Raw genomic sequence first — 144,179 nt, 5'->3', positions numbered from 1 at the left:
ATTTGGGGAAATATAAAGATTGAAAAAGAGGAATCAAGGAAACCTTTGTATTTCCAAAATGGGCACAAGATAAGGTGTTGAGAAGCAGTGGTTATTTGCACATCTCTGAATTCCTGGGTGGCCATACTAGCATGTGAATTGCAGGACATTTCTCAAATAGACATCTTTTTTTACACACTCTCTTACTTTTGGAAGGAAAAAATGTAGCGAAAGACAAGGGACAATAACAATTGTTCTGCTATTCTATGTTCCACCAAGTCTCCTGATAAAAATGGTACCTCACTTGCGTGGGTAGGTCTAATGCCCACAACAGGAAACGCCACATGGCCACATCACATTTTTAAATTGAAATCTGACTTGTTTTTTGCAAAGTGCCTAGCTGTAGATTTTGGCCTCTAGCTCATCCGGCACCTAGGGAAACCTACCAAACCTGTGAATTTTTCAAAACTAGACACCTAGGGGAATCCAGGATGGGGTGACTTGTGGGGCTCTCACCAAGTTCTGTTACCCATAATCCTTTCAAAATCTCAAAATTTGACTAAAAACACTTTTCCCTCACATTTTGGTGACAGAAAGTTCTGGAATCTGGGAGGAGCCACAATTTCTTTCCACCCAGCTTTTCCCCAAGTCTCCCGATAAAAATGGTACCTCACTTGTGTGGGTGGGCCTAGCGTCTGTGACAAGAAATGCCCCAAAACACAACGTGGACATATTACATTTTCCCAAAGAAAACAGACCTGTTTTTTGCAAAGTTTCTAGCTGTGGACTTTGGCCTCTAGCTCAGCCGGCACCTAGGGAAACCTACCAGGCTCCTGAGGGCAATAGGAAACACTGGGATAAAAAACAACAAACTCCTAAAAAAGAGAGAGGAGAATCTCTGCGTATGGAGACCACACAGAACAGATATGGGCCCTCATTACAACCCTGGCGGTAAAAGGCGCTTACCGCCATGCAGAAGACCGCCAACATACTGCGGCAGCCGCAGAATTCCGCTACAGGTATTAAGACTCACAGCTCGGAATCCGCCATAATACAGACACCCACACAAGTCCGCCACACCAAAGGTCAGTGATAAACTGGCGATAACAAAACCGACACCGTCACACCAACAGGAATGCACCCACACTATTATGACCCACGAATCAACCCGCCGGTCTTTCAACTGCGGTATTCCATTGGCAGTACACATCGCCGCGCTCAAAGTACACACGACACAACCACATTGGACAAATCGAAATACACACACCTGATACACATACACACACCACACCCACACACCCAATCCAATATAAAGCACACACCCACAAACCTTTACTACCAGAATTCTGAAACCACGCCAGAGAGAGACACTACCTTAATCAACACCAGCATCCACAGACACACAACACCATCACTTACACAACATCCACGCACCTCAAACAACACACACCAACCCATTCCCTCACACCTCACAACACACACCACCTCACACATCACCCACACCACACCATGGCACCTTAACAACACCCCAGGTTCTCTGAGGAGGAGCTCAGGGTCATGGTGGAGGAAATCGTCCAGGTAGAGCCACAGCTATTCGGATCACAGGTGCAGCACACCTCCATTGTAGGGAAGATGGCGGTATGGCGCAGAATTGTCGACAGGGTAAACGCAGTGGGACAGCATCCAAGAACACGGGATGACATCAGGAAGAGGTTGAACGACCTATGGGGGAAGGTGCGTCCCGTGGTCTCCAGACACCAGATTGCTGTACAGAGGACTGGCAGTGGACCCCCACCTCCTCCCTCACAACTAACAACATGGGAGGAGCAAGTCTTGGCAATACTGCATCCTGAGGGCCTCGCAGGAGTAGCAGGAGGACTGGACTCCAGTAAGTCAAATCTTAAATACCATATCCTCCACCCCAGCTGCATGCCATCACATACCCGCACCCTCACCCTCACCCCATCACTCCAACACCTCACATATGCCCCACTATCACAACCCACCCATCCCAATTCCAAGCCCTGCATGCAACACCACAGCATGGACACCCATCACCAAAGCATGTCCACTACAGATACCCACACAGACCCCAAACCAAATATCACACAAGGACCAAGCCAAGAATGCAAGCACTGGAGTACAGGGTCACTCACCCATAGCACATGATGGCACACACCGATGCATAATCATGCCTTTACACCCCTGCAGGACCCCTACCCAACTTCACCGGACAGGAGGTACCAGACATATTCAGTCCCCCCACAGAAGAGACTCACAGTGATGACAGCAGCTCTGCACAACTGAATCAAGATGACCAGCCTGGCCCATCAGGGACCTCAGGACAGTTGGTTACCCTGACACTGGCACAAGCCACCACAGAGCCTCCCCCTCTGGAAACACCACCACAGCACCCACTCAGCAGGCCCATCCCTCTGTCCCCAGGACACGTCAATCAGCAATGTGTCCACCACTACAGGGAACCCAGGCAACCCCACTAACACAGTACGATCAGGGACCTGAGTGCAGTGTCAGTGGGCACACAGTTCAGGGGACAGAGGCTCAGGAAATCAGGGAACCTGGGAGGACTGCTGTGCAACAGGGGAAGGACAGGCCCAGGGAACCCACTCTCCACAAGGCACTCTCCCACATCATGGGAATCTTAACATCATTCCCAGGACACGATGGCAACAGTACTGGCCAAGTTTACAGGAGACCCAGCGGCGGCAGGAAGAACACTATCTGGGGATCAGGGAGGACCTGAAGTCCATTAACAAAACCCTGGTCACCATTGCAGGGGTGCTGCAAGACCTTGTCAACACCAGGAGGGACACAGTGGCACAACAAGGTGCCCCTGACAGTAGCCTGGACGATGAACAGCCCTCCACCTCCGCCGGTGCTAGTGGACAGGAGGCACCGCCACAGGAACACGACACCAGCACCCCACCCTCTGCAGATGGAGAACCACCCAGCAAACGGTCCCTGAGATCCAGGAACAAGACAGAGAACATTGCCAAGAACCCCGCCAGGAAATGAGACCCCCCTGAATGTCACCCTTCTGTCCCACTTTGTCACCCTGTCCATCCTTCAACTGCCATTGCTCCACGTCCTATGCCCCTTTGGACAATGCACCTGTAAAACAATTAGACTGGACTCCGCCATGGACATTTCTCCACCATCCCCAAGCCCATTTTACAAGCCCCTCCACTTATTTGACAGAAATAGACACACTTCAATCACAAAACAATCTGGAGTCAGCCTGTGCTTTCACAAATGTGTAATTGCAATAACCATGGAATAGAGCACTGTCAATTTACTTGTGCACAAACCGATGTAACACAGCTGGAGGCCTGGAGGAAATATAGCAGAGGGCACAAAGTGGGACCCACATCTGTGAAATGGAAAGGCAAAGTGACAAGCCAGGGTCCATACACTGAGTGAAAATGACAGACTTATGCTAGCTCCAATAATAGTATGAGATATGGGAGACAGTGACATATTCTTACCTGTGTCTCACTGGATGTATTGCACGATTATGTTGTTTCGGTTTTCGATATCCTCTTCTTCTGCCTCCTCTTCTTCACTGTCCACAGGCTCCACAGCTGCCACAAGAACACCAGCTGGACCATCCTCCTGCAGAAAAGGCACCTGGTGTTGCAAAGCCAGGTTGTGCAGCATACAGCAGGCCACGATGATCTGGCACACCTTCTTCGGTGAGTAGTAGAGATAACCACCTGTCATATGGACGCACCAGAATCTGGCCTTCAGGAGGCCAAAGGTTCATTCAATGACCCTCCTAGTTCGTCCATGTGCCTCATTGTAGCGTTCCTCTGCCCTTGTCCTGGGATTCCTCACTGGGGTCAGTAGCCATGACAGGTTGGGGTAACCAGAGTCACCTGCAAATATCGAGGGACAACTGTTAGACACACACTAACCCCTAGGGACAACCCCATACCCATACCTTGGCCTCACCTATTAGCCACACACGGTGCCTCTGGAGTTGCCCCATCACAGAAGGGATGCTGCTATTCCTCAGAATGTAAGCGTCATGCACTGAGCCAGGAAACTTGGCACTGAGATGGGAGATGTACTGGTTTGCCAAACACACCATCTGCACATTCATCGAATGGTAGCTCTTCCGGTTTCTGTACACCTGTTCACTCCTGTGGGTGGATACCAATGCCACATGTGTCCCATCAATGGCACCAATGATGTTGGGGATATGTCCCACGGCATAGATATCACCTTTCACTGTGGGCAAATCCTCCACCTGAGGGAACACGATGTAGCTGCGCATGTGTTTCAGCAGGGCAGACAACACTCTGGTCAACATGTTATTGAACATTGTTTGGGACATCCCTGATGCAATGGCCACTGTTGTTTGAAAGGAACCACTTGCCAGGAAATGGAGTACTGACAGGACCTGCACTAGAGTGGGTATCCCTGTGGGATGGCATATAGCTGACATAAGGTCTGGCTCCAACTGGGCACACAGTTCCTGGATTGTTGCACGATCAAGTCGGTATGTGACTATGATGTGTCTGTCTTCCATTGTCAACAGGTCCACCAGCGGTCTGTACACCGGAGGATGCCGCAATCTCATTACCTGCCCCAGCAGACGTGCCCTATGGAGGAGAACAGTGAGCAGAGAGTCATCCAACACTGAGGTATCAAAAAATGTCATTTGCACATATTTATTAATCCACATTGTGCCTGTAACTGTGTGTATTCCAGGCCTACATTGGTGTGACACAGTTATTATTAATGCCATGTGGCCTACTGAAATGGCGGCTGCCTGACCTGTAAGGTGGGACAAGGGGATATGAGGTAAGTGCGCTGGCGTTCTATACTGTTGCGGTGGGCGGTCGAAGACCGCGGTGCAATTCTGCATTGGTTAACATTGGACCCTATGGGTCCTAGGAGCCAATGACGATGTACGCCGGCGGTGACCGCCATTTTCTGTCTGTTCACTCACTTGATACCTGACCTTCAACAGGAGAGGACCTACACTGCAAGTGCTGCTGTGACCTGTGTCTGATAGCGACGATGGCTACAGTGTCTGGGGAAAGGCCCCCTGCTTTCACTTTGGAGGATTTGGAGAAATTAGTGGATGGCGTCCTCCCCCAGTTCACGCAACTGTACTGTCCTCCAGACAAACAGGTGAGTATACTGTGAGCATGCTGCATGAGCAATGCCTGTTTGGAGTGGTGTGGATGGAAGATACATGGGGGGGCTGAGGCCTACATGTGCGGACGGTGAGTGTATGTGCATCAGGGAAAGGGTGGGAATGGGGGCCAATAAGTATGAATGTCCGGACGGGTAAATAATTTCCTTTCCCCCTTTACTATTCCTCTAGGTCAGCGCCCACCAGAAGAAGGCTATTTGGTGTGCTATCACCAAGGACGTTCGGACCCTGGGAGTTCACCACAGACGGAGCACCCACTGCTGTAAAAGATGGGAGGACTGCGCTGCTGGAGCAAGAAGACGGCGGAGGACCGGCTGGGGATGGCCTCTCAACGTGGGAGGGGTGCCCATCGCACCATGACCCGTCTGATGTTCCGGATCCTGGCGGTGGCCTATCCAGAGTTGGATGGGCACTTGAGGGCATCACAGCAGCCACAAGGGGGTGAGTATACTGTTATTCAGCTGACTCTGCGCGCATTACGAGGTGTTTGGGTGGGGGAGGTGGGCAGTGGGTTCCCCTAGGCCTGGGCGATCTTGGTAGGCAAGGTCCCTTGTGAGGCAGGCCTTGTGGCACCCCAACCCCACTAGTGGTTAGAGCCATCTACACCTGGTCAGGCTCCTGTGACTTCCAGGTGTGCAGCTATCGGGCTTAGGCCTTGTACCCTATGGGCATGTGATTAATCTAGGAATTATAAGTGCATGGCGTAGTGCAGAGGGCTGCTGTGTCTGTTGTGTCCGCCAACGGTAGTGGTGTTGCATGCACTGAACATGTCTTTCTCCTGTCTTTCCCCCCCTTATTGTGGTATGCCTGTTCTTGTGTGCAATAGAATCATCAGGCAGAAGACCATTAGCACCGGAGCAGGAGGGAGCTGCATCCCACTTGGCCCTGGAGGGGAAGCAACGGAGTCTGAATCCACCCGTGGGATGGAAGGAGAGGGGAGCTCCACGGCGGGGACAGGAGCAGAGACCACCAACAGTGACTCCTCCTTGGATGGGAGCTCCCTTGTGGTGCCGGGCACCTCTGTGCCCACCGCATCAACAGGTACAGCCGCCACCCCCCCACCAGCACCACCCTCCCAGCAGCCCCTCAGCGTGTGTCCGGTGCCCGCTCGCCCAAGGCACCTCAGGCCCTGCCCCAGTCAGCCCTGCTGCCCTCAGTGAGAAGGCTATTGACCTCCCGAGATCCCTCACTGTTGGGCAGTCTACCATTCTGAATTCCATCCAAGGTGTTGAGAGGTATTTGCAACTAACAAATGCATACCTGGAGGACATTACAGTAGTTCTGGCCATGCAGCCCATCAGAGAGCATTTCAGGCTCTGGCATCAGCACTAATAGCAGCAATTGTCCCTGTGTCCATCCTCCCGCTCCAACCTCCTCCACCTAGACCCAATCCCCTGTACCTCAGCCTATCCCAAGCACACCATCAGACCAGCATACACACACATCAACACACAAGAGTGCACATAGCAAACATAAGCACCACTCATCCCACAGGCACTCACACAAGCATCATACCCATGCACACATACCAACATTCACTTCCTCCACTGTGTCCCCCTCCTCCACATCTCCCTCCTCCCTCTCAGTCTCGTCTCCACTCATACCTGCATGCACTACATCCTCAGCCACTACCTTCATCACAGCACGCCCATCAGCACACACCGCTCACGTGCACTCACCACCCCCACTACCATTCACACATCCCCAGTGTCCTCTCCCAGTGTGTCTTTGAGCCCTCCTCCCAAAGTACACAAACGCAGGCACACACCAACCCAACAGCCATCCACCCCACAAGAGCCTCCAGCCCATGCACCCTCGCCCAAATTCAGCAGATGTACACCTCCTACAACCAGTACCTCTTCCTCCACTCCCAAACCCCTTCCATCTACCCGTCCCAGTGTGTCTAAAAAACTTTTCCTGTCAAACCTTGACCTCTTCCCTTCACCTCCCCCCCTTCCTTTCCCTAGGGCCAGGCTTTCCAGGTCCCAGCCCAGCCCCTCAGCCACCACACCCCCAGGCACAGTGGTGGGTCATGGAGTGCACCAACCATCAGAGCTGCCAGTGTGCCACGTAGCGAGGGCAAGGACATCCCACCACCTGCCAAGGTTAAAAAGGTGCCCACATCCCAGAGGGAGAAGCCTAAATCACCTGCCACCAAGGGGTCAGCGAAAACGAAAGGGGATAGTGGCCACCATCAAAGGTGGGGAAGGGCAAAAAACTGAAGGGCAGGTCAGGAGAGGGCATGGTGGCACCTACTGAGGGACCAGTGTCACACCTTCTGTCCACATCCATGCCAACATGTACGGCAGCGAACACCACCACCTGCACTGCCACCTGCACGTCTACAGCCGCTGCAACAGTCCCCAGCCTCTTCCCCAGTGGGCAGCCGTCCGAGGCTGCAGGAGACATCCTGCTTTCTCACTCAGCAGGTGTTGACACATGCTCCACCGCCACAGACCCCGCAGACAGCACCGCCGCCACAGACCCCGAAGCAAGCACTGCCGCCACAGACCGCAAAGCCAGCACTGCCGCCACAGACCCGCAGCCAGCACCGCCGCCACAGACCCCACAGCCAGCACCGCCACAACTGACACTGCTGCAGGCACCACCACGACTGACTCCGCCGCAAGCACCGCCCCAAGCACCGCCGCAAGCACTGCCAGCGGCCCCGCAACATCCTCAGACAGTGGCACCACTGCAGACATGCCTACCATCCCCAGTGGTCAGTCGTCCGGGGCTGGTCGTGAGTTCCAGGAACCTGGGCAGCTTCCATGAAGCATCACTGTCATCACAGTTGTCACCTGCATATGGAATGCGAAGCCGCAGCAGTGTGGGGTATGTCTCTGCCTCCATGGCGTATCATGCTACTGGTACCTCGGCAATCTCGTGGCACACACACCCAGGTGAGTGTATTGTACCGGCCACACTGCATGTGGAGCACTCTGGGCACAAAGCCCCCTCCAGAACCAGTGGAGAATGACATCCACTTCCTCAGTCCTTGGCAGGATGAAGCACTCTGGGCACAGAGCCCCCTCCAGAACCAGTGGAGACTGTTATCCACTTTAGAGACTGTGGCTTTGCACTTCCCAGGATAAAGCAGTGGGCAAACCACCCATTGGAGAGACTTGAGAGACTGTGGCTTTACACTCCCCAGGATAAAGCAGTGGGCAAACCACCCACTGGAGAGACTTGAGAGACTGTGGCTTTGCACTCGCCAGGATAAAGCAGTGGGCAAACCACCCACTGGAGATACTTGAGAGACTGTAGCTTTGCACTCCCCAGGATAAAGCAGTGGGTAACCCACCCACTGGAGAGACTTAAGAGACTGTGGCTTTGCACTCCCCAGGATAAAGCAGCGGGCAAACCACCGACTGGAGAGACTTGAGAGACTGTGGCTTTGCACTCCCCAGGATAAAGCAGTGGACAACCCACCCACTGGAGAGACTTGAGAGACTGTGGCTTTGCACTCCCCAGGATAAAGCAGCGGGCAAACCACCCACTGGAGAGACTTGAGAGACAGTGGCTTTGCACTCCCCAGGATACAGCAATGGGCATGGAGCCCCCTTGTGCAGCAGTGGCATTGTGCGTTCATCTGGCTGAGGTGCCCCCCTCCCCCTGAGGTGCCTGTATATTTTCGGTCTAATGCCCCAGCAGTGTTCTCTCCGTTTGGAGTTAGATATCTGGTGTGGGCTTGGCCCATGCATTTTGGGCCCAATGGTCCACGGACAATGACTGGTGCACTATCCGGACTTGTGTAGTTGGTGTACATAATTTCGTCTACTGGATTTTGAACTTTGAAAATGAGATTTCACATGATTACATTCATTCAAATCAATTCCTTTTGTGCTTGCGTTCTTCCGGGGGGGTGTATATCTAATGTTGCTGCATGTATTCGTGTGTATTTTGTTGTGGGTGAGGGTGGGGGTGGGGGTGTTGCGTGTTGTGTGTGTGTGTCACTCTCTTTTCCCTCCCCCTCCCCTGTGTTGTAGGTGCAGTGCTCACCGTGGTCATCGCCGCCGTCGTTGGAGCTCCTGATAGAAGAGAAGGAAGACCATCATCGGCAGTATCTGCAATTCGGGCTCCATGGCGTCCGGGTTCCTCGTGGGGTGTGGAGAGGTGAGTGTTTTCCCCTCTTTGTGCTGTTTCACCGTGTTTTTGTTTGCATTGGTTCCACCCCGGAAAAGGTGACGGATAGGCCTGTTGTGATAGGGTGGGCGGTACATTGTCTTCTGCTATCTGTTGGTGGTGTCCGCCGTGCTGTTTGTTTGTACCGCCGTGCCGGTCGGAGTGTTAAAGTGGCTGTCTATGTTGGCGGTTTCCGCCACGGTCATAATCCCATTTTTTTCTCCTCTGGCCTGTTTGCGGTATTACCGCCGCTTTAACACCGACCGCCAGGGTTGTAATGAGGGCCATAATCTCAGAAATAGAGATAACTTAAAAACGCCTGATAGATATCAATATACTGATACATGCCAATCTCGTTCTTTTCAGGACTCATCGGAAAAACAAAATGAGAGAGGTGGGCGATCAGAGCGAAGGACAGAGTACGTGAAACCGAGACAGGAATCACAACGCTCTTCGGAGGTCTCTGTTAAAAAGGAAGAGAAACCCACCTAACACAGGCCACAATTCAAAAAGAAAAAAGTGTCAGCAGTCACAGTTCGACATACCACTCAGGAAGAGGGTCCTCTTGAAGAACAAGAAGTGGGCTCTAGCACTGCTAGACAGCGCGGCAGAGGTCACAATAGTTCGCCTAAATCTTCTAGAGCATCTGGAGGTGAAAGCAATTGATGATTTTATTCACTGCAAAATAAGGTCCCACGACACCAGAGATCAACTCAGGGAGCTGAGCATCACAGGACAGAGTGCTGAGGACCTAGGCTTGGCTGTGCATGCAGCATTTTGTGGAACTGTGCACAGAAGCCCTTGTAGCTGCAGTTCACGCGGTGAAGAGGATTACTGTCTGGAGAGGGGAGGCAAGGACTTAACTCCTCCAAATTTGGACAGTTGGACCACTGGGCAGTCTGGGTCACTTGGGTCCACCACATGTGTTTCAGGGGCCACGCTCATCAGGAAGAGAGGGGTCCCAGAGTACCAGTGATGCTGAAGTTTGGTGCCTGCTGAAGCAGGGGGAAGATTCCGTCGACCCACAGCAGATTTCTTCGTGGCTTCCAGTGCAGGATGAAGGCAGGCAGCCCCCAAAGCATGCACCACCAGGAAACAGTCGAGAAAGCCGACAGGATTAGGCGCTACAATGTCGCTGGTAGTTTTCTTGCTACTTTGTTGCAGTTTTGCAGGCGTCCTGGAGCAGTCAGCGGTCAATCATTGGCAGAAGTCAAAGCGAGAGGTGCAGAGGAACTCTGGTAAATTCTTGCAAGTCATTATCTTAGGAAAAGCCTACTGGAGAGACCCTAAATAGCCCTCAGAGGAGGATTGTCCACCTAGTGGGGTAAGCACCTATCAGGAGGGGTCTCTGACGTCACCTGCCGGCACTGGCCACTCAGAGTGGTCACTCCCCTTTCCTTTGTCCAGTTTCGCACCAGAGCAGGGACTGGGGGTTTCCTAAACCGGTGTAGACTGGCTTATGCAAGGAGGGCACCATCTGTGCCCTTCAAAGCATTTCAAGAGGCTGGGAGAGGCTACCCCTCCCCAGCCTTTAACACCTATTTCCAAAGGGAGAGGGTGTAACACCCTCTCTCAGATGAAATTCTTTGTTCTGCCTTCCTGGGACTGGGTTGCCCAGACCCCAGGAGGGCATAAGCCTGTCTCTCGGGTGGCAGCAGGGGTAGCTGCAGAGAAAGCCCCCAGAGAGCTGGTTTGGCAGTACCTGGGGTCCATAGTGGAGTCCCGGGGATGCATTGAAATTGGTAAAAGTGGTCACTAGCCTATAGTGACAAATTTAAAGGCAGAGAGAGCATAAGCACTGAGGCTCTGGTTAGCAGAGCCTCAGTGACGACATAGTCAATCACTACACATGTACACACATTCAGACCACAAACTAATAGCACTGGGGTCCTGGATAGCAGTATCCCAGTGAGACAGGTGAAAACAAACTGACATACATGTAAAAATGGGGGTAACATGCCAGGAAAGATGTTACTTTCCTACACAACCCCCCCTCCCACACCAAACGAGGGACAATAAGGCTAACCTTGCCCAGATGAGTCTTCATTGTCTAAGTGGAAATATATGGAGAGTCCATCTGCATTGGAGTGGGTACTTCCAGGTCTATGTTCCACTGTATAGTCCATTCCCTGTAGGAAGATGGACCACCTCAACAATTTAGGGTTTTCACCTTTCATGTGTTTAAGCCATAATAGAGGTTTGTGGTCTGTCTGATCAATAAAGTGAGTACCAAACAGGGATGGTCTCAACTTTTTCAGGGCTCAGACCACAGCAAAGTCCTCCCTCTCTGGCAGACAAACGCTTTTCTCTAGGGGTCAACCTCCTGCTGATAAAAGAAACAGGTTGATCCTGGCCCTCAGTGTTAAGCTGTGATAGAACTGCCCCTACCCTTAATTCAGAAGCATCAGTTTGAACTATTAAATTTTTGGAGTAACAAGAGCTTTTTAGGACAGGTGCATAGCACATGGCCTGTTTGAGCTCATCAAAACCCTTTTGAAATCTAGCTGTCCATAATATCTTTTTAGGCATCTTTTTGGATGTGAGGTCATTAAGAGGGGCAGCTATAGTGCCATAGTTCTTATTGAACCTCCTATAGTACCCTGTGAGGCCTAGGAAGGCTCTCACCTGGGTTTTAGTTGTAGGGGGCCCTTTCCATAATGGTTTGGATCTTCCCCTGCAGTGATGTAATCTGTTCCCCACCTACCAGGTGGCCCAGATAAACCACTTTCCCCTGCCCTATATGGCACTTTGAAGCCTTGATAGTGAGGCCTGCCTTTTCCAGGGCCTCCAACACTTTCCACAGGTGGACCAGCTGATCATCCCAGGTGGAGCTAAAGACAGCTATATCATCTAGATATGCTGCACTAAAGGCTTCCAATCCTTGGTGGATTGTATTCACCAAACTCTGAAAAGTGACAGGTACATTTTTAAATTCAAAAGGCATACCAGTGAACTGATAGTGCCCTCCAATGATTGAAAATTCTGTTTTAGGTTTAGCATCTTCTGACAACTTAATCTGCCTATACCTTGCAGTTAAGTCAAAAGTGATTAGATATTTGGCAGAAGACAGTGTATCTATCAGCTCATCTGCCCTGGGTATAGGGTGAACACCAGTTTTGGTTACGCCATTGAGACCTCTATAGTCCACACAAAACCTAATTTCCTTTCTACCATCTTTACTGTGAGGTTTGGGGACAAGCACCACTGGACTATCCCATGGCCTTTCAGGGGGTTCAATCACTCTCAGATCTAACATTTTCGGTACCTCTTGTTTAATGCTGTCTCTGACATGGTCAGGCTGCCTATAAATCTTACTTTTGACAGGTAAACTGTCTCCAGTGTCGATTATGTGCTCACACCAGGTAGTTGTACCTGGGATTAGTGAGAAGAGGTCAGAGAACTGATCAAGGAGATTTCTGCAGTTGTCCTTTTTCTCAGCAGTAAAGCAATCTGCAAATATAACTCCCTCTACTAAGCCATCAGCTTCAGTGGTGGAGAAGAGGTCAGGGAGAGGGTCACTCTGTTCCTCCTGCTACTTATCAGTGGCCATGAGCAGGGCTATGTCAGCCCTGTCATAATAAGGTTTCAGGCGATTGACATGAAGCACCCTAAGGGGACTTCTGGCAGTGCCCAGGTCTACCAAATAGGTGACCTCTCCTTTTTTCTCCACAATGAGATGGGGTCCACTCCATTTGTCCTGGTGTGCTCTTGGGGCCACAGGCCCCAATACCTACACCTTCTGTCCTGGGTGGTACTGAGTCAGGACAGCCTTCTGGTCATGCCAATGCTTTTCGAGCTCTTGGCTGGCCTGAAGGTTTTTACTGGCCTTTTTCATGTACTCAGCCATCCTTGATGTGAGGCCAAGTACATAATCCACAATGTCTTGCTTGGGAGCATTTAAAGTTGTTCCAAACCCTCCTTCACAAGAGCAAGGGGACCTCTTACGTGGTGTCCAAAGTGGAGTACAAAGGGGCTGAAGCCCACTCCTTTTTGGGGTACCTCCCTACAAGCAAAAAGGAGGCATGGCAACAGGACATCCCACCTCCTCATGAGTTTTTCAGGTAGTCCCATGATCATGCCTTTGAGAGTTTTATTAAACTTCTCAACCAGACCATTGGTCTGTGGATGATAAGGAGTAGTGAACTTGTAAGTTACACTACACTCCTTCCACATAGCTGTGAGGTATGCAGACATAAAGTTACTACCTCTGTCTGACACCACTTCCTTAGGGAAACCCACTCTGAAAAAAATTCCCAAGTGGGCTTTTGCCAGGAGCTGTAGTGGGCCTTAAGGGTATAATAGGAAAACCTATTTCCTGAAGCTGTTGGAGGGTCAAGGGGGCCACCAATGTCAACCCCTACACTTTCAAAGGGCACCCCAACCACTGGGTGTGAGATTAAGGGGGCCTTAGGTGTGCCACCAGTCTTGCCACTAGCTTGGCAGGTCACACAGGAGCGACAAAACCCCTTGGTGTCCTCTGACATATGAGGCCAGTGAAACAATGGAACAAGTCTGTCCCAAGTTTTACTCTGTCCCAAATGCCCAGCCAAAGGAATATCATGAGCCAAAGTCAGAAGAAACTCCCTATACTGCAAAGGGATGGCCAATCTCCTGGCAGCTCTAGGCTTAGGGTCCATTGACTCAGTATAGAGCAGGTTGTCTTCCCAATAGACTTTATAGCTCTCAATGATATCCCCATTCTGCTGTTTGACAGCTTGCTGTCATAAACCCTCTAGTGTGGGACAGGTCTGCTGTGCCACACTCAGCTCTTCCCTAGCAGGCCCTCCTGCACCCAAAAGCTCAGCAGTGTCTGCTGTCAGATCATCTGGTGTAGGTTCCTGCACAGGGAGAGCATTCCTCTTCCTGAAAAGGGGAATCTTCTGGAGAGGGAGGGATAGTGGGCAAGGATTTACCCTTTCTACCCTTAGCTTTTGGGAGCACTTGGTCCATTCTTCCAGGATCCAAGTTTCCCTGTCCTCCTTGCGTCTGGGCCTGAGCCCTTGTGAGAGCAAAGATATGCCCTGGAATGCCCAGCATTGCTGCATGAGCCTCCAACTTCACTTCAGCCCAAGCTGATGTCTCCAAATCATTGCCTAGTAAGCAGTCTACAGGTAAATCAGTGGCTACCACAACTTTCTTTGGACCAGTAACCCTCCCCCAGCTGAGATTCACAACAGCCATGGGGTGGCTAAGAGTGTTGGTATGCGCATCAGTCACTTGGTACTGCTGACCAAGTAGGTGCTGTTCAGGGGCAACCAGTTTCTCAATCACCATAGTGACACTGGCTCCTGTATCCCTGTAGGCATCAACCTCAAAACCATTTATTAGGGGAAGTTGATTTTACTTACTATAGGAAAGTACCATCTTGCCTGGCATGTCACCCCCATTTTTACTATATGTATGTTTGTTTTTGCCATTGTGTCACTGGGATCCTGCTAGTCAGGACCCCAGTGCTCATAAAGTATGCCCTGTATGTGTTCCCTGTGTGGTGCCTAACTGTATCACTGAGGCCCTGCTAACCAGAACCTCAGTGTTTATGCTCTCTATGGTTTTAAAATTGTCAATGCAGGCTAGTGACTAATTTTACCAATTCTCATTGGCACACTGGAACACCCTTATAATTCCCTTGTATATGGTACCTAGGTACCCAGTGTATTGGGGCTCCAGGAGATACCTATGGGCTGCAGCATTTCTTTTGCCACCCATAGGGAGCTCAGACAATTCTTACACAGGACTGCCACTGCAGCCTGAGTGAAATAACATTAACGTTATTTCACAGCCATTTTACACTGCACTTAAGTAACTTAAAAGTCACCTATATGTCTAACCTTCACTTGGTGAAGGTTAGGTGCAAAGTTACTTAGTATGTGGGCACCCTGGCACTAGCCAAGGTGCCCCCACATTGTTCAGGGCAAATTCCCTGGACTTGTGAGTGCGGGGACACCATTACACGGGGCACTACAAATAGGTCACTACCTATATGTAGCGTCACAATGGTAACTCCGAACATGGCCATGTAACATGTCTAGGATCGTGGATTTGTCACCCAAATACCATTCTGGTATTGGGGCGGTAATTCCATGCATCCCCGGGTCTCCAGCATAGAGCCCGGGTACTGCCAAACTAACTTTCCGGGGTCTCCACTGCAGCTACTGCCGCTGCCAACCCCTCAGACAGGTTTCTGCCCCCCTGGGGCCTGGGCAGACCAGTCCCAGGAAGGCAGAACAAAGGATTTCCTCTGAGAGAGGGTGTTACACCCTCTCCCTTTGGAAATAGGTGTGAAGGGCCTGGGAGGAGTAGCCTCCCCTGGCCTCTGGAAATGCTTTGAAGGGCACAGATGGTGCCCTCTCTGCATAAGCCAGTCTACACTGGTTCAGGGATTCCCCCATCCCTGCTCTGGCATGAAACTGGACAAAAGAAAGGGGAGGGACCACTCACCTGACCAGCACCTCCCAGGGGAGGTGCCCAGATCTCCTCCAGTGTGTCCCAGACCTCTGCCATCTTGGATGCAGAGGTGTGAGAGCACAATGGACAGCTCTGAGTGGCCAGTGCCAGCAAGTGACATCAGAGACCCCTCCTGATAGGTGCTTACCTTCCTCTGTAGCCAATCCTCCTCTGTGGGCTATTTAGGGTCTCTCCTGTGGGTATCTCACCAGATAACGAATGCAAGAGCTCACCAGAGCTCCTCTGCACTTCCCTCTTTGACTTCTGCCAAGGATCGACCGCTGACTGCTTCAGGACGCCTGCATAACCACAACAAAGTAGCAAGAAGACTACCAGCAACATTGTAGCGCCTCATCCTGCTGGCTTTCTCCACTGTTTCAGGTGGTGCATGCTCTTAGGGCTGTCTGTCTTCATCCTGCACTGGAAGCCAAGAAGAAATCTCCTGTGGGTCGATGGAATCTTCCCCCTGCCAACGCAGGCACCAAACTTCTGACGAGCATGGGCCCTGGAACACAGGAGCTGGGCCCAAGTGTCTTCAACTGTCCAGTGGCCCTTCTGTCCAAATTTGGTGGAGGTAAGTCCTTGCCTCCCCACGCCAGACAGTAATCCTGTGTAGTGCGTGAACTGCAGCTGCTCGAGCTCTGGTGCACTTTTGCAAGACTTCCTTCATGCACAGCCTAGCCCAGGTCCCCAGCACTTAATCCTGCATTGCCCAACTCTCTGAGTTGGACTCCGACGTCGTGGCACCCTCCTTTGTGACTCTGAGTTGACCCCTGTCCTCAGGTCTTCTAAGTGCCTTTTCAGGTGCTTCTGTGGGTGCTGCCTGCTTCTGTATGGGCTCTCTGTGTTGCTGAGCTCGCCCCTCTGTCTCCTCCTCCAAGGGACGACCTCCTGGTCCTTCCTGGGTCCGGTAGCACTCAAAATCCTCCAACGCAACTCTTGCAGCTAGCAAGGCTTATTTGCGGTCTTTCTTCGTGGAAACAACTCTGCATCCTCCAGCATGCTGTGGGACATTTTCTGACCAAAGGAGAAGTTCCTAGCACCTTCCGTTGTTGCAGAATCTTTGGCTTCTACCACCTGGAGGCAGCCCTTTTGCACCTTCATCTAGGGTTTAGTGGACTCCTGCCCCTCCTGGACACCTGCGTGACTCTTGGACTTGGTCCCCTTCCTTTACATGTCCTCAGGTCCAGGAATCCATCTTCCGTGTTTGGCAGTCAGTTGTTGTCCTTGCAGAATCCCCTATCTCGACTTTACTGTCTTTCTGGGGTAGTAGGGTAACTTTACTCCTACTTTTCAGGGTCTTGGGGTGGGGTATCTTGGACACCCTTAATGTTTTCTTACTCTCCCAGTGACCCTCTACACACTACACTAGGCCTGGGGTCCATTCGTGGTTCGCATTCCACTTTTGGAGTATATGGTTTGTGTTGTCCATAGGCCTATTTCTCCCTATTGCATTCTATTTTGATTCTACATTGTTTGCACTACTTTTCTAACTGTTACTTACCTGATTTTGGTTTGTGTGCATATATTTGGTGTATATTACTTACCTCCTCAGGGAGTATATCCTCTGAGATACTTTTGGCATATTGTCTCTAAAATAAAGTACCTTTATTTTTGGTAACTCTGAGTACTGTGTTTTCTTATGATATAGTGCTATATGATATAAGTGGTATAGTAGGAGCTTTGCATGTCTCCTAGTTCAGCCTAAGCTGCCCTGCTGTAGCTACCTCTATCAGCCTAAGATGCTAGAACACCTCTAATCTACTAATAAGGGATAACTGGACCTGGCACAAGGTATAAGTACCACAAGGTGCCCACTATAAGCCAGACCATATTAAGGGGACAAGCAACCAAGGTGGCAAAATCAATACCACCATCAGAGACTAAAACAGCCTCTGTGGTCTCCCTAACAAGACCATTCCCAACTACATTACCAATAGTGAGCCCAGTTACACCCTTTGATTGGCTAATTGTAGTGTTCTTCCCACCACCACTGCTATTACTAGGGGCACTAGAGAATGCAGTTGGGGTTGTGTTAGTGGGAGCCTTGGTGGTTTTCTTTGGACAAGTGGAATCACTTGCCCAATGGCCTTTACTTTTACATAAATAACACCATGTTTTATTTTGATTGTTTGAAGAGGATTTGGACCCACCTCGCCCAGAGGATTTTTGTGGGCCTGATGAAAACTCAGAATTATTTTTATCTTTGTCCCCACTCTTGTCAGAAGACTTACCATCCTTCTTCTTGCCATCTTTGTCACCACCAGTATGAGCTTTTCTGCTCACTCTTGTTCTGACCCATTTGTCTGCCTTCTTTCCCAATTCTTGGGGAGATGCCAGATCTGAGTCTACCAAGTACTGATGTAACAAATCAGACATACAAGTATTCAAAATATGCTCTCTCAAAATAAGACTATATAGGCTTTCATAGTCAGTCACCTTACTGCCATGTAACCATCCCTCTAATGCCTTCACTGAACAGTCTACAAAGTCTGTCCAGTCTTGAGAGTACTCTTTTCTGGTATCTCTGAACTTTATCCTGTATTGTTCAGTGGTTAAGCCAAATCCATCCAAGAGTGCATCTTTCAAAACTTTGTAGTTGTTGGCATCACTCTCCCTGACAGTAAGGATTCTGTCCCTACTTTTGCCAGTGAAAGATAGCCACAAGATAGCAGCCCACTGCCATTGAGGGGCCAACTGTACCATACAGCGTGTAATGGTGTCCCTGCACTCACAAAGTCTGGGGAAGTGGCCCTGAACTATGTGGGACACCTTTTCTAGTGCAAGGGTGCCCTCACTCTTAGTAACTTTGCACCTAACCTTCAGCAAGTGAAGGTAAGACATATAGGTGACTTATCAGTTACGTAAGTGCAGTGAAAATGGCTGTGAAATAACATGTGAGTTATTTCACTCAGGCTGCAGTCACAGTCCTGTGTAAAAGTTTGTCTGATCTCCTTATGGGTGGCAAAAGAATTGCTGTGGCCCATAGGGATCTCCTGTAACCCCAATACCCTCGGTACCTAGGTACCATATACTAGGGAATTATAAGGGTGTTCCCGTGCGCCAATTGAAATTGGTAAAAGTGGTCACTATCCTATAGTGACAAATTTAAAGGCAGAGAGAGCATAAGCACTGAGGTTCTGGTTAGCAGAGCCTCAGTGACACAGTTAGTCACTACACATGTACACACATTCAGGCCACAAACTATGAGCACTGGGGTCCTGGCTAGCAGGATCCCAGTGAGACAGGCAAAACCAAACTGACATGCATGTAAAACTGGGGGGTGACATGCGAGGCAAGATCGTACTTTCCTACAATCTGTGGCTCTTAACTGACACATTGCTGGACTAGCATCAAAACAATGCTGCTGCTTCAGCAATGCAAGGAAGGCTCTCATAGGAAAAAGCCCTTCATCAGTTTAATGCCTGTTCTGAGGAGGTATTCAAATTCTGACGCAGTGTAGTCACAGAATAACACAGTGAAATGTTGTAAATTTCACTGCATAAGTTTTCTGTGGCTTTTTTGTCTTAGAACACCTACCTTGCATACATCACAACTGGTGAAGGTATAATGTGACACATGGAGCACTGTAAAGTACTGCTTAGCGCCACCGCTGCGTCAAAAAAATGACCCAACTGTGACGCAAAGGCCTTGTTAATGAGGCTGATTGTTCTATATTTAGGTCTACTGATCAGTTGTACTTTTAACCCATTTTGACCCTGACTATATTTCACTTATACCCCACGTTTGTAGATGAGGTGTGAGAATGTGAAAAGCCATTTGTCTCATGGAGAGCGGACTAGAAAATAATGGTGCAAATTTCGGGCCAGATTTAAGAAAAGTGGGGCTGCACCCAGTGCAGCTCCACTTTTCTTGCACCCCTTAGTGCCCCCCTAATGCAACCATCTGTGTGCCCTATCTAAGATAAGGCTCACCATGGCGGGAGTTAGGGAACTAGCATCAAAATGTTTGAGGCTAGTTTGGAGCTTTGCTGGATTAACGTAAAAAATGTTGACGCAAATCTTGCATACCCCTTTGAGGACCATTGTAAACAATGGTGTGCCTCCTTTTAACGCCTGCTCTGAGTAGGTGTTAAAAGTGCCAAAAAAATGACGCAAATAAATCTTTTACATTCTTTTGCGCCATTTGTTTGTCCCCTCTAACGGGGGAATGCCCCCTTTTGAAACATTATGCCTGGCACAGGCATAATGTAGCGCAAAGGGTTACAAAGTGACACAATTCATGCAATGTGCCACTTTGTAAATTTAGCACTGCGTTTTTCGCCTCGTTGGGCCACATTAGAGTAAAAAAATAATGATGCTAATGTGGCGCAAGGAGGCGCTAGGGACTCTTAAATCTGCTCCTTCGTATTTCCACAGCAATGTGTTTAGTCCAGAACAGCCCATAACGCTACTCATTTTGTCTTAACAGAAGTTCTGCTGGAGCTAACGCTTGCTTCTCCTTTGCAACCTCTTGCACTATCCTAGCTACCACTGGTTCAGATCTCGTGAGGAACACAGATAAAAGAGGGCTGGCTCTATATGAGCCTTGTTTTCTTTCCATTGTTCGCTCCTTGCCTCTGCCAATTTTTCACGTTCGTTTTATTGGTGCATTACATTTTCAGTTTTGAAAGTGTCCACAATATGTATTGCTGAGGAGATCTGTGCCAGTAGCACAAGGATAGTGCCAGGGGTCGCAAAGGAGAAGCCAGGGGTCGCAGTTGCAACCCCTGGTGACCCCTAAATGAAATCCACGCAACAGTCTACTGTCCCGAGTTTTGTAGAAGTCTTTACGATATTTGCACCACCTAATTTGGGGGCACGCTTGATTGAATTTATTTAAACGGGATTCTAGAGCAGAATGTTGTGTTAGCTATATTTGAATCACATAAAAGAAAGAAAATAACGATAAGAATAAAATGAAGGAGTTGTGGTGGTAGAGTCACACTTGCTTAATTTAAGTGTAGGTGATGAGTACAAACTTGATACATTTTAGCGTCCAGAAGAACAGGCAGAGAACTCCGAGCAAATGTGATACCGGATGCAGTCGTACATTCAGCTTCTCATTGCGCTGTTTCCACTTCATTCGTCATCTTCCTCCCGAGCCGATTCTTATACAGTTTTCCTTCACACCCAATCCCTAAATCATCGCCTCCTTTCTTATGTTGTTATTGAGTTTCCATAAAGACACTTCCTTCTGTGCTGGCTGGGGCCCTGCAGCGAAAACGCCCTCTCCTTTGACTTCAAAGTGTTGAACTGTGAAAGCGTTGACCTAGCCGGGGATCAAGGCTGACCCCAAACTGTTTCGGAAAAAAAGCAGACGGACCTACAGACCTTACACGTACCCCTCCCCATGCCGTCCTCGCGCTCCGTCACTCTCCTTCCACCATACTTCTAATCTGGGTAAGCCTTGAAACTGGACTTCTGATCCAGAAAAGGTACAAGCGAGAGGCTTGAAAAGCAGCGATGCCACGGCAGTCCTTTCTAACGGGGCAGAATAATGCACACTTCAGGGACGAACAAAAGAATAAACTTAGCGGAATCCATTCACCCCCTTTAAAAAGTGGGCAGTAGTAACGGTGTCTGTCAAGCTCAATACCACATTTTAACGGTGTAAGCGAGTAAAAAAATCTACTTGATTCTCATTACACATCAAAAACTCAACAGGTTGCCTTTATCCACCGTGTTGCCAATAGGCATGCTATGATAGGTGGATCTGAACGCCATTTACCTGCTTCCATGTACGATAAACCTTTTTTTCTGATTAATAGGAACAGATTAGCTAGAGCAGTTGTTCTTAACCCTTTAACTTCTGTGAACATCACTGAATCCTTGCTAGAATCCGAGGACCCCCACTGAGTCATTTTCTGAAGCCACGGACCCCAGACTAAGCAATTTCTGAAATTTGGACCTCAAAACAATATACAAAAAATGTAAAAACAGGTATACACCACATTCAAATATAGAAAAAGTTGCATTATAGAAAAAAGTGCAAAAATAAGTATACACCACATTCAAATATTTAAAAAGTTTTCACATTTGCAATTTTGCTTCTTTATTTGTATATACTTTGTTATATTTAATTTATATTTTATATATCATTTAATTTTACAAAACAGTCACGAACCCTCTGAGTAGGACCCACGACCACCAGGTGTCATCGGACCACAGGTTAAGAACCAGTGGTCTTGAGGTAAACTAATGTATTTATTTGTAAGTATTCATAACACAGATCAAAGTAGTAATCACAACTTCCCTGTTCCAGTCATTACAAGGTGTTAGAAATGGAGTCTTTGGATGGCAGTCAGGATACCCCCTGTCCAAGGAAGGAGTCTCACTCTAGTCAGGGTAATGGAGAATCACCGTCAGTTAACCCCGCTCACCCTCTTGGTAGCTTGTTACGAGCAGGCAGGCTTAACTTCAGAAGCAAAGTGTAAAGTATTTGTACCAACACAGTAACTCAGTGAAACACTACAAAATGACACAACACAGGTTTAGAAAAATATATATTTATCTAAACAAAACAAGACCAAAATGACAAAAATCCAACATCCACAAGTCAAGTTATTAGTTTTAAAAGTAAAAGAGTCTTAAATCCTTTTGTAAACAGTAAAAACACTGTTAGCCTTGAAAAGTACTTGTGTAGCGCCAAAATAACACGCACAGGCGAGTATGTGTTGAAAAAGGTTTGCGATGTGTCGATTTCTCACCTGCATGCAAGACCGTGCGTAATTTCTCCTTCTCCGGTCGGGTTGGCATGCGTTGTTTTTCCTCTTCGCAGGAGAGCGATGTGTGGATCCGGGCAAGCACTTGGGTCTGGGCAGGCGGTGCATAATTTTTGCACACTCAGCAAGGTTTGCGTCGAAAATCCTGACGCACGGTATCAGCAAGATATGAATTTTTAAAAGAAAAAGTCTTCATCCTTAGAAAACAGTGAGAATGCTGTTGTTACACAAAGTACCTGGTTAGCATAAAAAATAAAGCCGCATGGGTGAGCGTACCTTGGAAAAGTCAGCATTGCGTCAATTCCTTACTCACAAGTGAGGCCGGGCATTGTTTCACTTATAGGCACTCAAATATGCCTGTGGGCTGGCTGGCCATGTGGCACATGCTGCCTTCATCAGGGGCTACGAAACCAACAAAAAGTGCATCAATGGCAACATGTGCATCCCTACCGTAGGAATACCATACCTCATATTGAGACGGTTTTGCTTTGTTTCAATTTTTGGCATCTTCCATTTTCATTGGGCCTTTGTCTAATTTTATGCCCCTCATGACACACTTGTAAAATGTCACATATTTACAAGAAGCTGATTCAGGTAAATACCTGGATAAAATGGGCCCAGCAATTGGGGATGGTTTTGCAGGACCTTGTAGGAGTTCTCTTCTTTCCCCTTGTTAATGTGATTATAATCACTGATGTTAGTGGCCATGGGTAGGTGTGCCTTGCACCTCTGCCCCTAACGAACATGTCTAATTGAAAAGAAATGTTACTGGTTCCTCATGCTTCTGAAGATTTTGCATCGGCCTGTTGTTGGGAAAAGGCATCTGTACTGGCAGGAGAACCTCTAATCGCCAACTCAACAAGTAGGTGAAAGCAATGGACAGTCTAACAGATGTAGTATCACTTCCTGGGTGGACGTCTACTGGGTTGTCTTGTCTGTTGTATGTTAAACTACTAATTGCAATGCCCCCTTTAGTTGTATTTGTTATTCCCAAATTCAGGATGAGCTGATACTCCACTCCATCACTCCCATAGAAGTTTTCTGTGCTTGTCCACCTGAGCCTTTGGTAGCAACAGAGAAGGCATTTTATTTCAGGTGGTATGCAGTTGGTGAGCCCTGCGGAGGCAGGACCAATTTTATGACATTATTTAACAGTTTATCCCAGCACCATGGTGTGAACTGTGAATGCATCAACACAGAAAATCACAACCTCAAAAGTCCTGATGCCCAAAATACTGTTCCCCTTACATGTTACCCAGTATGTGAAAACACAATACAGAAAAAGCAAAGTCACAGTGCCTCATTAAACTATTGAGGGAAGAAGCTGTGAGATACATTAGGTAGACTATCAGTTCCTAATAGAACTAGGAGTCAGCTTCCCTTTCTCCTACCCTACACCACTTCCCCCAAAGAAGATTCACCCTTAATCCTCTAGGATAGGAGTAGTAAATACCCCAAACCTAAATCACATGGGTATCAGCAACATCATTTCAACTGACTCTGTGAATCAAGGAAGGCCTGCACCACCCATTCCAGAGATCTGGGAGACCAAGTTTTCCTCATTGCGTATGCTGAAGCTGGAGGCCCGCAGCTGTGTAGTACAACAGAAAACTGTGTGCTTCACAGACTTTCCATAAAAGAACATCCAGTGCTTAGATGTATGAGACACTGACTGTATCAGACTAAGCAGTCTCAAACAATGAACCTGGATAGCGAAGGAGGTATAGTGCCATGAAGGATAGCCTCCTCTAACATCAGACAGGACATGTGATGAAGCATTACCATCTCTATTGCAACCGGCGGTGGGCTCCTTACTTTGTTTGGGTGATGGATCTGTGACTGGGCCCCAGGAAAATCCAGTGGAGCAAGATCCACTGGTCTGTAAGCAGCACTATCTGGGCACATCTTCTCTTTCCGTGGTACTACATATACCCATTTAAATAAGCATGCACAAATGCATTCAACACAGACTATGGAAAGCTCAGCTGGGCTGGAGCAGAGTTAAAGCAATCTCTAATTGATTGGCTGTGCAAGGACACTGACTAGCTGATGTGGTGCTGCCCACACTATCCACTTGCAAGGGAACCATTGCTTTTTGGGACTGATCAGATGCAGTTCCTGGGCAAAGGAGTCAATCTGGTCACAGAAGCTCCAAACTAGGAGTGCCCCTGAAGTTTCCCCCATCGGGCTTCAGTATGAATTGGACTACTGTATTCAACTACTTCTTAATACCTAATTTGGAGGCGCAGTCAAGAATGTTCCCCGAAATCACCAGGATTATTGCTTGAAATACTGGTGTACCATATGAAGTACCTTCTGATAGGTATATGCTTTCTTGTGTGCGTGCAGAACTAAATAAATGTTCCTTTCTTAAGTAAAAGTACTGGGTGATCATTGATTTATTGATTGATATTGGACAGATTGGTGAATTCTGAGTCTCTTTTCCCACACCAACTCCCTTAGTAAGCCTTGCTCTGTTCATCTTTGCTACTCTGATGGCCAAATTCAACCTGGTACTCAGTTCTGGACTCAAAATAAGTCCCAGGACATCAGTAGTTAAATGCTCTCATTGTCACAGTTTGATCTTATGTAACCTTTGTCTGCCATGATACTTTGGATAAAGTTTTTACAGCTGCTTTGATTTGGGAAAATACACATTTCATGCTCTGATGGGTCACCTTCAGTCTTACGAACGAGACAATTGAAGTCACCAATCACTTAGTGACATAGGCCCTCATTACAAGTGTGGCGGTCTTAAGACTGCCACACTCGCAGAGGCGATCGGGCTGCCACAGTAGTGGTGGTCCGACCACCACATTACGACTGTGGCAGATCTGCCACAGTCTGACCGCCGACAATACCACATTGCCGCCAGTCGACAGCCTGGCGGTCTTGGCGGTTGTAATCCGCCAGGGTGGCGCTGCAAGCAGTGCCGCCCTGGGGATGATGACTTGCCACACTACCAGCCTTTTTATGGCGGTTGGACCGCCATGGAAAGGCTGGTGGAATGGGGTGTTGGGGGCACCATGGGGGCCCCTACACTGCCAATGCACTTGGCATGGGCAGAACAGGGGCCCCCATGGACAGCCCTGTCACGCTTTCCACTGCTGGAATTACCTCAAAGTATTCTACTGTATTGCAGCCTGTAACACTCTATCACAACATTCAGCAGATTTCAGAATCATTGTAACAGTCTGCACAGTGTCAGGGCACGTGGATGCACTCTGTATGTAACTTGATGCTCTGAATCTTCAGGAACATGTAAAAGGTTCCAGAGCACACCCAACGTCTCTCTAGTAAAAAAATCCACGATACTTATTTACTGGTACCTCTCGTCATATTGTTTGTTGGACTTTTTTGCTTGGTCATCCCCAATCTTTTTGCCTCCTGCCTCCTGTTTATTCTGACCTGTTGCTGTTGTCTTTTGAACTCTGAGCACTTTACCACTGCTAACCAGTGCTAAAGTGCATATGCTCTCTGTGTAAAATTGTATGTGATTGGCTTATCCATGATTGGCATATATGATTTATAAGTAAGTCCCTAGTACAGTGCACTAGAGGTGCCCAGGGCCTGTAAATCAAATGCTACTAGTGGGCCTGTAGCACTGGTTGTGCCACCCACATAAGTACCTCTGTAATGTGTTTTATATGTCCTGACAGTAACATATCGCTAAATTCGTTTTTCACTGTTGCAAGGCCTGTCCCTCTCATAGGTTAACATGGGGGCTACCTTTAAATCTGATTAAAGTGTAGATTCCCTTTGAGAACCAATGGACATGTGGAGTTTTGGATCTCTGAGCTCACAATTTAAAGATACATCTTTTAGTAAAGTTGATTTTAAGATTGTGAGTTTGAAAATGCCACTTTTAGAAAGTGGGCATTTTCTTGCTTATACCATTTCTGTGACTCTGCCTGTTTGTGGATTCCCTGTCTGGGTCAGTTTGACAGTTGGGCTGGCTGCACCTCACACTAGACAGTGACACAAAAGGAGCTGGGGTGTAGCCTGCATATCCTGATGAGCCATTTGTGCTAGGAGGGAGGGGAGGAGGGGTCACTCACACCTGAAAGGGCATTGCCTTCCCTCACACAATGCAATCTCCAACCCCCTTGTGAGTGTCTGGGGCCTGGCCTGGGCAAGGCAGGATTTCACATTCACAAGAGACTTTACTTTGAAGTAGGCCTACTTCAAAGGAGAAATTGGGTATAAGAAGAGCACCCAAAACCACAGACTTTAGAAACACTTCTGGAACCAAAAGGAACCTCTGCCTGGAGAAGAGCTGAATAGCTGAGGAAGAAGTACTGCCCTGCCTGTGACTGTGCTTTGTGGAGCTATCCTGCAGTTGCTGCTTCTGCCAGAGTAAGAGGGCAAAGACTGAACTTTGTGTGCCTTCCATCTTGAGAAGAAATCTCCAAGGGCTTGATCTAGAGCTTGCCTCATGTTGTTTGAAGTCTCAGGGACAGCAAAGACTTCTCTCTGCCAGCACCTGGAGTCTCTGGAGAGACTCCTACTCTGTCCTATGGTACCCATCCAGTTCCTGGGACCCTGAAAGGAGAAGCTGGCAGCCTAAAGACAAGGAAATCCATGCACAGAGCACCGTGTGGGGAAAAGATTGACGCGACTCCGATCTGCGGCTGAAAAAATGGCGCGCCGCCGGCTCCGCAGCTGAGAAAACGACGCTCGCAGGAAACGTGACCGAAGAATCGACGCACGGAGCAGGAGAAACGACGCGCAGCTTCACTGACGGAGCCTGGGAGATAACAACCTGCTCTGCGGGGATTTCGGATCATCGTGCGGCTGGATTTCCGACTCACGTACCGCTGTGTGGAGTTATTTTTGACGCACACCCGCCCGTGCGGGGTTATTTTTGACACACGCCAGGTACATTTTCACGCTAGCAGCGCTAGTGTGTGTTTAAAACTACTTAAAGACTCTTTTTGCATTTTTATTGATACCTTGACTTGTGTATGGTGGATTTTTGTAGTTTTGGTCTTGTTTTGTTTAGATAATATTTTCTATTTTTCTAAACTGGTGTTGTGTCATTTTGTAGTGTTTTTATTAAGTTACTGTGTGTGTTGGTACAAATACTTTACACCTAGCACTCTGAAGTTAAGCCTACTGCTCTACCAAGCTACCAAGGGGGTAAGCAGGGGTTAGCTGAGGGTGATTCTCTTTTACCCTGACTAGAGTAAGGGCCCTTGCTTGAACAGGGGGACCTGACTGTCAACCAAAGACCCCATTTCTAACATTGGTGATCAGCGGGTGGGATTTGGACTTGTATTTGTACTTGACATACAGTGATTAAGTGTACACTACTATTTTGAGAGCAGACCACTACGTGACCACATACTAATTGTTTGGTGATCTTTTGCTTTTTCTCTTAAGTACTCCTTTTTGTTCTACTTCCATGATTTTGCTGATCCCTTTACTGATTCTTTTACTTCATTGGGAACTTATTTTCTGCCTTTGGAAATTTGCACTTGTGACCATCATGTCTCAATCTGGAGATGCAACAGCTGGAGCTGTGTTTGAAATAGAGAACCTGAAGGAGTACTCAGTTGCTCAATTGAAACAGTTCCTTAAAGATCTTGACTGTCCCACTGAGAGCTCCACCAGGGAGTGGGAGCTGCAAAAGGCACAGGGAGCCTGGGTGACAGTCAAGGAGGCTGGAGGGCACACAGAGGAGGAGGATGTGGGTGGGGAAGTGCAGAGGATACACAGTGGTGTAGTGGGGGTACCTGTTACGCCTGGGGGAGGGTCCCCAGGAGAGGTAGCAGGGTGTCATCCCAGGGTATGACTCCTGAAGAGTTACAGGACAGACAGGCAGAGAGGGCTCGCCGGTTGAAGTTCAAGGAGTTGAGGATACAAAGGGAGAAGGAGTTGGAAGAAAGGAGGAGGGACTTAGAGATCAAAAATGGGATTTGGGCTTATGAGCTCGAATTGAAGGAGCTGGAAGTCATAAGGGCGGAGTCAAGCTGGAATGGTGGCAGCAACAATTCTATATCCAGTGCTGCTGAAGAAGTGCACATGCCCAGTGATCTGGTGCCCTACTTGAAGGAGGGAGTTAACACACGCCAGGAGGTTCAGGGGTATGAGGTAGCTCCAATGATGCACAGGGTCCCTGAGGTGGATTGGGGAACTAGCATGGGGAGTCATACTCGTACTGGTGGGAGGGACACTCTACTGATTCTAGGTGAGAGTGACAGGGAGAGGGGTTCCCCCCAGGTAGAAGTCCTGGTTATGGAGTGTGAAGACATCCAAGAAGAGTGTGGGTTGAGTGTCAGGGACAGTCAGGTACTGTCTCACCAGTCTCAGGAGGGTGATGTGGGGTGCTTTTTCAAAACAGAGTCACTGGATGGTTGGGTGACAGGTACTTTGGTTAATTCATGTGAGGGTTGTAATTGCTGGAGAGCATATGTCTAGTCCTTATTTTCCAGAGCTATGCCAACACCAGGTGCAGTGTGAGTTCTCGGACCCCAGGGAGCTTACAATGGAGGCAGACTTCTGGGTGAGTACCAGAGAGTCTGAAGAGGCATTTCCCGGGGGTGGAGCAGACAACACCACTGTGTTGGCCGTGGAGGTACTGTCTGCCCATTGAGATACATATGTGAGCAAAGTAAAGTTAGGTGCTGCACAGATGGTGTCTGCAGATGTGGAAAATGGTTCCCCATGGGTTAGCTTAGTGGGCCCTGAGAGTATGGACAGAGGGATCCAACTGGAGTGAGGAAGGTGTAGAACTGGAACATGCCCCTGCTGTTGTGGGCCTGGGTCCCTGTTCTACCGCCCCACTCAGGGAAGTACATCAAGGTATTGATTGTTCTCCCCTGGCTTTAGGCTGGTATGGGGTCGTGTTGGACTTTTTTGCTTATGCAGGGTCATCCCCAGTCTTTTTGCCTCCTGCCTCCTATTGTTTCTGACCTGTTGCTGTTGGCATTTGAACTCTGAGCACTTTACCACTGCTAACCAGTGCTAAAGTGCATATGCTCTCTGTGTAAAATTGTATGTAATTGGCATATCCATGATTGGCATATTTGATTTATAAGTAAGTCCCTAGTACAGTGCACTAGAGGTGCCCAGGGCCTGTAAATTAAATGCTACTAGTGGGCCTGCAGCACTGGTTGTGCCACCCACATAAGTAGGACATCCTGATTCATGATGCCAAGGCCAAGAGAGACAAATTGGTACAGGACATTGCTTTGTTAGAAAAATAAATCAATGACATAGACTCACCTGACACCAAAAATAAGAATTTTAATATTCTCAAAGAGGTCTTACTTAAACACCAGCTATATATAAAGGACAAAAAACTATGCAAACTCAGGAGAGATGACAATGTTTATAAAAATGGAAGGGTGTTTACCTTTGCACGCAAGTACGATAGTAATAAACTAGAGAGTAATAGAGAATCCTCTATGACTAAAAATAACTTTTCTCCCTCTAATCTTACGGCTAGTGGGACAAGTGAAGATACAAGGGACCAGGCATTGGTGCCATCATCCACACATAGGTCACCTTTTTTATTAGAATTGGAGAGATTTCGAAGAGGTCAAAAGCAAACCCTGAGGAGAGAAGAACGAACCATACGGCCATTAGATGGGGCAAGCGCAAATACAAATACAAACAGACGACCAGAAGGGGTTGCCACACGTTCGACAACCCGCAATGCCCAACAGTGACAAATGAATGTGGACTTAGGAGTGACAGTCTCGACACTATTTCCATAGTTAATTTATCTTCCAAAACGCTTAGTACAGACCAAACCAACATCCGTAAAAAAGGTCTAGGCTTTGTACCTACCACACTTCCGGATTTTACACAACTCCATATCGGTCTGTTCAAATTCATTAGCAAATGTAAACTGTATAAATATTTTTATGACATCAACACTCCGGCCCGTGCTGTTACTGCTCTTTACCACACCCCTAACACCATGACCATTAAAGACATTAAGGACATTCAAACCTTGTTATCTATTGAACATACGGAGGGTCCCATGCCAACACTTGTGGAGATTCTCACTGATCTAAACATAGACTCTAACACTAGAACTTGTAGTGGTCTTAAAACACTCTCTAAATTTACACCTGTAATCCCCAGGGATTATGCAATTGATTCCTTCTACAACAAGATCACCAATGATCTCTACCTTATGGAGGAACAGTTTTTACTGGGACACAAATCCATCCGTTCACATAACATTACCTTAGCTGAGAAGAAAGCTTTACTCTCCCTTAGATCGTGCAATGACATAGTCATTAAGGAAGCAGACAAGGGTGGAAACATTGTGATAATGTACAGAACAGACTACATATCCGAACTAGACCGCCAACTCTCCGATTGTACTGCATATCTTAAACTCACCTCAAATCCAATGTTGGGAGTCAATAGATGCATCTTACAGAAACTTCAAACCTATCTGGATCTTGACCTAATCTCTGATATGGAGTTCAAGTATTTGTATAATAACTCACCTACCATACCTTGCATATACATCTTACCCAAGATACACAAAATGGGTACATTTCCCCCTGGCAGACCTATTATCTCTGGCATTGGTTCTCTGACGGAGAAACTGTCAGAATACATAGACATCTTTCTTCAGCCTTTTGTCCAAAACTTACCATCTTACATTAGGGACACCAAAGACTTACTTTGCAAATATCGGACTATGACTGGACAGAGGGTCATTACTTAGTCACTTTGGATGTCACTTCCTTATACACCAGCATCCCGAGAGTTGAGGGTCTTGCTGCCATCCAACATTACCTGGAAACTAGAAATGCCTCCCTACTAGATCATACAAATATGCTTCTGGACCTGATAAGCTTGGTTATCGACAATAACATTTTCGTGCATAATGGATGTTGGTATCGCCAGATGCGAGGCGTGGCCATTGGAGCTAAGTTCTCTCCATCTTATGCCAATCTCTATATGGGATACGTGGAGAAAATGCATGTGTGGCGCACAGGCCTTCCATCTTGGATGCAACACATCCTATATTGGGGCAGGTACATTGACGATATCATAGTGTTTTGGGCAGGTGATGCAACTTCACTTATACTCTTCACAGAACATTTAAACAACAATATGTTCAATATCAAATTCACTTATGAGGCCAGTCAATCCTCCATCAACTTCTTGGACCTTACCATTTATATCAAGCATGGTAAAATCTGCACTAAACTGTTTAGGAAACCTACAGCACGTAATGCTGTTCTGCATGCCACCAGCTCACACTCCAAGCCGCAAATCAATGCCATTCCTTATGGAGAAAGTACTAGGATACGACTTAACTGCAGTGAAGATCAGGTGTTCCTAGAAAAACTACACAATATGGAACTACGCTTCAGACGTAGAGGCTATCATCCACAGACCCTTAAGAAAGCATGCAATAAGATCTTAAAAACCAAACGCCCGAACTTACTAACTAACTCAAGGAAGAATAGCTCACATCAACACATTTCTCTAGTCATTAAACACAGTGCACTTAGCTCCCAAGTCTTTAAAACTGTACGTAAACATTGGTCTTTGCTATTAATGGATGATATACTGAAAAGGGGCATTGCTGAGAAACCGAGTATCATCTACAAGAGGGGTACTACCCTACGGGACCAGTTATGTCACAGTTTCATGCCGCCGGAGGGTAGGGTTACTTGGTTGCCAAAACCACCACCAGGTACATATAAATGCGGTCATTGTAACATTTGTGTGTATATTAAAGACAAGACCGTCAAATTCCAATACAATACTCAGGTCACATACCAACTTAAACACTTCATCAATTGTAACACAAGTTTTGTGGTATATTGTATTGTTTGTTCATGTGGACTTATTTTTGTTGGAAGTACCATTCGACCATTAAAAGAGAGAATTCAAGAACACTTGAGAGCTATTCGAACATCAAACACCAACTATCCTTTTGCTACTCATTATAATGAGGCACATGGACAAAGAGAAGTTATGGACATTTCTATACATGGAATTGACTCTTTGAACAAAACACTACGAGGAGGCAATCGCATTTTGGCCCCTGAGCCGTCTAGAGAGCAGATGGATCGTAAAACTGCGAGCAGTGGAACAGGGCCTCAATATTCACAAAGACCTCCATGTATTTCTTTAATCTCCTTGATGATTGTATAATTCCTATGCTGGTATAACAATTTCTTTACTACTACTGGTGTTTCGTGGGACCTCTTCTTTCTACTGACATACAACGTTGGGGGTGTGCCTCCTTTTTCTAATGAGAACATTACAATATCATCATTTGTATATTATCTTTCAACCTTAACATATATAACATGCTCACTTTGGAACGACTTCGTTCCTCCATATATCTTTCATAGACACTACATATTTCTAACATTGTACAACGAGTATGTTTCAGTTGGAGATGCACCCTACATTAATGGTACCATTCTTCTTCCTGCACTTTATACTGCTTATTATGCAATTTTCCATAATACCATACATACTTCCTAAGTCTATGTTAGTTATAAAAGCATACTATTTTTATGCTTTGATACTATATTTACCTATATTTATGTTCTTTTTTATAGTCATTCAAAAATGTTAAAATTCATAGTATTTTCAATCACTAGCTTTTTAGATTTTCCTTCATATCCTCACACTTCACTCTTTTATTCTCTTTATATCGTTCTCATGGGATTTCTATGTCTTTGTGCATTATGCACATTCTATCAATGGTGTAGTTCAAACCCCAACTCGTTATTCACGTTAAAATCTTTTTTACAGGCATGATGCACACCTCAAACTTCCCCGACACGCATCTTGTAACACTTTCAAGATGGCGCCCATGAAATGCTCTACATTCCGATCATGCGGTGCCCGGGGAGTCTGTTTCATGCCGTCACAGTCCGGTTTCAATTTCGGAGAGGGTGTATTTAGACGTTGCTTCCCCACGGAGAGCTTGTAACAATAACCACGGCAGTGTTATCATGTGCTGCGCGTGATCTTGCTGTTCGGAATTTCCCATCCCGGAGTCAGGACGTTTTTATAGACAGGTATGGGCTGTGGTTTTTGGACCCAGTCTTAGTGTTTTGTCTCCTTGGAATAACGGGGGAGGGATTTATGGAGGGCATTTGTTTTTATTGTTAGTGACGCTACTCCAAGTAACTCAACATTTGCCTTTTTAAGACACATGAGCAGTCTACTTGCTAACGAGGTTATGTACACGTTGGGCGCTCATTCATTTATTATTTTTTCGTTGTTTACATCTCTTTACTATATGTAGTTTGTCGCCTCTCCTAGGGCTTTATATTTGATTTATAAAGGGTCAGCTTTCAAACAACGAATATTAGTAGTAAGTCTTTCCTACATCTAATAATAGGTTTTTGCATATTATTTGGTAGTATAGCACTTTATTCCTCTTTCCTGGTTTTTCCATGATATTTAGTTTTTTTTTCCGCCTTTTCAGTTATTCCTAAATTATAATCAATTCCTTCTATGTTGTATTTTTCCCGTAGACTTAGGATCACATCTGAGATATTACAGAAGCATTTTACATACTGATTCTCTCTCTAACTTCAGCCTTTGAGGTAATTAGCAGTATCTTCCATGTACACTCATAGTCTTTTTTTCCCACGTTATGCACTTTGCATGGGGAGCACACTGCCGGTTCTCATCTTTTCATTGGTTCATCTTTTAATCTTTTTCCTCTCTCACTTGGTGCCTTTCTAAGATCTTATCACCTAAGTGTTGTTATTATTTTTACTTCCCTTATCTACCCACCAATTCTGTACAAGGTGGCATGGCTGTAGGTGTTTAACTACATAATATTTGGATATATCTCTATTGTATAGCATCTGTGCACACTTAAAAGGTTTTGCTCTATTAGTGGTATCCCTTTAACCTAAAAAATTCAAATGGAAATTTAAATATACTATTGTCTATTGTACCTACCGGCTGGTAGCAACAATAATTGTAAGCAGTGTTCATTTGTTCTGTTTCAGCCTTGAAAAAGTCCGATAAGGACGAAACACATGTTGGCTGTTTTCTGTTTTCATTTATACCCGCTTCTGCTACATGGACAATAATTATACTTTCGATTGAATCTTTTGTCTCCCATTTTATAGAGGATTAAAACATCTTCTGCAACTTGGCTTTCATGGACTCATTGCATGTAATCATGTCTCAGAACTGCCACTGCAGTGTCTGTGTGTGCAGTTTTAACTGTAAACTTGGGAAGTGTACCCCCTTGTCAGGCCTAAACCTTCCCTTTTCTTACATGTAAGGCACCCCAAAGGTAGGCCCTAAGTAGTCCCAAGGGCAGGGTGCAGTGCATGGTTAAGGTAGGACATATAGGTGGTCATTACAACCCTGACGGTCGGTGTTAAAGCGGCGGTAAGACCACCAACAGTCCGGCGGAAATAAAAATTGAATTACGACTGTGGCGGAAACCGCCAACAAAGACAGCCACTTTAACACTCCGACCGCCACGGCGGTACAAAAAAACAGCTTGGCAGTCACCGCCAACAGACAGGCGGAGGACAATGTACTGCCCACAGTATCACAACAGTCCAATCCGCCACCTTTTCCGGGGCGGATTCCCCGCGAACAAAAACACAGCGGAAACAGGACTTCTAAGGGAAAACGCTCACCTCTACACACCCCACGAGGTATCCGGACGCCATGGAACCCGAACTCCAGATCCTGCCAGCCCTTATCTTCTTGCTCCTCTACCAGGAGCACGGAACGCCGGCGGCAAAGACCACAGTGAGTACTTCACCTATGACACAGGGGAGGGGAGAGGGAAAAAACAGGGACACACACACGCAACACCCCCACCCTCACCCACGACAACACACACACTAATACAGCATGATACATAACAGTTACACCCCCCAGCCATCCCGGGAAGAATGCAATGACAAAAGGAAATGAGTGTAACCATTGTAATATATTAAAATCCGGTACGCAAAAATATATATATACATTATAAACAAAATATACACCAAGAATAGTAGTCCAGGTAGTGCTCCATTGAAGTCCGTGAAACACTGGGCTCACACGGTATGGGCGAGGCCCATACTCAATCCCCGAAATGACAGAGAGAAAACTGCAGGGGCATCAGATAGCAATAAAACAGGCACCTCAGGGGGAAGGGAAAGGGGGGGCACCTCAGTCGGTTGAGTGCACAACGCCAAATCCACAAGGGGGCCACATGCCCACTGTTCCATCCTGGGGAGTGCAAAGCCACAGCCTCTCAAGTCTCTACAGTGGGTGGTTTGCCCACTGTTCCATCCTGGGGAGTGCAAAGCCACAGTCTCTCAAGTGGATAAAAGTCTCCACTGGTTCTGGAGGGGGCATTGTGTGCTTCATCCTGCCAAGGACAGAGGTAGTGGATGTTTTTGTCCACTGGTTCTGGAGGGGGCTTTGTGCCCAGAGTGCTTCATCCTGCTAAGGACAGAGGTGGTGGATGTGATACTCCACTGGTTCTGGAGGGGGCTTTGTGCCCAGAGTGCTTCATCCTGCCAAGGACAGAGGTTGTGGATATTTTTCTCCACTGGTTCTGGAGGGGCTTTGTGCCCAGAGTGCTTCATCCTGCTCATGACGGACTCAGTAGCGTCAGTGCCCTTGGCGCTCATGGGCCAGCGGTGCTTGTTGCGGCAGTGTCATTGGCAGCGGTGCTTGTTGCGGCAGTGCCCGGTTCAGCAGTGCTTGTGGCGGCGGTGCCCTGTTCAGCTGTGCTTGTTGAGGCGGTGCCCTGTTCAGCGGTGCTTTTGGCGGCGGTGCCCTGTTCAGCGGTGCTTGTGGTGGCAGTGCCCTCTTTAGTGGTGCTTGTTGCGGCGGTGCCCTATTCAGCGGTGCTTGTGGCGGTGTTGCCCTGTTCAGCGGTGGTTGTGGCGGTGGTGCCCTGTTCAGCTGTGCTTGTGACGGCGGTGCCCTGTTCAGCGGTGCTTGTGGCGGAGGGGTCCTTTGCAGTAACTCAGCTGCTGGTGGTCCTGGCTGGCCCAGAGGGTCTGGTGCTGGCCCTCCTGTCTAGCCCACTGGGGCTGGTGGTGGCAGTCCTTCATGGCCCAGCGGGGCTGGTGCTAGCGGTCATTCATGGCCCAGCGGGGCTGGTGCTGGCGGTCATTCATGGCCCAGCGGGGCTGGTGCTGGCGGTCCTGTCCTGGGCAGCAGGGCTGGTGCTGGCCTCCTGGGCAGCGGGGATGATGGCGGTGGCCTCCTGGGCAGTAGGGCTGGTGCTGGCGGTGGCCTCCTGGGCAGCTGGGCAGGTGGCGGTGGCCTCCTGGACAGCGGGGATGATGGCGGTGGCCTCCTGGGCAGCGGGGATGATGGCGGTCTTCTCCGCCGTGCTGCTCTTCCCAGACTTGCTGACTTTCTTGTGGCCCTTCCCCACCTTGGAAGGTGTCGCAGCTGACTCCACACTCTCATCTGTACCCTGGGAGCGGCTTTGGTGGCTGGAGTCTTCCCCCTCTCCCGCCGGGCACTGGCCAACTTTCGATGCTTGACAGGTGGGGGACTGTCCGTGCTGTGGCTCCGTGCCACACTGGCTGCCCTGGTGGCCGGTGCACTCCAGATTCCGGTGACTACAGGCACCATTGGTCCCGGAGATGTTGTGGCTGAGGTGCTAGGTTGGGACCTGGAGAGTCGGGCCCTAGGAGACGGACGGTGTGGGGGAGGTGAGGGAAAGAGGTCAAGGTTGGACAGGAAAAGTTTCTTGGGAACACTGTGACGGGTAGCTGGAGGGGTTTTGGGAGTGGAGGAAGAGGTTGTGGATGGCTGTTGGGTGGGTGTGTGCCTGCGTTTGTGAATCTTGGGAGGTGGCGTCACAGACACACTGGGAGAGGACACAGGGGACGTGTGAATAGCAGTGGGGGTGGTGACTGCACGTGAGCGGGGTGTGGTGGTGTGTGTGCTGGTGATGGAAGTAGTGGCTGTAGATGTAGTGCATGCAGGTGTGAGTGGAGACGAGACTGGGAGGGAGGAGGTAGACGAGGAGTAGGGGACATAGTGGAGGCAGTGGATGTTGGTATGTCTGCATGTGTGTGATGCTTGCATGAGTGCCTGTGGGATGTGTGGTGCTTATGTTTGCCTGAGCTTCCCTTGTGTGTTGAGGTGTGTGCATGCTGGTCTGAAGGTGTGTCTGGGATAGGCTGAGGTAGAGGGGATTGAGTCTGGGTGGAGTAAGTTGGAGGGGGGATGCTAGACACAGGGCCAATGGCTGCCATCAGTGCTGAGGACAGAGTTTGAAGGGTTCGCTGAAGGGCAGCCTGACCAGAATGAATGCCCTCCAGGAATGCATTTGTGTGTTGCAACTCCCTTTCTACACCCTGGATGGCATTCAAAATGGTAGACTGCCCAACAGTGAGTGACCTGAGGAGGTCAATGGCCTCCTCACTGAGGGCAGCAGAGGTGACAGGGGCAGGGGCTGAGGTGCCTAGGGCGAAGGTGATGCCCACCCTCCTGTGTGAGTGGGCACGGGGCAAATGCTGAGGGGCTGCTGGGAGGGCGGTGCTGACGGCTGTACCTGTAAATGCGGGGGGCACAGATGTTGCCACCACCACAAGGGAGCTACCATCAGAGGACGAGTCCGTGTCACTGGTATCAGCTCCTGTCCCCGCCATGGAGCTCTCCTCGACCTCCGTCCCACTGGTGAACTCCGAGTCCGTTGTCTTGCCCTCCAGGGCCATGTGGGATGCAGCTCCCTCCTGCTCCGGTGCCACTGCTCCTCCACCTGATGATGCTAATGCACACAAGAACAGGGAGACCACAAAAAGGGGGATGACGACAGAAGAAAGACATGTTGAGTGCATGCATTACCGCTACCGTTGGCGAACACAACAGACACAGAGCCCCCTGCACTAAGCTGCGCACTTGGGCTCCACTGTTCAATCCCTGGGACATGGCCTACAAGGCTATGGCCAACATCTGCACACATGGATGACACAGGAACCTGACTAGGTGTACTTGGCACTGGACACAGGTGGGGTGGGGTGCTACAGGGTCTGCCAGAAAAAGGGGACCTAACTAGCACACATGCCCTGGCCTAGGGAAACCCACAGCCCACCTCCCCCACCCAGACACCTCCACTGTGCGCAAAATCAGCAGAATTAGAGTGTAATCACCCCCTTGTGGCTGCTTTGATGCCCTCAAGCGCCCATCCAACTCCGGGTACACCACCGCCAGGATCCTGAACATCAGGGGGTCATGGTGCGACGGGCACCCCTCCCACATTGGGAGGCCATCCCCAGCTGGGCCTCCGCCGTCTTCTTGCTCCAGCGGCGAATGTCCTCCCATCTCTTATGGCAGTGGGTGCTTGGTCGATGGCACGCCAAATATCCTTTTTCTGGTGGGCGCTGACCTACATGAAATGTACAGGGGAAAAAGAGAAGTTATTACCAACTGCACCGTCACAGTCATTGGCCCCCATCCCTACCCTTGCCATGTGGCACATGCACTCGCCGTCGTATCATGCAAACCTCAACCCCCCCCCATCTTTCATCCACCCCACTCCACACAGGCATAGCCCATACAGCATGCTCCCAGTGTACTTACCTGTTTGTCTGGAGGACCGTAGAGTAGCGTGAACTGGGGGAGGACCCCATCCACGAGTTTCTCCAACTCCTCCGATGTGAAGGCAGGAGCCCTTTCCCCAGATGCACGAGCCATTGTCTCTTCCAGACCGAGGTCACAGCAGCACTTGCAGTGTAGGTCCTGTCCTGTCGAAAATCAGGTATTGAGTGATTGAACAGATAGAAAATGGCGGTCACGTCCGCGGCGGTGCGTACCGTCACCACCGGCGTACATCGTCATTGGCTCCTGGGACCCATAGGGTCCAATGTTAACCAATGCAGAATTGCGCTGCGGTCTTCGACAGCCTACCGCGACGGTGTACTATGCCAGCGCAGTTACCTCACATCCCACTGTCCCACTTTACAGGTCAGGCAGCCGCCATTTCAGGGGCCCACATGGTTTAATTTTTAACTGCGTCACACGTACCTAGGCCGTGCCTCAACACTCATACAGGCCAAATTTTGGATTAGGATTCGTGTTCTGTGTAAGCTGTGGGTACGTACCTCTGAGTTAGTTGACTCTGTGCTCGCTGTTGTCCTTCATAGGCACCGTCCGCTGGAACATGTGAGGAGATGGCAGTATCCTCCGGTGTACAGACCGCTGGTGGACCTGTCGACAATGGAGGAAAGACATGTGATCATCACCTACAGGCTTGATCGTGCCACAATCCTGGAACTGTGTGCCCAGTTGGAGCCAGACCTGATGTCAGCTATCCGCCATCCCACAGGAATCCCCCCTCAAGTGCAGGTGCGGTCAGTACTCCATTTCCTTGCAAGTGGGTCATTTCAAACAACAGTGGCCATAGCATCAGGGATGTCCCAGCCTATGTTTTCCAACGTGTTGTCCAGAGTGTTGTCTGCCCTGCTGAAACACATGCGCAGCTACATCGTTTTCCCTCAGGTGGAGGATTTGCCTACAGTGAAAGGTGACTTCTATGCCCTGGGACATGTCCCCAACATCATAGGTGCCATTGATGGGACACGTGTGGCTTTGGTACCCCCCGCAGGAGTGAACAGGTGTACAGAAACCAGAAGAGTTATCATTTCATGAATGTGCAGATGGTGTGTTTGGCAGACCAGTACATCTCCCATGTAAATGCCAAATTCCCTGGCTTAGTGCATGACGCTTACATCCTGCGGAATCGCAGCATCCCTTATGTGATGGGTCAACTCCGGAGGCTATTAGGTGAGCACCTGGAAGCAAGTCAGTGGGAATGGTTGTCTGGGTCTGGGGATATCCCTACAGGTTAGTGTGTGTCTAACAGTTGTCCCTCGCCATTTTGCAGGTGACTCTGGTTACCCCAACCTATCATGGCTACTGACCCCAGTGAGGAATCCCAGGACAAGGGCAGAGGAACGCTAAAGTGAGGCCCATGGGCAAACTTGGCGGATAATAGAGCAGACCTTCGGCCTCCTGAAGGCCAGGTTCAGGTGCCTACATATGACAGGTGGATCCCTATTCTACTCACCAAAGAAGGTGTGCCAGATCATCGTGGCCTGCTGTATGCTTCACAACTTAGCTTTGCGACGACAGGTGCCTTTTCTGCAGGAGGATGCTCCAGATGGCGGTGTTGTTGCAGCTGTGGAGCCTGTGGACAGTGAGGATGAGGAAGCAGAAGAACAGGACATCGACAACAGGAACTCAGTGATCCTGCAATATTTCCAGTGGGACACAGGTAAGAATACAAACCTTCCTACTACATATACTTTAACACTACTACCTCTCTACTGTCTGTCGTTTTCACCCAGTGTATGGTCACTGAGTTGTCACTTTCCCTTACGATTTCACAGATGTGGGTCCCACTGTGTGACATCTGCTTTGTTTCCTCATGGACTAGCGATGTGTGACATAGGTATGTTGACATTACATTTGAAAGAGCATTTTGACACTGTAATTGCTAATACACTATTTCCAAACCACAGACTGACTCCAGATTGTTTTGTGCTTCAAGGGTGTTTATTTAAGTGCTCAATATTGGACGGGGTTGTAAAATGGTGAGGGGTGATGGTGGAGGAATGTCCATGGCAGAGTCCAGTCTATTAGTCTCACAGGTGCGTTGCCCAAATGGGCATAGGAAGTGGAACTGGGGCAGTGTGAGGATGGACCGGGTGACAACGTGGGACATAAGGATGACATTCAGGGTGGTCTCATTTCTTGATGGGGGTCTTGGCATCGTTCTCTGTCTTTGTCCTGGATCTCAGGGACAGTTTGCGGGGTGGTTCTCCATTTGCATGGGGTGGGGTGCTGGTGTGGTGGTCCTAGGGTGGGGCGTCCTGTCCACTAGCACCGGCGGAGGTGGTGGGCAGTTCATCATCCAGGCTAGTGTCAGGGGCCCCTTGTTGTGCCACAGTGTCCCTCCTGGTGTTGAGTACTTCCTTCAGCACCCCTACGATGGTGCCCAGGGTGAAGCCCAAATACTGTCCCTCCTGCAGGCGCTGGGTCTCCTGAAGCTTGGCCAGTACCATTGCCATCGTCTCCTGGGAGTGGTGGTAGGCTCCCATGAATTTGGAGAGGGCCTCGTGGAGAGTGGGTTCCCTTGACCTGTCCTTCCCCTGTCACACAGCAGCCCTCGCAGTTCCCCTGTTTCCCTGGGCCTTTGTCCCCTGAACTGTGTGCCCACTACCACTGCCCCCAGGTCCCTGTTGTTGTTGGAGTGGTGGGTTAGCCTGGGTTCCCTGTAGTGGTGGACACACTGCTGATTGACGTGTCCTGGGGACAGAGGGATGGGCCCGCTGGGTGGGTGCTTTGCTGGTGTTTCCAGAGGGGGGAAGCTCTGTGGTGGCCTGTGACTGTGTGCGGGGAACCGACTGTCCCGAGGGCCAGGCTGGTCATCTAGATCCAGTTGGACAGAGCTGCTGTCATCACTGTGCCTCTTCTGTTGGTGGTGTGGACATATGTGGATCCACCTGTCCGGTGACGTTGGGTAGGGGTCCTGCAGGGCTATAAAAGGATGTTTATTACATCTGTGTGTGCTGTGGTGTGCAATAGGTGGGTGACCGTGTACCCCAGTGCTTGCATTCCTGTGTGGGACCTTGTGTGATGGTGGGTTGGGGGGTGTATGGGTATGTGCAGTGGCCATGCTTTGGTGATGGTTGTCCATGCTTTGTTGTTGCATGCTGGGCTTGGTGTTAGGATGTGTGGTTTGTGATGTTGGGACATTTGTGAGGAGTTGGAGTGATGGGGTGAGGGTGAAGGTGGGGGTATGTGATAGCATGCAAGTAGGGTGGGGGATGTAATAGTTAAGATTTGACTTACCAGAGTCCATTCCTCCATCTTCTCCTGCGAGGCCCTCAGGATGCAGAATAGCCAAGACTTGCTCCTCCCATGTTGTTAGTTGTGGGGGAGGAGGTGGGGGTCCGCTGCCAGTCCGCTGAAACGCAAGGTGGTGTCTGGAGACCACAGAACACACCTTTTCCCGTAGGTCATTCCACCTCTTCCTGATGTCATCCCTATTTCTTGGGTGCTGTCCCACTGCGTTGACCCTGTCCACTATTCTTCGCCATAGCTCCATCTTCCTAGCTATGGAGATGTGCTGCACCTGTGATCCGATTTGATGTGGCTCTACCCAGACGATTTCCTCCACCATGACCCTGTGCTCCTCCTCAGAGAACCTGGGGTGTCTTTGCCGTGCCATTGAGTGGTGTGGGTGATGTGTGAGGTGGTGTGTGTAGTGATAAGTGGGGTGATATTTAGTGGTGTGTTGTGTGAGGTGTATGGAAGTTCTGTGGGTGATGGTATTGTGTGCCTGTGGATGCTTGGTTGTTATTTGTGGTGTCTCTCTCTGGCCTTCTCTTGGTAATTCTGGTAGCTGGGGTTTGTGGGTAATGTGGTTGTATGTTTTATATTGTAATGGGTGTGTGGGAGTGGTGTGTGTATGTGCATCAAGTGTGTGTATTTCGATTTGTCCAATGTGGTTGTGTTTTGTAGATGTGTGTGTATTTTGAGAGCGGCGGTGTGTACCGCCAATGGAATACTGCGGTTGAAAGACCGCCACGTGGATTCGTGTGTCGTGATAGTGCGGGCATATTTATGTTGGCGTGACGGTGGAGGATTTGTTTTCGCCAGTTTATCACTGACCTTTGGTGTGGCATACTTGTGTGGGTGTCTTAATTTAGGCGGATTCCGAGCTGTGGCTCATAATAGCTGTGGCGGATTTCCGCGGCTGTGTGTTGGCTGTCTTCTGCACAGCGGTAAGCGGCTTTTACTGCCAATGTTGTAATGACCGCCATAGTAATATGTCCTGACAGTGAAATATTGCTAAATACGTTTTTCACTGTTGCAAGGCCTGTCCCTCTCATGGGTTAACATGGGGGCTACCTTTAAATCTGATTAAAGTGTAGATTCCCTATGGAAGGAGATGGACATGTGGAGTTTGGGATCTCTGAGCTCACAATTTAAAGATACATCTTTTAGTAAAGTCGATTTTAAGATTGTGTGTTTGAAAATGCCACTTTAGAAAGTGGGCATTTTCTTACTTATACCATTTCTGTGACTCTGCCTGTTTGTGGATTCCCTGTCTGGGTCAGTTTGACAGTTGGGCTGGTTGCACCTCACACTAGACAGTGACACAAAAGGAGCTGGGGTGTATCCTGCATATCCTGATGAGCCATCTGTGGTAGGAGGGAGGGGAGGAGTGGTCACTCACACATGAAAGGGCTGTGCCTGCCCTCACACAATACAGTCTCCAACCCCCTTGTGAGTGTCTGGGGCCTGGCCTGGGCAAGGCAGGATTTCACATTCAAAAGAGACTTTACTTCGAAGTAGGCCTACTTCAAAGGAGAAATTGGGTATAAGAAGAGCACCCAAAACCACAGACTTTAGAAACACTTCTGGAACCAAAAGGAACCTCTGTCTGGAGAAGAGCTGAATAGCGGGGGAAGAAGAGCTGCCCTGCCGGTGACTGTGCTTTGTGGAGCTATCCTTCAGTTGCTGCTTCTGCCAGAGTAAGAGGGCAAAGACTGGACTTTGTGTGCCTTCCATCTTGAGAAAAAATCTCCAAGGGCTTGATCTAGAGCTTGCCTACTGTTGTTTGAAGTCTCAGGGACAGCAAAGACTTCTCTCTGCCAGCACTTGGAGTCTCTGGAGAGACTCCTACTCTGCCCTGTGGTGCCCATCCAGTTCCTGGGAACCCTGAAAGGAGAGGCTGGCAGCCTAAAGACAAGGAAATCCACGCACAGAGCGGCATGCGGGCAAAAGATTGATGCAACTCCGATCTGCGGTTGAAAAAACAATGCGCCGCTGGTTCCGCAGCTGAGAAAACGACGATCGCAGGAAACGCGACTGAAGAATCGACGCACGGAGCAGGAGAAACAATGCGCAGCTTTGCTGACGGAGGCTCGGAGATCACAACCTGTGCTGCGGGGATTTCGGATCATCGTACGGCTGGATTTCTGACTCACGTACCGCAGTGCGGTGTTATTTTTGACTCACACCCACCCGTGCGGGGTTATTTTTGATGCACGTGTATGTTTAAAACTACTTAAAGACACTTTTTGCATTTTTATTGATAACTTGACTTGTGTACATTGTATTTTTGTTGTTTTGGTCTTGTTATGTTTATATAAATATTTCCTATTTTTCTAAACTGGTATTGTGTTATTTTGTAGTGTTTTCATTAAGTTACTGTGTATGTTGGTACAAATACTTTACACCTAGCACTCTGAAGTTAAGCCTACTGCTCTGCCAAGCCACCAAGGGGGTAAGCAGGCGTTAGCTGAGGGTGATTCTCTTTTACCCTGACTAGAGTGAGGGTCCTTGCTTGAACAGAGGGTAACCTGACTGTCAACCAAAGACCCCATTTCTAACATTGTTCAATACTTCTAGTTTGAAATCCCCCCTTATTATGCCTTCACTAGCAGTTTCTGAATGTCAGTGTACAACCAAGAGTCCCCAAGATCTCCTTTCCGTGGCCACCTCCTTCTGCAGCCCATGTACACAATAGAGCTTCCAACATTTTCTACCACCAGTCTCACTGCTGTCTTAATGTTTAAGATCAGAATATAGGGCTCTGATTGATTTGAACAGCATCTTCTCAATTTTGGCTATCTACTCACTAGAAGAATCAGGAATATCTTCCGATAATTTCTTATGTGTGGAAGCGCAAAGTTTGAAAAACTCTTCCTTCTGGTGAGCACTGTCAGTCACCTGAGGACGTTTCAAGTATGAAAACGATCTGCTTGTCAGCATAGTTATGCTTCAGTGGTAATAGCTGTCTGAGAGTGCAATGCACAACCACTGTGTGCTAGAACACTTAAAAGGAATCACATTATGGAGTCTGCTATAAGAGGAATAGGAACTGTAGATGAAGGTGGTTGTGCAGAATGTCTAATATGTTAATTAAACTTATCTGTGTAGCCCCAGATCACAGTCTCCTCTGGTACATCCTACTGCCATCACAAGCTCAACCGAGTGTCTACTTATGACTGTTTGTAGCACCTCTCTGCTGTGGACCCCACAGCAACTTTCACCTTTTGCTCCTCCAGTGGTCACTGAATTGCTACCAGTAATTCTCTGAGCCCCAACCCAGGACACTTTAGTACCTAGGAGGATGCAAGCTTTCCAGTGCAGTCTACTCCCCTTAAGTGTGACATACATATAGACCGCCATGAAGTTGGCAAGAGGAGGATGTGAATACTCAGCCTTCACATAAGAGGGAGCACACTACAAGGCAATCATGAAGACCAAAAGCAGCTCCACGTAGCATCACGGCTCTGCTCAAATGACCAAAGAAGCAAGAGTCTTAGCTGGAGCCCATATATCCTATGGAGATCATAGTACAGTAGATGAGATATCCGTCATGTTTGTGACAAAGTATCCCATCTGCCGATATCTAAATCAGGCCACAAGTAAACAATTCAGTATACAACGCTACTGATTATGCCGCTGACACCCACATCATACCACAACTGAGAAAATAGGCAAAAACTACCAACAACTAATTAGATTAATGGAATGTTGATAGCGCCAGTGAAGACAATGGAATGCTCCAGGCTTCTAATCGTTGGTAGAAGTCTGGAGCATCAACATTCCGGTGTTTACCTTTTACAGCTGTTGCTGTGAACAAAGGCCTCATGGAGCCCGAGGGGATTTCAACACCCTTTGTCTTTGTGAGGCCTTTGATTTACTAATTAGAACATTCAGCCCTCTAAGGGCAGAATGTTCTAGTAGCCCTATAGCCCACAGTGAATGCTTATACCAGCCATTAAAAGCCCACTTCCTGTTAAAGGCCCTCACCTTCGGCTCTAGCCTTTAACACTGCAGCGGGCCTTTAACGGCTGGTATAGTCTGCTACACCAGGCTATAAGGCTATATTGGATCATTCTGGGCCATGGCGATGCTGCTTCTAATGACATAGACAATGGGCCTCTGAGCCCCAAATGTTGCTCTACATAGCTTATTCAGTTACATCGTGCAATTTAAACATTCTGGTGTGGTCTCAAACTGAGTTAAATGGCCAATTACAAAAGGGTATTTTAATGCTCTATCACTTTTACCAAAAGCCCTACATTAGAGTAAGACTGTTAAATTCATTTTGTGCAGAGCTATTGGAAGATGTATCGGTCACAAGAGTGCAAAAGTGTAATCAGACCGACTTTGGAAACGCCTGTCTCGTGTTAGCATATGGTTATTAATTTAGCTTTTGTTTTTTTAAACATATTTTACACATTGAGACTTAACCACAGCTCGGAGCTCTGGCTCATAAATTAATAAACACATGATCATATTTGCATTATTCGTGAACGCCCGTGGCATAGGGACGGTTGGTAATCACCTGCTGGCACAAATCAAGCATGCCTGTGCCTCAAGGGCATCATTTTCTCTTGCCTCATTATCTCATCGTGTTTCCTCATTTGCACTTTGTCCTTTTCAAAAGCCTACATTAGTTCCAATTCCCTTCACTTGTCAAAAGTAATCGGACAGATTGTTGTGCTTAAATGAACATAGCTCTTGAATAGCGCCCTCCGAGGGGCCCCTGTTTCCTTTGATCCACTGTTTCATGCAGACCCCCACCTACTCACTCATCTTCCATTCCTCCGTTTGCTTGTAGTCCGTTCTTTGCCCTCAGTTCACAAAGCTTCCAAGTTGACGTCCTGCAAGCTGAACCCACAACCAATTAGCAGCGTTTCTGTGTGCCAAGGACCTTAATTAGTAGAGCGTTCAATTAGATCAATGGACAGCCTTTGCCCTCACCCCCTCTTGCCATCGCTTTAATGCCCTGCACTGCTTGGCGCTCTCAGGCTAGCATTGTTATCTCAATCCGCTTTCCCAAGGTGTTGGCAGCTAACAATGGGACCTGCCAGTGTGTAGGGCAGCCCTCTCTTTCCGATGCCATGCATGTCTGTCACTGACCTCCGCGTGAACTGGGTTCTATCCTGTTCCCAGATCTGTTCTGTCCATTACCATTTAGCAAAACACAAATCTCTAATTGCCAATGCTACTTGTTTTTAAAACCTTTTTTCGTCTTGCTGTTTTCACCTTATATGTGAGGTTTATGAAGTAAAAAAAATAGATGACAGTAATTTCTGTTACTTATTTTTTCTCTGCATTGTGATATAATAATAATAATAATAATAATATTAACAATAATATTGTTAAACGTTTCATAAAGCGCTTGCTTACACAATTATTCCACCTTGCAAGATGCGAAAGCAGAATGTGGAAGCAACAGTACACCCATTAAATAATGCACATGGCAGTAAAGGTATGTATTGGGCAAGGTACTAAATTCCACAATAATGGAGGAATCGGAATAAGATCCCCGGTGGTATCAATTTTAGGGCCCCAGAAAGATGAAATGCTTAGCCAAACCCCTACGATATGTTTGCCAATCCTTGCAGAAGAGCGGCCAAGGTAAATGAATACATGGATTACACTATACTCCTGTATTTATAACAAATGTTCGAAGTTAGAATGATTATATCACATTCTAAATACGTACAAAATTGCAGATGTAAAAATACATCACTTCGACATTTTATTGCCATTGATTCACTGTAGACCTTGCTTCATGACTCATTGCCGGAGTTTACATCGGTAATGAGTTGGTCTGACTAGCCCTGTACTTATTAAAGCCTATGAGGTAGATTGATGCCTAACAAGCTAACTTTCCCACTGTCTACAAGGAGGCATTTCTCCTGTGTAATAAGGAAGCCCACTGCATCTTTTTGTGGCTTGAGACTCTTGGGAGATATTACTCCCTAAAGGGCTTCAGGCTGTGGACGTTATTGTGAGTGGATAAGAGAATATAACCCTCGGACTGCATTTTACTGTGTATTATTTCTTCCTTTGTTTTCTAATCTACCCATCCTTTTAGGTTCATTTTATATTTTCCATTGTTCTTGTTGAGAAACAAATGATTGAGAAAAGACTGATCGATCCAAATGTAAAACGTTGTTACTTGTGATTTCTTTGTTTTGTTGGGCTGGAACCTTCTTAGATAACCTGTGAACTCAACTCTCTTTAGATTATTTTTATTCAATTATTTTTGCCATTTTCTCGTCGCTCCCTAATAGAATTCTGTTAGACCTGTCCTCTTGGTCTAGGTTCCTCTGTCTTTTTGGCCTCTGACAGCCTGTTTATTTTGATCCTGTGCTGAATTTCGTTTTGCTGACTTTAGGACTCTGGGTACTTTTTTACTGCTGATCAGTGCTAAATTGCAAGTGCTCTCTATCTAAATTGGATTGTTGATTGGTTTTTCCAATATTGGCATATTTGATTATCTAGTAAGCCCCTAGTAAAGTGCACTGTTTGTGCCCATGGTCTGTATATCAAATGCTACTAGTGGGCCTGTAGCATTGATGGTGCCACCCACATGAGAAGCCCTGTAAACACGTCTCAGACCTGACACTGCAATGTGTGTGTGCAGTTTTAAACTGCCATTTCGACTTGGCAAGTGCACACACTTGCTAGGCCCAAACCTTCTCTTTTACTACATGTAAGTCACCCCTAAGGTAGGTCCAAGGCATCCCCATGGGCAGGGTGCAGTGTGTTTAAAAGGTAGGGCATGTACTAGTGTGTTTTACATATCCTGATAATGAAATACTGCTAAATGTGTTTTTCACTATTGCAAGGCCCATCTCTCCCATAGGGCAATATGGGGGTTGCCTTGAAATATCTGTTAGGTGGAGTTTCCCATTGGCAGCAGATAGAGATAGGAGTTTGGGGTCTCTGAACTCACAATCTAAGAATACATCTTATTGTGAAGTTGGTTTTTAGACTGTAGTTTGAAAGTGCCACATTTAGAAAGTGGGCATTTTCTTGTTTAACCATTCTGTGTGTCTCCTTGGCTGCTAAATACACATCTGGGTCAGACGGACAGTTGGGCTGGTTACTAATTCCCTCTAGACATTCACACAAAGAGAGCTGAGTTGTGTCCTACACATCATGACGGGTCTTCCCGGGGTACAGTGGAGAGAGGAGCTGACACGTGCACCTGAATAGGATTGTGCCTGTCATTACACCAAGCGGTATCCAATCCCCTAGAGTGTGTCAGGGGACAGGACAGGGAGAGACAGGGTCTTGTGCACTACAAAGACTTTCCTTTGATGTTTGCCTAGTTCAAAGGCAGAAATGAGAATAGATATTGGACTGCTAACCCCACAACTTCAGAACATTTCTGGACAAAGGACATTATGAAGAAGAGCTGGACGCTGTGGAAGGAACTGCTACTCTGCATGTCGATTTGCTGTGCTGGCCTGCTGCTTTCTGCTTCTGTCCTGGGAATTAAAGGAGTAAACTCGCTTTCTTCATCCTTCTTTCGAAGGTTCTCCAAAGCTTTGAATTGGCTTGCCTCCAGTTGTGAAGTCTCACGGACATCAAAGTCTTCATCTGCCAGTGCCTGGGCTCTTGTGCTAAGAGTCCTGACTTGCTAAGTGGTGCCAAATCAAGTCCCTGGGCCCCTAGAAGTGGTAACCTGAGTGAAAATCCATGCACCAAGGCTGTTGCAGCAGAAAAATCTATGCAGCGCCTGCACTGTGGCTAAAAAATGATGCAGCACCTGTCCTGCGGTTGTGAAATCAGTCGCCTGTATCAGAGCAGATCCAGCGTTGCTGTGCATCTGGATTTTTCACGCACCATCCCGGGGAGTCATTTTCTTCATCAACATTTCTCCACAACCAGGAATCGATGCATCACTAGTCAGGTGGGAAAAGAATCCATGCATTGCCTGTTCAGTGCTAAAATAATTGACGCATTGCTTGCTTTTCTGACTCATCTCCTCTTTTGCGGCCCGCATCATCTTTGTTTTGATGCATCAAAGGTACTGTGTGCTATAAGGATACAACCACTAATTTTTCAGGATTCAGACTCTTTAAAATCTTTAAAAAGTGATATCTCTACTTGTGTATGTTGTATTTTTGTCATATGGGTCTTGTTTTACTCAGATAAATAATGGCTATTTTTCTAAGCTGGTATGGAGTACTTTTGTGGTGTTTCACTGTGTTACTGTTTGAGTGTACAAATATTTCACACATTGCCTCTGCGATAAGCCTGACTGCTTGTGCCAAGCTACCAAGGGGGTGAGCAAGAGTTATCTTAGGTGTGTGACTCCCTCACCCTGACTAGAATGAGAGTCCCTAGTTGGACAGGATGCAAACTGACTGCCAACTAGAGACCCCATTTCTAACACATTCTTCTTGTTGTGTTTTCTCTTTGGCTACAAGCATTCATGTTTCAAAAATAAATATCTTGGGAAAAGCCAACAGATCTAGCTTACAAATACCAATAGCACTTTAACTGAACCATCAAAAGACCAAATCCCTATTTGTGACTGAAAACCCACTCCCTGTCCAGAATTGTCCACTCTTTATTCTTTAGGTATCTACCGAAATTCGGTTACACGTTGCTATCCTGAGCAACTGTCTGTGGTTAGACTATTCCCAAGGATTGCTCCCACCACCATTTGTGTGTTTGATGAGATTGCTGTTAGTAGATTTGCTACAGTGTTATGAGTGTGAGTACTCTTGGTAGTGTGTGCCTACTACTCATCTGACTGTTGGATTGCTGTTGTTAGTGCAAGACTACTAGACTGTGAGGGAAGTAATAGCGCTACCCTGTGAGAGGCTTTAGTGTGAGACTGCTACTCTAAACGTTGTGAGAATTGTTTGACCGTGGCAACAGTCAGTCTGTAAGGTGATCGAAAGTGCTGAACGTAGGGTGGTAATCTATGTGGGTTGCAGTGTGTGCCTACTAGGCTGTAATGAGTGTGAGAATGCTTCTGCCAGTGTGACACTGCTACTCTGCTTCGTAAGTGGTGCTGCTGGCAGTGTGAAACTGTTTTTGAGGGTGTGTGTATGTGCTATTGGGATTGTAAAACTGTCACTCTTTGATGAGTGAGAGTGTTTGTGTTTATATGTGACTGCTATTCTGTGAGGAGTATGAGTGTCGCTGGTAGTGTGTGACTTCTACACTGTCAGGGTTGTGAGTGTTCAAACAAAAGAATACTAGGCAGCTGTGGGGTATGTGGTGCACAACCCCATATTTGAAGTATTGTTCTATTTGAGTGGATGTTGGTGCTCACACGATGTTAGCCATACATTGTCCATAAGCATGGTACCATATAAAACCTATGGCAACCACTGCTGAAACCATACAACATACAAATATTGGAGCACTCTTGCACCTGTAAAAACAAATTAATTATTTGGCTCCCTGATAAGTTTCATGCCAGCAGTCAACATAATATAGTCCTTGTTTCCTTCTTTTCAAACCGTAGGAAGTGGTAAGTAGTTTCTTTACTTAGCCTCACGCCATCATATAGAATACATGTGGTTTGGCCATCTCGGATACAGATGATTCAGCCGACATATGTTTAATTGAAACTGGACTTTGTCAAGGCAACATATTGACAGAGGTACTCTTACACTCCTCAAAAAGAAGCAGTCCCACACTACTGACAGCGCTCACACCCCTCCAGACCAGAGTGTTATGCTGCTGAGAGCACCCCCACAGAGTAGCAGTCTTGCACTATCAACAGCACTCCCACACACCTCGCAACTATCAGTCACACACTATCATAGGGATTCTACACCTCTCAGTGCAGCAGTCACAATGCAGACAACACTCAGGACCCTACAACATGTAAATATTGGAGCACTCTTACACCTGTAAAAAACAAATTAATATTGTGGCTCACTGATAAGTTTAATGCCAGCAGTCAACATCCTATAGTCCTTGTTTCCTCCTTTTCAAATCAATAGTCCAGAACTCATAGGAAGTGGTACGTAGTTTCTTTACTTAGTCTCACACCATCAAATAGAATACAGGTGGGTTGGCCATCTAGGAAACTGATGATTCAGCCGATACGTGTTTCACCCAAACTGGACTTTATCAATGCTAATTAAATGCCATAAAGATAACATAAAAAAAAGAAAAAAACACAATTGATATGTCATTATAAAGGTATTCCTATATATCGTATTCTGTTGGTGCACCCTTTTACACTTTTACGTGCACAACAATATAGTAAAAAACTAAAATGTGACATAACATCTCCGCACATATCAAACATAAAAAAAGCATATTACCCCAACAGAGTGATAACATACCTATGATCACAATGAATTAGATAAGAAAGTAAAAGTGACCATACGTGGAAACTACCCATGCAAGCACATCACCAGCTCTCTCACCACTTATTAAACCAATGTAAACCTAAGTAGGGAAGATCACAGAAAAATAAATAATCTATGGTCCAACCATCATCATAGAAGAGGAGAATGTAACAGTCAAAGATTTCACAACAGAATATGAGAAATACAGAGACTTCCATAGATACCTATATAGAGAAACTTATCCCAGATGTATGATAGGATGGATCCATGTATATGTGTCCAGTTCAGGCAGTAGAACCAATAAGTTTGCAAAACCAGCCTAAAAGGAGACCTATATAAAATTGAGATATCACTGTGTCACACACAATCGTAAAAGTCTATAATCCAATCCAATACACATCTATATACTACAGAACACTATCATTTCTGTTTTGTCACAATTTGCACACAGTTTAAACATGTGTGTCCACCAACCTATGCAGCTTCCAAAATGTAGTAGTTTCTTCATCAGTTCTTATAAGGTTGTCTCCAAAACCATCACTAATTTATTTGAGTCCTACAGTCTGTCATTCCCATAGATAGTTAGCCTAAAGATGAATAAATGAAGTGACAACAGGGAACCAACCTAACCTCCACGATCACTATAATTCTCTCAATAAGATGTAATTTGATCTGAAATTCTGGCCGATATAACTTGCTATATTCAAGCAAGCTATATCCCTGTATCTAGTTTGAACCGTTAGACAGCAGATTCACAATGGACGTACCTAATAGCGTGTACTAAATGTGTCAAGTCTGTCCCCATTCGTTAGGGAATCAACATCCATTTTTATTCTCATACCATAACGTGTACTTCATATGCAAAAGTCAATGGCATGGACCCTAATAAGTCCTGTATATGTCGGAAAGAGCCAAAATACACAGAAAGATGGATATGTTAGAAAAACTCTCCTGGCTCACTAAATCACTGTCCTAGTATTTATTAATTACACTGGCGACAAAAACCTATTGGCACTTCATTCACATTCTTAAAGATGACTATTCCTCTTATCACAAGTTCCTAAACTCTTATTAGCAAAGCCCTTTATACATTCCTGGTGGTACAACTGCATAAAATTGTAACTGCTAGCAAAAGTAGCCCCCAAAATTTTAATACAAGGGCCCCCATTACCTTGGATCTTGGTAAGTTCTTGGCATGCCTGAAAATAGAAAAACAGACAGAAATTGTTGCCAAAGTCGTAAATTTGCATCAAACCTAGTAATAATTCCTTATAGTGTGTTATACATATCCAACAAAAAAACAGTCAATATTTTTAGTACATCCTATGCACGGCTGCACAAAATATGTGCACATATACTATCGCCAATATCCAAATGTGCCTCAAACATAAATTTAACAATTCGGTTTCGCAATCCCACATAGCATGTTACACACCTATGTCCCATGCACAAACTAGGGGATCCATCTTTAAGAATATTTTCGATCCTTACCATATGATTGGGACCCATTTCCCACATGGGTCCTATACCGGTAAAGGTTTAACACAGACACCGTGAGCCATTTAAATATTAACGCATACCTGAGCAAAGCGTAGAGAGCGAAAACATGACCAGCTGCATGTTCGCCTCGTAACGAATCATATGTAGAACCAGCAAGCAGACAACCAGTCCAACTGGGCTTCAAACTGCTGCCATTGCACCATATTAACATTGTGGTTTTTTATATAACCTGCCAAGTAATGTTATTCTGTGTTGTTACAAAATGCAGATAGGCTACTTTTGTGCATTATCTCTTAATAGCTTTTCAAATATCCACAAGAAAAAGTGCATAGAAGCGTAAATAGAGCTAGAGAGCAGATAGCCAACCCAAACGCGCATCAAATCTCTGTCATCAATCTGCCATCTTGAAATGGTGGTCCTTGGTATACCTTGCCAAGCAATATTGCCAAGCGCTGTTTCAAAATGCTCATAGTCTACTTATTGGCGCGCTGACTCATAATGTGATGTTGAATAACCACAACAGATACTTTTGCACAAAAATGTACTGGAAGACGCATAAAGTCAGCAAACAAAATTCAATTAATCTATCTCTGTATAATTCAATATGTGTAAAAAAGACAAGAGAGCGGGCAACCAGCCTGCTTGGGCCTAAGACCTCAAGTAATATTTCCAGAATACGTAAAATAAAGTGTAACCAGAAAGAGTATCCAAAGGAACAGGTACTGGAAGGGATATTCATATCATGCAGCAAGTCATTTGGATAATATATATCAAATCATAATAGAAGAAAAAAGGGAGAGAGCGGATGCAAAACATCCACCACAGAGTATAATTACAGAAAAGATGTTAGTGCACGGTACAGTAATCCTATCATCAAAACGAAGAACTATCCAATGTGATGTGTTAATATATTCAAAGAAAGAGGGCTTAAACACTTGACGTCTAATACAAATGATGGACCAAGTTTCATTAATAACCTTAACATATCAGACAATAGTGTGGCAATGTTGTGTACCTATTCAAGTTCAAGTGCTGTGTCTTTTGGAACACAAACAGCCCACTTTGGATCAATATACCCCATAGGACATTAAATATTTGACATTTCTTATATTAGGTATATACCTAAGCCAACAATGTCAGTAAAATAAGGGGATACCCTTACTCACCTTTCAAAAAGTGACAGTTGTCCCGTCCCCTCAGAAGTGATGTCACATCCATTACCGGGACTTATAGTCCCCCTGAGATCCTGCCCCAAAACTGACGTAGATGTAGGTGAGTCAGGTGTGTTGTGATATCGTGTGATCACGTGTTAGTCACATGCCCTGGTCCTGGCGCTAGTGTCTAGATCTATGTGTTGTGTAAAATGGAAGCTGGGCAGGTGTGCACTGTGTTTTTAATGGCCTAAGAGGACAAGTCTGGGCATTCTCATGCCATCACAGTGGTTCTGGTTTAGTGTGCCTCCTCTGAGGGAGGAGCGGTGGAACTACACAGCCTCCACCCACCCTCCCGAAGCATTGCATAACCTAGAGGGATTGTATGATGGTGACCTTTTTAAAAAAAAAAAAAAATCTTCAAACCAACAGGCACAGAAAGGGTCGAGGAGGGTGTATGAGGCCATAGAGCATGACCTTTAAAAACACAAGTCACAGTTGTCTAAGGAGGGTAGCTGTGTGTAAGGGGCAGATAAGTGAGGCCTGACCGGCCACGTGTGGGTATACATGCTGATACGTAGTTTCTAGAGGAGCTGCTGCCCACAGCCCATATTATCTTATCTGAATCGCTTCTTACTGCTGACCTCGAGCAGTGAACTTTCAACCTTGCAAGTCACTGGGTCCCATACCTAATTAGCAGGTGCCTACTTAGAAACTGTTAGCCCCCAGGTGACACATTATGAAAATGTAACCATAAAGCATAATATATTTCTGAGCCCTCCCCTTCTCAAAGCCTGTGCATAATTAGCCTGTCGTAGCAAGTATAAAAGCCCCCCAAAGGTATCATAAGCACAAACACATCACAAGACTCTTTTTGTGACCAGCATCTTGAAGTTTGCAGAGAGAAGGGCTACCCCAGACCATCAAGGAGAAAAAATATGAAGGGTAGAGCACAAACTGGTAATGCAAACCAGCTTCTACTTAAGGTAAATTACTATGGCTTGCTTGCATGTTTTTTTTATATATAATTCCAACCTGCCATTGTCTCTAGCCTGTTTCTCTAGGACGCCCAGAGCGTAATGTGCCGAGTACTTTGAACACTATTATCTAAGGCATTGTTTTATTTTTTAATTTATGTATTTTATTTATTATTAAATTCTATTTATGTAGGATGCATAATATGTTATTGTTAGAAATGGGGACTTTGGTTGGCAGTCAGGTTACCCCCTGTCCAAGCAAGGACCCTCACTCTAGTCAGGGTAAAGGAGAATCACCCTCAGCTAACCCCGCTCACCCCCTTGGTAGCTTGGCACAAGCAGGCAGGCTTAACTTCAGAGTTTAGGTGTAAAGTATTTGTACCATCTCACACAGTAACACAGTGAAAACTGTACAAAATGACACAACACAGATTTAGAAAAATAGGAAATATTTATCTGAACAAAACAAGACTAAAATGACAAAAATCCAACATCCACAAGTCAAGTTATTAGTTTTAAAAGTAAATGAGTCTTAAATCCTTTTGTAGACAGTAAAAACACTGTTAGCCTTGAAAAGTACTTGTGTAGCGCCAAAATAACACGCACAGGCGAGTATTTGTTGACAAAGGTTTGCGATGTGTCGATTTCTCACCTGCAAGCAGACCGTGCGTAATTTCTCCTTCTCCGGTCGGGTCGGCATGCGTTGTTTTTCCTCTTCGCAGGAGAGCGATGTGTGGATCCGGGCAAGCACTTGGGTCTGGGCAGGCGCTGCATAATTTTTGCACACTCAGCAAGGTTTGCATCGAAAATCCTGACGCACGGTATCAGCAAAACCACAATGTGTGTGTTGCGATGTTACCAGCCTCTGTTAGCGGTGTTGCGCGTCGTTACTCCAGCCAAGTGCGTCGATCTTATAGCCGCGCTGCAGGCGGAGCATCGATTTCAGCCACAAAGCCGACGGCGTGTCATTTCTTCAGCCACGCCTCGGAGGTTGCATCGGAAGTTTCCCCGCACAGCGGGCGGTGCGTGGATTTTCATTCTTGATCTGCCAGCTTCACCTGTCTAGGCTCCAGGAACTGGATAGGGCACCACTTGGTAGGGCAGGAGTCTGAGCGGAGAGTCGAGGTGCTGGCAGGAGAAGTCTTTGAGGTCCCTGAAACTTCAACAACAGGAGGCAAACTCAGGACAAGCCCTTGGAGATTTCTTCACAAGCAGGAATGCACAACAAAGTCTAGTCTTCGTCCCCTTTCACCAGGCAGAAGCAACAACTGCAGGATAGCTCCACAAAGCACAGTCACAGGCAGGGCAGCACTTCTCCTCAGCTCTTCAGCTCTTCTCCAGGCAGAGGTTCCTCTTGATGTCCAGAAGTGATCTAAAGTCTGTGGTTTTGAGTGCTCTTCTTATGCCCATTTTGGCCTTTGAAGTAGGCTTACTTCAAAGCAAAGTCTCTCTTGTTTATGAAATCCTGCCTTGCCCAGGCCAAGCCCCAGACACACACCAGGGGGTTGGAGACTGCATTGTGTGAGGGCAGGCAGAGCCCTTTCAGGTTTAAGTGACTACTCCTCTGCTCCCTCCTAGCACAGATGGCTCATTAGGATATGCAGGCTACACCCCAGCTCCCTTTGTGTCACTGTCTAGAGCGAGGTGCAAACAGTCCAACTATCAAACTGACCCAGACAGGGAATCCACAAACAAGCAGAGTCACAGAATGGTTTAAGCAAGAAAATTCTCACTTACAAAAAGTGGCATTTTCAAACAGACAACCTCAAAACCAACTTTACGAAAATATGTATTTTTGAATTGTGAGTTCAGAGACCCTAAACTCCACTTGCCTATCTGTCCCAAAGTGAATCTACACTTTAATAATTTTTAAAGGCAGTCCCCAAGTTAACCTATGAGAGAGATAGGCCTTGCAACAGTGAAAACTGAATTTGGCAGCATTTCAATTTCAGGACATATAAAACACATTAGTATATGTCCTAACTTAAACATACACTGCACCCTACCCATGGGGCTACCTAGGGCCTACCTTAGGGTTGTCTTACATGTAAGAAAAGGGAAGGTTTAGGCCTGGCAAGTGGGTACACTTGCCAAGTCGAATTGGCAGTTTCAAATCTGCACACACAGACTCTGCAGTGGCAGGACTGAGCCATGTTTACAGCGCTGCTAAGGAGGGTGGCACAACCAGTGCTGCAGGCCCACTAGTAGCATTTGATTTACAGGCCCTGGGAATCTCTAGTGCACTTTACTAGGGACTTACCAATAAATCAAATATGCCAATCATGGAAATCCAATCACCTACACATTTTATACAGGAGCACTTGCACCTTAGCACTGGATATCAGTGGTAAAGCGCCCAGAGAAAAAAAAAATACAGCACAAACTGAATCCAGCACACATCAACAACCTGGGAAACAAAGGGAGACCACGCCAAGGATGCTAAGTCTAACAGTTATCATTATAATAAAATGGACTTTGCAAACCCCGCACCCAGCAACCCAAAGGCCTAGGCTCACGGTGGGTGGGAGCATAGAACGATGCGCTTCCTCCCCTACTGGCCACTACCTTACAGGTGGAGCATAGGGGTTTCTGGCATTCTGAGCGCGTTAGTACACCCCGACCCTTGCATCCCAAGTACCAGGGCTGACTTTAGGTCAGTGTGAGCGGTACAGCCACAACGTGTGTTGCCCTGAATAGGGGGGCTAACTCATGAAGCTTGCGATTTAAAAGTGCATCCTGGAAAGTTTCTTATGCATGCAGCCTTAAGGACACTATTAAAGTGTCAGATGACTCTTGTGATTAATGTTCCTGCTAGAGTGTTGTAGTTATGAGTAACATGAAGTAGCACAGAGAGTTAAAGAGCCTGGTGCAAAAGAACAGAACTAATTTTTTATATGCATAGTAGAGTAAATTAGAAGCCCTTTACAAGCACTTTTAAATAAATGAATGTTTGTGAATGGGCAGCTATGGAGAGATGAGGAGCACATTAGCTGGTTGATAGTGAGTAAATCCAAGGAGGGGGCGGTAGGGTGGTGGGGCACCAAAAGGATTGCTGTACAGGTCCTTATCGGCCCCTGAGAGCTGGCCTGATAAGTTAGTGGCGGGGGTCGTGATCTGCTCACGCTTGGTGACCCCACCAGCCTTAGGATCGATGTATTGAAGACAGGGTCACTGAACTCGTGTAGATCGTGGCCACCGCCATTACCTTATCAGGCCGGCTCTCAGGGGCTGCAGGGCGTGAGCTTGAGCCATGCATCCTCTGGCCGTGCAGGCTTTTGGGGGTTGCGGGCCTCGCACACGGCAACACCACGCATCGTGGGTCTCTGCCTTCAGCCACCATGAAGGCAGAGTGCCTCGGGGCTGGAGGGTCATCAAGCACAAGAACAGCAAACCCCACCCCCAACTCATCATGACCGTGCGGTGTTGGAGCTCTGGGGGGAGCTGAAAGACTCAAGCATGAAGTTCACGTCCTTCAACACCCCTCTGGGTCTCACAGGACCTCAAGCCTCATGCTCGCTGGTTCGAGTCCCCTTCACCTCGAAACACATCATGGCTTGGGTCGTGAGCATTGCGCTTTGTGGTCTCCACCTCAAAAGTGTCGCACTTCACTGTCTGGGGGATGGGTGAGCACAAGGCACGCATACCCTGGCCCCCACAACCCCATACGGGTCCAGGACCCCGAGCACGAGGCTCAGGTCCCTCCGGGCAGCTCGCTACGTAAAAACAAAAAAACATAAAAAAAAATTAAAAGCACTTCAGGGGGTTGGCAAGAGGACGCTGAGCACGAGGCTCATGTTCTCTGTCCCCCTCCATAGTCCCCCACAGCCCTAGGCCACACACCTTCTCAATCGTGAGGACATTGAGCAACTGGTTCAAGCCCCCCAACACCCTATCTACTCACCTTTGGTTGGGGGACCTGCTGTCCTGGGGAGATGGTGAGCCTGATGGCTGAGACCCCGATGCTCCCTCCACAACCTGCAATTGTTCAAAGACTGTGTCTGTGGTGGTAGAGGTGGCTCTGCTTGTCTGCTCCTGCCCCTCTAGATTGGCTTCCAATCTATTGTACATGTACTTACGAGTAGTATTTTTTCATTAAAATGTTATGTGTTATATTTGTTTTATAATTACTGCAATTAGGTGACATTATAAGGATTATAAGTGGCACTGCAATGTGAGTAAAATAATAATGTGAAGGCTCTGGAGACATAAAATAATGCCATATTGAGAGATTCCTAGATCTTATATTGTGCAGCAGCTCCACCATATGGCTTTTTAAATAGTGTATGGTTTTTGAGAAATGTGAACAAGAGGCTTTGGCCCTCATCACAACCCTGGCGGCCGGTGTTAAAGCGGCGGTAATACCGCCAACAGGCCGGTGAAAAAAAATTGGATTAAGACCGTGGCGGTAGAAACAAACAGCGTGGCAGACACCGCCAACAGACAGGCGGGAGACAAAGTACTGCCCACTGTATTACAAGAGGCCTATCCGCCACCTTTTCTGGGGCGGAACTAATGCGATCAAAAGCACGGCAGAAACAGCACACAGAAGGGAAAGCACTCACCTCTCAACACCAGGACGCCATGGAGCCCGAACTTCATGTTTTACCCATGTTGGTTTACCTCCTCTTCTACCAGGAGTATGAACGGCGGCGGCGGCGACCTCAGTGAGTACTGCACCTACAACACAGGGGAGGGGGGGAGGAAAGAGAGTGACACACACACGCAACACCCCCACCCTCACACACAACAACATACACACAAATACATGCAGCAACATTACATATACACCCCACCACCCCCTGGAAGAACGCAAGGACAAAAGGAAATGATTGTAACGATTGTAATCAAGAAAAATCCTTTAGTCAAAAGTCAAAATTCAGTATGTACAAATATGTACACCAACAACACAAGTCCGGACAGTGTACTAATCATTGTCCGTGGACCATTGGGCCTCAAATGCATGGGCGAGGCCCACACATGATACCTGACTGGAAACAGAGAGTACACTGCTGGGGCATCTGATCGAAAATAAACAGGCACCTCAAGGGGGGGAGGGAGGAGGGGCACCTCAGCCTGATGAACGCACGACGCCACTGCTGCACGAGAGGGCTCCATGCCCATTGATGTATCCTGGGGAGTGCAAAGCCACAGTCTATCAAGTCTCTCAAGTGGGTGGTTTGCCCACTTCTTTATCTTGGGGAGTGCAAAGCCACAGTCTCTCAAGTCTCTCCAGTGGGTGGTTTGCCCACTGCTTTATCCTGGGGAGTGCAAAGCCACAGTCTCTCAAGTCTCTCAAGTGGGTTGTTTGCCCACTGCTTTATCCTAGGGAGTGCAAAGCCACAGTCTCTCAAGTCTCTCCAGTGGGTGGTTTTCCCACTGCTTTATCCTGGGTAGTGCAATGCCAAAGTCTCTCAAGTGGGTGGTTTTCCCACTGCTTTATCCTGAGCAGTGCAAAGCCACAGTCTCTCAAGTGGATGCCTTTCTCCACTGGTTCTGGAGGGGGCTTTGTGCCCAGAGTGATTCATCCTGCCAAGGACTGAGATAGTGGATGTGATACTCCACTGGTTCTGGAGGGGGCTTTGTGCCCAGAGTGCTTCATCCTGCCAAGGACTGAGGTAGTGGATGCCTTTCTCCACTGGTTCTGGAGGGGGCTTTGTGCCCAGAGTGCTTCATCCTGCCAAGGACTGAGGTAGTGGATGTGATACTCCACTGGTTCTGGAGGGGGCTTTGTGCCCAGAGTGCTTCATACTGCCAAGGACTAAGGTAGTGGATGTGATATTCCACTGGTTCTGGAGGGGGCTTTGTGCCCAGAGTGCTTCATCCTGCCAAGGACTGAGATAGTGGATGCCTTTCTCCACTGGTTCTGGAGGGGGCTTTGTGCCCAGAGTGCTTCATCCTGCCAAGGACTGAGGTAGTGGATGTGATACTCCACTGGTTCTGGAGGGGGCTTTGTGCCCAGAGTGCTTCATACTGCCAAGGACTGAGGCAGTGGATGCCTTTCTCCACTGGTTCTGGAGGGGGCTTTGTGCCCAGAGTGTTTCATCCTGCCAAAGACTGAGGTAGTGGATGCCTTTCTCCACTGGTTCTGGAGGGGGCTTTGTGCCCAGAGTGATTCATCCTGCCAAGGACTGAGGTAGTGGATGTGATACTCCACTGGTTCTGGAGGGGGCTTTGTGCCCAGAGTTCTTCATCCTGCCAAGGACTGAGGTAGTGGATGTGATACTTTACTGGTTCTGGAGGGGCTTTGTGCCCAAAGTGTTCCACGTGCAGTGTGGCTGGTACAATTCCCTCACCTGGGTGTGCGTGCCACTAGATTTGCGAATTTCAGGTAGCATGATACGCCATGGAGGCAGCGACATACCCCACACTGCTGCGGCTGTGCCTACCACATGCAGGTGCAAACAGTGATGGAAGAAATGCCTCATGGAAGCTGCCCAGGGTCCAGGAACTCTCCTCCAGCCTCAGACGACTGACCACTGGGGATGGTAGCCATGTCAGCGGTGGTGCCTGTGTCTGAGGATGCCGCAGGGCTGGTGGCGGTACTTGCGGCAGTGTCTGTTGCGGCGGTGCTGGAGGCGGTGCATGGGTCAGCACCTGCTGAGGGACACAGCAGGACGTCTCCTGCAGCCTCAGATGGCTGCTCACTGGGGAAGAGGCTGGGGACTGTCACTAAGGCTGTAGACATGCCAGGGGTGGTACAGGTGGCGGTGCTTGTGACAGTGTGTGTTGCGGTGGTGCTGGCGGCGGTGCATGGCTCAGCACCTGCTGAGGGACACCGCAGGATGTCTCCTGCAGCCTCAGATGGCTGCCCACTGGGGAAGAGGCTGGGGACTGTCGTTGAGGCTGTAGACGTGCCGGGGGCGGTGCAGGTGGCAGTGCAGGTCGTGGTGGCGGGGCAGCTAGCGGTGTTCGCCGCCGTACAGGTTGACGTGATTGTGGACAGAAAGTGTGACACTGGTCCCTCAGTCTGTGCCACCATGCCCTCTCCTTACCTGCTCTTCAGCTTTTGGCCCTTCCCCAGCTTTGATGGTGCCACAGTTGTCTTGCTACTATCCCCTTTGTTTTTTGCTGAGCCCTTGGCGGCTGGTACTTTCGGCTTCTCCCTCCGGGATGTGGGCACCTTTTTCACCTTGGCAGGCGGAATGCCCTTGCCTTCGCTACATGTCACACTGGCAGCCCTGATGGGTGGCGCACTCGATGACCCCACAGTTGCTGGCACCACTGAGCCTGGGGATGTGGTGGCTGAGGTGCTGGGCTGGGACCTAGAAAGCCTGGCCCTAGTGGAAGGACGGTGGGGAGGTGAAGGGAAGAGGTCAAGGTTTGCCAGGAAAAGCTTTTTAGACACACTGGGACGGGAAGATGGAGGGTGTTTGGGAGTGGAGGTAGAGGTAGTGGTTGTAGGAGGTGTACGTCTGCTGACTTTGGGTGAAGGTGCATGAGCCGGAGGCTGTTGTGAGGTGGATGGCTGGTGGGTGGGTGTGTGCCTGCGTTTGTGTACTTTGGGAGGAGGGCTCACTGACACACTGGGAGAGGACACTGGGTATGTGTGAATGGTAGTGGGGGTGGTGAGTGCACGTGAGCCATGTGTGGTGATGGATGTGCTGGTGATGGAGGCAGTGGCTGAGGATGTAGTGTATGCAGGTTTGAGTGAAGACGAGACAGGGAGGTAGGAGGAGGACATGGAGGAGGGGGACCCAGTGGAGGCAGTGGATGTTTCTGTGTCTGCATGGGGATGGTGCTTGTGTGAGTGCCTGTGGGATGTGTGGTGCTTATGTTTGCCTGAGCCACTCTTGTGTGTTGATGAGTGTGCATGCTGGTCTTATGGTGAGCTTGGGATAGGCTGAGGTACAGGTGATTGGGTCTGAGTGGAGGAAGTTGGAGGGGCGAGGCTGGCCACAAGGACAATGGCTGCCATCAGTGCTGAGGCCAGAGCCTGAAATGCTCTCTGTTGGGCTGCCTGCCCAGAATGAATGCCCTCTAGGTATGCATTTGTTTGTTGCAAATGCCTCTCAACACCCTGGATGGAATTCACAATGGTAGATTCCCCAACAGTAAGGGTTCTCAGGAGGTCAATAGTCTCCTCACTGAGGGCAGCAGGGCTGACTGGGGCAGGGCCTGAGGTGCCTGCGGCGAAGGAGATACCCACCCTCCTGGGTGAGTGGGCACGGGAGTCACGCTGAGGGGCTGCTGGGAGGGCGGTGCTGGTACGGGGGTGGCGGCTGTGCCTGTTGATGCGGTGGGCACAGAGGTGCCCGACACCACAAGGGAGCTCCCATCAGAGGAGGAGTCGATGTCACTGCTGTCTGCTCCTGTCCCGCCTGTGGAGCTCCCCTCGCCCTCGGTCCATTGTTTTACCCTCCAGGGCCAAGTGGGTTGCAGCTCCCTCCTGCTCCGGTGCCAATGCTCCTCCGCCTGATGATGCTATTGCACACAAGAACAGCAGACCACAAAAAGGTGGGGGAAGACAGAAGAAAGACATGTTCAGTTCATGAAACACCACTACTGTTGGCGGACACAACACACAGGGAGCAGCCCTCTGCACTACGCCATGCACTGACAGTTCCTACAAATTTCAGCTGACCATGGGGTACGAGGCCTAAGACCAATTGCTGCACACCTGGAAGTCACAGGAGCCTCACTAGGTGTTGATGGCTATTGTCACTGATGGGTTTCGGGTGCCACATGGCCTGCCTCACAAGGGACCTTGCCTACCAAGTTCACCCTGGCCTAGGGGAACCCACTGCCCGCCTCCCCCACCCAGACACCTTGTAATGCGCGCAGAGTCAGCTGAATGAGAGTGTACTCACCCCCTTGTGGCTGCATGATGTCCTCAAGTGCCCATCGAACTCTGGATACGCCACCACCAGGATCCGGAACATCAGGGGCTCATGGTGCGACGGGCACCCCTCCATTGTTGGGAGGCCATCCCCAGCTGGGCCTCCACCATCTTCTTTTTCCAGCGGCGCAGGTCCTCCCATCTTTTTCGGCAGTGGGTGCTCCATCTGTGGTAGACCCCCAGGGTCCAAATGTCTTCGGCGATGGCACGCCAAATACCCTTCTTCTGGTGGGCGCTGACTTAGAGGAATGGTACAGGGGGAAAGGAAATTATGTACCCGTGCAGACCGTCATACTCATTGCCCCCCAGTTCCCACCCATGCCCTGACGCACATACACTCCCCATCTGCACATGCAGGCCTCAGCCCCCCCATGTATTTTCCATCCACACCACTCCAAACAGTCATTGCCCATGCAGCATGCTCACAGTGTACTCACCTGTTTTTCTGGAGGACCGTACAGTTGTGTGTACTGGGGAAGGACCCCATCCACTAGTTTCTACAACTCCTCCGAAGTGAAGGCAGGGGCCCTTTCCCCAGACACATGAGCCATTGTCGCTTCCAGACACAGGTCACAGCAGCACTTGCCGTGTAGGTCCTCTCCTGTTGAAGGTCAGGTATCAAGTGAGTGAACAGACAGAAAATGGCAGTCACGTCCACGGCGGTGCGTACCGTCACCGCCGGCATACATCGTCATAGGCTCCTGGGACCCATAGGGCCCAATGTTAACCAATGCAGAACTGCACCGCGGTCTTCGACCGCCCACCGCAATGGTGTAGAATGCCAGCGCAGTTACCTCATATCCCCTTGTCCCACCTTACAGGTCAGGCATCCGCCATTTCAGGAGGCCACATGGGATGGATGTTAACTGCGTCACACCTATCTAGGCCGGGAATATAGACAGATACCGGCACATTGCGGATTAATCAAGTTTCTGCAAATGACACATTGTGATACCTCAATATTGGATGACTCTCTGCTCGCTGTTCTCCTCTATATGGCACGTCCGCTGGGGCAGGTGATGAGATAGTGGCATCCTCTGGTGTACAGACCCCTGGTGGACCTTTGGACATTGGAAGAGAGACACATCCTAGTCACCTACAGACTTGATCGTGCAACAATCCAGGAACTGTGTGCCCAGTTGGAGCCGGACCTGATGTCAGCTATCCGCCATCCCACAGGAATCCCCCCTCTAGTGCAGGTCATGTCTGTACTCCATTTGCTGGCCAGTGGGTCTTTTCAAACAACAGTGGCCATGGCATCAGGGATGTCCCAGCCAATGTCCTCTAATGTGTTGTCCAGAGTGTTGTCTGCCCTGCTGAAACACATGCACAGCTACATCGTGTTTCCTCAGGTGGAGGATTTGCCCACAGTGAAAGATGATTTTTATGCCCTGGGACATATCTCCAACATCATTGGTGCCATTGATGGTACACATGTGGCATTTGTCCCCCCCGCAGGAATGAGCAGGTGTACAAAAACCGGAGGAGCTACCATTCTATGAATGTGCAGATGGTATGTTTGGCAGACCAGTACATCTCCCATGTCAATGCCAAGTATCCTGGCTCAGTCCATGACGCTTACATTTTGAGGAATAGCAGCATCCCTTATGTGATGGTGCAACTCCAGAGGGACCGTGTGTGGCTAATAGGTAAGCCTAAAGTCCCCACACAGTTTCCTTTGCTGTCTGGGTATGGGGCTGTCCCTAAGGGTTAGTGTGTGTCTAAATATTGTCCCTCGACATTTGCAGGTGAATCTGGTTACCCCAACCTGTCATGGCTACAGACCCCAGTGAGGAATCCCAGGACAAGGGCAGAGGAACGCTACAATGAGGCACATGGGCGAACTAGGAGGGTGATCGAATGAACCTTCGGCCTCCTGAAGGCCAGATTCCGGTGCCTCCATCTGACAGGTGGCTCCCTATACTACTCACCAAAGAAGGTGTTCCAGATAATCGTGGCCTGCTGTATGCTGCACAACCTGGCTTTGCGACACCAGGTACCTTTTCTGCAGGAGGATGGGCCAGATGGTGGTCTTGTGGCAGCTGTGGAGTCTCTGGACAGTGAAGAAGAGGAGGCAGAAGAAGAGGATATCGACAACCGAAACAACATCATCATGCAATACTTCCAGTGAGACACAGGTAAGAAGATGCCACTGCTTCCCACATCTCATTCTATTGTTGGAACTAGCATAAGTCTGTCATTTTCATTTAGTGTATGGACCCTGACTTGTCACTTTGACTTTCCATTTCACAGATCTGGGTCCCACTTTGTGCCTCTGCTATGTTTACTGCTGGCCTACAGCTGTGTTACATTGGTATGTGAACAAGTAAATTGACATTACTATATTCCATAGTTATTGCAAATACACATTTGTGAAATCACAGACTGACTCCAGAATGTTTTGTGATTGAAGTGTGTTAATTTCTGTGCCAATAAGTGGAAGGGGTTGTAAAATGGGCTGGGTGGATGGTGGAGGAATGTCCATGGCAGAGACAGGTCTATTTGTTTCACAGGTGGATTGTCCAAAGGGGCATAGGAAGTGGAGCAATGGCAGTTTAAGGATGGACAGGGTGACATAGTGGGACAGAAGGGTGACATTCAGGGGGTTCTCATTTCCTGGCAGGGGTCTTGGCAATGTTCTCTGTCTTGTTCCTGGATCTCAGGGACCATTTGTGGGGTGGTTCTCCATCTTCAGGGGCTGGGGTGCTGGTGTCCTGTTGTTCCTGTGGCGGTGCCTCCTGTCCACTAGCGCCGGCGGAGTTGGAGGGCTGTTCATCATCCAGGCTAGTGTCAGTGGCCCTTTGTTGTACCACTGTGTCTCTCCTGGTGTTGACAAGGTCTGCCAGCACCCCTGCAATGGTGACCATGGTGGTGTTAATGGACTTCAAGTCCTCCCTGATCCCAAGGTAGTGTTCCTCCTGCAGCCGCTGGATCGCCTGAAACTTGGCCAGTACCGTTGCCATCGTCTCCTGGGAATGATGGTAATCTCCCATGATGTTGGGGAGTGCCGCGTGGAGAGTGGGTTCCCTGGGCCTGTCCTCCACCGGTCGCACAGCAGCCCTCCCCGTTTCCCTGTTATCCTGTGCCTCTGTCCCCTGAACCGTGTGCCCACTGCCACTGCCCCCAGGTCCCTGATTTTGTTGGGTTGGTGGGTTTGTCTGGGTTCCCTGTAGTGGTGGGCACACTGCTGATTGACGTGTTCTGGGGACAGAGAGATGGGCCAGCTGGGTGGATGCTGTGCTGGTGTTTCCTGAGGGGGAGGCTCTGTGGTGGCTTGTGACAGTGTCAGGGGAACTGACTGTCCTGTGGTCCCTGATTGGGTGGGCTGGTCATCTTGATCCAGTTGTGCAGAGATGCCGTAGTCACTGTGGGCCTCTTCTGTGGGGGGACTGGATATGTCTGGCACCTCCTGTCCGGTGACATTGGGTAGGGGTCCTGTTGGGGTGTAAATGCATATTTATTGTATCTGTGTGTGCCATCGTGTGGAATGGGTGGTTGACCCTCTACTCCAGTGCTTGCATTCTTGGCTTGGTCCTTGTGTGATTGGTGATTTTGGGGCATGAGTGAGTCTCTGTAGTGGACATACTTGGGTGATGGGTGTCCATGCATTGGTGTTACATGCAGAGCTTGGTTTTGGGATGTGTGGGGTTGTGTTGGTGGGGTATCTGTGGGTTTTTGGGGTGATGGGTGTGAGAGTAAGGGTGGGAGTATGTGATGGCATGCAGGTGGGGTGGGGTGGGATAAGGTAGTAAAGATTTGCCTTACCAGAGTCCAGTCCTCCTGCTACTCCTGCGAGGCCCTCAGGATTCAGTATTGCCAAGACATGCTCCTCCCCTGTTGTTAGTTGGGGGGGAGGAGGTGGGGGTCCACCACCAGTCCTCTGTACAGCAATCTGGTGTCTTGAGACCACCGAACGCACCTTCCCCCGTAGGTCGTTCCACCTCTTTCTGATGTCATCCCGTGTTCTTAGATAATGTCCCACTGCGTTGACCCTGTCGACAATTCTGCGCCATAGCTCCATCTTCCTAGCAATGGATGTCTGCTGCACCTGTGATCAGAATAGCTGTGGCTCTACCCGGACAATTGCCTCCAGCATGATCCTGAGCTCCTCCTCAGAAAACCTGGATTGTCGTTGAGGTGCCATGATGTGGTGTGGGTGATGTGTGAGGTGGTGTCTGTTGTGATGTGTGAGGGTGTGTGTTGGTGTGTGTTGTTTGAGGTGCGTGGATATTGTGTAAGTGATGGTGTTGTGTGTCTGTGGATGCTGGTGTTGTTTTAGGTAGTGTCTCTCTATGGCCTGCTTTCAAATTTCTGGTAGTAAGGGTTTGTGGGTAATGTGGGTGTGTGCTTTATATTGGATTGGGTGTGTGGGTGTGGTGTGTGTATGTGTGTGTCAGGTGTGTGTATTTCAAAGCGTCCAATGTGGATGTGTTATGTATAGGTGTGTGTATTTTGAGCATGGCGGTGTGTACCACCAATGGATTACCGTGGTTGAAAGACCGCTGCGTTGATTTGTGGGTCGTGATAGTGTGGGCGTATTCTTGTTGGCGTGATGGTGTCGGTTCTGTTATCGCCAGTTTATCACTGACCTTTGGTGTGGCGGACTTGTGTGGGTGTCTGTATTGTGGCGGATTCAGGGCTGTGGGTCGTAATACCTGTAGCAGAATTCCACAGCCGCAGCAGTATGTTGGCGGTCTTTTGCACAACGGTATGCAGGATTTACCGCCAGGGTTGTAATGAGGGCCTTTGTGTATTGTACCTTCAGAACACGGTAGGGGCTGATATTGTACTTAATAGCTAGCATCATGACTGAGATTGTTTAAAATGAAAATTATTTCTTAATTGTATATGAAATAAGTCCTGGTGAAATTTGACAATTGTCTTGGGATATACCTCCAAAAGTATGTGTACCCTGCTATTTACTAAAGATTACAGTTGTTAGGCTAGGATAGTGTTTCAACTCTTAATTATTCGAGTGAGCATTTTTACAGCCTTTTGTTGGTATATTTATAAATGTATTATGAATGAAGCATTAAATGAGTAATGGTTAAAGTCAATTCTATCTCTTTTTGTATGTAGGATCCCCAAGAGCTGATGCAGACCTGTGAGGAAATGGATGTCTTTCAGCAAGGTACAGCAATCTATAGTTTTACAGTTAGATCAGTGTCAACGACCTAGTTTTATTTGTTATTTTGTTTTATTTCTAATAATGTTTTCTGGTGTTTGTCTACTTTTTACAGGCTATGACGCTGAAGTACAGACTGATATCAAAGCTCTACAGCAGATCGTAGATGCTCAAGATGCAAAGTTTTCAGCGCAACAGGGTACAATTCTTACGGCTAAATAAAATTAGCTAATGTGTAAACGTAATGTTGGCCCCAACCTTAGCAGCCCCAAAGCTGCCGTAAATGCCCGTAGTCAATGTGTTATATTGTAAGTGTGATATGTATTCCTTTTTTTTTCTTCCATAAAGAGTCCCTGGGGGCGTATGTGGTCTGCATGTCATTGGCGCAAAAGGTAGAAGGTGGCGTTAAAAATCTGATCAGAACTGTACAAAGCCTAAAGAAGGACCCCCTGTAAAGAAAGGAACCTCCCATAGGAACACATCAGGTGTGGTTTACAACAAAATGTAGAGCCAAAAAAAAGCTAACCTCTTTATCTCTGAAGCAACTTTTTTTCTCTATAATACAGCAGTTCTAGCTATACCTAAAATGTATTTTTTATCTTTTACACCGCAGAACCATCATAAAAGATTTCAGGAGTAGTCTGCTGCAAGGCCAAGCGGTCAGCATCGCTTTTAAAGGACGTCGCAGGGGCCCTTCTAAACACAGAGTTGTCAACATCCACGGATATCAACGGGCATCAGGACAAACCACACCCAGGCTCTACAGATAGCTGACATAGACTAGGTACAGATGTTAACCACTGCATCACTTTACAAATAAACCCAGCAATCAGTACACCAAACACTTCTAGCAAGACTTCATTTGTGCAAGGGCTGGTACACACAGGCGGTGGAGCAGTACCAACCGCAGGAACACAACATCAAGTACTGTGTAAAACCGTTGAAGGGGATCCCAACCAGTGCAACAATGATAAAATAAACGTCTTTCCTTAAAGAATAAAAAGAAGAAGCAAATAGTCCTTGATCTACAAACGTTTTCTCTAGAGCTCTCATTTAAAAACACAGTTATGCCTCGGCAGGACCCCGTAATCCACAAAGGTCTAAGGGCCTTTTTTCTTGTCACAAATGGCTTGATTCACAGAATCGAGCCGTTTGCAATAAGAAAACAGCATTTTGGTATGTACAAACCCTATTTTGCGATTCTTTAATCTACTTACTAAATTGCAAAATCGGTTTGCGAGTCACAATTAGGAACGGGCGTTCCCTTCCTAATTGCGAGTCGCAATTCGATGTATAATTGTTTTGTGACCGTGAATGCAGTCACAAAACAATTGCAGTTAGCAGCAATTTCAAATTGGTACTAACACATTCACAAACAAAAAGGGGTCCCCATGGGGCCCCCTCTCCTTTGAGAATGGTTGCGGAAATAATTTTTCGGAGAAGGCAGTGGTCCGTCAGACCACTGCCTACTCTGAAAAAATTAAAAGAAAACTTAGAATTTTTGTTTTTGAAACGCATCCCATTTTCCTTTAGGGAAGATGGGCTGCATTACAAAAAGAAACTGCTTTATGTAAAAGCAGTCACAGACATGGTGGTCTGCTGTCCTCAGCAGGCCACCATCCCTGTGAGTGCAGCCATGCCCAATGGGGTCACAAATTGTGACCCACTGCCTGAATGTTAATGAGGTAGGTTATTTGCGACCCCATTGAGAATCACAAACAGTGTGAGGTACACTGTTGTATATATGGCTTTGGAACTTTCAAAACTCTGGGTCGTACATCTGGCCCTAAGTGCTTTTTACAGCTTAGATGTGTAATGTAGATGTGGTTCCCAGTGGATCGGTCCCAAAACCTCCTATAACTATTTTGGACTCTAGGTATGAAAATGATCACCCCGTAGAGGACCTTTATTCCAACTGTATAGGGATTCTCAGGGCACTGGAGGGTGTGGGGGCGAGTTCTGAAACAGTAGCAGCCGCCGAGCACAACCGGCCTTCTAGCATAGACCCAAAGGCACAGCAATCCCCTGTTCAGCAATCACCCATTCCCAGCCCCTGAGCGTCTCACTCATCCGCTGCCCTAAGCTTTTACGATCACCATTTAAGTTCCCCATATCTGATGTCCCCAATTACACCTCCGGGAGCATATGGTCCTACTAGTCCCACATCAAGTGTATACATTCCTCGGTCTTCTCCCTCCTCAACACACCCTGACAGTAGTCCGGGCGGTAGCGGGACACAAAATCTGAGTTTTGGAACCCCATCTAGCGAGGAATAGTCCTCCAAAGCACCTGGGTGTTCGCATTGGGCCCTCTTTTTTTTACCCTTCCTGGCCCTACCCTTCGGAAAGCGAGTATTGCTGTTAACAACGGAACTGAAAGTGGGATGGCTCAGGGAAATATACACCCTGCATCTACTGCCTCAAGTAATGACCCAAAATATGGTGCTTTGGACCACACAAGAATCCTGGAGACATATATGAAAGGAATACACCAGTCTGTTAGAAAGCTAAAATTCAGACTGAACCTAAAGACCTTAAAACTGGGGAAGACGGGGAGCGATACAGCATCCTCCAGAGCCGCCCAGAGGGCGCTAATACAGAGGTTGGCATTGTGTAGAAGGGAGGTGGTCCAATCTTGTGAATCAGCTGCTGTAGATATAAGTAACATACTAGCGTGACTAGGCTGTCGGGGCACCCTAAGGAATGTAAGAGCCCCATTTATTAATACGGGGGTCCATAGGTCTAAACATAAAAAGTAGATCCTGGATATACTCACTAAGGGCCAGATGTAGCAAGGGTTTTGCGAGTCGCAAACAGCGAAAATCACCGTTTGCGAGTCGCAAAAGCCTATTTGCTATGTAGAAATGCATTTTGCGAGTCGGATCCGACTCGCAAAATGCATTTCCGACTCACAAATAGGAAGGGGTGTTCCCTTTCTATTTGCGACTCACAATGCTATGCATTTTCATTTGCCACCGCGATTGCGGTGGCAAAGGAAAGCGCAGTTACCATCTACTTGAAGTGGATGGTAACCCAGGCGCAAACGGGAAGGGGTTGCCATGGGACCCATTCCCCTTTATGTCTGGAAAAAAAAAAAAAAATCAGGGCAGGCAGTGGTCCAATGGACCACTACCTGCCCTGAAAAATACCGAAACCTTTAAGGAAAACGGGTTGCACTTTGAAAAAAAAAAAACTGCTTTATTTAAAAGAAGTCACGGACATGGTGGTCTGCTGTCTCCAGCAGGCCACCATCCCCGTGAGTGCCCTGACTCTCTATGGGGTCGCAAATTGCGACCCACCTCATTAATATTAATGAGGTGGGTCTTTGCGACCCCATAGCGAGTCGCAGAAGGTGTCTAAGACACCTTTCTGCATTCCAAATTGCGAGTTGCAATTTGCGAGTCGCTGGGACTCGCAAATTGCAACTCGCAATTTGGAATCTTCCTACATCTGGTCCTAAAGCTCTACCGTCCTTACGAGCGCTAACAAAAAAAAGCGCAGGAGCCACCCAACAACTGCTTAAAATCCCCAAAATCAGCAACTGAACATATAAAACGACTCCTGCTAGGCCTAAAAACATAAAGTTAGGAGAGAAAATCACATACATAGGGTGTTATGACCCTGTTGTCCCATCTCTAGGGGGTGCTCTAAACAGACCATCTGTAGCCTGAGTATCATCATTAACACACACCCGGAGTGCCTTTCTGACTCCTGTTTGTTTCCCTTTTCGATATGGCATGCCATAGAAGAATTACATTTACTCTCATGGACTTCAGGTCCCTTAATGCACTGCCTGGTAGTCGGTAAGACCTGTTATCTTCTGTCCATTGCTTCCTATGGGAAAAGTCTGATTGTTCCTTTATACTGGATTCTCTACTCCAGGACTTGTGAGATACTGAAACTGCACACACCTGTGACCTCTCTTGTGCAACTCAGCCATGTAACTTCACCCTGTGTTTGCTGCTGCCTGGAACTGCTTTTAAGCTACCATTCCCTGAAGCTCCTCGTCTTGCACTGGAGTTTGATTCCCTGTGTAACAGACCCCTTGTTGGATTGTGTTCCTGTTCTGCTTCAGCCTGAACCTGCTTTCTGTTTCTCAGGGCTGTTTCTGCTTGTTACAGCCAGAGTCTGCTCCATGTTTTTTAGCCTTGTTCCTGTTTGTTTCAGCCAGAGCCTGCTCCCTGTTATTTAGCCCTGTTCCTGCCTTGTATCAGCCTGAACCTGCCCTCTGTTCCCCAGCCCTGTTCCAGCTCCCTGTATTCCAGACCTGTTCTTGCTTGTTCCGGCCAGAGCCTGCTCTCAGTTTCCCGGTCCTGTTCCTGCTTGATCCAGCCAGAGCATGCAGGCCTGTTTTTCCAGCCCTGTTCCCTCCTTTGATTCAGCCTGAACCTGTTCCCTGTTCCTGCCTTTGCCTCCTAGTTTGTTCCTTCTGTTTCCTCTTAGGTTATTGTGTCTGGTAAGTGTACTGTCAGTTCTCACATGTGTATAAGTGTTTTCCTTTGTACTGGGGTTGCTTCCTGGTTTCCAGGAGGCAATTCCAGCCCCCATCCTTTGTCAAGTGTTGTATGTAGTCTTTAGTGCCTAACAGTGACAGTGTGCTATTGCTGTTTTCTAGGAATTGCCACTGTTTCTCCAACTGGACCCACAAGGGCTTGCCTCATGTATGTAAGTACAATCCTTGTTTGTGCCCTAAGGGTCCAGAGACAAAATCACTTCTGCTGCCTCCTTCCTATGGGTCTTGCGGGGTGACTATCTGTAAAAGTAATCTGCACAGAGGCATTGACGTTCCCTGTTGCTGTTGGAAGTTCTGAGCCCTATCCTGTGTACAACCTTAGTGATAACCCCAGTGTGTTTGTCCATTACTGATCCGTTCCTTGTTTGTTCACACTAAGGCTGCTCTGCCTTCACTTGCCTGTTTTCTCTGCCTTACCATAGCTGTCCTTTCCCAGTGTATGCCTTTAGCTGCTCTTCTGCTTCGGCACACTACCTCCTTGGGAGATATTCTGTGAACTCACTGGGTGTCCCAATGAAGAGTCCTGACAAGACCCACCCGAAAACGTGACATGGGGTGCTTTAGGACCTCAAGGGGTAGAGTTCAGAGACAGGTAAACCATGAACATCCTGAAGGACCCCCGGCCCACAGCCCCTAAATACACCAGTTATTGTTCAAATAGGCTGTGGGCGGTTACCTAAAAACAGTTGGGCTTGTAAGAAACAGAAGTGGGCTAGTAACGCTAGAAACTGTAGGCTTTTAATAAGGAAATTTAAGCAAGCCAGTCTAAGTGTTACAGGGAGACATAAAAATGCACCAACACAGATCCTTAGTCAGCTACCCTCGAATGATAGCCCAGGAAGCCAGCCATCCGGCGGTGATCCTCAAGCTGAGGATTCAGAACTGGTGTCTTTAAAAAATGTTAGAAGGAACAGTTGTACTGTATAACGGTTTAGCGCTACAGAGCACTATGAGGAATTCCGTTTTGTTAACCTGACCCTATAAATTCCTCTGATCACGGGGTGATAGCTATCCATCAAGCTGAACAAACACTCATAGAAAGATTGTTACAGGATGTGGGCCCTAATGATTTCAGTGGCTTGACATTGACAGTCCTTTGTTCACCTATCGAACACCCTGCGACGTTTGACACTGTACAATTTCTAGAAAACCTCTCTAGCCTGTTACAGAGTAAGGCTGAAATAGTAGCAAATGGCACCTTCAGAGTCATCGCTCTCGTTGTCCAGGGTTGAGAGGGTGGTTCCAGACCGTTAAAGAGTATCTTGTATAGTAAGGTCATTGGTGAGAAACAACGCGGGTGCTCAGCTTTAACACATGGGCATCCAACACATGTCTGCCTGTTAGCATAGTGGGGTTACTGATGGATCTCACTACACCCGATGCTCATATTGTATCTAGAGCAGCTGAAGTCCATAGGGCGCTTGAAATACCACATGACAGAATGGTCCGTTTTGGGGACCTAGGGCGTTTTGAGAACTATTTTGCTGTTACGGTAAAAATTCTTTACCGCAGAGGTTCCTGGAAATACTTCACAACCGGGGAGCGGCCGAAAAATGATATGTTCTTCATCATGAAAATCACTTTTAGGGTATTTTGAACCGGTGGGATTTTCTAGGAGCCAAGGTCACGTGCCCCATTGCGACCATATCAACAGCACACAGGCAACTCACCAATGTGAAATGCACTGTATAGTGTGTCAGAGGTATGGGTGTATTGAGGGCACTGAGCAGAACGTACAGTGTTGCATGTGTAATCTGTTTTGTGACTCGCAAATCTGCTTGAACATACACAACAGGCTTGTTAGTTGCCTCTCTAAAACAGGCTGTAAGGGCTGTGGACGCTACGTTGCCTATGAGCATAAATGCAAAGGCATGAAATATCCCAGGTGTAAGGTGTCTTTTCACCCTGGGACAAAACACAAGTGTTACATGGTTAAAGGGAGCCCTTAGACCAAAACCGAAGACTACATAGTGTTCAATATAGAGTGTACACTGGAGATGTGTGTACATCAGCATAATTATATTTATGCTCATCATCTAACTTCTGATGACAGCTGGGAGTTTGAAGAGCACATGTGCGTGAAGGATTTCCTCAGCACTTTCATGCAGCCACAATTCTACAGCTATTCTATGCTGGCTCATAACGCAAAAGTGTAAGACTCCTTCTTTATGTTGGAGACCATGATTAGTGAAAAGATGGCTGTAAAACTCATCACCCAGGGTTCCAAACTGCTGTTGTTAAAGGTGGTGCCTATTCAAATAAGGTTCATCAATACCCTAAATTTTCTACCAATGAAATGAAGCAAAAATTACTAAAAGCCTATGGTTTCCCAGGATGCAAGGGTTATTTCCCCCACTTTTTCAACACCTGGGCCAATCAGAATTATGAGGCCCCATTCCCTTACCGGACAGCTATAGTGTTGAGTATATGATGCCAGCTGAGAAAGAGAGCTTTCTACAGTGGTAGGGTGAAAACCGTCAAAATTAGTTTCATTTTCAAACAGAGTTGAACGCGTACTGTCAGGCGGATGTAATGATATTACGAAAAGCCTGCAACCTTTTCAGAGACATGGTGGTGGAAATGACCAAAAGGGTTAAGCTTTTGAAGCACAACACCTGTCGGGAAAAAAAGACCGTACAATACAAAGACCCTTTCCAAAATATCACGCTGGTTTCCATGTGTATGTCTATCTACAAACTCATGTTTCTGAAGCCCTACACCATAGCTCTAGTACCACCGACCTCTATAATGGCAAACAGAAACATTATTCAACCCCTTCTATTCAATGTCTCATGTACATCTCTGACAAGGAAAACATCTTCATTCAACATGCCTTACAGGGCGGGAAATGCCAAGTGGGGCCTTATTATCTAGACAGCCATGCTTTAATTAACTGTGTGCCAATGACTTTCGAGTACAATGGTTGTTTTTACCATTTTTGCCCCCGCTGTTACAAACCCCACGAGTTTACCACACTTTTGGGCACCAAGTTTGAACACTTACATGCTGTACTCCGATAAAGGCTGAATATGTGGAAAACCGTGGCTCTGCAATGAGACCCATCTGGGAACATGAGTGGTTGACATGCTCGTATTGGATGCAAAACTCTCATCTTTTATTAAGAGGTGTCAGTTACCCGAGCCTTTGGAACCCTGTGACGCCTTATTTGGTGGTTGTGCAAATGCTATCAGTTGTACAAGGCTGTGGGCGAGGGTGAGAAAATACACTAATATGACTTCACAAGTCTGTATCTGTTTGTGAGAAAACAGAAGTTATACCCTGTAGGCCATCCCACCATCATCTATATGGACTTTAAGCCCATAGGTGAATATTTTGGGCTCAGTAAGTGCTATATCTACCCGCTCCGGCAGCTTTAGTTCCCAATGCTACCGTACAGAGTCGATGGTTAGCTAATGTTCCCATTGTGTCGAACCTGCGCCGAAAGCAAAGAGACTAACAAGTGTAGACAAAGCGACGAGCAGAGGATGCATACCGGCACTTGGTGTAGCATTGAGGTACAAACGGGCCTTGAAAAAGACTACAGACTATGTAAAACAGTGGAGATATGGCACTTTGAAAGTACATCAACACAACTCTTTTCTAAGTATATCAACTTGTTTCTGAGAGACAAACAGGAGGCTTCAGGCTTTCAGGAATGGTGTGTTAATGTGGCCTCTAAGCAAAAGTACATCGACGATTACCATTCTCACGAAGGCATACGATTGAGACCCGAGTTCATTGAGGTCAACCACGCAAGGCGACAGTTAGCCAAGCTTTGCCTAAACTCCATATGGGGAAAATGTGCCAAGCACAAACCTGTCAAACACTACCATGATAACAGATCCTGACAAATTGTTTAAGTACCTTTTTTCACCCATTTATGATGTGTCCAGTTGCGAGTTTATCTATGATGAGACCACAGCCCTGTGTTGGAAATACATAAAAGAGTACCCCACAATGTGTAACAATATAAATATCTTCATAGCCTGTTTTACAACAGCTCACACTGGTTTAGAGCTTTACAGGGTAATGGATAAACGTCAGGAGAGGTGTCTGTATCATAGTACAGATTCTGTTATTGTTGTGAGTGAGGAAGGTGATGAAGACACACCCCTAGGTGATTATCTAGGAGATTTGACCAGAGAATTAGAAAAGGATGACTACATAGTAGAGTTCACTTCATCGGGACCCAAGACCTATTTGTACAACACAGCAAACAATGCTGTGTGTATGAAGTCAAAGGCATCACCTAAATGTTAATAACACAGTCAAATTCAATTTTGACAGTCTGAAGGATCTGGTGAACAAATACTGTTAGACCTGATAGCCTTCGGGTGGTCATCCCTCAACTTTTTGCCTGACACCCTCTAGTTTTCTGATACTGTTTTTGCTGGTTTTAGGACTCTGTGTACTTTACCACTGTTAACCAGTGCCAAAGTGCATATGCTCTCTCCCTTAAACATGGTACATTGGATTATACCTAATTGGCATATTTGATTTACTTGTAAATCCCTAGTAAAGTGTAATACATGTGCCCAGGGCCTGAACATTGAATGCTACTAGCGTGTTGGCAGCACTGGTTGTGCTACCCACATAAGTAGTCCCTTAACTATGTCTCAAGCCTGCCATTGCAAGGCCTGTGTATGCAGTTTCACTGCCACTTTGACTTGGCATTTAAAAGTACTCATCAAGCCCTAAACTCCCCTTTTTCTACATATAAGTCATCCCTAAGGTAGGCCTCAGGTAACCCATAGGGCAGAGTGCTATGTAGTTAAAAGGCAGCACATATACATGTGTGGTTTATATGTCCTGGTTGTGGAAAACTACTAAATTGGTTTTCAAATACTGCGAGGGCTGTTCCTTTCATAGGCTAGCCTTAGGGCTACCCTCATATACTGTTTGAGTGGTAGATTCTGATCAGAAAGGGGTAACCATGTCATATTTAGTATGGGCAGAATGGCAATACAAAATCCTGTTTATTGGTGATTTGGATTTTATATTACTATTTTAGAAATGCCACTTCCAGAAAGTGAGCATTTTTCTGCACTTAAAATCCATCTGTGCCTTACAGCCTGACTCCAATCCACATCTAGGCTGGGCTGTTTGACAGCTCCCTTGTGCATTTCACTCAGACTACCACAAACACAGGATGCTCGGTCACACCTGCACTCATCTGCATACTGAATGGGTCTTCCTGGGCTCAGAGGGTGGAGGGCCTGACAGTTAGGCCCACATTTATACTTTTTTAGCGCTGCATTTGCGTCATTTTGTGACGCAAAAGCAGCGTAAACTTGCAAAATTAAATTGTATTTTGTTTGTTTGCGCTGATTGTGCATCAAAAAATGACGCAAATGTGGCACTAAAAAAAGTATAAATATGGGCCTTACATTTCAAACGCTAGTGGCCTGCCCTCACACAATGGACTGCCTAATCCCCTACTGGGACCCGGGCAGACAGACCTGTACTGAAAGGAGACATTGTGCACTTCATAACCACTCTTTGAAGTCTCCCACACTTCAAAGGCATTTTTGGGTTATAAACTGGGTCTCTGACCCCACCAACTCAGACACTTCTGGACCTGAGCCTGCAACCTGTCAAGAGGAACTGCCTGGCTGCCCAAAGGACTCATCTGGACCGCTTTGCTGAGAAGGATTGCTGCCCTGCTGTTGCCCTACTGCCCTCTTACTTTGCTGAGAAGTGCTCTCCAAGGGCTTGGATTGAAGTCTCAGGACCAAAAAGACTTCATCTCTTGAGGAAACTCCTTGTGCGCCGAAAATCGATGCACAGTTTGCTGGAAACGATGCACAGCCTGCCTTGCAATGAGAATATCACCACACAGCCAAACCGGAACGATGTAGCCTGACTTCCCGAGTAAAGATTTGATGCAGCGCCTGCCTTGCGACCAGAAATTTGATGCACAGCCCTACTGGATCAACACACAGCCATACTAGAATGATTCAACCCGACTTCCTGAGTGAAGAATAGACACAGCGCCTGCTGGGCGACTGAAAACTTGATGCATCGTCATACCGGATTGACGCAATGCCTGTGACTTTGCCCTGCAAGGCCAGGATTTCCACACACCCACGATTTCCATGCATCCTCCCTGAAAAAGATCCCTGCATCGCAGAGAGGAACTAAGACTGTGCTCAGGAACCAAAGCCCCTTGCAGCGTGGAAAGAAATGACGCATCGTCTGAGTTGTGCCGGAAATTCTGATGCACACCCTATTTTTTCACACATCTCCTCCTCTAAAGTCTCTGTGCATGTTAATTTTGAGGCAAACCAGGTACTTTGTGCAAACAAGACAACTGTTGATTTCTAAGATTTAAAACTCTTTTTAATTCTGCAAAAGTGATATCTCAACTTGTGCTTATTGAATCTTTATCGTTTTGACCTTAATTTAACAAGAAAAATATCATATATGTTTCTAAAACTGTGTGGTGTATTTTTGTGGTGTTTTCACTGTGTTACTGTATGAATTATTGCACAAATACTTTACCCATTGCCTTCTAAGTTAAACCTGACTGCTCAGTGGCTAGCTACCAGAGGGTGAGCACAGGATAATTTGGATTGTGAGTGTCTTACCCTGACTAGGTTTGGACAAAGGTGAATACCTCTGCCAAATAGAGACCTCATTTCTAACAAATACGCTATATCGAAATATGGTGAAAATATTAAGCTCATTGTTGTACAGCAGCCTCGCATAGTGCAGTCCAAAAAACGGGCGGAAATTACAACCCACCCTTTACATAAAACCTTACGTGTAGTGTTTGAAAAATGGGTCGTTACTGAGGACTACAAAACCTTTACAGTACGGTTATTAGAGGTGCATTAGAATCACGAACCCCCACGACTATGGACCCAAGTTTGCAACATCCGTTCTCCTGCGTTTTAGCAGGCCCCTCAAATTGCAGTAAAGATTATTTTATAAAGAAGTTGTTAGAAACCGCTCCAGGGGTTTTATCCTAGACCCGAACAACAGTGTGTTGCTTTATTCATGCTTGAAAGATTTTCATACGGAACTATCCCTAAGGTTCCCCACATCAAATTTATAGAAGGCATACCCAGCAATCTCAACGACGATGCCTTGTTACCTGCACACCTTATAAACATGGTGATTGTGGATGATATTATGCCGGAGGGCGGTGATCATCCTGAGATATAAAAAACCTTTACAGAATATTCGGACCATCGCAATCTAAGCATATGCTACATTGCGCAGAACTTGTTTTACAAGGGTAAGAACAGTCACTCTATAGCTCTAAATGCCTCATTCCTCGTCCTATTTAAAAACCCCAGTGACAAACAGCAAATAGCCATTCCAGCCATGATGGCAAATAGCCATCATAGCCAGAAACACCCAGTTTTCTTGGGAGCCTTTACCGACACTACCACTAAACCTTAGGGCTACCTGCTGGTAGACTTGAAACCTAATACTCTAGAAGACTACAGACTATGTGCTGATATTTTCCCTCCTGACCTCCCTGCGCTTACACACCGAAAACCAGACCCGGTCCTATAAAAAGAATTAAAAACATTTACACTCTAAGCCTTATAATATAAGGTGTTGACCATATCTGCGCGTCTACATCATAGTTTAGCCCTCCTAAAAATGCTTTTAACCGCTAGCCCCCAACAAAGAAAGGCCATCCTTTTCTCCGCTTCAGACAACTTGGTGGCTGCTATGTCAGAAATCTCCCTAAACACCCAAAATCTAACACTACATGAATATTCATGTACGTTTCAATGCTGGCTATAGATTTACTGATAGCTTCGACCACCAAGTCAATGGTTGGGTAATAACCGTGAGAAAATCCAGCTTGAATGCTCAAAGGGTCCTGCTCACGTTTTATATAAAATTTGACATCAAGCATTGAAAACGTATCCCATGTTCTGGGGTGTTGGGTTTCTGTTAGGGCAACTTCCCAAAACCCTTTCAGGTCTACAGGATTAGCCAATTTCACTGTATAATTACAAATTTGATTGTTAGAGAACATGTCCTTTGAGGCGTTGGACGGCAGAGTGATATAAAATGGAGTTGTCTTCATCTTGTCGTCCATAACAAGACCCCGTCATACTCACACAACCTGCACAGAACTGGCCACACCTAACTGTAAAATTTATCAGGCCACCCTCGCCAGTTGACAAAAACCTGTCAGTTAGCATCTTTACCTTTCCTTTTCTGAATCTGTTCAACCCTATACACCCTGTGTGAATCATTAGGGACCTTCTGTAGCTACTCCTTGTAAAAGACGCCCAACACCTTTTCTCCATCATAGTCCTTTAGCCTGTAAATATATACATCCTCTTTAAGCTCCACACTTTCAACTACAACTATCTCACCACTAAAAGTCTTTTGGTACCCCTTTGTAAAGACCCCTTTCAATTTTGAAAACCCTAACATGATCACCTTCTTTGAAAAGAGGCTTCTTCACACCAGCAGCTATCTGACTCCCGTTTACAGTTCTTCATTCCTTTAATGAACTATCTTTTGTTACATTTATGGGTGCCATTTTGATGGTTCTGTGGTAAGTGGTGTTACAAAGATCTGTAAAAGCCTGTAGAACATCCACATATCGGTATGTGTTATAGGCTGTGAAATATCTCCACATCTTAGACTTTAAGGTTCTTTTAAAACGCTCTGTAATGGCTGCTTTTACCTCCATGTGTATTACAAAATGTTTAACATTGTGCTGTTTTAGTCATTTCTGGAACGTTCTGTTTAAAAACTCTTTTCCAGCATCTGTTTGTAGTTTTTGAGGGGTTAGGCTTTTCATGAAAATGACGTTAAATGTTTCAGTCACAACGGTCTGCTTAGTGGTTCTGCATAGGTGTTTTTGAACAATACATCTATGACCGTTAATATTTATCGATCGCTGCTTTGCTAAATATTGAAGTCTGAATATGTCCGCCTGTCACTGATAATCTACTTGCGCATTAACTTTAGTCGGTCTTCTCTTAATGAGCTTCCTGGCTGGCTTGTGGACTGAGTACATCTCTTCCTCAGATAACCAGGTCTTCACCAGCACTCTGTTTACCAGTTATATTTCAACTAGAGCCCTTCTAAACAGCGCTTCGACGCCCAAAAAGCCACCAACACTGCTTGTATCATAATAAAGCTTCCTTAACACATTCTTTGACGTGTTATTAGCCGTTACAAGCATGAAATGAAAGACGGGTGTTTTGTGTAAGAACATTTTATTAAAAAATCAAGAGTGTTAGCACAACATAAACACAGTTTACTTCACAGTTCAGTGGTACACATGTTATCATCGTTGTTGGACAGTATGCTATCTTTTGACTACGTAGACATAATGCAACACATGTTACATACATTACTCAGGGCTGGACTTTTTAATTTGTCTCAGTGTCACAAGCTTTGATATTTTTATAGATATGCACTCAAGAGCTCTAGACACGACTTCCCACTCACACCTCTTATAACTTTGTACGCTCAGGATAATGACAGCATTCAACAGTTTATACAGTTCTACTTCGGACAATACAAAACCTTTATTTGTGAAATAATCTTCAGTCACAAGTTCCAAAGCACTACGTAGCCCTGTCAACAGTGAAAGTCTTAACTCACGTGCGCGGTCCTTGTATGCGCTCCAGTTTTTATTTGCTGTGGGTAGCCACACGTTGATACACCATTGGCGATACACATAGGACTGTCGCACTGCATCGTAGCGGACGGCTCAGAAATGTTCAGATAATGCAGAGTCACAGGTTTCTTTAACCAACCCATAAACCAATCTGGCAATACAAATGTATCCTTGGTGTAACTCAAAGACATCTTGTGTCACGATATTCTGATACAAGTCCTAAAGATGAGTAAGTATGTACGTTAAATAACACATTGATAAACCTCTACCATGTACTCAGCAGTCTTCATGGAGCTAACAAAACGATTCTTCTATTTTTAAAATAAACATCACACATAAGGCTTTCTATAACCCTTTCTATCATTTATCAAAATACATACGCAGCCCTTGCATATGTTCGGGTTTTGAACACAGTTCATTTGAGTATTTGATCTCTCTGAGCGCTGCTGCTACAATCTTAACCATTTTGGGGTGTACATATTTCTTTTGCTCGGACATCCCATACACAACCCTTAACATTTCATATACCTTGTGCGGGTCAAGCCTGCTACATATATGTCAAATTGTTCTTGTCGTATCGATTTATATAGACACTTGTGAGCCTCCTGCTGCAGTTCATTAATTTTATGACCATAACAAAGATTAGAACAGTTTCACACATGTGTTTACAACAGTCGCTGCAAAGCCTTTAACAGGCCATATGGCGTTGTATGGATTGCCCAGAGTTTACTTTTCAGAAGTGTCACCATTATAGGTACAAATACAGCTCTTATGCAGCATTTTGTTTTGGCTTGTGGAACTTTCAGAGTGTTTCGAATAACAGAAGCAGTAAAAATTGACGTTGTTAACCTTTGATGACGACTCTTCTCCCACAGTTCTTTTTGTTGATATTTTCTACTGTTCAAACAGAAAGAAAGACAAACTATTAGTTAAAAAAACATAAAATGCCAGTTTGTACGTTAGGTCTCTATAGCATATTTTACTAACCTCTTAATTTGTTGGCACTCAGCAGCGCAGCTCTGAAATCTTGAGAGTTGCACAGGTCCATTGGTACATAACAGGCATCGGTATTTAGACCCGGCTGCTGCCGATTCATTTTACTCCGGAAACTCCAAATCTTCATAGACAGGTGCGTTAGGCGGTGCTATAGATTCTTTAACATCTCCCATGTCAGTGAAAACGTTTCCAACATTTAATTAATTGCATGATGCATCGCTGCTGCTGCTGTCACACTTAATAAGGGATATCAACTGCGATATATCCTTGAGGCTGAGCTTTTCAAGCTGATGGCAAAGATCCTCTTGAAAACCTGTAACATCACAACCCTCATCTTTAGGAGTGTCCTGCTGCGCATTTTCATCCAATACCGGAGGTGTTGGGGTGCGATAATATCTGTCAACCGTGTTCAGTCCTCCCACCGAGGCAGCCTTTTTGATCAGGGGGTTATATCTCTTCATAATAACTGAATAATCTCTTTCATCTAGATGCTCCAGGTTTGGCATAAATTGCTTAAGAGGCTCCTTATATGCATTCTATGGGTCTAAAAGAGAGTATTCCAGTACACCATATCAATGACACATGCTCTCCAAAGGGACTCCGATTCGTTGAGGGCTGGCACATAACCTCCTTGATGTATTAGGACCTTGGCACATGCCTAACATGTGTTCAACTGATGTCACAATCCCTCTGAACCTCCTATACCTACGTCAGTTTTGGGGCGGTTATGTAACGCTCGGGCAGGGTGGGTGGTTGCTGTGTAGTTCCACCGCTCCTCCCTTGGAGGAGGCACACTACATCAGCACCTCCGTGACGGCATGAACATGCCAAGATTTGTCCTCTTAAGCCATGAAACACAGCGCACACCTGCACGGCCACCATTTTACACAACACATAGACCTAGACACTAGGGACAGGACCAGGGCACGTGACTAACATGGGATCACACAATGTCACAACCTACGTGACTCACCTACACCTACGTCAGTTCCTGGGCGGATTCTCAGAGGGATTGGTAGTCCCAGTAACGGATGTGATGTCACTTCTGAGGGGGCGGGACAGCTGTCACTTTTTGAATGATGAGTAAAGGTATCCCCTTATTCTACTAATGTCCATTACATTACATAGATATTACCATCACAACATTACAATATGGTACATGTGTAATGTTCGTAGAAACTGGTACATTTCATTGTCCTTGTTTATTCCCAGTTCTATTACCCTCAATCTAATGATTTTTTGTGCCTCAATTCTTCTCAGTTCTGCAATACAGTCACCACCACTGAGGTTTGCCTTTGTTACACCTATCCCAAAGAAACTTATAGTCAGCACATCGGATGTAGCATGTGCTTTCATGATATGTTTGACTAGGGGATACGCAATGTTATTGGTTCTTATTGCCCTCATGTGTTCTTGCATGCTTTTATTTAGGGATCCTATTGTACTCCCAACATATATCATCCTGCGCATACATAGCAGCAAATAAACATCATATTTTGTGTTACAATTTATGAAATATTCAATTTTATCATCTTTATCATTGTTAAAACTAAAACTATATGTTCTATGAATAACCAAATTACACATGTTACATAAGCAGCATCTGAGAAAGCCTTTAGGGTTACAGTCGGCTGTATCATCTGTATCCTATGTCACCAAACCACCTGCATTCTATTTGATGGGTGAGACTAAGTAAGGGAACTGCTTACCATTTCCTATGTGTCCTGGACTATTGATTTGAGGAGGAGAAATCAAGGACTATATTAAGTTGACTGCTGGTACAAATGCTTTTTATCTATGATTTTAATTAAGGCATCCCTTTTTTTTTTACTAAATGAAAATGTTTGATATGTGCAGAGATGTTATGCCACATTTTAGTTTTTTACTATATGGTTGTGCACGCATACGCGTGAAAGGGTGCACCAACTGAATACGATAAATAGGAAAATCATTATAATGACATAACAATTGTGTTTTCTTCTTTTTTCTATGTTATCTTTACGGCAATTACTCAGCCTTGAAAAAGTCAGTTTCAATTAAACACGTCGACTGAATCATCTGTATCCTAGATGGCCAAACCACCTGTATTCTATATGATGCCGTGAGGCTAAGTAAAGAAACTACTTACCACTTTCTATGAGTTCTGTACCATAAATTTTAAAAGAAGGAAACAAGGACTATATTATGTTGACTACTGGCATTAACTTACCAGTGATCCACGATGTTAATTTGTTTTTTACAGGGGCAAGAGTGCTCTGATATTTGTATTTTGTGGGGTTGTGAGTGTTGTCTTCATTGTGGCTGCTTCTCTAAAAGGTGTAGAATCCCTATGCTAGTGTGTGACTGATAGTTGCGAGGGGTGTGGGAGTGCTGTTGATAGTGCAAGACTGCTACTCTGTGGGGGGCGGGGTGTTCTCAGTAGCATAATACTGTGGTCTGGAGGGGTGTGAGTGCTGTCAGTAGTGTGGGGCTGCTTCTTTATGAGGAGTGTAAGAGTACCTCTGGTATTATGTTACTGATAGTCTGTAAGGGCCATGAGGATTCTGTAATTAGTGAAACAGCCACTTTGTGAGGGGTTTTAGTGTTGTCATCAGTGACAGAATTTTTCTCAGAGAGACATAGAATGCTTCTACTACTGCTAGCTTTGGTAGATGTGCATGTGCTGTCATGAATGTGTCTCTCCCTGAGGGTTGAGAGAGTGGTGTTGGTAACATGAGACTGTATTTATCTGAAGGGATTAAAAGTTATGTCTGTAAAGTTTCTGTTAAGCTGTAGAGGGTGTGAGGGTGCTTTTGGAAGTGTGCCTCTGCTTTTCTGAGTGATGTAAGGGTGCTGCCTTTAATGCCAGAATGCTAGACTTTGAAGGGAGTATGAGTCGGTCTGGTGATATGTGCATGCTTCTTTGTGAAGTGTGTGAGTGCTGTGACTATGGGAGTGGTACTCGTGAGAGGCGTGAGTACTGTTGGCAATGTGAGACTGCTAGTCTGTGAGGGGTGTGAAAGGCTGATACGTTTTGGGAGTGTGAGAGTGCTTTCTGGAGTGTGACTCCTACTAAACACCGTTAGAGTGCTGTTGGTAGTGTGAGAGTGCTAGTCTCTGAGGGAAAGAGCAGTGTCAGTGATGTGCAGCAATGGCAAGATAAAACACTTTATACATGAGTGACCCTGCTAGTAAGAGTCATAATTTATGCACATTCTAAAGGAGCATGTTTGACCAAATAACTATGTAACAATATAATTGGAACATAGGTAAAAGGTCAGTATCTTTGTGTCATCTTTGAAAAAGCATAAGCGCGGCATGCCTATACTGTTTCAACACAAGGCATAATGCAACAAAATAATCTCATACAAAGAAAAAAAAATCAAACTAAAACCATGGCCAGAAGATAGAAAAAGACTGTAAATCGGACAACATGTTATCCTGATAGTACATTAACAGTAATGCACAAGCAAGGGCAATTACAATATTTATTCAGACAAAGGCATATGCACATCAAGCAGTTTCTAAAGAAATAAACATATATGAGCAGTTAAAAGTTAAAATCTAATATAATCAGCAAAGGAAATTAATCAAGAAAAACAGTGGTTCTTAATTATAAGGTGTGTGTTGCATTGCACTAGCTGATGGTGTATCATAAAACCGAATTGGAACACAAATGGGACAATGTAACATCCACAAAATGCTATGGCTTTGGTTCTCAGCTCTTCTAAGCAGTGGTGAAGTATGAAAAAGACACAAAAGATAATGTCTGAGCAAGGTTGACCAGAGCCCACTTTATGGGGAGATTTATGAAAAGTGGGAGCAGCGCCACTTTTCTAGCACCCCTTAGCGTCCCCCTAAAGCCACCATGCGTCCCCCTAAAGCCACCTAAAGCCGAATGTAAGATACGGCTCACCACTGCGATAGTTAGGGGAACTAGCATGAAAAAATTTTATGCTATTTCGGAGCTTTGCATGATTAGCGTCAAAAAATGTTGATGCTAATCCTGCAAAGCCCATTGAGGCCCATTGTTAACAATGGTGTGTCTCCTTTTAACGCCTGCTCTGAGCAAGCGTTAAAATTGCCGAAAACAATGACACAAAGAAATCTTTTAGATTTCTTTGCGTCATTTTTTTCATTCCCCCTAATGGAAGAAAGGCTTCTTTGCATACATTATGTCTGATGCAGGCATGATGTATTCAAAGGGTTACATTAGCATTAACAAAAAATGATACTGATGTGGCGCAAAGAGGCAGTAGGGCTCTTAAATCTGCCCCATGTTTTTACACAATTGATGATGGTAGGGCATTGCTTCAGCTAAGGCTGTCTGAGACTAGAGCTAAAAAGGCAGCTTTGTCTTGCCTTTGCTTTTTAGTGCTGTTGTTAGCATTATTTACGTCCAAAATAAGGGGAAACCCTCCAAGTAATTTTTTTGAACATTTTTCAGTCCAAAATAATTTATTTAAAATTAGGTGTGAGCAGTAAACTCCACTTCGCCTGTGTAGTTCGTGGAGTTTTGCTCACTCCACACTCTGCCTGGCGCGCAAAGTACAGCAAAAACTCTGCCAACCACCATGTTGTAGAGTTTTTCTTGCGCGCAGCTCACCACCTCTAAGTTGGCAAGACTGAGTGAGAAAAACTGAGTGCTAGACCACCTCTAGGTGAGATTTCTAAATGTGAGCACTCATGGCAGTTCACTGCCACTCACATTGAGAAAGTTACTGCTTGTGTTGTGAAAGCTGCCGCTCAAATAGAAAATCTACTCTAGCCGCAGAAAGAAGCAGCACTCACTAATGCCCCTCGAGGTGCAGTTTTTCATTTTCCTGCGTGACAAAAGCTCCCGGCACAAAAAATCAACGTGACCAGCGTGATGGTGCAGACTCTGGTCCCAGGTGTCACTGTGGTGGATGAGCCTGGACCACATACTGGAAACTGGAGACCCTCCCTCGTGGTCTTGGATTGAGCTGACCTAGTCCTGCTGGGGTTGACCTGGGCTGATGCTGTGCTTAGCTGTGGTGATGCAGGGCCATCAGGGTGGCTCAGATAGGGATGCCTGGTTCCCAGCCGAGGGAGTAAAAGAGAATGTCTACCTCTGCCTCGGCGGCACAAGACCACTGAGCATTGCAGTACAAGAGTTAGTGGCTTCTGGGTCTCATTCTGCATTTCATTCCTACACCCACAGGCCACATGTGGAGCAGTAAGTGATGGGCCTGGTGGGGCTGAGACAGTTGAAGTGTGGAGTCAGGAACAATGATTGGGGGCCCTGATTGGGCCCCGAGGGACTTAATAGTCTTACTCATCCATTCATCCAGTCTAGGATTGCAGTGCATGGCCACAGAGCCATATGTTGTTGTATGGCATTGGCCTGGGCCTCGGGTCCGTATCTATGGCGTACCAGGGAAGTTGTGTGGCTTCATGATACTATACAGGTGCACTGCCCCCCTTTTGGTCATGCATTGGAAGTGGCTGCCTTAGTTGGAGACCTGGATGCTGGATTTGTTGCACCTCCGTTTTTATTCCTTTGAATTGATCAGAGTTTTTACAGTCCAGCAGCAACTACATTCAAGAGCTCATATTGCCTCCACGTTCGGCATCCGACTTGTGCCCTCCACATTGTTTAGGGTGAGAGAGGACTGCTGCAGCCAACCTCCGGTGCTCCTTTGATAGTTCTAGTACATGAGGACCAACCTGATCAACTGGAACACACAGGTATTTGAGGCAAAGGATGAAGGCACTTCTTGCAATGAATAATTGCTGCAGATGGAAAAAGTTGTCCTGATCATCAAAAAAATAGTACTTGGAGGGGAGATCCAGGAAAAATAACACACAACAATGAAATGCATGAAGAGATTTGTAGAATCTACGTTACTGACCAGGTTCACTAGGAAGGCATTCACCCCATTGTTCTCTGTAGAGTCTGTGCACCACTTGTTGGGTCTGCAGACTCCTCCACAGGCCCCTGCCCACCCCATAATTGCCTGTCTGATGACCTTCAAGGAGGACAACACTACCCTCCAGATGCACTGCTTGTTCTCAGTTATGAAGATTGCGTTGAAGTTCTGCCACCACCGTGCCCCTCCCCCCTCAAAATGAGGAGAACAAGGAAGGAAGCCCTTCTGGCCATCTAAATGACAATGATTGACCAGATTTTCTGCATAAGGGAAAGTGTACCCCATTGGATCGTAATCGACCTTGGCTTGGGACCTGACTGCTCTTAACTGATGTTTGAATTGGCTCCAGATCCATGGACAGCACTGTAGATTCCCTTTTGAGATACCAAAATTTGCAATTCGCCTTCCATTCCTTTTCTACGGCAGGTAGTATGCCAGGCTGTATGGCTAACACTGAAATGTGTCATTTTGTTTCCATGGATATTGAGGTTCTATCCAATCAGCAGGGAACTATTATCTAATTGACTGTTCACATCTACCATTTGTATCTGGGGAGAAGGACTGCTGTGACAACACTCCACAGCAAATTTAGAAGGCCGTAGTAGGTCCGAGGTGGGAACGTTTTGGTGTACTACATGTGTCTTGCTTTGTTGACATCCTGGGACTCAAACTACTACGCACTATATGCACTTGGTCACCACTAGCCACACCAACAAACCTTGTGCAAGTGACCACAATAGTCCCTATGTTCACCCCATGCAGGCCGCTCACCTTCCTTCAGCTTGAAGTCCTCTCCTACATTCTTCTCCTGGAATATCTAGGGCCCTAATGACCCAAGTAACACTTGCCACGTATATGCATATTTAATTTGCCACAAAGTCAACATTGGCCTCCTTTTGGACATTCCCCTCACTGATCACACCAAATTTAGAGTTCAAAGGACTTGGATCACTGAGTCCCATATGGCACCTTAGTCTTGTATTATATTTATATATATTGTGTTTACTACCTCTGATGAGGCATTGACGCTGTTTATGTCAGGCAGCACACTACTCGGGTAACCCAATTTTAGTGGTTAGTCAGTGTTTTTTGGTTATTGTTGAGTATTGGAATTAATCTTGTGCTCCCAAGGAAACCATTCCATCCATTACTTTTCTTTCGTTGTGGTTGATGAAATTAATAGGACTTATGTGTGTTCATTACTAGGGTATATGAGTTCGTGCAGATGGTTGGTAGGATTTATAAAGGAGCTGGAGAGGATGCAGGGGCATTAATTACAAAGGAGTTTGTTATGACTTTGGAAGGAAGAGTGGGCAATTTACAGAAAGGCAATAATACAAATTGGGGCAAACACGTGACAGTGTAAGCTATGTTCAGAAAAAGAAGGCGTGCAGGGATTAAGAGTTTGGAAGGAACGTGTCATTGAACGAAAAAAGGAGCGATGACAATCAGAAGTTTTCAGTCAAGTTTGATTTTTATGCTGGGTTTTAGGAAGGCTTTTTTGAGACAGCATGTAATCTGAGGTTGCAACACAGTGCAAGAAACAACATTATTTGCATGTGATATAGTGTTGTACTAATTTTTATAGAACCTAGATTCTGAGGAACAGTATGCCTGCTTCTCAAATACTACTAGACCACCACATCAGCATTAACAGCTGATCAGCACAGGGATTAGAAGTGTAAAGTAATGACTGAATGTGTATATTGGTAAATAAAAAGAGATTTAGGCAGTGCTTGAAAGGAGCAGAACCTTATGACTGTAATAATGTGAAAAAATGAGGATGAGAAAAAACGTCTAAGACAATGGCAGTGCATTCTTTCATTTATGTGGGTGGGACATGGTGATACAGACATTGAAGTGAGAGGGGTGGAGACTCGGATTCCTTTAGAAATTCATGTACACTCTGTTACCAAGGGGCTGCAGATTAGTTCTTCCAGGGCACTGTTATTTGGTGGATAATAGGTGGAGGGTAGGCCGTATTTTCCGTTGTTCAACGTTAACGATATTTCTTGGCCAGGCCTGTTCTTTTTCTATAATTGCTGTTGTATGAAGGATTAGATGAAAAGATTGCACACCTTCCTGTACATCTGTTGTGTGCACTCCTACTTGGAGTCAGCCTCAGTGCTGCCTGCTATGAGAAGCATACTAAGGATGTTGGGGCAGGGGGCCTAAAAAGGACACTTAAAAGAGAACAATGCTAAATTGGTTTTACAGGAGGAGATAATGCATGGTTAGAAATGCCCATTATTTCACAAATAATGACGAGCAGATTACATAGAATGATGACCTGGACAACTGTCAGACACAATAGCATTGGGTGCATGGGGGCAATAAGCAACAGGCTGACACTGCAGTTCCTCGGTTCCTGCTCAGAATAACACTACAGCCATTGGGAATAGCCCCTAGCATGGCACGAGTATAATCTCCAGCTAACCATATTTCTGTTCATACTACAGGTTCACATTTCATGACATGAGTTTCAGTGCAATTCATCACTCCACATCTTGTAATAACAGATATTCAAAGCAGATGAGCTGTTTTGCCCTTAATCAGCACTGTACTTGTCTTACTGTGGAAGTACGAAAGTGGTACCCATCTAATGATAACCTAAGCCTGTAGCCTCTCAACTCAAACTGTCCCACTCTCTCAAATCATCTTAGAAAGTTCTGTACATATGTATGCCTCTTTCATCTGAGCTAACCTAGCGTGTGCTTTATTCCCGTTTGTACGCTGAATGTATTTGAGTATTTGTAAATTTATTTGACACAGTTGCCAGGATTTCCAGGTCCATTTGATGCTAGCTGCTCCGGTGCAGGCTCCCTCCCCACTGAGACCTGCAGTCCCTGTTTTATAACCAGGCAAAAAGACTTCAAGCCCAAAAATTCAAAGAAAAAACATGGACCGCGCAGCCAGGCATGCCTGAACATGCGAAACGTGGCAGGAGTAACTAGCATTTTATTTACTTTGTAGACAAAGAGCTCTCTGAGTTCAGTGGCCAATACTCTCTGCCCCTAACTATTCACAACGCTACCACTATTTGTTAACTATTAGCCTGTGATCTACAGAGATGTTCAGAAACTTAAATGCTTCCCCGTGGAAACTCATAACCTGATGCTCCCTGGCCAGGCCTAAATTATGCACCCCATAAACAAACCGAACACAGCACTAAAAAAACTCACTTTTAATACCCCACATAAACCCTTAACTTCTTGAAGGGCTCAAACTTCACTCCATTGGACTTTCCCACAACAGCTGCTCAATGCATATCGTTCTTTGCCAACAAAATTTCACTCTCTGTTACACTAACTCCCTGAACTCAAAACTCTTTGGGGCAGATTTAAGAAAAGTGCCTCTGCACCTAGTGCAGCGTTACTTTCCTTGCACCTCTAAGTGCCCCCCTACCGCTATCATGTGTTCACCATACTTAAAATATGGCGCACCATGGCGCAGGGTAGGGGGCAATACTGTAATTTTCTTTGACGCTCTTGATGTACTCTGCTGGAGTAGTGCCAACATTTTGGGACCACTCCTGCAGAGTACAAAGGGTCCCATTATAAATAAAGGAAGCCCCTTTTTAATGCCTGCTCTGAGCAGGCATTAAAAGTGCCGAAATAATTAGTGAAAGGCTATCTCTTAGATTTCCTGGCGCCATTTTTTCATCTCCCCCAACAGGGAAAAGCCTCCATTGTATACATTATGCGTGGCGCAAGCATAATGTGGCGCAAGGGTTTACAAAGTGGCACAATGCTTGCATTGCGCCACTTTGTAAATATGGTGGGGGTAAAATGGCATTTTAGTGTCGCCATAACATAAAAAAATGACGTTATGGCAGCACTAAGGTGGTGCTAAGGGCTCTTAAATCTGCCCGTATATGCTCTGGGTCCTTCACAGATTCTCTTCTGTTGCCAGTGTGACCCGCATAGTAACTCCCATATGCCCTCCCGACAGGCTAGCATTGCCAGCTCCAGTCTCCATAGCTGTGTCCTTGGACTTGCTTCAGGCTGGGCGTGATCTGCATATGCTATTTGCTATTTGAGTCACGTTAGTAATTAGAAAGGAAACCCATTGGCGTACCTTGCAGGTAGATTGCAACCAGGAAGGGTGATATGTCATTTTGTATGGAATCCATCTAGGACACACTACCACCACTATATGCGGACCCAATATTGACACTCAAGACTTTTTTCTCAAATTCTGAAGGAATATCACAGCACTTGATCCACAGACAATTTTCTCCTGGGACGACTTCAATGTAACTTTGGAAAAATAAAAGACAAGATGGATAAACACAAAACAACCAACACAGAAAGCATTCAGAAAAAAGACATTTAAATGGAACAGACAAGACTTTCATGCATAAACATTATTTTTAAACATATGAGGTGAACTTTAGGAGGTGTGCCCCAGATGCAGTAGGTGAGGAACAAGAGAAGAAATATGAAGAGAGGAGGTACCCTTATCCATTTCCCTATCACAGTCCTATACCTGCCTTTGGGGGGGTTTTCTCCTCTTCTCGTTTCACCTCTGCATATTTCTTTTATATTTTTGTAGTGGGGCAATCACCCACAAAAGGGTGCTGAGAGTGCACAAAAAAAGGACATGAAAGTGTAAAAGGAGACTAGCCTGCATGCTGCAGTAGGAAACCTTGTGAACACTGCTACCCTTTAAATAAGCGACCTTACATGCCTATACATCTTGTTGACCCAGGGACTGTAAACATGCTGATTGGTTTCATTTATATATCCGCTGAAGGACAGGATGGTATTGTTTATTGCAGAGGTAGAAGAGAAGAGAGAAAGCAGCTTATCAAGCATTGACAAACCCGATAGGTCTCACTTATGGGCGAGCTTACCTTTGGCAATTGGGGGGATGATGAAAGGGAGGGCATGTGAGGGTGGTGAATGGGAGGGCGGTGCGGGTGGTGAATGTGAGGGGGTGGTAAATGGGAGGGCAGGTGGGGGTGGTGAACGTGAGGGTGGGTTCTTGGTGAATGAGAGGGCTGTAAGTGATAAGAGATGCTAAAACAAAATAAAAGTGTGCGAGAAGCAACTCAAAGAGACAAAGGTTTAAATATGTTGTGCTTTTGGCATTCGATCACCTTACTTACATGAATAAGAGGCAGCTGTGAAGGGTGCCCGCTGAGACATGTCACCAATACTGTACCAAAGCACGTTGCTTAAAAAAAAATATATATTTGCAATGGAATACTATTTTGAAAATATTTATTCTCTTAGTACACCACTCCTGCATCCAACGTGCGCTGTAGGTGCATTAACATGCACAACTAAAAACAATTGAAATGTATCTTCTCAAGACCCTCCCCATGTCCCTAAACAACAACACACTTGTGAGACTGCACGGGCCAGTTCCTGGTCACCGTTTGGCCTTCCCCCCTCCCTCCATACGGTGCAGAAGTCGAAGTCATATGTGAAATATGAGTGCACAGGAAGCAAAGGTGGACGTGGGGCAGTCCTACAGCAAAAGCATAACTGTATGCGAAGCACTGAGAAATGGGAAACAAAGCACTTGTGGAAGAGGATTACAGTTGGGGCAACATTACATGTGACACAGGGTGCAGTGTAATTGTGGAACAGAAGCACACACAGGGCAGAATTAGAAGTGAAGCATGGCACATGTGGAGAAGGATACACATGAGGCAGACCTCCACGTAAAGCATCAGGCACAAGAAGCAAAGGTGCTTGTGAAGAAAGGGTACACATGCAGCAAAATTACAAGGTAAGCAGGGTACCGGAAGAGGTACAATTCAAAGGCAATGTTTGCCTGCAGCAACATTTGTCAGTTTCTCCTTCCATTCCCATGTGACACTCGATCCAGCATTCTTTTTTTTCTTACTAATCGCGAGTCAGAGCTTCTTAAAAGCTTTTCTCTGTACATACCTGAGCTCTTTGAAAGCTGCAGTAAACTCAATAAGAAGGTGCGTGCACAAAAAAGCATACTAAAAAGCAAGGCAAGCAGCTATGAATAGGGCTCGGCATACCCGTATCTAAGCAGATTAACTGTTCCTTGACAGACAGCGAGGAGTTTTAGTGTGAGAGAAGCACATGCCTGGTAGAAAACACATGACGGGATGGGCAAGGAGGACACCAGGGGAGCACAATTCATGGCCCTGACTGCGTCTCTGGCTTAAGCTGCCACAAGGATCTAGGAACAATGGTGAAAACCCCAAAAAATGCAGATTGGTTTGGAGAGAGGATGTGGCACAACATAAAGAGCTGCTGACTTTGGAACTGGGGAGAGGGTTTGAATCTCAGCATCAGCTCCCCAGGTGGCTACAAAGAAAACCAAAACAGGCAGCAACGTGGAGAAGGTGGTGGTGGAAGGTAGGCATGGGAAGATTAAGTGAACAGAAGATGCAATAAAATGCAAGCAGCGATGGGTGCCGAAACTAAACACGCACCCACCGAACACAGGCAAACAGTGTAACACAAGTAGGAAACAAAGAAAAAATAGTCCCACAAAGCAAACACTTAAACACAGAAGCATAAAGACAACATTACTTGGGTTCTGCTTTCTGGGTGGAAAAAAAACACAAAAAAGGAGGGCCATAGAGGAAGGATTCACCACTAGCAATTAAGGATTTTTAAAGGACAGCCAAAGGAATGAATCAAATGGCAGTGGGTGGGTTGTAAGCCAAGAAACTTTATACAACATGTCTCAAAGAGACAGCGCAAGCACTGCCTAGGCTTGACCTAAAAAGGTGAAATCTAGCGGGAGGAAGTTTTGAACACAATATTTACGAGAAGGGTCACGCTGACTAGCAAAAGGGGTAAGTCTAATCCTGTGAATGTAAAAGAAAAGAGCATGAAGAAAACTTCGTTTTTATTTTATTTTTATTAAAGTGAGTGATACCTAGCATGATGCTTCTCCTGAGGGGTGGTCCAAGGCCATTCCAATGCTTAAACCTGAAAGTGTAAGAAGAAAAGGGTCAGAAACCTGGAGATGTTGAGAAGCTATTAAGAAGACTAGAACTGTGAGTCAAGGACATGTATCCATTATAGGCCCTTATTTATCCAACATGTCCCTTTAATGGACTATGAAATAAAAAGGTGGTTAAAGAGCATTTGGAGGTATCTGTATCATACCCACACAAGTCTCATTCCACATCTACATGATATTAAATCCAACAAAATTCAAACTGTATGATAAAGAATAACAATTGCAATACAATTAGACTATGTAGAATTATCATGTTAATGTAACAACAAAACCTCAGTACACAAATAACATTTACCTAAGAAGGTTTAAAAACTTAATTAGGTCTAGATACTCTGTTTGCATGTTTTGATGAAAAGGTTGACAAGGGCAACTATATTAGGTCTCTCTTAATTGCAAATAGGTCAATCAATCATTTAAGAAATCTTTATTCAGAATGCTTTGCCATAAAAGGTACGACAATGAATTAATAAATATACATAGATATTATAAATTAAAACTTCCAACTTTATAAAAATATAAGTAAAAAGAAACAATATACTGCTATCAAATCATCAAGACTTCATGCCAATACAGAAGTTCAAATGCTCATGGTTGTAACATGCCATCTCTTATTGCAATACATTGTTGGGAAACCTAACCATGAAATACAGATAAAAGGAGTGAAGAATGCAGGTTTGGGCAATTTAAAGTTCAGTAGTTGAGGTAATGGCAAGAAAAGTGTCCTTCTTGGTTCTTTATAAAAATGGCAAAATAAAATAAAGTTCATGGTACATTGAATACAGGTGTTTTGACAAGGACAATGGGGTACAGTTTTTTCCCATAAACCCTTGTGCGGGAAATACACCTACATATGTCCTAATTTCAATCTAAACCTGGTGAGGAAAAATATATGATATGCATTTGTCACAAACACTAGATTTGATTTAATCATTTAGCCAAAGAGATTGACACATAAGAGCTCAATTGGTCATTTGAAGACTATGCGGTGTCTAATCTATCATTGGGCCATACTACATTCAGACATGCTGTAAAAGAATCAGTGCTTTTACAATTCGACATAATAATCTGTAAAGCAATAGCAAATTGGAGACCAACTCATTTGTGATTCATAGCACATAAAAATTATGAATAACTCCTCTAAAGCATACTTTGTTCAAACATACGGAAAAAGAACAAACTGTGTTAATTTTGTTCCACACCACCATCCAGAAGCTGTGTGAACACTTAATTATGGAGTAAGAGACAGCCCTTGGGTATTGTGTCCCAAGCACTATAACCCTTAGTGAAAAGGGCTGAAAACATTAGTATTTCAATTTCTGCAAAAGGCAGTCAACTCTAATGCTTTCAACCAATAATAAGGTCCAAATTTGTTTACGGTTAAAAGCCAAATGATACCTCTACAACTCTGGAAAGGTGACTGTGCCATTTACTTAATGGTTTTTTGATTTTAAATAAAGAAATGCATGCCTTTTTTTCTCGTTCCATAGAAATTAGGATAAATTATCAATTGCTTTAAAAGTAGCTTTGGAGAAACTTACCAAGAAACATGAAGAGAGAAAAAAAAAACTTCTATAATTCAGAAAATCATATTTTTACTGTGCTGACTCTACACCATCAAAAAAGAGTAAAAAAGAACATCATTTGGGAGTAGTGGTGCGAATTCTGCAGTTGAAATTTATCAAAATTAAGCTTTTTTGTTTTATTTATTAAATCAAAATAACATATAGACAAGGATTTGATGGAGGAGTAATTCCCTGCAAAGGCAGAGCATTTGAATATCTTTCTTAAGCAGCATTGTTTTAGGTGTGAAAGTTACAAACTGAAAACCTTAGAGAAGTGAATTTCTTCCTCAATAAATGCTTGTTGGAATGAACTTGGAATGTAGCTCTATAATAATAAATCATCTGCATGTGCAGTCATTTTAATTTCCCATCTTTTTAGTAGGCCCTGATGGAATTCCGATTACAGTGGGGTGATTGGCTTAATTTCAGGAATTTGGTGTTATGCTTTTTATAAGATATTTCAAAAGCGTGCCATTATGACACGTCGTGGAATTATGCCTCAGGAACAGCAATAAAGACCAGAATGAGAGCAGCTGTCATTCACAGTACTTGCAATTTTTGTGCAAATTTTTTTTGGTGTAAAATGCGTTCTTGCATTAAAATTGAATGTAAGGATTCATTTTACACTAAAATACCATGTTTGAATTTCTCATATTAAAGCATTGTTTCATGTAAATGTATTTCATATAATTATGCACATTTTGCATATCCCTACGTTGTACCAGTAACCCAATATAGAAGAAAATATTCTAATAGAATAAAAGTAATGGGGAAAGAGGATAACCTTCTCAGGTTCCTCTCTTCAGTGCAACACATTAAGATTGTGTACCGTTTAGAAACATAGGTGTTGTGGGAGAAGCGTTTAGCAAAGTTATAAACTGGATAGTTTTGAATTAAATTCTGTGCTATTGCAGGACCTTTATGTAGGAGGCTGGACTGGCTTGTAGTGAGTACCAAGGGGTACTTGCACCTTGCACCAGGCCCAGTTATCCCTTATTAGTGTATAGGGTGTCTAGCAGCTTAGGCTGATAGATAATGGTAGCTTAGCAGAGCAGCTTAGGCTGAACTAGGAGACGTGTGAAGCTACTACAGTACCACTTAGTGTCATATGCACAATATCATAAGAAAACACAATACACAGTTATACTAAAAATAAAGGTACTTTATTTTTATGACAATATGCCAAAGTATCTTAGAGTGTACCCTCAGTGAGAGGATAGGAAATATACACAAGATATATATACACAATAGCAAAAATATGCAGTATAGTCTTAGAAAACAGTGCAAACAATGTATAGTTACAATAGGATGCAATGGGGAAACATAGGGATAGGGGCAACACAAACCATATACTCCAAAAGTGGAATGCGAACCACGAATGGACCCCAAACCTATGTGACCTTGTAGAGGGTCGCTGGGACTATTAGAAAATAGTGAGAGTTGGAAAAATAACCCTCCCCAAGACCCTGAAAAGTGAGTGCAAAGTGCACTAAAGTTCCCCTAAGGACAAAGTAGTCGTGTTAGAGGAATAATGCAGGAAAGACACAAACCAGCAATGCAAAAACTGTGGATTTCCAATCTAGGGTACCTGTGGAACAAGGGGACCAAGTCCAAAAGTCACAAGCAAGTCGGAGATGGGCAGATGCCCAGGAAATGCCAGCTGCGGGTGCAAAGAAGCTTCTACTGGACAGAAGAAGCTGAGGTTTCTGCAGGAACGAAAAGGGCTAGAGACTTCCCCTTTGGTGGACGAATCCCTCTTGCCTTGGAGAATCGTGCAGAAGTGTTTTTCCGCCGAAAGGACGCCAACAAGCCTTGCTAGTCGCAAATCATGCGTTTGGCGTTTTTGGATGCTGCCGGGGCCCAGGAGGGACCAGGAGGTCACAAATTGGACCTGAAGAGAGAGCGGACATCGAGCAAGACAAAGAGCTCTCACTGAAGCAGGTAGCACCCGGAGAAATGCCAGAACCAGGCACTACGAGGATGCGTGAAATGGTGCTCGCCGAAGTTGCACAAAGGAGTCCCACGTCGCCGGAGACCAACTTAGAAAGTCGTGCAATGCAGGTTAGAGTGCCGTGGACCCAGGCTTGGCTGTGCACAAAGGATTTCTGCCGGAAGTGCACAGGGGCCGGAGTAGCTGCAAAGTCGCGGTTCCCAGCAATGCAGCCCAGCGAGGTGAGGCAAGGACTTACCTCCACCAAACTTGGGCTGAAGAGTCACTGGACTGTGGGGGTCACTTGGACAGAGTCGCTGGATTCGAGGGACCTCGCTCGTCGTGCTGAGAGGAGACCCAAGGGACCAGTAATGCAGCTTTTTGGTGCCTGCGGGTGCAGGGGGAAGATTCCGTCGACCCACGGGAGATTTCTTCGGAGCTTCTGGTGCAGAGAGGAGGCAGACTACCCCCACAGCATGCACAAGCAGGATAACAGTCGAGAAGGCGGCAGGATCAGCGTTACAGAGTTGCAGTAGTCGTCTTTGCTACTATGTTGCAGGTTTGCAGGCTTCCAGCGCGGTCAGCAGTCGGTTCCTTATGAGAAGGTGAAGAGAGAGATGCAGAGGAACTCGGATGAGCTCTTGCATTCGTTATCTAAAGTTTCCCCAGAGACAGAGACCCTAAATAGCCAGAAAAGAGGGTTTGGCTTCCTAGGAGAGAGGATAGGCTACTAACACCTGAAGGAGCCTATCAGCAGGAGTCTCTGACGTCACCTGGTGGCACTGGCCACTCAGAGCAGTCCAGTGTGCCAGCAGCACCTCTGTTTCCAAGATGGCAGAGGTCTGGAGCACACTGGAGGAGCTCTGGACACCTCCCAGGGGAGGTGCAGGTCAGGGGAGTGGTCACTCCCCTTTCCTTTGTCCAGTTTCGCGCCAGAGCAGGGGCTAAGGGGTCCCTGAACCGGTGTAGACTGGCTTATGCAGAATTGGGCACCTCTGTGCCCAACAAAGCATTTCCAGAGGCTGGGGGAGGCTACTCCTCCCCTGCCTTCACACCATTTTCCAAAGGGAGAGGGTGTCACACCCTCTCTCAGAGGAAGTTCTTTGTTCTGCCATCCTGGGCCAGGCCTGGCTGGACCCCAGGAGGGCAGCTGCCTGTCTGAGGGGTTGGCAGCAGCAGCAGCTGCAGTGAAACCCCAGGAAGGGCAGTTTGGCAGTACCAGGGTCTGTGCTACAGACCACTGGGATCATGGGATTGTGCCAACTATGCCAGGATGGTATAGAGGGGGCAATTCCATGATCATAGACATGTTACATGGCCATATTCGGAGTTACCATGGTGAAGCTACATATAGGTAGTGACCTATATGTAGTGCACGCGTGTAATGGTGTCCCCGCACTCACAAAGTTCAGGGAATTGGCTCTGAACAATGTGGGGGCACCTTGGCTAGTGCCAGGGTGCCCTCACACTAAGTAACTTTGCACCTAACCTTTACCAGGTAAAGGTTAGACATATAGGTGACTTATAAGTTACTTAAGTGCAGTGTAAAATGGCTGTGAAATAACGTGGACGTTATTTCAATCAGGCTGCAGTGGCAGGCCTGTGTAAGAATTGTCAGAGCTCCCTATGGGTGGCAAAAGAAATGCTGCAGCCCATAGGGATCTCCTGGAACCCCAATACCCTGGGTACCTCAGTACCATATACTAGGGAATTATAAGGGTGTTCCAGTAAGCCAATGTAAATTGGTAAAAATGGTCACTAGCCTGTCAGTGACAATTTGGAAAGAAATGAGAGAGCATAACCACTGAGGTTCTGATTAGCAGAGCCTCAGTGAGACAGTTAGTCACTACACAGGTAACACATTCAGGCACACTTATGAGCACTGGGGCCCTGGGTTACCAGGGTCCCAGTGACACATACAACTAAAACAACATATATACAGTGAAAAATGGGGGTAACATGCCAGGCAAGATGGTACTTTCCTACACAACCCCCCCCAAACGAAGGACAATAAGACTAGCCATGACCTGATGAGTCTTCATTGTCTAAGTAGAAATATCTGGAGAGTCCATCTGCATTGGAGTGGCTACTCCCAGGTCTATGTTCCACTGTATAGTCCATTCCCTGTAGGGATATGGACCACCTTAACAATTTAGGATTTTCACCTTTCATTTGTTTTAGCCAAAGTAGAGGTTTGTGGTCTGTCTGAACAATGAAGTGAGTGCCAAACAGGTATGGCCTCAACTTCTTCAGAGCCCAGACCACAGCAAAGGCCTCCCTCTCAATGGCAGACCAACGCTTTTCTCTAGGGGTCAACCTCCTACTAATAAAAGCAACAGGTTGATCCTGGCCCTCAGAATTAAGTTGTGATAGGACTGCCCCTACTCCTAATTCGGATGCATCAGTTTGGACATAGAATTTTTTAGAGTAACAAGGGCTTTTCAGGACAGGTGCAGAGCACATGGCCTGCTTCAGCTCCTCAAAAGCTTTCTGACAGTTTGCTGTCCATAATACCTTTTTAGGCATTTTCTTGGATGTGAGGTCATTAAGAGGGGCTGCAATGGAGCCATAGTTCTTAATGAACCTCCTGTAATACCCAGTGAGGCCTAGGAAGGCTCTCACCTGAGTCTGAGTGGTAGGGGGAACCCAATCAATAATAGTTTGGATTTTCCCCTGAAGTGGTGCAATCTGTTCCCCACCAACAAGGTGTCCCAGATAAACCACCTTACCCTGCCCTATCTGGCACTTTGAAGCCTTGATAGTGAGGCCTGCCTTTTGCAGGGCCTCCAAAACTTTCCATAGGTGGACCAGGTGATCATCCCAGCTGGAGCTAAAGACAGCAATATCGTCCAAATATGCTGCACTGAAAGCTTCCAGCCCTTGCAGGACTGTGTTCACCAACCTCTGAAAAGTGGCAGGTGCATTTTTCAAACCAAAAGGCATTACAGTAAACTGGTAATGTCCTCCAATGGTAGAAAATGCAGTCTTAGGTTTAGCATCTTCTGATAATTTGATCTGCCAATACCCTGCAGTCAAATCAAAAGTGCTTAGATACTTGGCAGATGCCAGTGTATCTATAAGCTCATCTGCCCTGGGTATAGGGTGAGCATCAGTTTTGGTTACCAAGTTGAGACCTCTATAGTCTACACAAAACCGCATTTCCTTCTTTCCATCTTTAGAATTGGGTTTTGGTACCAGTACCACAGGAGAAGCCCATGGACTGTCAGAGTGCTCAACCACTCCTAGTTCCAACATTTTCTGAACTTCTTGCTTTATGCAGTCCCTGACATGGTCAGGCTGCCTATAGATCTTACTTTTGACAGGTAAACTGTCTCCAGTATCTATAGTGTGCTCACACCAAGAAGTGGTGCCTGGCACCGTAGAGAAGAGTTCTGAAAATTGTCCTAGGAGATTTATTCAATTGTCTTTCTGCTCAGCAGTAAGACAATCAGCCAAAACTACACCTTCCACAAGAGCATCTTGATCTGTGGAAGAGAAGAGATCAGGTAGAGGATCACTGTCTTCTTCCTGTCCCTCATCTTTTGCCATGAGCAGGGTGAGATCAGCCCTGTCATAGTAGGATTTCAGGCGGTTGACATGGAGCACCCTAAGGGGACTCCTGGCAGTGCCTAAGTCAACCAAGTAGGTGACTTCACCCTTCTTTTCAACAATTGTGTGGGGACCACTCCATTTATCTTGGAGTGCTCTTGGGGCCACAGGCTCCAAGACCCACACTTTCTGCCCTGGTTGGTACTGAACCAAAACAGCCTTCTGATCATGCCATTGCTTCTGGAGCTCTTGGCTGGCCTGAAGGTTTTTACTGGCCTTTTTCATGTACTCAGCCATCCTTGATCTGAGGCCAAGTACATAATCCACAATATCCTGCTTAGGAGCTTTTAAAGGTTGTTCCCAACCCTCCTTTACAAGTGTGAGTGGACCCCTAACAGGGTGTCCAAAAAGAAGTTCAAAGGGGCTGAAGCCCACTCCTTTCTGGGGTACCTCCCTGTAGGCAAAAAGGAGGCATGGTAGAAGGATATCCCATCTCCTGCGGAGTTTTTCAGGGAGACCCATAATCATGCCTTTGAGAGTTTTATTAAATCTCTCCACCAGTCCATTTGTTTGTGGATGATAGGGTGTTGTGAACTTGTAAGTTACACCACACTCCTTCCACATGGCCTTTAAGTATGCAGACATGAAATTGCTTCCCCTGTCTGATACTACTTCCTTTGGGAAGCCCACCCTGGAAAATATTCCCAGGAGGGCCTTTGCCACTGCAGGAGCTGTAGTGGTCCTTAAAGGAATTGCTTCAGGATATCGTGTGGCATGGTCCACTACCACCAAGATAAACCTGTTGCCTGAAGCAGTAGGAAGGTCAAGGGGGCCAACTATGTCAACCCCTACCCTTTCAAAGGGAACCCCAACCACAGGCAGTGGGATAAGGGGTGCCTTTGGGGTGCCACCTGTCTTGCCACTGGCTTGACAGGTTTCACAGGACTTACAAAATTCCTTTGTGTCCTCAGACATCCTAGGCCAATGAAACAGGGGAACAAGCCTGTCCCAAGTTTTCATTTGTCCTAGATGCCCAGCTAAGGGAATGTCATGTGCCAGTGTTAGGAGGAACTTTCTGTACTCCTGAGGAATCACTAATCTCCTGGCAGCTCCAGGTTTATGATCCCTATGCTCAGTGTACAAGAGGTTGTCCTCCCAGTAAACTCTGTGAGAGTCACTGACATCCCCATTAGCCTGTTTGACAGCTTGCTGTCTGAGACCCTCTAATGTGGGACAGGTTTGCTGTGCCACACTCAGCTCCTCTCTGGCAGGCCCCCCTTCACCCAAAAGCTCAGCAGTGTCTGCTTCCAGCTCCTCTGGTGTAGGTTCTGCACAGGGAGGGAATTCTTCTTCCTCAGAAGTTGAATCCACTGTAGAGGGAGGGATAGTAGGAAGTGGTTAGCTTCTACTAGCCCTAGCTTTAGGGAGCACTTGGTCCATTGTTCTAGGATCCAAGCTTCCCTGTCCTTTTTGCTTTTTGGCCTGAGCCCTTGTCAAAGCAAAAATATGCCTTGGGATGCCCAGCATTGCTGCATGGGCCTCCAACTCCACATCTGACCAAGCTGATGTCTCCAAATCATTCCCTAATAGACAGTCTACAGGTAAATCTGAAGCTACCACAACTTTCTTTGGTCCAGTTACCCCCCCCCAGTTGAGATTTACAACAGCCATGGGGTGGCTTTGTGTTATGTTGTGAGCATCGGTTACTTGGTACTGGTGTCCAAGTATGTGTTGTTCAGGGTGCACCAGTTTCTCAATCACCATTGTGACACTGGCACCTGTGTCCCTGTAGGCTTGGACCTCAACACCATTTATTAGGGTTAGTTGCTTGTACTTCTCCAAGTTATGGGGGCAAGCAACCAAAGTGGCTAAATCAATAGCCCCTTCAGAGACTAAAGTAGCCTCTGTGGTCTCCCTAATCAGACCAACCCCAACTAAATTACCAAAAGTGAGCCCAGCTACTCCCTTAGATTGGCTATTAGTAGGTTTGCTCCCACCACCACTGCTATTAGTAGGGACACTAGGTGTAGCAGTAGGGGTTGTAGTGGTAGGAGCTGTGGTGCCTTTCTTTGGACAACTGGGATCTGTTGTCCAATGGCCTTTTATTTTACATAAATAGCACCATGGTTTCTTTTCCTTGTTCTGATTAAAAGAGGATTTGGGCCCACCACCCCCACCAGAGTGTTTTTGTGGGCCTGATGAAGACTCATTTTTAGATTTGTCCCCACCCTTGTCAGAAGACTTACCATCCTTCTTTTTGTTGCCATCTTTGTCACCCCCTGTATGAACTTTTCTGTTCACTCTTGTTCTGACCCATTTGTCTGCCTTCTTTCCCAATTCTTGGGGAGAGGTCAGATCAGAGTCCACCAAGTACTGGTGCAACAAATCAGACACACAATTATTAAGAATATGCTCTCTCAGGATTAAGTTATACAGGCTGTCATAATCAGTAACTTTACTGCCATGTAACCACCCCTCCAAGGCCTTCACTGCCTGGTCAATGAAATCAACCCAGTCTTGTGAAGACTCCTTTTTGGTCTCTCTGAACTTTATCCTGTACTGTTCAGTGGTTAAGCCATAACCATCCAGGAGTGCATTCTTAAGAACTTGGAAATTATTAGCATCATTTTCTTTCACAGTAAGGAGCCTATCCCTACCTTTTCCACTAAATGATAGCCATAGGATAGCAGCCCACTGCCTTTGAGGGACATCCTGTACAACACAGGCCCTCTCAAGTGCAGCAAACCACTTGTTAATGTCATCCCCCTCCTTATAAGGGGGAACTATCTTGTGCAGATTCCTGGAATCATGCTCTTTTGCAGGATGACTATGGGGAATACTGCTGCTGCCACCATGGGTATCTAAACCCAACTTCTGTCTTTCCTTCTCTAATTCAAAAGACTGTCTATCCAAATCCAGCTGTTGCTTTTTAAGCTTCAGTCTGGTTTGTTCCACCCTCAACTTATTGAGTTCCCTCTCTAACATTCTGTCATCAGGGTTGGTGGGAGGGACATTTCTAGAAACAGAGCTATGATGGGAATGAACAGAAGGAGACCTGTCCCTTACAGAAGCCACCCTAACAGCTTGGTTTACAGAAACATTACTACCAGTATGGTGAGAATAAATGCTTTTGCTATGATGTGAGACAACACTATTTATTTGGTGTGGCTCATCATCATTACCATCTATGCTAGATTGTCTAGTAATGGGCAGGATAGGAAGTTTCTTTCCTGAATCTTTTCCTGGGGGAGTCCCTGAATCAGATTGGGAACTATTAGGTACTTTTTCAACAGATGGGGCACCTATGGCCTTATCCTGTTCTCTAAGCATGTTAAGTAACAGTTCCAATTAAGGATTCTTCCCTACACTCAAACCTCTCTCTATACAGAGACTCCTTGCTCTTTTCCAGCTAAGGTTGTCATATGCAAGTTTGGACAGATCAACACTTTGGCCTGTGCCAGACATTTTTTTAGAGAGAGTTAAAGTGCTAGAAAAAGAGAAAAAAGTTTTCAGAACTTTTTGGAAAGACAGAAAAAAACTTTTTAAACTTTTAAGAACTTTTTGAAAGTTTAGAAGTACTTTTCAGCACTTAGAAAAGAGTGAAAAGAGGAAATGCAAAACTTTTTGGCTATGTGTATATACACTGACCTTGTTTTGTATATTTTTCTCTTATGAAAAGTACAATGACAAGAGTGGTAAGTAGTCTCAAGCACTTATCCCGCCACTGCACAACCAATGTAGGAGGCTGGACAGGCTTGTAGTGAGTACCAAGGGGTACTTGCACCTTGCACCAGGCCCAGTTATCCCTTATTAGTGTATAGGGTGTCTAGCAGCTTAGGCTGATAGATAATGGTAGCTTAGCAGAGCAGCTTAGGCTGAACTAGGAGACGTGTGAAGCTACTACAGTACCACTTAGTGTCATATGCACAATATCATACGAAAACACAATACACAGTTATACTAAAAATAAAGGTACTTTATTTTTATGACAATATGCCAAAGTATCTTAGAGTGTACCCTCAGTGAGAGGATAGGAAATATACACAAGATATATATACACAATAGCAAAAATATGCAGTATAGTCTTAGAAAACAGTGCAAACAATGTAAAGTTACAATAGGATGCAATGGGGAAACATAGGGATAGGGGCAACACAAACCATATACTCCAAAAGTGGAATGCGAACCACGAATGGACCCCAAACCTATGTGACCTTGTAGAGGGTCGCTGGGACTATTAGAAAATAGTGAGAGTTAGAAAAATAACCCTCCCCAAGACCCTGAAAAGTGAGTGCAAAGTGCACTAAAGTTCCCCTAAGGACAAAGTAGTCGTGTTAGAGGAATAATGCAGGAAAGACACAAACCAGCAATGCAACAACTGTGGATTTCCAATCTAGGGTACCTGTGGAACAAGGGGACCAAGTCCAAAAGTCACAAGCAAGTCGGAGATGGGCAGATGCCCAGGAAATGCTAGCTGCGGGTGCAAAGAAGCTTCTACTGGACAGAAGAAGCTGAGGTTTCTGCAGGAACGAAAAGGGCTAGAGACTTCCCCTTTGGTGGACGGATTCCTCTCGTCTTGGAGAGTTGTGCAAAAGTGTTTTCCCGCCGAAAAGACGCCAACAAGCCTTGCTAGTTGCAAATCGTGCGTTTGGCGTTTTTGGACGCTGCCGGGTCCCAGGAGGAACCAGGAGGTCGCAAATTGGACCTAAAGAGAGAGGAGACGTCGAGCAAGACAAAGAGCCCTCACTGAAGCAGGTAGCTCCCAGAGAAGTGCCAGAACCAGGCACTACGAGGATGCGTGAAACGGTGCTCGCCGAAGTTGCACAAAGGAGTCCCACGTCGCCGGAGACCAACTTAGAAAGTCGTGCAATGCAGGTTAGAGTGCCGTGGACCCAGGCTTGGCTGTGCACAAAGGATTTCCGCCGGAAGTGCACAGGGGCCGGAGTAGCTGCAAAGTCGCGGTTCCCAGCAATGCAGCCCAGCGAGGTGAGGCAAGGACTTACCTCCACCAAACTTGGGCTGAAGAGTCACTGGACTGTGGGGGTCACTTGGACAGAGTCGCTGGATTCGAGGGACCTCGCTCGTCGTGCTGAGAGGAGACCCAAGGGACCGGTAATGCCGCTTTTTGGTGCCTGTGGGTGCAGGGGGAAGATTCCGTCGACCCACGGGAGATTTCTTTGGAGCTTCTGGTGCAGAGAGGAGGCAGACTACCCCCACAGCATGCACAAGCAGGAAAACAGTCGAGAAGGCGGCAGGATCAGCGTTACAGAGTTGCAGTAGTCGTCTTTGCTACTATGTTGCAGGTTTGCAGGCTTCCAGCGCGGTCAGCAGTCGGTTCCTTATCAGAAGGTGAAGAGAGAGATGCAGAGGAACTCGGATGAGCTCTTGCATTCGTTATCTAAAGTTTCCCCAGAGACAGAGACCCTAAATAGCCAGAAAAGAGGGTTTGGCTACCTAGGAGAGAGGATAGGCTACTAACACCTGAAGGAGCCTATCAGCAGGAGTCTCTGACGTCACCTGGTGGCACTGGCCACTCAGAGCAGTCCAGTGTGCCAGCAGCACCTCTGTTTCCAAGATGGCAGAGGTCTGGAGCACACTGGAGGAGCTCTGGACACCTCCCAGGGGAGGTGCAGGTCAGGGGAGTGGTCACTCCCCTTTCCTTTGTCCAGTTTCGCGCCAGAGCAGGGGCTAAGGGGTCCCTGAACCGGTGTAGACTGGCTTATGCAGAATTGGGCACCTCTGTGCCCAACAAAGCATTTCCAGAGGCTGGGGGAGGCTACTCCTCCCCTGCCTTCACACCATTTTCCAAAGGGAGAGGGTGTCACACCCTCTCTCAGAGGAAGTTCTTTGTTCTGCCATCCTGGGCCAGGCCTGGCTGGACCCCAGGAGGGCAGCTGCCTGTCTGAGGGGTTGGCAGCAGCAGCAGCTGCAGTGAAACCCCAGGAAGGGCAGTTTGGCAGTACCAGGGTCTGTGCTACAGACCACTGGGATCATGGGATTGTGCCAACTATGCCAGGATGGTATAGAGGGGGCAATTCCATGATCATAGACATGTTACATGGCCATATTCGGAGTTACCATGGTGAAGCTACATATAGGTAGTGACCTATATGTAGTGCACGCGTGTAATGGTGTCCCCGCACTCACAAAGTTCAGGGAATTGGCTCTGAACAATGTGGGGGCACCTTGGCTAGTGCCAGGGTGCCCTCACACTAAGTAACTTTGCACCTAACCTTTACCAGGTAAAGGTTAGACATATAGGTGACTTATAAGTTACTTAAGTGCAGTGTAAAATGGCTGTGAAATAACGTGGACGTTATTTCACTCAGGCTGCAGTGGCAGGCCTGTGTAAGAATTGTCAGAGCTCCCTATGGGTGGCAAAAGAAATGCTGCAGCCCATAGGGATCTCCTGGAACCCCAATACCCTGGGTACCTCAGTACCATATACTAGGGAATTATAAGGGTGTTCCAGTAAGCCAATGTAAATTGGTAAAAATGGTCACTAGCCTGTCAGTGACAATTTGGAAAGAAATGAGAGAGCACTGAGGTTCTGATTAGCAGAGCCTCAGTGAGACAGTTAGTCACTACACAGGTAACACATTCAGGCACACTTATGAGCACTGGGGCCCTGGGTTACCAGGGTCGCAGTGACACATACAACTAAAACAACATATATACAGTGAAAAATGGGGGTAACATGCCAGGCAAGATGGTACTTTCCTACACTTTATCATAAGATCCAAGTTTACACAATCAAATGCCTTTTGGCCTTAAAGGTGTTATTGCAGCAAAGGGGTCTTGGAAGCACCATCAATGAAGTTAAAAGGGGTCCTAGATTTATCAGTAATATAACAGCCTTTCAGAAAACCTGCCTATTCCTTACTTATCACCCTAAGAAAATGTATCATTAATATTTTTGCTAAACATGTGCAGTCTTTGTTAATAAGTTAAATGAGCTTGTAATTCTTAAAAAACAATCATTTTTTGATGTTAGAAATAATGTTGCTTCTAAAAAGGTATTACTTGTTCTATTAACTGAGATATAGTATTGAAAAAGCAATAACAATTTGGACAGTAAAATGTTAGAAACTGCAAAACAAATCATTCAGTAGAACCATCAGGGCTGAGTGTATTATCTTTAAGAAGCCTAGTAATAGTATTCTGTATCACATTTTGATCAATATTTTCTTTCAGAGGAGAGCAATCTAGCGTGGAATGTGTGTCTTTAAGTACAGAATTAAAAAATCCTTCCAGAACTCCAGCAGACAGTGCTGATTCTGCGGTATATGGCTCTGTATAATAATCCACAAATCTATCTGTTTGGTTTAGCAGAATCCTTGAATAAACTGTTGTTTTTAGTATCCATGATGGTACTGATTTTATATTTCTAATTGTTATATTTTAGATAATTAGAAAAACCTTTGCCATCTTTATTTAGTCCTCTACAATACCTGACATTCAGATCAGCAAAGTACCACTGAATTTCTACTGAACTCTAACTTTACCAGTATAAGACTATTCAAAGGTTTCTTATGATTGGAAGAGTAATATTTATGTTATAGTGTATTAATACATTGTTGGAGAGCAAATGGTTTTTTAGGGACATTTCTTTGAGGCTACATGGTTAATAAATGATACTCTTGCTGCTAGCTTAAATAAATCCTGTTTAATATTGTTGAGGGATTCTTGTTTTTATTTTAGAAAAAAATTAAAATAATTATTTAAAATAATGTATTATTTCATTATAATTATAAATTATTTTTAAATATTATGTACAAAAAGGATCTGTCTATTAACAAGGAATCATTAAAATGCTGTTTATTCTAATATGTGTTCATAAGCTAGCATTAAAAACAAATGGCACAGAGGTGTTTTCAGAAATTAAAATGATACCAATATCAGCATAAGTTGAAGCCTGAATCAGATTTTTACTAACAATACTCTCTTCTGGATCTACCATGGTGCACTGAGGAGCAAATATAACATTCCATTAAATTGGGATGAAAAGCTGTCCAAGCATCAGTTATCCTGCCCAGGTGGGATTGCTTTCTTGAAAAACCTCAGCATCTTGTTAGGTACATAGTTAATAAATTAGCTTAATGACTTAGCCAATCACAAATATGAACAAGGATACACCATTTCAGGAAGAAGAGGACATATTTGTTGATGAGACAGACATCAAGTGACAAACTGAGACAAACCACCACAGTAATCTTGGGAGCATTCATTCCTGAAAGAAAATATGGCAATATTTAACCACAAGAATGTATATACAAATAACAAATTAACAATAGTTATTATGAAAAATTTAATTTAATACACTAGTATATTCAAGATTTCAGACGGTATTCCTAGTGGTGAATTATTGCTAATTTCCATCCCTTTGCCCTTGTGAAGTTATATGAATTCCCATAATGTCTCTGGATTTTCAAATGTGTATTTCTTGGCTTTATAAGTAACTTTATAAGTGATTTTGGACTGGCATGGATGTATGAAACCAAATCTAGCATTCACAGAACTTAACACCAGACATAAGTCTAAAAAATCCTTTTTTCAGTTTGATGTAGCAGTATATACATGCTGGAAGAAGAACAATTTATGGCCTCACTGTAGGAAATCTCCCTTTCTGCATAGCCACTCCAGATTTCTCACTTTTTTCTAGACCCTATAGTTTTGAAAGTCTTTAGAAATCTGTGCAGTTTACCCCTGCTAACTAATAATATGCCTATGCTTCCCCTTAAACTTGTCATATTCTGAATTGGTTTGTTAACTAGCCTACAGGTTTTAAGTAAGAGTAACTTTTAGAACATTACCTTCTTCCAGCTTGAAGTTCCTGGAGTTTAAATTTGTATTTACTTTCCCACTTCAACTAGCCAGGAACTAGCATTTTAATACATGTGAAAAAAGGTATGAAATGCCTATCAGGAGCAAATAATAAGCTGAACTCCTCTGAACTCAACAGAATATGGAGGTACTTGTGTGAGAAGCATAATCCAGCATTTAACACTACATTGCACTATATTCTTAGTGCAAACAGAACCCTCACTTCCAAAATGAGCAAAAGGATGCATTTTGCACTAAGAAATTAGCACTAAAAGCCACAGAACTCAAACAGCAGTAGCCAGCAGCCACACGCTTTCTCTTAGTTTTTTGTACCTGTGCTCTTGTGTTAGGATCCTTGCCCCAAAATTACTCTTCATTCCTCAAACTGGCATATTTCCATAATTTTGGTAATTTCACATCACAAGAGTTAAGCATAATTACTGAAAATACTCTGCTTACTCCAGCGTAATTAAAATTTCACCCATGCCTACTCCAGGCCCTCAGAGCATTCTGTGATTTTATAGATTCTTAAATTGGTTCTTCTGTTTCAGTTCTCCAAGTGTTCAATTTGTTCATTAATATTAGCTGTAATGTATTGTGCATTACTGATTTCCTTCCTCCTTTGGATAGCCTAGATTTTAAGGCCCATATTAATAATTTTTTAGCACTGCGTTTGCACCATTTTTTGACTCAAAAGGGGCGCAAACTTGCAAAATATAATTGTATTTTGTAAGTTTACGCTGCTTTTGCGTTAGAAAGCGGTGCAAATGCAGCGCTAAAAAAGTATAAATATGGGCCTAAATTTACTATGTTTCTTAAATTATATGTAGGGTATGATTAGTCTCAACAACAAAAGGATTTAGATTGCTAATTTCCTCATCCAGAACCTCTGAGGTGATTAAAGATATTACTTTTTGTGGCGGCATAGGATCTTTCTTAAATCTTATGTTTAATCCTCTGGAGACATCTTTATGAAACTTTGCAGCAGTAGCCGTGTTGATTTATTGTTGTAGTTATTGGAATTACTCTTTCCCATGTATTAGTTAGTTTGATGGAACTAGTCCTGCTACAACGGTATCAGCTTTCATGTATTATCCTCACAATTTAAGCCAATACGCCAAGACCAGGGAAGATATGATGAGACAAGAAATTATTCTGAAGATGCATTCATAAAATAGAGACCCTATACTATACTCAGGGGATCTGTTATAAGAGTGTTAACCATCAAATAACATCTTCCTGTGGCATAGAACTGAGGAACATAATAGATGTTACCCAACTGACTTAACTGCAATGTCTTTACACAATAATGTGCCCAAAACATGGTGCAGGTGAATCTTCCACTTAGAATGTGTAGAAGGTTAATTTGTTATTACAAATTGGAGGTTAGTTGTCTTTTCTTATGTCATTCACATTTCAATTTCTCCTACTACAGTATACAGCATTAGGCAATGTGTCACCCCACTTCAGTCATCGACTTACATCATTGTGAGCGATGGGAGTCTGCTCTTTCACTATGAGCACATCCACACTCTAAGTAGTTTGCTTTAGTGCCAGGGACTCTTTCAGAAATGTGTGTTTTATAAGACCAAAATATGTTTTGATTGTAGTAGATATTGTTTTAATATTGACAAAGGGCTGGTAGTTACCTCAACAGGAAAGTTTTAGAAAAACCAAGACAAGCAAAACATGAATTGACAAAGCCAAAGGGCTAGCAACCAGTGCAAGACCCATTGACTTTTGCTATTACTTGTATATTTTTAGCTTCTGTTGTCGCAAATGTGTTTGTCTTACTGGTCCATGTAATGGTTAACCCAGGTGGTGGCTATGCCACAGTAACTCAAGTCAAAAGTGTGGTTAAGTTACATATGGGAGTACAGTCTAATCTTAAAGTTTCTGACAAAAATCATCTCAGTAAAAAACACTTGCAACCAAACTGTACGTTGATGTATTTTCAGTGAAGTGTATTCCTCTCAAAATATTTCCACCCAAAGATCTAATATTAAGTACATAAGCATTAATAAATGAATTGTGATGATGGAAAGTGCCCCGCCCAAGAGAGATGGATTGACAAAAGTGACCCAGGATACCAGGTGAGCAGAAGGCAAACCACAGAGTTTCAGGGCATATATATAGTGAGCGCATCACAACCCTAGCTACAGGAGACCACCTATTCTCAGGTCAAAACACCTACAAATTGCCCACAGACCACTGATATGATTGGTCATGAAAACAAGAAATGCTCCAAATGAAGGAAGTCAATTGTACCAATCCCAAAGGTTCTAAGTACAATATTATCTGCCAACACTTGATATTTCATACATTGTTATCGCCAACATCTCAGTGCAGAATGTGTGACAAGGCAATGGGCACTAATATTGGATACCACTAAGCAACTTAATTGCACAAGAATAACAAATGTTGATACAACAGATGCCAATACCTCCTATGATGATCCTACTTACTTAAAGACTCTAAAGGGCCATATAGCTACCAATACACGTGGCATTGTAATAGTGTTGCCATAACTATATCGATGTATCACTTTCGTTGTCATTCACATTTTGCTTTCACCAAACACCACTTAGTTCATGGGTCACCACACTTCAAATACTGTCTTTCTTCTTTCACTGTAAGAAGTGCATTTTGTGTGCGCATATGTGCATATTTACCTACAAAGTAGTCCGCTTTGGTGCTTTAATTGCTGCTAAATGTTTTATTTTTATTTCTTTTTTTAAATTAATCATTTTCACTTTTTCTTTATTGAAACCATATGCAGGCTGGTTTCAGATAGCAACGTGCTTATATTTTGTAACTTGTAGAATTATATTTGCAAAATAAACACATAATTAGAATATTACAGGCTTGCCAAGTCAGGGCAATTGCGCTACCGTTGCTTGTTTTATTTTGTGGTTTACTGGTTTAAACCGAGAAATAGTTCAGGACATACATGTTTGTTATCTTATGAATGTTTATTTTATAATTCTGCTTGTTGCAATTTAGGCCGATAAAATAATGTAACTACTTTGCCCAAACGTCATGTTTCAGTTTTCAGTGCCTATTTATTAGGGTTGTGCGACGCTGTGAAATGTGTCTCTCGCAAAATTCACATTATTCACATGCGTACTGTGATTATTCTGCATAAGACAAGTTCTCCACGTATCGGTTCTAACACGAAAATCTGGACTTCCGTGACTTTTTAATTTTTTTGTGATAACAAATAGCTCACTAACATCCAAGCAGTTTCAAAGTTGCGAGGAAAATGTTTTAACAGTTAATCCATGCGAAAATGTTCTTATTTTTAGCAATACCTAGCACTCTAAAATAAATGTTGCTAGTTTGCGTGAAAACAAAACTAACGAGGACACAGACATAAAAAGTGCAAAACTGAGCAAACTATAGGTAGTCCAGTATAACTAGCAGAAGGCCAACTGGCTAATTATTGATTTCAGTGCTTAATTTGTAAATAAAGACGTTCCGGTGCCCAAAGCCCTCCTCTTAAACACGCGGCTGCTGCAATTAAATGTGGGAACACGGAATACTGAAACAGCATAATCTGAAGCTATCTCGGGCCTCTTCAATCCATAAAAAACACTCCCTGCCCTTCAGCTCACTCTAGCAGCTTTCTACTTTCTCCTTTTGTGGCACTTTTTTGTTTTTCCTTTCCTCCGCCTTTGCTATATGTGTCTTTTGCTCCCAGCAAATGCTTGAGGCAGAAAAATAAACTCGGGCCCTCAAAAATAAGTGCCGGTGCTCAGCACCGGAAACAACAAGCACAAATTAAGCACTGATTGATTTGCTTTTCATTGATGACTAGTATACCCATCCGAGGGAAAATGCACACACCCTTGCTTGATGATGGCAAGGGCAGACGCAGAACTGGTGAAAAAGATGACGAAACTACCTGATCTAAATACGGCGGGCGGTCTGTTGTTCCTTCACCCCTCCTCCTACTCTGTCAAGCTTGTTGGTCTAAGGTTTCCAGTGGTGGACCCAGAGGGTGCACTACTGTTAGAACCCTGACACTACCCGACTCAAAATAAGGGAGGGGGGCACCAGTTTGTTGGACAGAGCCATTTTTGTAGAAGAGCACCCTGTCCATCAAACAAATAAACCAGGCCCTTACTATTTTCAAAAGATCTGTAGTCCACCACCTTGCTTACTCAGTACTAGAGTACAAAGAAGGCACGTTGTACATCTAGCAGGATGACATGGTCTTTATTATTTTCCGGCTACATGAGTTACATTTGTAAAACAGCCATCCAGTGACATATTTAATTATATCACTGAATGAGACATGAATGGGATTGCCAAAAACTTCACAGCTGACATGACTTTCCATTTTACAAAAGATAGAGTTTACATAAATTGAAACAAAACAGGTAAGCGAACTATCTACCTTACAGATTATGTCGAAAGTTATTAGGAGGAACACAATAAATTAAAATAACTGAAACAGTAACTCATCAGATACGCTTTTGTTTTTGCTTGTGAGACAGTGAAAACACCGACAGCCCTTTTAAAGCAAAAAACTAAATACAGGGTACATTTTCAACTTTACAAAGAGGAACCATATGTTTTCTTAATTTCAGTACATTGCTTCAAGCTGCATATGTCGATATGTGTGCCATTGTGTGTTATCCCTAAACACAGTGCAAATGTCTGCCAAATCTCACATAATCACAAAAAAGGTTTCAAAAAGTGGTCTAGAGGGAAGGTTTTGAATCCACCCATTAGTTGATCTTCTTCCTTAAGAATCTTGTCTGGGTGGAATTTGTGCTGCACTCCAGTAACAGTATTTTTATCGGAAATCTAATGGTTCTATGGGGACGTGCAAGGGGAAACAGTGCTTTAGCTTCAGCATGAGCAGTCCATGGTCTACCGTTCTGTTGGTCGCAATTTATAGCCAGTCAGTTGTGGATGCTGAACTTTGTATATGGTGTGGAAAAAGATCAAATTCTGAAATTGAAGTGCAGAGAGTAGCAAGTGAGCGTGACTGTGAGAAAATTCCTCTTTTGTCATGGTTAGCCCCCCTTTTTAACTAGTATTTGAAGTGGTCTCAAAGTTCTGAGTGCCCAGGGCCCCACTAACCAGGTTCCCTGGGCCAGATAACTTTCCCAAAACTTTTGCAATACTTTTGCACAATTGGCAACACCTTCAGCTGCCACTATAAGTCCCTAGTAAATAGTATTTAGGTACCCATGGCATGGGGTACTAAGGGTAAGCAGCACAGATTATGCCACCCTCTAGGGCAATGCAGCCTGAAGCACCCAGCACTGCGATTGCAGGCTGAGTGTTCTGATGCTTCCTAAAAGACAAGCTCGACACAGCACACAGGATTTATCTTTACTTTCTGCAGCTGATCCCGCCGAAACAGAGATCCACCCAATCCTTTCCAACTGGTTCACAAGTGTCCACCAACGACCTCGACAAATCTACAAAACACATTGCCTGATTTTTTAAGCATTTTCACATTATTTCTCTATTGATTCCTATGCGCAATGACGCACAAAGAGTCTACTTTTGCTAAACATAAAAAATTCTTAACTTAAAAAGTACTTACCCAATTTTAATGATCGGGGTCTTAAAAATTGTATAAACATCTGAGGTATTTTTGTAAATTGGTCTCAAGTTATTCTTTTGAGTGTGTGCCTTACTTTATTGATACAGTGCATACAACAAATGCTTTGCACTTCTCCAAGATTAGCCTAACTGCTCGACCAATCGGCCGTAAAAATTAGAGCATTAGGTGGTCTAGCTTTTACTTCTGTAAACCAATGTGTGGCTGTCGGTACCCTCTGAACAATGTGCCTGGTTTTACACACTACATAGAGAGCAAGCCTCCTACAATGACTGTCCCAAGAACAGTTCAGCATGACTCACCTTGAAAACATTTAAATAATTGTGTAAAGTATCCCAGTTTTGCAGCACGTATCCATTAACATGTGACCAAAAAGCATTATTTCTTGTAGCCTTTTTTAAAAGAACACATATAATATGAATGGTTTCTTTGTTTGGTAAGCAAGGCTGACCACCTATAATCACCCCACTGAAACTTAAAATTGTGTGCTCTATAGAAGGTACAATTAATGTCTTGCACTCCCATAACTTAACTCTGCACTTTTCTATTTAGAACAACAGCTTGTATTTAAAATCGAGTACTATTTAGCTTCCCTTACAACTAAATGAAAGGCACTGATCTTTGCTTTTAAATAGGACTGGGATACATCAAGTGGTTAAGTTGCAGAATGAGTACTAGGAGACCTGGAGTCAAATCATTGTTTCTTACTTGACCACATTGTCATGTTCTATCACTCATTTATCACTGTAAGTCACTGTGAATCACTTTACGTGATTGCCATATTTGACTGCACCTTGAAGTAATTCAGCTCAGTGGGCTCGTTACACCCTTTTGTGTATATAATTTAATAGAATAAAATACATTAAAGTGAAAGAATTCCAAATATTTGTTCTACATTTTTTAAAATGTTAGTCTTAGCCATATAATTATATGTTTTTTGCATATATAACATGCTACATTTTGTTAAGGTTGGGCTCTTGCTTTGGTTTATGAGCGCCAATCTGTGCCTTTAGTTGGGCTCAGCCTGACAATTAACTGGCATGGCCGCTTCTAATGTCTGAACTACTGAGGGAGGCAACTCTTCTAAAGAATAAATGGTCTAATTTAAAAGTTAGTGGGTGGACTTTATCGCCCTGACGGAAGTGCTGCCAACCAAATTGAGAAACCAAATTGAGAAATGACTGCTAAGTAGGTGTCATTTCATAAAACATTGGCAGGAACAGCTGTCACAGCGGTTCCTGTCAGTGCTTTGTGAAGTTTGGTGCACAGGTTAGTCAACGTGACCTAGGCGTATACCAAAGTATTTTCTTTTGTATTTCCAAAAAGAAAATCCCATAAAAGAACTGCCCCTGCTATCTACCACTGATTGCACATTACAAGTGGGATGCAGGTTCTTGCTTCAGTCCCAGCTTTGTCTATTTCCCGCCCTTTCCATCACTACTTCATTGTGGTTTTCAGTGGTAATGCTTGCATTGGAGTTCGATTGGCTCAGAGGGGCTTCCCATCACCTATGATGGCCACTATGATAAAATATAATGATGCAACAGAATGCAAAGGCAAACAGTCAGTCAAGGACCGTGATAACAGTAGATGTTATCAGTGTATGCACTGTTGTTGTATTGTGAATGTAATGGCTCGTGCTGGTAGCGCGAGCCGGGGAAGGGTAGAATGTTGTGGGGGAATGTTTGTGTTTGAGTGTGCGTTTGAGGACGGTTGAGCGGGGAGGAGATAGGACGAAGGACGGCGGCTTTGTATGCGGTCGGGGCTTCATATTATGGAATGTATTTGTATTCTCTAAATTATTTTAAGAATAAAGAAGTTACCTACCATTATCGTCTTTGCGGCTTGAAGATACTCAACAAAATTGGCGACGAGTTGACAAGTTTGCCCCGTCTGCATCCGGTTGTGATCCTCTACTTCACTATCGCACTCCTACGTGCCCACGCAACTCGACCTGCGAATGCTTGTGAGTGGTTTTACCGCTGACCTTCTTACGGCCTGAATAACCTTTGGAACTAAGGAAATATACCGGCAATTGAATTTCTTGTGGTTTTAAGGAGGTTTAAGTGAATTTTCACTTCGTTACGAATATTTAGACATTGCTGTTATATATTTTTGAAGTTGAGGCACGCATTTATGGCTTCTAATAACTTGAATCTTCCACCTCCTCAACCTTTTATTCCTGGTAGCAGTGACGTTTCTATCAAATGGCAAGATGGCAAGAATGGCGAGAGTATTTTATAAACTACATCTCTGCATGCGATGAAGACAATGACTTTTCAGGAGAAAAGAAGAAGAACATTTTATTGCATTGTTTAGGGCCGCACGGTCTTAAAATTTACAACAGAATTGAAAAGAAACAAAGAGACCAGGGAGATATTTTTGTTCATGCACTAGAGGATCTAGACAGATACTATTCTCCAACGGTGTGTGTGGGAATTGATTGCTATAAGTTTTTTCACAGGAAACAAAACAAAGAGGAAACGATTGAGGAATATGTTTCAGCCTTAAAAAATTTGGCCCTAACGTGTAGATTTGGTACCTTACATGACGAGTTCATTAGGGACCAGATAGTTATGGACGCTGCCAACCAGAATATACAGGACTGCTTATGGACTAAAGGAGAATCGCCCTTACAAGAAGTAATTGAAGTGGTCAAGAAAGCGGAACTTACAGGAAGGTGTGCAAAAGCTGTTCTACTGGGAAATTCTAAAATAGATGATTCGATTGGAGAAGCACATAAGTTGGTGAATAGAGTTATAGAGTCAAAAAAATGTCCACCAAATGAGTTTTCGAGGAAGACCAGTTCTTACAGGAACAAGAAGTCAAAAAGAAATACTTCTAAGGCGGAAGTTACTTGTTTCAGATGTGGATTACTGGGCCATTATGCAAATGATAAAAGCTGTCCAGCACGCAATCAGAAATGTTCCAGTTGTGGTACTGTTGGCCATTTTATTAAGGTTTGCAGGAAAAAGAAAGGCATGGCAATAAAGTTGTTAGAGGATGCTTCTGAATCTGCTTCATCCTCAGACAGTGAAGACAAGAATATGTGGGTGCTTAACATAAGGAATGCTGGAACAGGAACGCCAGATGGACTGCGGAAAAGACCAAAGTGTGACATATCTATAGAAGGTGTTACTATTACGATTACCGCAGATTCAGGGTCACCTTATACAATCGTTAATGAACAAGTTTGGTTAAAGAAATTGAAACGTACTGTTGGTGGGGGTTTGGACACACCTGATATCTCACCTAAAAGCTTTACGGGGGAAACAATCCAGCTTCTTGGCTACAAAAAATTGTCATTTGCATTTAAGGATCGTAAAGCTGAATGTAAGATGTATGTGTCAAAATCAGGACCATCAGTTTTAGGTTGGTGGGACCAAGGTGCACTAGGAATGGTTTTATATCCCAATGGTTCAGAACCTGTATCGGTGGTTCAGGAAGATTGTGTGTGTGATGCTACCATGAAGGACATGTATCCTTTGGTATTTTCAGGAACTGTAGGAAAGTTACAAAGTTTCCAGCATAAGATAATACTTAAAAAGGACACCATTCCTGTTGTTCATAAGGCAAGGAATATTCCTTTTAGCATCAGGAATGAAGTTTCAAACGAGTTGGACAAGTTATTACAAACCGGTATCATTGAACAGGTTGAGTCATCAGATTGGATTTCTCCCCTGGTGGTAGCCAGATGTTCTAATGGCAGATTGAGGCTGTGTGTAGACCTAAGGGACCTTAATAAGAATATTTTGGTGGATCAATTTCCTTTGCCAAAGATCAATGAGGTTGTAGCACTAACTAAAGGCAAGGAATGGTTTACCACGTTAGACCTTACTTCTGCTTATCATCAAGTTCAATTACATCCTGATAGTCGTAGATTAACCACATTTATTACGCCCTTTGGTTGTTACCAATTTGTTAGAGTTCCATTTGGTTTGGCTTCTGCAGCGGCTATGTTTCAAAGTCTGATGTATAAGCTTTTTAGTAAAATGCGGGATGTGTTGTTTTTTCAAGATGATATTTTAATTATGGGGGATACGAGATATGACCATGACATTAGAGTTAAGAATGTTCTTCAGATATTAGAAAATAATGGACTTACGGCTGAGCATAGCAAGTGTAAAATAGCCATGAAAAGCGTCACTTATTTGGGACACAAAATAAGTGGCAAGGGTGTTGAACCAAAGGCTAGTCTTGTTGAAGCTATTAAGAATTCACCAGCCCCTACTAACAAGGACGAAGTTAGAGCTTTTTTGGGTCTAGCAGAATATTATGCTAAGTTCGTGCATAACTTTTCTCAAAAAACGTTTCCTATTAGACAATTGTTAAAAGGGAAGTGCATTTTTAAGTGGTGTGAAGAATGTGAAGCAGCATTCAAATTGATTAAGAATGATATTATTAATGCACCAGCCTTACAAGGTTTTGACCCAAATTTACAATGTATAATTACAACTGATGCAAGTAATAAGGGTTTAGGAGCTGTTCTTACACAATTAGATATGAACGATAAGGAATGTGTAATTGCATTTGCTTCTCGTTCTATTACCAATGCTGAAGCAAAATACTCAGTAATTGAAAGGGAGGCCCTTGCATGCGTGTGGGGTTTGGAACATTTTAGATCATTCGTTTGGGGTATGAATGTCATCTTGCGTAGCGATCACAGACCGCTTACCAAAGTGCTTACAACAAAAGGATTATTTAAAGCCTCCCCACGTATTGCTCGGTTATCCATAAGACTGTTGGACTACAAGTATGAAATACAATATGTACCCGGGATTAAGAATAAGGTTGCTGATTTCTTAAGTAGAATGCCGTTGGTAAATACTGTGGAGGGTAAGAAGGAGTTGAGGGATTGTTGTGTAGCTGAAGTTATACCCACAACTTTTCAGAGCATTACAGAAGGTGATTGGGATAAAGCCATGGGGGAAGACAAAACATTGAATAAGGTTCAAATTTTGTTAAGGGAAGGTTGGCCTCTTAAAAAAAAAATTGATGAAGATGTGAAGAGGTTTTGGGAGGTTAAGGAGGAGTTGTCTGTGGAGCATAATAGATTATTGCGCAATGGTAGAGTAATTCCTCCAGAAACACTCAGATGGAAAATTCTTAATTTATGCAATGATGGACATTTGAGCATATCTAAAACGAAAAGTAAAGTTAAACAACTATATTGGTGGCCAGGAATTGATTTAGCTGTGGAAAGGATAGTAAGGAATTGTGTCCTATGTAATGAGTCAGAATTTTTTTTATCCACGTTCAGACCACCGTTAGTTCCTATAGGATGTCCAGACATGCCCTGGGAGAAGATTGGTCTGGACATTACTGGATCAATACAAGTGGAAGACGGTTATAGATATATTGTGGTAATGTTTGATCATTTCTCTAAATGGCCTGAAATTGGAATAGTGTCTAAGGTGGATTCCGGGGCCATTGTAGAATTTTTGGATAATGTTTTTTTGAGAGAGGGTCTACCCAAGACCATTATCACTGACAATGGGGTACAATTCACATCTGACAAATTTAAAGTTTTCTTAATGAGGTGTGGTATTAAACACATTACGACTTCCAACTATCATCCAGCTGGCAATGGTGCTGTGGAACGCTTCAACAGAGTGTTAAAAAACAGTATACAATTGGCTGTATGTGCAAAGTTAGATTGGGAAAAGGAAATTTGGAAAACAGTTTGGTCATACAGAACTACACCGTGTAGCTCTACAGGTCACAGTCCATTTGAGATTATGAGAGGGAGGGTTCCACTGAGTAAAGATAATGTTGGTTGGATGATTGATGGTAGGGAAAGTTGCTGGACAAGTGAGAGTGTTAGGAAAAATATTAAGAGGGCGCAAATCCGTTCAAAGGAATTTTATGATGCAAAACATAAATGCAAAAGTGTAAATATACAGGTGGGTGATTTAGTTAGGGTGAAGGTTCCAGGTTTTAAAAAATGTGAGAAGGGAAGGTTCTATCCTCCTTTGAAAGTCAAAAAATTTTTGTGTAATGCTGTACAACTTGAAAACGGGAAAATATGGCACTTAAGTAGAGTTTCCCCATACAAAGGTTCAGGTGGAGAAAAATCGATTGGAACTGACTGGCTTATGCATGACGATACAGGGAAAAAAAGGGGTTTGCAAAGTGCCAATGTTGCACAGACTGCGCTGGGCGGAATAAACAGTGTTAGTCCTGCAATTGTGGAACACAGAACCGAAACGATGGCTGAAGGTGACAATGCACGGAATGGTGACATGACAAGTGTGAAGAACAATATTAGCAGATGTGGTAGGAGAATTGTAAAACCGGGAAAACTCAATGACTATGTTTGCGACTGAGTCACTGTAAGGATTCAGGAACCAAATTAAGAAATTATAGAGAATGAATAACATTTAGATACTTGTGAAATATTCGTAGGATTTATTTAGTAGATATTACGTTGTAGTTTTATGCTTCATATAACGTTAGGATATTGTATTTGTATCATTTCACGTAGCGATAGAAATATAGTAGTGTATGTTCTTTATGTTATTGTTATAGAAAGGAAATATTGTGTAAGGGGGAAGATGTGTTGTATTGTGAATGTAATGGCTCGCGCTGGCAGTGCGAGCCGGGGAAGGGTAGAATGTTGTGGGGGAATGTTTGTGTTTGAGTGTGCGTTTGAGGACGGTTGAGCGGGGAGGAGACAGGACGAAGGACGGCGGCTTTGTATGCGGTCGGGGCTTCATATTATGGAATGTATTTGTATTCTCTAAATTATTTTAAGAATAAAGAAGTTACCTACCATTATCGTCTTTGCGGCTTGAAGATACTCAACAACTGTGTTTAACTGATCATCATAGAATACCTCATAATGTTGAGCCTGCAGTTGTTCAAAACCAGCAGCACTCTCATATTCTTCTTTGAGGAGCAGTCACAGTCCACTTGAAGTGCTTTCACACTCCTGACAGATTAGCATTCTTCTACTACTGACAGAGCACTCTGACACCCCTCTGAATCGTATACTACTGAAATCTCGTTCATACCCCTCATGAATTAGCCACCACAGACTACTGCACACATAACTGACAGCAATCTCACAATCCTAACAGAATACCAGTTAACCTACTGGGAGCATTCTCATAGCCCTTAGCGTAGTAGTCACAGTATTGACAATGCTTTCATACCATGACAACCTAGCAGTCAGACATTACCGACCACACTCACATCTCTCACGGAATAGCAGGCTTAAACTACGAACCAGATTCACACATTCACAGATTAGCAGTCTAACACTACCAACAGCGCTCACACATCTATCAGAGTAAAAGACACACAATACGCTTAGCACTCTCTCACACCGCACACACCCTACTAGTGACTGCTGCCCACACTCACACTGGGCACAGTCTGCCCCCATCAAAAGCACTCTCATACCCCCCAAGAAAGTAGGGGCCATATTTATCATTATTTCATGCAAAGCAGCGCAGAAAGACACCTTGCAGCATTGCTCTCTGTGAAAGAGAGAGGGCAGGAATGCTGCAAATTTAGGAAGTTGGAGCGCATTTATGCTCTTTCTTTGCGCTGACACACAAAATGGTGCCCAGCACCCATGCAGGCACCCTTGCCCACGGCTCACATGCAGGTATTGCTTTTGTGCAGGAAGGGACAAATTCCTGTACAAAAACAATCCTTTGAGGCTTTTTTCTCTTTCTATGAATGCTGCAGAATGTGCCTTCAATGGGAAGACATAGGCTCCTGGTGCATTCATACGTCAGTATTGTTAAGTCTGGGAATGCTTTAGAATCCCTTGGTGGATGCATGAGAACACACACACTCCACGCTTAAAACTCCTCCCTGGGGCAAAGTAATGCAAGGCAGTGACTTGCATTGCCTTGTATTACTCCAGATTTACCAAGCCTCGCAGGACACCGCAAGGTGGGCTTCCGTGGCTTGGTAATTCTCATCTAGGTTTTGTGTCGCTCTTGCATTACCTTACATGGCACAAGGGAAATGCAAAACTTTACTAAATATGGCCCTGGTTGTCTTACTCAACTGACAGCACTCTCATCGTCAATACAAATTTGCATAAGAGTTTAGAACTGAAAGTGTCTCTTCATTGACTGGTGAGTATTATTGTGGATGGACAAGAGAGTAAGGGCAAGAATGAGTCAATGAGTGGATGAATAGATGCAAAAATAACACAGAAAAGACAGCGCACAAATGTTGAGTGCCTGAGTAACTGCGGTGAATAGTTATCTAATTGCGTAGATGGAAGTATCCAGATACTTTGAATTATTAGGCTGGTCTATTGACTTTTTCAGTGCTTGTTACTTTGCATTCTGGTATTCAAAGTCCTTCAAAGAATGCAAAGAAGAAGTGTTCCGGAACAGAGGAGTTCCTCTTGGGTATCAGGGACTCAATGAGACCTCTCTAACATTAGCCTTGGCCCAGCTCCTGCGCATTAACGTGCATTCTATTGTACTCCCAATGTGCCCTAATTCAGCATCACTCTCTGCCTGTATAATATACTCACACATTTTCTAGAACTTTATATCTTCCAGTGCAGTACACTGTGCCTTATTTGGGGAGGTAGCTTTGAGGGTAGTGTATGGGGTGGGAAACCCCCCTTAATATTTTCTTAGACGTTCTTGGCCTTTTAGTGTCAGTCGGATTGGCTATCTGCGGGAACACCCACTGTTGCTGTAAACTGGGTAGAGGTGGGCAAGAAAACATAGTAACAGGAACAGTCGAGCTAGAACCAAACTAAGGAACTGGATTGGATCTAAAAGCATGTTTATTTGCTGAGACATGAAAATATTTGGCATGTAAGTCGGGCATAAAACAACGTGAACATATGATAAGGTCACTTTCAGCTTTGTACTTCAGATTATATCACTGCATTTGGAGACATTTATTAAAAGTCATTGTTTTGAAAACATAAACTTAGAAATATTCATGCGTTCCATTGTCCTGACGATAATGACACTGAGGAAATAAGTCAATTGTCATGTGTATCCGAAATGTGGCCTTGGTTCTTATTACAGATGGAGCAACATTATATTCTGTTAAACAAAAGAGGTTTCTGTACAGCGCACTTCCTGAACTCACGCTTTTGAAGGTACTTTCATTTGTGAAAATGAAAAAAGGGGGCCTGGTAAAATATAATAGTTACCTATGATCACACAACTTGTTCAAGTTGGGAAGCAGGGATTGGCACTAGATTTTCTGGTTGTATTTCATGCAATTCAGCTACTAGATGAGTATCTCTTCCTCTCGCCCATGGTACTTAAGGTCACTGTTTTTTAGCTAATCCTTGGTGCATGAGGCTAGAATGTGGGGCCAGGCAAATGCTACATGAAAATGTAGATTATTTTGCACTCAAGATTACAAGGCTTTCAATTTCAGTAGCTTGTGTTTCTGTAGTTTTTTCATGGAACACATGACTCTTTTATATGAACCTAGTTGCGCCTAGTCCTCTGGGTGAGATCCGGTTGTGGGTGAGTATGTATGATGGGGGACAGGTGAGAACTCAGGAGCTAACACTACAGTGTGTGGATTTGTCAGTGTCAGTGTGTCATAAATGTGTTCATAAATGTGTTCAGAGTTCATGCACTTGCAATATAGGCCACTAAAGCCCTTCCTATCTCCCTTCTCATTCCAAGGTTGGACTGCTGTTGCTAGGTATGGATATATGCTAGTTTGGACTCCTTAGCTCTGTGCCCTATAGCTGTAAAGAGGGACTGGACTACAGTGGACAACATAGTCTAGATTACCTCACTGGGGGCCCTAAACTGACTGGCCTTACTTTTACACATAACCAAAAACTGACACACCTAACCCTAACCATTACCACTGTCTAGTGGCATCATCCTTCCCTATCCATTTTAGTTGGTTACACCTCATTGTATAAGAAATCGCAACCTCACACCTCCCCAACATTACTGACTAAGATACATCCTTTATGTCATTCTGCACAAGTTATGTCTGACGTTAAGTCGGTATGCTTGGATGTCTATATTTCTCTTGGTCTTTGTGAAAATGAGTGTACCTGTGCTGGCTTCTGTGTATCGTGCCTCTGCATTTGCACTCTTAAGTTTTAGGTGTCTGTCTATAGGTAAACAAAAGCCAGATGTATGGGTTTGCCAATGCTTTTATAATTTCTTTCTTCCTTTCATTCTCCCAGGGATGGTCTCTTGCTAGTTATGATTTTTCTTGATTGGGTGGCCTGCAATTGACTTCGAAAGTATATGTCCTTAGAAAATGATCAGTTAGTGTTTTGTTACCATTCTCTCCGGTTCACAAGTTGAAGCGTTACCAATGCAGACAGGTCACATGTTTCGGCAACATTTTGGCATGAGCTAATGTGGCGGGCCACAGCATGAGATCCTGCACCAGCCCCTTCATTAAGGACCGTGCTCGGACATTCTTTAGAATGAGCCGCAGAGCAATGGTATGACAAATCCAATTAAAACTTAGCAGGTGGTTCTGACCCAAACCATAGTTCTAAAAACAAAAGAGGCAGTTGCTGTGAAGAATTCAGAGATGTTACACATTTCATCCAAAATGGTCATGTGCACACTACAATGCAAGCAACAGACCATGAAGTGTTTGATGAAATACAAGTTTCAAAATTAACTGACACACAACGCTCCTTGGCCCAGAAACCAAATTTGCGTTCTTTTATATTATTAAAGGCAAACATGCTCATTGATATTTAGGAAGGATGAACCATTAATGTATGAGAGCGAGAGAAATAAATTACCTATTGGCGGTAGCCAGAAGGTAGTTATAGTTAGTACCTACTTTCCGTGGAAAAAGCGTTTTTTGTTTTGCTAATAACTTTGGTGCTGTTCGATGAATCTTCAAGAACTTTTCAAAACTACTTCACCACTCACTTCAGCTGCTGTCTGAAAAGTTTTGAGGTTATTCATCAAGTGGAGGGAGCCAGAAAAATGAGGGGTCACAAAACGCATTTAACCCATGCAATTTCCAAATGGATTTTAGACATAACTTAATGCTGAACCGCTGGATGAAATTGCACCAACTTTGGCAGAGAGATAGATATTGGTCCAGAAAGATCTCTTTTTGTAGTTTGCTGTGAATCTGTTCAGTAGTTTTAGAGTTATTAAAGAAAAATGATTTATGTATATCTAGAGCCGAATATCCACTGTGAATCCATTACGTCAGATTTGCGGATCCACGTGCCAAGAGCAATGCTGTTTTTGCCTGCCTGCAACTTGACAGGAAAGTTGCAGCCATCATTTTGTGATTCAGGTCACGGTTTCAGAGCGAGGGGGGAATAAAAATAAAACAGGGTATAAGGGGTCAGGATGCAGATATCCTGATCCCATGGGACTAATGGAGGAGTCTCAAAGGGTCCCCTGATGGGGCAGAAATTTCCCAAAAATATTGTTTCTGGGCACACAGGGGATCTGCTGATCTACTGCAGCACTCCCCTCATGTGAATCCACAATAGCCCATATGTATTCAGATCCCAATTAAAAAAATACACCCACTCATAGACCCACTCACACACTCACTCACCCACCCATTTACACAGTCCCACTCACAGACCCACAAAACCACTACCACACCCAGTCACAGACACACACTTCCACTCATACACCCACTCACACACTCACATACCCACTTATATACTCACAAACCACTTACACACTCACTCACACATCCATTCACACATTAACACACCGACTCACATACACATTCACATACTCACCCCCCCCACAGACCCACCAAACCACACCCAGTCATAGACCCACACATCCACTCATCCATCCACTCACACACTCACATACCCACTTACATACTCACAAACCACTTACACACTCACACACTCATTCACACATTAACACACCCACTCACATACACATTCACATACTCACACCCCCTCACAGACCCACAAAACTGCTATCATGCCCACTCACAGATCCATACAGCCATTCACATACACACTCATATACCCATTCACACACTCACACATCCATTCATTCACTGACACACCCACTCGCAGACCCACAAAACCACTTGTCACTCACTTACAGACCCACACAGCCACTCATACACCCATTCACACACTCACATACTCACTCATGGGCCTACAAAACCACTACCAAACTCTCTCACAGACCCAATTAGCCACTCACACACCCACTCACACACCCATTCACACACACACATACACACACATCCATTTGTGGCCCCAGAAACACTACAATATCCACTTGCAGATCTGCAAAGCCACCCACAGATCCACTCACACACTCATTCACACACACACACACTCATTCAGACACCCACTCATGGACCAACAGCACTACTACCATACCTGCTAACAGACCCACACAGGCACTCACACACCCACTCACACACACATTCACACCTTCACACACAAACTTACAGACCCACAAACCACTGGCACACCCACTTACAGACCCACCAGGCACTCACACACATACTCTCACACTCACACAGCTCATTACACAGCCATACACACTTACACAACCACTCACAGACCCAAAGAGGAACTCACCCCCCCACTCACACAGCCATGTGCACACCAACACAGCCATTTACATACTGACTCACAGACCCACACAGGCACTTATACAACCACTCACACACTCATAGAGCAGCATAAGATCTATGAATCCGTAGCTGATCCTTCCACATTATATCAGACAGACCCCTTATTTGGCCTGTGAACTGTTGTCTCAGAAAAAAGCATTTGTGTTTATGATGTGTAGATGGTAATTACACAAAGAACAGTATGCAGTCTTTTAATGTTGTTGAGGAACATCCTGTTGCCTTCGTCAGTAAAATTGATTCCGTTATTTCGATATATCCATCCATATGGAAGCGTAAGTTGTTATGATACATATAGAGTGCATGTTGTGGTCTTGGAGGAATGCAGAAACAGTTTTATTGGAAAGTTCCCTGGATTATCTGTGGACAAATTCCGGTTGACCACTGCCACTTCTGTATTTGGCAAATGTTGGAAAACACCAAGGCAGTATGTGCAAAATGTGTCATTAATTTACCAGAGGTATCCTTCATTAGAATTTCCAATCGTACCACAGTAATTGTTCCTAAGTCACCACCATACCACAATACACAATCATGAGGCTTGGATGGTGGTAATATGCAATTCTTTCAACCAAAGGTAGCACATAATGCCACTTAAACCCTTTCTGGTGAACCCAAGTAATGTGTACATTAGGTACACCTAGGTCCCTGTCAATGACACTTTTCCTAGAACTGTCTGTGCTGCAAAACACAAAACTATGGCCCACAATCCACGCTCTGATAGTTTTGGTGCAAACAGGAGTAGCACACAGTAAGCAGCCGCTGCAGATTGAGGAAGTTTTTTGAAGAGGAAAGGCAGTTAGAAGGGAAGACAGCAAGTAAAGTTTAAAATAACATATTTGATTAGATGGTGGAGATGTGCAGGGAACTAAAATTAGGCAGTGACTTTATGAAACAAGTAACTAACTCTGTGATTGGCTTTAGAAAAATAAAAAATGTGATGTTGTTTTGGAAATGCTTGTAATTGCAAACAGTCAACCACACCTGCTACACGTAATGTGGAGCAAGTGTGCTGCTGAGAGAAAGTCTTGTGACCTACTGGCAGGCAGAGACTACTGTAAACATGTTTTCTATGAAAACGGATCTAAAATCATGTTGGGAAAGGGAACAAAAGAGACTGCAGTGTGACACTGAAAAGCAGACTGGTGAATACAAATTGCTCAGTAGAGAGTATTTGGCTTGTAATTTACAACATTTTACAACACAAAATATAAATGAAAAACATTCACAGTAGATAGTTAAATGCTTTTAACGACTGCTGGTCGGATCCACAGATCCACTGTGGACCACACAGGGTGGCACGCTGAGCCCTTATGTGCATCAATGGATCTGTACAAAAACCTACCAAATTGGGTTTCTTTACAGGAGACATGTAAAGGGGTAACAAATAATGACCACTTAGATAACAGGAAGTCTGTTATTTGCTAAGTACAGCAGAATGAGTGAGATCACAGTGGAAAGATTAGCAATTGTTGGTACTTTTCTACTGAAAGTGGAAGAATATTGCCATATTATTGACTTGAGATTTGCACTGGGAAAGGGTATTAAGAGATATTAACTTAAATTGTGCACAACTGCAGTGATTTTACATGTATATGAATTAGGTAGTGCTATAAAAAAGTATATGTTAAAAAACCTATCAATGTATATAAGTTGATAGAAAATGTGTAGCTTCTAGACGCTATAGTAAAAGGCAAAACTTAAGGGAAGTTAGATGAAAACAGTAAGTAAAAAATAGTGAGCATCAGAGGAGGAAGAGCAATTGCCATACTGAAAATATAGTTGATTTATTGAGCCAGCAAGAATAATATGTGTTTGTATTTAAAGGTGCTTGCATATAGTATGTTATTTAATAGTATGTAATTTACATCCACTCACACAGGCAGGCACCTACATTCCCAGTTACACTCCTACAAAGCCCACTAGTCATATACACAGCTAGCCACTGACACACTCATTCACATACCCAGAAAAGCATTCCTAAACCTGTACACCCGCTTATATAGCCAGTCACACAACCATGCACGGACTGTCACACCCTCTCACACACCTTTACAAATGTTCATGTACACAACAGTCACAGTCACTACACATGCACTTATACACCTAAATGCCCTGTTATACAGCCAGTTCTTCACCCATACAGCTACTCACATACCAATTTAAAAATGTATAGAGCTATTCACATATCTAGTCACAACTTTACATACCCAAACACCCACTAACACAGTCAGTTACCAAGCCATACAACTACTTGCATTTTTATTAGACACCCATTACACACTGACATAACCACTTATGCAGCTACTCACTTTCTCATAGTATATAATGTAATAGTATGTAATGTAAATGTATTCTAAATATTCTTTTCAGATATCTACTTGTGTCTAAAGTAGAATGGAAGATGCAATGGTGAGGGGATAAAAAATTAAGAATTATGCTTGTTGAGAGCATCCGAAAACTGGCCAAAAGATTACATTTTCAGTGCAACTGGCATATGGTGTTTGCTTCAATGAGTGACCATGCATTCCAGTTTTGGTGAAACAAGAGGATGGCAACTTGCTGGTCAAGAGGTAAGGATCCCACAAACGGTCCAGCTGCTGATGGTTATGCACCACCTTGTCTCTCTGGCATGCTGTGATATTTCCTTCTATCTATGGTTTCAGGTGTTTCCTAATAGAAGATGTGCCATGTGAACACTTCATCTTATCTCTTGAACATTTTTTGCTGCATATATTACAAAGGACACATTTTAGGAAGAACTTTATTTTCTCCTGAAGGGATGGAGAAATATTTTCAAACGCTGGAGGAGTTCTTTGGAGAAGGTAAATCTTCTTCTTCTTCATCCTACTATTCCCCTTCTCTTCTGTCTTCAGCATAAGACATCTCTCTTATATTCAAGGAAAGACAGAAACACAATGGAGTTGTTTTTTCGAGTATGTCTCCATAGACATAACTGATTTAGGGTAAAGTTTGCAATTCGGAATGGTGGAGACTTAGGCGGTCATTTTGAACATGGTGGGATACACTGCCAACAACCGTGCTGATGGTCGACCGAAGACCGCCAGCGGCGGTGGTAGGCACCCCGCCATATATTGACACGTGAAGCCTCACCGCCATTGATGGTGGGGAGGGCCACCAGGTGCCATGCTGGTGGATGGTGGCGGGGGTGGATGCTGCTCCACCCTCACCGCCACATCAGCCAGACACAGCCACACCTATAATGATGCAGTCATAGGCATGGAGAGAGGGAGATGTGAAGCCCACCCCTCTCAATCCATTGCAAAGTATTCTGACTCACAGGGGGCAGAGGGGCCATCACAGTACAGTATTGACATCTGCAACAAAGGACAGACATCTCTTCCCTGAAGGGATTGTGAGAAAGAGATTCCAAAAGATGTTTCACCCTTAAGAAATGGCTTCAGATTCTCGAGTATTCTTTGAAGATTTCTTTCAATGCTTGCTTTAAACTGATTCAATTTAAAATACTCCACTGAGCATATTTAACCCCCTAGAGGCTACATATGTTATTCCCCACTATGATGGATCAATGACCTAGATGTTCTGCCAGTCCAGACTTAGTGCATATATTTTGGTATTGTGCGAATCTTGAATCATGCTGGAGATGTTCTTGGACTTGGATAGAGCGATCACAGGGAAAGATTGCATTCATACCTTAGAGGACAGCATACTACACGTTTACAAAAACTGTACAATTAGCAAATACATTTGCAGATCTGACATGGCTGGTGACAAAGCATCATATTGCTGTGTCTTGGAAAGCAGCTCAGCATCCTCTAGACCGAGCCTGGATGAAAGAATTGCTGAAAGCAGGGGGAGAAGCTGAAGATGACACTCATAGACAAGCTAGGGGAAACTGTAAACTTCGTACTTGTATAGCGCACTACTCACCCGTTAGGGTCTCAAGGCGCTGTTCGCATACCGCTGTGGAACCCCTCCTGGCTTTTCCCTGTGAGGTGCCCACTCCTGGGCAACCTCCAAGGTGAAGCCAGGCATCCCCGCGCTGTTGGGGCCGTTGTGGAGATTAAGCAAGCTATTGCCCAGAGTTACAGAGTGGGACCCATGAATTAGATTAGGCACCGATGTGAGAATGATCAGGTCCGAGGAAATTGAGCTCAAGACCCACCAAGGAGGGAATTGAACCCTGGTCCCGAGCCAGATTCTGCATCAGGGGCTGCCGCTCTAACCATTGAGCCACACTTCTCCACCTGGTGGATGTGGCCTAGTGAGACAAAATGATCACATCCTTAAAAGCAAAGACAGATGATATATTTCCTTTAGGGACTTGGTACCTCAAGGCAGGGGCAACATAGAAGTAACCAGGGAAGGGTGATATGAAATTCACTCCTTGCTTCCTGCTTGCATATGGTTTGGCAGTATGGATTGATCCAGGCCCAGTGAATCTGCTTGACTTTTTCCTTGTGCTGCGTTGGTTTTCGATGCATGATGGACGTTAATATTAGTATTATTGGTTGCAGCTTTTTGATTTTTTTACTCAACCCATAGCATTCCTATTTTAATATTTTACTTAGCCCGGGGCATTCACAAACACCGTTGGCAGTCTATTGCTAGATTAATCACCCCAGTCATACTCAATACCACTGTGATTTGGATATTTCCACCCGTTATAAATATGCCTAACCTAGTCAGATGCTCTGTTTAATGTTTTCTTGTTATCCACAGCACCATTATCTGTGTAGAGAACATTAATACATGGTGTATATGTTGTAAACGTTGCTCAACAGTAAAATGTAATTAAAATATAAATATGTATATGTTGTACCCCAATTCCTTAGCCCTAAATTTCAAATCTCTAACCACATACCCTAAACCCTAATATACCTAACCTCTAATGCCCTAAAATTCAACTTAGTGCCAAAATCCTTAACCAAGTTTCAAAGTGTTCCTTAGAATTAATAATTTGAAATAATTATATTTAGAAGTGTCATTTTCCAATTTTTTAGGCAATGTCATTAGCATAGTCAGGACACGCTCTCCCAATACACAGGCCAAGAGTGTAACTACTCACTGGTTGCAGAAGCATGCCCTCTGTGTTTTGTGCCCTGCCAAAGAATAGTGATAAAACTCGGAAGCTGAACAAACTGTGGGGCAGATTTATGGAAAGTGGTGCTGCACCAAGAGCAGCGCCACTTTCCCTGCGCCCTTTAGCGTCCCCCTACTGCCACAATGTGTGTGCCATATTTAAAATACAGCACATCATGGCACAGGGTAGGGAACAATAGCGTCATTTTTCATGGTGCTATTGATGTACTCTGCAGGAGTAGCACCAAAATGTTGGCGCTACTCCTGCAGAGTACATAGGGGCCTATTCTAAATAATGAAAGCCCCCTTTTAACGCCTGCTCTGAGCAGGCATTAAAAGTGCCATAACAAATGGCGCAAGGAAACCTCATATGTTTCCTTACGCCATTTTTTCAGCCCCCCTAATGTGGAATGCCCCCTTTGCATACTTTATGCCTGGCTCTGGCATAATGTAGCACAAAAGCACAATGCATGGATTGCACCACAAATTGAGCGCGGGGATTTCGGCCTCATTGGGCTACATTAACGTAAAAAATAAAGACGTTAATGTGGAGCAGGGCGGCGCTAGGGGATTATAAATATGCCCCTGTATTTTTTATTGGCTGATTGCAGTGTGATCTCTTCAGTGCCAGACAAATCTGTCCACGTTAATCAACCATTCAGATGTCGTGTTCTTCTGCCTGGGAGACTATTGCTATTCCATGCATGTCTTGCCCATCTGGCTCCCCTACTTGTGCAGGCTCTGCTACTTCAACATAATGAAAGCTTTTCTGAGTTTAAGGGGGGCAGTGTAGCAGTAACCCTATTGAAGATCCAGTTAATGACAAAGCTAACTGGCATCACCCGCCTCATGATTCTCTATTGTTGCTGCTCTTAGCCATCAGAGGGAGGCTGTGAAGGATGATAAAGTGCTGAATGTACTTCAGTTGCAGGGTTTCAGCAGCAAGTCTGCTTGGCCAATCACCTGATAATCTCAGCACAGATAGGGTTCTTCCTAAAAACACTCTTGATAAAAGTAGATTAAAGAAGCACAAACCTCAGCATCATATTGGCAATTGAGGAGAGGAAAACGTCCAAATACTTTTATTATAAATCTTCTTTTCCTTCTGAGTCAGTTAAATTTAAGCAAGGAAGTACTTATAAGAAATCCTACCATGTCTTGCTTACATTTTGTACTTCCACTTCAAAGTACAGTGAGAGCAAGTGCCCTGTGAGACTCCTCATTATTTTGTCCATCCAATAATGTCAAAGAACAGTGACAGAAGGGGGACTGGCCAATAATGTTTTTGACAGACTCCTCTTGGCTAACCTATTTTCAAGCAAGAATCAATCAATCAGTTTTTGTAAAGCGCGGCTACTCAACCATTAGGGTCTCAAGGTGCTGAGGGGGGGGGAAGGGTGGAACCTCATCTGAAGAGCAATGACTTGAGGTTCTTCCTGAAGATGGTGAGCGATTAACTTTATCTGAGGTATAGGGGCAGGTTGTTCCAGCTCTTTGCTGTGATGTAGGTGAATGATCGTCCGCTGGTGGTGGTTTTTCGAATGCGAGGGATAGTGGCCAGAGCCAGTTGAGTGGAGCGGAGGGATCTGGCGGGGGCGTGGGAGGAGACGTGGTGGTTCAGGTGGGCTGGTCTGATGTTGTGTATGGCTTTGTACGTGTGGGTGAGTAGCTTGAAGGTGATTCGTTTTTCTAGCAGGAGCCAGTGGTGGGTCCTCAGGTGCTGGGAGATACGTTCTTGGCATAGGAGCTTAAGGACAAGTCTGGCTTGGTGATGTTATGGATGAGTTGCAGCTTGTTGATGTTTCTTATCATGGTGCCGGTTTAGAGAGCATTGCCGTAGTCAAGCTTGCTTGTGACTAAGATGTGGGTGACTGTCCTGTGGCAGTCTGCTTGGATCCATTTGAAAATTGTTCAGAGTTTCCGGAGGGTGTGCCTGCAGGAGGAGGTGACTGAGTTTACCTGTTGGGTCATAGATAGGGAGGAGTCGAGGATGATACCTAGGTTGCGGGCGTGTTCAGTCGGTGAAGGTGGGGTGCTGAGAGATGTGGGCCACAGGGAGTTGTCCCATGAGCTCTGTCTTGTCAGAGTTGAACTTGAGGCAGCTTTCTCTCATCCGGGTGGTGACGGCCTCCATTCTCAAGTGGAAATTCCTTTTGGCCATTTCCGGGTCTTCAGTGATGGAAATGATGAGTTTTGGGTCATTGGCGTATGACACAATGTCCATTCTGTGGCTTCTGACGATGGCTGTAAGTGGGGTCATATACATGTTGAAATAATAAGCTCCTAGTCGCTCAATGATAAAAAATGGAAAACTTCCTAAGGAGTATCATCCCATATAATGATTTCCACAAGCTGCAAAAGGAAACACTGGATATGCTTGGTCAAAAAGAAAGTAAAAGAAACATCCAGGATGTCCCCCTTGTGAAAGACCCACCCTATGAAGGTATATCATTTCCTTGTTATCCCACTACTTTGGAATGAAAAGTGAAGCAAGGACACAGTTCTGGGTGCTTTATTTATTTGCTTACAGCCCCACACCTTTCATAAAAACATCTTGATACATGCAAATGATGCGTTAACTTTACAAACACTAGGCAGAGTCAAAGCCAACACAGAACACATGAGAAGGATGACACCTCCGGGTAAGGCTGATCCTTTTCTTCCATGATAGATACATTAAGTACAATTACATTTCATAACAGCAGCAGCTGTGATTTACATTGCATAAAAAGGCGTAAATGCAACCTGAGGTTCTATTTAAAAACAAATAATGAAAAACAACTCACTGTATCACATAATACGTTGGGGCTTCATGTACAAACACAAAGCTTTTGTTGTGCACATTTTCAGGGTTTTTTGGGGCAAAACCCTCAGTCTTATTCTAACGAAGGAGCACTGCAATTCACAACTCAGCTTTCAAATAGCAATGCCCATATTCTGATTCTCTAGATTTGAAAAAGATGCACAGAAGTACTCCCCCTCCGTGTAAGTTCAAGAATATGTTTTGATGGTTTGCATCCACTATTATACAACTACCAATACCTAAAAGGGGGTGGCATTCATTTGAAAAATGGAAGCTGTCCATATAGGGTAGCTTCTACCACTAAAATGAGGGCCACAGCTTCAGGTGGCAGTTAGAGGTTCAGGGGCTGTTACATGCTCTCCATGATGCCCCCTGCATCAGATCAATTTGTTTTTATTAATTACAACCTGTTGGAAAATGGCCTTCTCTGAATGGTCACCCAAAACATTTTGCCTTCCTCCTCTTTCTCTGGCCTTGTTTTTGTAGGCTTTAGGGCCCTGTGCACTTTACCACTGCTAACCAGTGTTAAGTGTTTGTGTTCTTTCCTTAAAACATGGTAACATTGGTGTATACAAAATTGGCATATATATTTTACTTGCAAGACCCTTGTAAAGTGATGCACCATAGAGAATGTAACCTAAATGGTACTAGTGGGCCAGCAGCACTGCTCGTGTCACCCACACAAGTAGCCCTATGAACATGTCTCAGGCCCGCCACTACAGAGCCAGTGTGCAGTTTTACTGCCACTTCAAGTTGGCATTTAAAACCCTTTGTCAAGTCTTATTACACCTAAGTCACCCCTAAGGTAAGTCCTAAGTAGCCCATAGGACAGGGTGCTGTATAAGTAAAAGGTGGGGCATGCACTTTTAAGTTTTGCATGTCCTAGTAGTGAAAAACACCAAAATTCTTTTCCACTACTGTGAGGCCTACTCCTCTCATAGGTTAACATTGGGAATTCCTTATTACACTTTAAGCTGTAATTCCTGATTGAAAAGGAGTAGTTATGTCATGTTTTATATCATTGGAAAGGTAATGCCAAATCACCTTTACTTGTAAAGTTGGATTTAATATGACTATTTTAGAAATATCACTTTTAGAAAGTGGACATTTCTCTGCTCTTACGGCACTCTGTGCCTGCAGCCTGTCTACAATACACATCTGCTGTGGCTGACAGCTACATTTTGTGTGCTCCCTTTAGACAGCCACAAACACAGAAAGATTAGGTGTGACTGAGCCCTCATCTGCATTCTGACGGCTCTTCATGGGCAGGAAAGGAGGGAGGGCCTGGCACTTACACCTGAATAGGCAATGCCTGTCCCCACACAAAGGGCTGATTTCCCGCAACTGTCAGTCTGGAGCCAGAGCTAGGAAGAAAGGACATCTATGCACTTCAAAGACCCTTCTTTAAAGTCACACCCACTTCAAAGGCACCTTTGAGTATAAGTAGTGGGTCTCTGACCCCACCAAACCAGACACATCAGGCCCAACAACTGGACTCTGTCAGAAGAACTACTGTGCTGCATCAAGGACTGTCACTCTGCTGGACTGCTGACCTGGATGGGCTACTATTCTGCCCTGCTGCCAGCTGCTCTCTAACCTTGCTGATGGAGAACTGATCTTGCCTTGGACCCCAATCTGATCTTCAAGGAATTAGTGGCTTTTTCTATTGCTAGAAACTCAAGGATATCAAAGTGTCTACCCCTGTTCCCGTGCCTGGTTCACTGGAAGAGGTCCCAGATACTTGCACCAGTGAAAGTGGTGCATCTCCTGCCTGCTGAAAGTGGCAAATGACAAATCGACCTTGCTGTGGGAGTAGAACCAACATTCCAGCCACACTGCATGGGAAAAATCAAGGCATCTCATGACTGCGATCAGGATTGAGGTACTTTGATCAGCTGGCCCTGCGTGGGTCCTGTAGCTGGCCCAGGCTTCATCATGGTCGTCCTGAACTCTTGACTTGTCCCGGTCCAGCACAACCTCAAGCAACCTCTCAAGCGCTATTTGCTTCTCAGTGCTAGAACTCTTCTTATTCTTAAAAAATTCATAACTTCTACTTATTAGATTTTTGTCATTTTTGGTATTGATTTTTTATTAAATCACTGTCTATTTTTCTAATCCTGTGTGGAGTCTTTTTTGTGGTATTTTCATTGTGTTACAGTCTTTTTGTGTCTGTGTGTGTTCCACAAATAGTTGACACTTTTCTTCTTTAGCTAAGCCTGACTGCTCTGTGCCAAGCTACCAGAGGGTGAGCACAGGTAATATTTTAGTGTGTATCTGACTTACCCTGACTAGAGTTGTGGTCCCTTCTAGGACTGGGTGCATACTCTTGCCCACTAGAGACCCTGTTTCTAACACAGCCCCTGTAATTAAACCATTTTGCAAATGTGAATGCAGTGATAGCAGCCTGCTGCCCCTTGTAAGAATCAATCACTTCGTTTGCAGAGGCACAAAAGAATTTCTACAGATTTCGAATTCATACTGCTACACAGCAATGCAAAAACATCCTCAGGTCACATCACTGATATTGTGCAAAAGTTGCTTTTGATGCAATTCAGACATCAAAGAAAAACAGTACATTAGGCCCTTAGTGCCTTGCTACCTACACCTCTAGAGTTACTAGAATCATACTGTTACTGCTGTCCAAGAAGGATGGGTTATATAACTAAGGGTGAGATGCACTAAACGATTTTGCATTTGCAAACCGTGAGATTTACATGTTTTTCTTATTTGGCTAGCGAGCCAAATGTGCACCATCACTGGGAAAGTACAGAAATGCACCACACAATGTTAAATATGGCACATTCCTGCCCTTTCCCATCATGCAATGCAGCACAGCAAGGTGGCTTGCTGCGTAGTGCTGCATGAACACATGACCACTATGGGCCTCAATTATTTTAGTTTGAGTCTTATATCATAAGTAAGAGTCACAGGGTGCTTCTGATATTTCTCTGTTGATGCACACTGATTGAACTTCAGAATTATATTAAAGAAGAAAAATCATGCGGCAAGTTCAAGGTTTTTAGTGTTACTTCCCCAATGCCACACAAATAATTATTTACTGTTTATTGTTAGATGTGCCACTGAGTTGTAGTCTCAATGGTCCTTTGCCTCTTAACTATTCCAGTCATTCTTTAGTCCTCCACCCTGTTCTTCTATTCTTTCATATTTGGATGTCATCTTTAAAACTGTTTTACCAAATACCAGAAATGTAGTGTTCTTACTCTATATGGATGGATACTCAAAAACAGAATATTGCCTCCATTACGCCTTCTAGAACATAACCCCAAAAGCGCAGTTCAACCAGGAGACAGCATGCTAAGGCATAATTAGAGAAAATGAGATTGTATGTATCCCATGGATGGTGATTATGCAAAATAAAGGCTTGGACTAGAGAAGAGCAAATGAAAAACGGTGAAAAACAGACAGTGTAGAAGGGTAATGTGAAATTCTCAAATTTAAGCAAATTATCCCAGCATTAATGTAATTTTTACCTGTTCCTGGTTTACATACTTTTGTACTTTACTCACCTCCTGCCGATGAATCTGCTGAGTTTTCCAAATAATATAGATCAGTCGTTAAGGCACGTGCTGCAGACAGCTGTGTTTAACTTATGCGTCAGATGCTGGAATCACAACTGTTTTTTGTTTAATAATAGTTGTCTTTACACTGTTATAAAGCAGAAATGTTGTTACTAAGCATTATATTAAACAAAAGTAATTTGTATTAATTTTGCAGTGTTTCGCCCCTCTTAGGCTGAGGCTAACCCCTTTGCTTGCTAACGTGATTTACTCACTGACCAAAGACCTGCGTTCCAAAGATGTCTTTACTTAACTAAGGCACGTACACTCAATCGGTATTATAACAAGGACACAACTGCACATTTGCTCAGACATGTGAAGCACTTCCCTCCCACCACCTTTCACACTCGCTCGTGGCACATAGAGGTTAAAAGTATGTAAAAAAAAGTATGGGAACTGTGATGCTGTATGCAATTAGGGCGGGGGTCAATGAGAATGGAGCGGTGTCAAAGGGGTGTTTTTTTGGTCTTTCACCACCAGGTAACTACATAAAATAAGATGCAGCTAGAATGAAAAATCTATAACAAAAGTTGTTACTCATTGAGAAAGGCACTATAGCACATTATGAAACCTCTATTAATGCATTGCAGAGGTCAGTATGTAACCAGAAAGCCACAGAATTAAGGTCCTGATTTAGAA

This window comes from Pleurodeles waltl, chromosome 6 (assembly GCF_031143425.1).
Source record: "Pleurodeles waltl isolate 20211129_DDA chromosome 6, aPleWal1.hap1.20221129, whole genome shotgun sequence".
In the NCBI taxonomy this organism is placed as follows: Eukaryota; Metazoa; Chordata; class Amphibia; order Caudata; family Salamandridae; genus Pleurodeles; species Pleurodeles waltl.
Note: the sequence above shows the minus strand (reverse complement) of the source record.